The 144,179-nt window shown below is 42.0% G+C and overlaps 1 protein-coding gene across 1 annotated transcript; it reads left to right on the top strand.

Moving 5' to 3' along the window:
* Nucleotides 1–542: 542 nt before the first annotated feature.
* On the top strand, nucleotides 543–97,355 carry KCNF1 (potassium voltage-gated channel modifier subfamily F member 1). Its single transcript, XM_080390648.1, has 2 exons — nucleotides 543–68,241; nucleotides 79,240–97,355. The coding sequence occupies exon 1, from the start codon at nucleotides 65,248–65,250 to the stop codon at nucleotides 66,709–66,711; it is 1,464 nt and encodes a 487-aa protein (XP_080246774.1). The 5' UTR covers nucleotides 543–65,247; the 3' UTR covers nucleotides 66,712–68,241; nucleotides 79,240–97,355.
* The last annotated feature ends 46,824 nt before the right edge of the window (nucleotides 97,356–144,179 follow it).

A 144,179-nucleotide genomic window follows, 5' to 3' on the forward strand; every position in this document is an offset into this window, starting at 1 on the left:
TATTTGCCAGTGTGGTCACCCTAGAACCAAATAGGTTGTTATTCCAAAGTTACTGGAGCTGAAAACATGTGGTAGCCTTTTCAGGCTAAGTGGAAAATACAATCAATTATCCCATTATGTATTGAAATTTGGAGACAAAAAGCTACTTGCCAGTGCTGTGGGCAGCATGGTAAAGTCAATCACAAGCTAACATGATCAGAGTGTGATGAGATTAGCAGCAATGATTCTGGTTGTGGCTTAAACTGTGCCAGATGAAGAAGCAGACAGCAAGGGGAGCAAATCTGAGTGCTTGGCTGAGGGACATAGTGGCCAAAAGCTACAGGAATGGTTCTGGTAGACACTGGGTCATGTTGTTTGCAATGTGTTCCAGGAAAACATTAAAAAATTATTAAAACAGACTGGGGAAACTCGGAAAAACTTTTGTACTGCTAACTCATGAGAGGAAAGGAGTAGGAATATCTTAATTTGGGAATGCAGCATCCACAGCTAATCTTTCTGTAATAGGCAATTGAAGACTGCTTTATTTATAAAACTGAAGATTGTTTTATTTTCAGTCCTTTAACTGTCCTGGCAAGATGAATGTTACCTTTTGGATAACACCTTTGTACTAAATTGCTAATGCTAATTAGACAGTCAAAAATCTAATACAAATTAAGATGTTGCACTAATAAAAAACCCTTGGAAGTTCACTAATAATAAAGGAGAGCGACAGTAACCAGGCAAAATGCTGACAGTTCACAAAAGCTTTCAAAACCTTCCTTGTAGCCAAGTCTGGGAGTGGGATATAAAGGACTAAAGGACCATCCCATTGGCCCACCTGCAAGCCAAAGAAGGATGAAAGTTTGGATATGAAGGCCAAGGGCACAGACTTAAGTGACAGGTTAAGAGATGGCAGATTAACAAAAAGGCCAATGCAGGTTTTAGCAAGCACAGAAAAAGAGAAGGTTAATTAACAATCTGTTTCAGAAAAGACGGTTTTCAAGTGCACTTTTAGCCATTTTTTGGGTCTGTCTTAAAATGAATCTCTGGAGGAAAGAGAAATGATAACCCTTAATTAACTCCAGCAAGTGTTGAATTATGGTGTGCTCAGAACTGCAAAACAAAGCGGTGCAGGATAGGTTTTTTTTAAAGCTGCCTGTTAAAACCCCCAAATATTATGAAACGCAGATTCAAATATTGGTGTATTTCAGTGATGCTGAAAAGTAAAGGAGAATCGAGTGAATTTTTTTCCTGTCAAGTGCTGAGGTCCTGAACGAAGAAGGAGTCTAGAAAAGAATTGTGCAGACTTGAAACCCAAACCTGTGATTTCTTATGTACTGCAAATGACATCAATACATAATATTATCATAGAATAGTATGGGTTGGAAGGGACCTTTGAAGGTATCTATATGTCATGAATGATAGATGTAAGGTGGCATTCATATCTGTCTAAAAGGTGGCTAAGTCAAAGCTAATTAACTGAGACACTTTGTAGTCAGTGAACACAACCAGGCTTTTCCAGGAGGCAGTCTCTCTCAGGCTAAGGTAGCTGCATACATGGGTCAAATGAATTGTGCTCTGTAATTGCACAATTGTAATTCTTAACTGTGAAGTGACTATGGCTGAGCGTTTGACACAAAGACTACTGACTTTATAACGTCTACAATTACATCAGTTAAATCCCACCATTTTCACTCCTGCATGGTTTGTCACACAGGGATCCTCTGTAATTGAGTTCCTTAATGGCAGGAGACAATGCAATGGATTTGAGAGGAAGCCAGTGGTCATTAGTGTATTTTTTGATGTAAGCTGAATATTCTTTTCTAGGTTACCCTTTGACTTAAGCCGAGGCAATGCCAGGATATCACAGAGATCACAAATACTCCATTCCCCATACTCACTGCGGATTCGCAAAGCTAGGTAGAAAAACTGAAAAAGCCACAGAAAAAACCTGATCCGTTGGATTCAGCTTGATTCAAGTCTTACAGAAAAAACCCTGCCATTATAATCTACATTTTCTTGGGAAGGGTGACAACTGCAAACATTGCCTTCAGCTATTATCCCAAGGTTCGGAAAGGCACCGTTTACCTTAACAATTTCATCATCCACAGGGAGAAACCACTGGCCTCAACACAGCCATGATGGGTGATTTTAAAACCACTAGCTCACTACCTAAACAGAGCAATTGGATATTGATCTGCCTTTTGTATTTGATGAGTACAGAAGAGAAGAGTTGCTCAGATTTGCTCTTGAACCCAGCACGCAGAGTGGTACATCATGTAACATCTACACAGAGCAACTCCTTTGGCTGTGAAAGGAGTCAAACCTGAGTCACATTGGGAGATTTTGTCCTGTGAAGATAATTGTCCTTCATCATGTTAGGAAGTACAAAGGTAGCAGTTACATCCTGCGGCAGTGCTTCTTGTTCAAGTGCTGAGTACTCTTCCATCTTTTTTTGTGACAGTATGGAATGTGACATGGAAATAATCCATGTTATTTTCAAGCAGTGAAGCCCTAGTTAATTACCAATAGCAAGATAAAGCTGCCAGTTGATCTTTTGAGAAAATGACCACATACTTGTTTGATTGGATATCATTAGATCGCAATTTGATGAGTAGATTGTATTTTTTCCTCTTTTGTTCATCCTGTTCATTAGAATGACAGGCAGCTGCTTAATGAGAGACTGTGGTTAATAATTAGCAGTAGCATCTCGGCTACATTTAAAGCTTCATTTCTGCTTCCTACTGTTTAATGAATTAGGCAATGAGCAATTCTTTAATTGGTGCAAGCTTGACACATATATATATATAAGAGCGTTTTTTCAGCAGGTCCTTTGACGTTGCTTGCTTTGATTAGCAAAATAATGACAGGCCCTGCTGTGTTGAGGGGGTTGTAGTTTGTTGAGTTTCTTTTTCCAGAGGCCAAGCAACAGGGTGCCAGCACCTTGAGTCTGAATTTCTGCAGAAATTCATGAACATCCAGGAAGGTATAGCTATTGCTAACACCAGAGACAGTTCCCAAACCAAGAGGAAAATGGGTTTTGGAGCTGCAATATTCCTGTGAACCAGTGCCTGTTGAGGAATATCAGTATAGGATTGCGTGCAGGCCATGTTCCTACTAGTAAATAAAAAAATGCTATGGCACAGACCCAGGCACTGCAACCCATGCATCTATGCAATTAAATTGTTAGCATGTCTCCTGGTCCAGTTGAACAGTGGCAACATTGCAACGCAATTGCAGTTGGTTTTGGTGCCAGACATTGGTGTCTGGCGTCATTTAATTTATTAATGCAGCCACAGCCACGAAGTTCTTCATACTCCATTCAGTGCTGCAGATGGCAGCTATTTCTCACCAGCTTGTCATCACAGCGGGCAGTAGCAGAGGGAACTGGTCCATGCCACTTACAAGACTCATTGCCATTCTGGACTTTTTGCTTGTTCTGATGAATTCTGCTTTTAAAAACTTTCTCATAGTTGTATCTCTGAAGTCTGGTAGCCATTGCATCCCTGCATGCCTGTGCTCCAGCTGCATTTACTGCCCATGTTAACAGGCAGAGCTATGGGGGTAAATGCAGCAGTTCCTGCTGTTTCACCACTCCTCTTGCAGTGATTGGTATCCCCAGAGAAGGAAAAGCTGAACAGGATGCTTGTTCATCGCCAAAGGCCACAATTCACATGATGTACTAGGCAAACTGCCTCCACTATCGTGTCGATACACAGGGTGACGCTCTGTGGTGTGCTGCATGAGAGGGGACACACATGCCATGGTGCTGCTCTGGTGCTGTGGGTAGCAGCCCCTTGGGAGCAGCGGGGCAATGACTCTTTCAACCATCCTGGCTAAATCCACCTGCAAATATAAGTCAGAGCCTCATGCTTTGCTCATGCCTCACTGCTGAGAGAGCTGTCAGTGCTCTCACTGGGGCAAAACTCCTACGCAGTGAAAAAAACCCCAAAACATCCTTGGTAAATAATATCTCCCAGTACACTTTAGGGGGGAAGAGTCTATTTTAGCAGTAGTTAAAAATTTCAGGGTTAGCCCAACACCAGAGGGTTTGGGCTATTTCTGGCTAGCATTTGAAGTTATATTACTGCTACATCATCACTTCCAGTGTTTGGGCTGGCAGCTCATCACAAGAATGGATTCTCACCTCTAGCAGTACTTTGGAAGGTAGATCAGCTATTTTTTTCAATACTGGGAAAATGATCTTGTTAGATTGAATGGCTGAGAAGCAAGTTCTGGGCCAAAGTTGCCCTTACTAAAGTTGTGGGGCCAGTTTTAAGTGCCTGATGAGGCAAATGGTCATGAAGGTTGGCTTGGAGCTGTTGGGTACCAGGAACAAATTCTTCACAATTTCAAGCACTTAGATGCTTTTGGAAGTTCCAATGAACACCAAAATACCTTTGCATATACACAACCCACACTCTTAAAATAGGAAAACTGACTGACATACCAGAGGATATTAAGCCACATCCTGGGTGTAATACCTGTAGTCTTAGGTTATGGCTGAAACCCATTTGTTCAGAGACTGCAGTGATCCTCTTCTTATAGTAGCGTGGAGGGGATATAGGTAATTACCAAGGGCTTATTGCTGTTAAGCTGATGCAACAGGGTATAAATGAAAAGAAATATCGGTAAATATTATTTTTCTGTTTTTTAAAATGCATTTCTCTACAAGCATCTGGAATAACTACTGCCCAATAACTTTCCAGTCATTAAAACTGGGACTCTATTATTATGTACTTTGAGTGACCTGTATAATCTAGTCATTGAAATTGCACCTAAAACATAGAAGTTGAGTGAAGTCACTCCAAAAAGTACATAGTGGAGAGGAGGATGTCTCTGAAGATTTCCAGAGGAAGCCTGTCTGTCTAATTAAATTGAGTGAAACAATTTCCTTAGACCTCTGGTCTTTTAGTTAGTTCAGCAGGTTATTCAGATCTAGTCAAATGAGATGTACATTAAAAGATGTATTAAAAATAGCCAGAATGTGCTGAAACTAGAGGTTTTTGATTAAAAATTCTGAAATGACTAATACCTAAACAAAAAGGAAAAGTTAAGGAAAAGTGAAAAATTTTGTTTTATTTTGCTGGAAAGAAACTGAATTAAATTCTGAACAACAGCAGTCTTTTTACATATTCTCATTTTGAACTTTTCCATGTAAGTATTTGTATAATGTTATTTAGCATTACAGTTTAGTCATAATGAGATTAAACATTTTAGAATGCTTAAGTTCAGAGGAATAGTGCTGTGGAAAAGCAGAAAGAAGTGGTTACAGCACTCCGCCTCTGACCAAAATGAAACTTATTCCTTCATTGTCAACCTCAAAAAATTAAACACAAACTCATACAGTACAGGTAAACGCTTCTGCAAATGTAATCCTATATATTAAGTAAATTATAGTTTTAGTCTTTTTATGTTTAACTATGTGCACAAAATTGCCTTCTAAAGCTGTAACATAGATCAATTACCAAACATTATTCTGAGATATGTTTAATATCTCTAATACTTTTCTATACTATATAGAAGAAAAACATTTACCAGTGGTCATCGAGATACAAATGTAGTTAAATTTAAATTTCTGTGGCTCACACTAAGTACATTTTTCTGTAACAAATGTTTCCTTATGTGTGGAAAGTATAAAGCTTATTTACGTGCCTGGGTATGGGCTATGATCCGTTCACTATTAATTTCCTTGGCCAGAAGTGCCTGAGAGCTGAACAGTAATGATAGGAAAGTACATTGCCAGCACAAGCTATAAAGTTAAATGCTTTGTTTATAGATTGTGAACATACACTGTTTATGGGCTTGCTAATGCATGTGAGCATACATATAAGTATGCACATGCACGGGAAGGGTTAGATTTATTTTATTGAGTATGTTTTATGTCCCAGTGCCTATGCACTGTTAAATATCTGGTTGATCTCTCCATTTTCTTATTACTCCACAGAGACCTTAATAATTAAATAGAACCTTACTTCCACATGTAGAGCCTCTACCTTCTACAGCCGTCTTAAAAATTACATTACAGCTGCCAGAGTCTGTAGTTCCTGGGATTTATACTTGCTAACAGAAACATTTTCTTTCTTTCTTTTGGTCCTGCTATGTATAGTGTTACATCTTTCGGTGTCAATTTTTTAAGCAATTTAACTAACATGCAAAACAAAATTCATCTGGCTATTATTTTTTTCTGGGGTGGCTCAAAAATACGACTGCTTTTGTATTTATTTCACTTCTTTGAAAGCACAGGGTTATGCTCAGCTCCTAGGGCTCCTGCGTGATCCCCTTGGCAGGACATCACGAGCCATTTGCCAGGTCGCAGGTACGGACATCGCTTAGAGCAACTGGGCACCGTATGCGGTGTCAGCCAGAGCCTCCATGGGGCTGGTGTCCTCCATCCTGGGTACAAGAAGCGTTTCTTCCAGAAGTCTCTAGCTTCTTGAGCAAATATTGACTTACTGAATGCTCCCGCTCTTGAGCTCAGTATAAAATTTAAGCACTACTTAAGCCTTATTCACTCCTTAGAAGTATATGAACATAGATCCTTTGCAGGGTGGAAAATTTCACCTCTGGTAAGAAAAAGGAGTTTGAAAATTGTGCTATCAAGCAGGCAGCTGAACAGCAGCTTCTTCAGAGATGAGGTACTGTAAAGCAATGTGCAATCACCCTATCATTTCTTTCATTTTCACCACTTCAGCCGACAAATTCAGTTTGTTTTCAACTATAATTTTTCATTTGATGTCTAGTGCTCTTCTTGCAATGAGGACTTCCTGATGCTGGCTGACCTGGTAAGAAAATGGCAGGTGAAATTACGTGTCAGTGACTGCAAATAATGCCCAGGGGAGGAAACAGCCCCAGCTAAAGCATGCACAGCCATGGACCCTGATTTAGCTACTAGCACTCAGGAAAGAGCTAATATTCAATTTCAAAGGCGAAAGGAACATTAGGAATTACTAAGAAAAAACTTAAGAACAAACCAGAGATGATAATTTAGGTGCTGTAGGAGCCAGTGGTGTCCCCGCATCTCAAACACTGGCTGCACTCAGTGTCACTCAATGGAATCAGATGTTCCCTTAATATCACAAGATACAGCAGAAGTAGAGAATAGAAAGATGTAAGTGAAGGGGGGTGAGAGGTATGCTACAAAAGGTAGCGGTCATTCCAGTGACTTTGTCAGGTGGCTTGCACAGAGGTGTCCTCCTGCAGCAGTCAGAGTTGTGGAACTCATTGCTGCAGGACATCATGGGCACAGCAAGTAGAAATGGGTTTAGAAAGGGATTATGCATATTTGTGGAGGACAGCTCCATCTGGAACTATTAAACATAGTTGTCTGAATGTAGCCTCTGGCTCAGGAAGTCCATAAACATCTGCCTGACAGCTTCTGCAAGAATATCAAATGCATACATACACACCTCGGTCCTGTCCACTCATAGTCTGCCTGGAGGCAAGTTGCTGGGTGACGGGGGCATCACAGCCAGGCAGTCCTCATTTTTAACGATATAAATATGCTTTCTAAATAGGCTCTAGGTTGGGAAAACCTGCTTAATTCCCTGGCTTTTGGTAGGCGCAGAGCAATGCTTTGCAAGCTTTGCACAAGCTTTCTGTCTTTGGAGGCAAATGTCTGCTTAAGTGGTTTTAGCTGTCACTGAGGCATCTCTTTTTCCAGACATGCAACACCAATGTATATTTGAAAATCTGTGGGGCAGAAAAGCGTTTTCAGAAATGGAACATTAAAAATCAGGTGGTGACTGGATGCACTTTATATGCTGAGTTTGTTTGGTGTTTTATTTAGAGATAGAACGTATTAGAAATACACAACCTCAAGGGAGTGCACAGACTAGGTTATTAGATAACTCAAGCTGTCCCACTTCCCAATTGAGTGCCAAGGGGGAGAGAGTTGTCTGTAAAAGGTTTACAGGAAAATAAATATATTTTTTCTTTCTGCAGAATTTTTTTCCTGGTGATTAACATTGCTGCCATAGAAAGAAAGCTATGTATAATGGGGATAAGATATAAAAAAGGCAATTGAAGAGATAGAAGTGTTCTCTCTGGAGTTTCAGGTTTCTAATACAAGCAAAATCGCACAAAGCCTCATAATTATGTCTTGCCTGCAAGGTCCAAGTGTTGAATTTTCCCAGTGACGAGGTGCCCACAGGCAGACCCAATGGAGGGCTCAGGGTACCTAAGGTAAGGAGAATACAAGAAGTCCTCCTTTCCCGCTGTGACATACACAGATCGTTGGAAGCATTGACTGCTGTCATCGCTTTTGACAACCTTAGTTGCCATTGCTATCTGAGCTGTAGTAGCTATAAGACGCTAGGGACTGGATGGGACGTGGCAGGAGTTAGTGGGGAAAAGGATAATAAGCGAAACAGAGGGACTGACTAGATTATGAGTAAAGGGTAAAGGTTTATTTGGAGTTTGGAAGGCAGCATATTTTTTAGGGTATGTTGTTTTCTTCCTTGGAAAAACAAGGGAGTTCTTGAAAATAATTAGGGGAGACCTATTTGCCCTTACTGGAACTGCAGTATGCTGTCTGCTCCTAAGAAAAAACTAGATTTTTTAGTAATTCCAAACAGAAATGTCCCAGTTTCATTTAGTTATGTTCTCCATACCTTGTGCAAACCTAGTCTCTAGGTACGTAAGCCTCTCCTCTCTGACTCATACCAATTAGAGCCTACACAACAATTCCAAAACATGATTCTACTCTTCCCTCAGCCCTCCATGCCATGCATAAGGGCTTTGAGCAGTGTTTGGAGATGATCTCAGCAGCACCCCTTGGCTGGAGCAACACCGAGTTGCATTTCAGCATACCGCTTTCACAGAAATGCTGCCTTTCTTGCGGGGCACGCGAGGAAGCATAACAGTGGCATTTCGCAAATGTCAAATAAGGTAACTTGTTATCTGGCACGTAATTATATACTTTAAACATTACTGGAAAAGAGAGACTTGCTGGGGCATAAGAGAGCCCATCTTTTTGAGCTCACTGTGGAGCTCTGCTCAAGGCAGCAGTACTATGCTGCATGGCATGGCTTTGTTTAGTTCACTGACTATTAGACAAATGCTTTAGAGAATAGTGCAATTAGAGATCTGAACAATCAAATCAGAGTAAATAATGAAGGGTAGGAGTGGGGAGAGAGAGAGAGAGAAAATACTATTACGGCAGCAGACACACATGATGCTGGATTTGTGCAGCGATGTTTATCTCTTTCCCTTCCTTTGCCCTCCCTGTTCACCTGCGGTATCCTGCCCAAGTGCAGCAGTGTGGGGTATGGCCCTGCTTTATGTTACAGCTTGTCCAAGGTTGTCCATGGGCGCCTGATTCTTGGGGAGGGGCAAGGAGATGGAGGTGGTGGGAGATGCTGCAGAGGAGAGAGAGCTGGTCCCAGCAGGACAGGCAATGTGGAGAGGCCCTTCCCATGGATGGACCTCCATTTGTGCTCCTCCCTGACTGCAATTATGTCTCTCTTTCCTCCCAGACCCTCTGGCCACCTTGGGGTCCTGCCCCTCACCTATGTTTCTGGTGAGCTCCTCACCGCTGGGAAAATGCCCTTGGGAGAGAGTGACAGATGGCACACCAGGGTAACTCAGAGCATCTCCACTCAAATAACTATGCTGCTTATTTGTCCAAAGATACATAGCAAGAAGAGAAAAGAGGTTACAAGTCTAAAAAGCTGCCCATTTCAGTTTTCGTTAAAGCATATAGCTTTTTCATGACATGCAGGAGTACCTAACTGCCTCAGACTGACCCCACAAGCTCACTATCTCACAGGCTTGGGCTGTGAGAGCAGCTCCTTGGCAACTTAATTAAAAACAAAACCCTTTTTCTGTAGAGGAAGCTTGTGATCTTCTGCCTTAGAAAAACATGTTGTTTAATTATAGCTGGCAGCTGAAAATAGTATCTTTCTAACCAATGGTCGGGTTGCTGTTCCCTGCCTCAGAGTGACTTATTTAGAGATGTCTTATACCTGTCTGGTTTTTTTTTTCCACTTCTATTTCTGACCAGGTCTTTGAGTCAGCCATGTGGTAGGATGACATATGAAGCAGGCAAACCATACTGTGTATAGATCTCCTCTGTTATTCACAGATACATGGAAACAGAAGGCCAATTTTTTCCCTTTGGATTTGTGTAAATAGTTTCTGTTCAAGGCATATGTAAGAGCAAGAAGTTTGCTCCAAGATGTGAGGCCAGGTATACCAATCCCTGCACAGCTGTGCAAGTGGAGAAATGGTGGAAATGCTTGTCCTCCATCCTTGCATGAAAACAGCAGTATTCATAGGCTGCCAGGCCTTCTCCTGGCCACCCTTTCGGTTATGCTAAGATCCTTGCAGGAGCTGTGGGGGCCGAGGTGCGACTGATAGCAAACACTCCTTTGACAGCTGGTAGTGGTGGTTTCTGTGAAGGGTTTTACAGCATATTAAAGAGTTCTGTCAGATTGTCCCATAAATGGGATGTCTCCAAAATGCATGTAAGAACATTATTTGTGTCCCGAGTGATCTGGGAATGCACGTACCTCTAGTCACTTGAATCAAACGTCTCTTTCCCAAGGAACATAGAAAAGTGACTTTCCCATCTTGGGACACAATGTGATATTCTAGCTGTGGTGGCCCTCAGGGACAGCTCCTGCAGTTCAAAGAACTTGGGAGAAGGCACAAACCAGGCCAACCTCGTTCTCCCTGCTTAATTCCCACTGTGCAGTGCTTTACACAACTGCCAGCACTTGGTGTGCCATTTTTAACAGCAATCTGCTGTAGGGATCATGCACTTTGTGCAATCTGCCTGTTTATCAGCTGTTTATAGACAGTGCAATTTACTCTGAGCCTGGAAGTGTTTTGTTTTACATCATAGCAGGTTTTAGCACCCTTAGTTAAGCTCATGTGCAATAGGCTCTTGTAGTTCCTCAGGAGCAAATTCCTTTAGTCACAACTTCTTGCTGGGCAGCCAAGGCGCCTGTAGCAGCTTGCAGATGTTGTTTAAAGCTGCTGTGATTGAGCTGCTGATATACCTGGCGTTTCAGGCCAGCAGAAAGACATCACAAGGCACAGACAAGAAAACAGTTCTAATGATTCAGTCCAGACATTGCTTTTTTCCAGCTCTCCTAGGGATTTGTGCAATATAGTTACTTAACTGCATTAAAAAACCCAAAAGACCTGTTGTGGGAAGTGCTAAAAACTTTCAGATAAAATTGATGTCAAGAAGCTGTTTTAAGATCTGCTCCAGTGTAAGTAAAGAGCAACACCAAACGTATATGTGGTATTTTGTTTTGTAGCATGTTTTACTGTCTCCTGCCCTGCTTCACTATTCCTTCCAGACTATCTGCCAGAGCATTCGCTGCGCGCTTAACACTGTATGCTTTTCCATTCCTATGAGTTGTAGAAGATGAATGTCTATAAGTTACTTGTTTTAACCACTCCCATCAGTCTGCTTTTCATTGATTCAACTGAAGTGTTTGATTTTGATTTGGCATAGAAATGTAAAAGAATTATTTTATTTAATAGACCGAGATCTTTGTCCTCAGTTTCCAGAGCAAAGCAAAATTATTAAGACACTGAATTAAATACAGACTTTGAAGTCTCACTTCATGTAATGCTTATTACATTGCTCTCTGTAATGGCTCCGTTGAAGTTAATGGAAACATTCCTATTAAATCAGAGGAGCTTGGGTCAGGATGTAAGTTGTGGAGATCATCATGGAAGTCAAGAAGAGCATCACAGATGTCATATCATTTCATGGTGCTAAGTAAGAATAAGAGCAGAATCCAGTCCTTGCAGGGTAACACTTCTACTTAATAAAAGTAGCGTGAACACTGTGGTAGGATTTTTTTTCACTATCCCTGTACTCCTTTGCAAAATGTTTTCCATTTGTGGCTGTGTGAAAGCACTCCTGGAAATCAGAGGGTTGAGACAACATTTAGATTCAAAACTTTTACAGACTTTGGCTCCCAAGCTGCCACTTTCATACCTGCCAAATAGCCCCTCACTTGCACCCCGGTGAAATGTTTTTTGAATATTCAGGCCTCTTGCTCAGCACAATAAGTGTAACTTTCCTAAGGACAAGCAGAATCTCTAAACTGAGCCTGGCTGAATCTGAAGCAACGATCATGTGGCAAATCCAAATGCTCCCAAGAAAACCGTATCCATCATTAGCTGGTACTAATGTAGCAGTCAGCTGGCTGTAATATCACCTGCATGGGCAAAACCTGGAACCTCATTTGGTGTCCAATCAAATTAAGCATACATCTTTTGGAGGGGTCCAATTTAGCATAAAGTGAAGAAGTGAGTTGCTCAAAATATTTCCACTGGTCTGCCTGGTAATACTTAGGCAAAGCTGACTCATGAAGTTAGAGACAAGAAACTCAAATCACAAATGTGATTGCCTTTTATTGCATAGTCTGAGTAAGAGCCTTTTCCTGCTGTTTAGTCCCGATGTCTTCACTCACTTTTTAAATACGGATGATTGCATGAGGCAGATTCTCCCCCACCCCCTGACTGGTAGTCTAGACTTAATTCATCAGAAATGCAGAGATGAATGAGATGATGCATTCACGTTGCTGCAGTTTAGAGAAGTGTCTCCTATAGTTGTAAACGAGGACGTCCACTTTCAGGGAGATTGTTCTGAGATAATACAAATGCAGTTGTGACACTGATTAGGTATTTTGTTGAGAGTTCACCTGTAACTGTTCAGTTATTATGCACAAATATTCTAAAAGCTGGAGCTGGACAAGGAAGTATGTCTGCCTGAAGGTTTTTAGGTACTCTACAGGTTCATGGAAGGATGGATCATGTTATCCCTGTAGCAAGGATGTCATGGTTATATTTTAGCAAGGATATAATTTTCCTACAGATTAACAGACCTTTCAGTCTGCTACATTCTCAAATTAATTTTCCTTATCTCGGCCTCTATGTCACAGCCATCACCATGATGCTTTGGTACCTCTGCAGAGAATACTATGCATTAATCAATAACTACAGTAAAACCAGTGAAAGACTAAACAAAGAAAAACTAACAATATGCCTCCCTTAAATTTTCCATATTTTAAAATTTCCTTGACAATGCACAATAGTATGTAAACTTTACTCTTCCTTTTTTGTTTTCCTCACCTTTGGGGAATGCTGCCATATGAGACTATTGTCCCTAGACTGTATAGGGACAACTCATTAGCTAGTTTTGACTGTTTGTGAAAAGTCATGTGTTCCTGTGTTCAGTGGCTTCTCACAACACAGAAAGATGACTTCAAGACCATTATTTCATAGTAATTCACGATTCAGAGTAAAGGATAGGGTAACTGCTACAGGTTTGATGAGGCTTACAATGGAAACTTGAAGTGTAGAGGAGGGTTTTACATTCTATATTTTGGATTTTTTGCAACTTTCTAAACCACTAAATGATCCCTTACCAGAGTAGTTCTTGGTACTTTTGTAGCAAAACTCCCACTGAGCACGAAGATTTCACAGGTGCACACAAGGTATTTGACTATCTGAATTACAGAAGGCTACCTTTAAGCTGTTAAATTAAGTAGGCATAGGCCCTTAAACTTGATCATTTATGGGTTTATACTGAAAAACATGGCGTGATTCAATCCCAGACCAACCAGAACTCTTCCAAAGGATTCCTGGGCATGGTCTGAAAAATAGCATGAGCCAGGGACTTCTCCCAGTAAGCTACTGGCATGTGGTCACAGCACATTTTTTTAATAATAAGGATGCCAACCAACTGTGTCTGTTGACCTTAGGGGTAGAAAAGGGGCTCTGACGTTGTTTAGTTCATCAATATACATGAAGTCAAAGAAAACGGGCCACATTTTGCAGAGGACTTCACAGTGTCTGTTGGGAAAGCAGGTTAAGAGAAGACAACTATGAAACAGTACTAAGTGGTATATCACAGCTGGCAGACTGTCCTGGTTAAAAGTATCTTCATGGTTTCAGCCTGTCATCTTTCTTAGGTGGTCTGACTCTACAGTTTGGGCTCAAGGGTTGATGACATTTGTGACATGTTAGATACCAAGTGACTGTTCCTGCTAACAGAACTTAGTACCTCCACGTGCAGAAAGCCATGATGAGGGTGGTCCCTTATTTCAGGTGTCCCCTTGGAATGAAGGGGAACTGGGAAATGTGGTCTCTGTGACCCTGGAGACCAGGGATTCACAGTGATGGTGGCTGGACAATGCTGAACGGCACTGACTCAGCCCTCTGGGATGGACAAGAACAGCAGCAAACCTGCCTCCTTTCCCCAGCTTCTTCCAAAAGTCACAACAAAGACAGTTCCCTTGGTCCCTCTGAAGTCAATCTCTTCTCATCTTAACAGCTGCCCTTTTTTGCAGGCTTTCAACCTCCACTTCATCTGAGCATCTCTGAAGTATATTAAGAAAGCGTTAAATGCTTCTCCACTTGCCTCTGACTTGCCTCAGACACTTTTAGCTGGATCTTTGCAAACTCCATGGGGACACCGGCTGGCAATATTCATGCTTGTCTCCACGCTGATGAGATGGCAGGAGGCAATCCTGGAGCTGGTGCTGCGGGCAGGATCATGTTTTTATCCTGTCAGTATAACAGCCAGTGCTGGCTGTAGTTGATTGATTGTAAGAGCAGCAAATTACTGTGCATATTTAACTATGCTGCTTCTCTTTCTGAGACAGTAGTAAATGAGCTTTTGAAACTCGTAGAATACTTAGCTTTCTGATACTGCTGAGATTCAGAAACTTGCGGTACTGCAGATGTATAGGGGGTAATTGCTTCTTATCCATCTGCGCTGCTTGTGTCCTTAAACTGCATGGCTAGTTAGGAGCAGCTGAAGTTTTGTAATAAGTATGGGTGCACTGTATATTTTAAGACACAATAATGAGAAAGAAAAATAATACAGATTAGAGTTCCTGGTCTCATTAATTAAATGTCTCTGGTATTTAATTCTGTGGAATTAAAGAGAAAGAACCCAGAATTCTAGGAGCATTTATTTTTTTTTCTTTTTTTTCTTTTTTTCTACAATACCAGATTCCCTCCTGAAAACAAAATTGTAATTAAAAAATAAGAAATAAGTAACATGGCTAGAAATGAGAGCTTGAGTTTGGAAGCACAGTGCCCAAAACATCTGGATATCTGGGAGTTTAGAGAAAAAAAGAAACTTCATCCTCATACAGTTTCTTTACTGTTAGCTGCCTTTCCTTGGTTTTTCTGCACCCTGGCAGTGCAGCCACCCTGGATAGCTGCTGCCCTTGGTTTCTCTCCCTGCTTATTGCTCATTTCCTTCCCCATGCCAGACCAGGGCCTAGGAGGAGAGCCAGGGGTGCTTGGAGCTGTTTGCTCATTCCCTGCTCTTCCTACCTGGCTCAGAGGAGAACTTGGTCTATTGAGGACCACTGCCTTGGACTTGCCCCAAGAGCAGAAGGTGGTTTCCACCAGTAGGCCTGTGGGACTTGTGCTGGGATGAGTGATGACTCATGAGGGCTGAGGAAGGTGACAGGGTAATAAGGCAAAGTAATTCTTCGCTGCTTTGTTGTGAGAAGTTCTGTTCTTCTGTGTTCTCCTTCCCAAGTGAGGTAAGCAAAGGTTCTTGTCTCCAAGAACCCTGTGCTAAACAACATTATAGCTTATCTTAACCATGTCTCCATAGTCAATGTTTTTGCAGACATCAGATTTTGGCAGCTGCCTGTTTTGGTTACTTACCACTCCTTGCTCCATGACTTCTCTCTTCCACTACCTCTCCACACACAGGGCCTTTCTGAAGGCCATGTCTCTTGAGACGCTCATTGGAAGTTTGCCTGCAGATCGTTTCATGGCCAGGAGGACCAGTGCACCCATGCTGTGCGATGACAGCACTGAGGCTCCCCTTTCTCCATGCACTCTCTGTGCAGACAGCAGCTTTCACAGTGGGGGTCCTCCTGAGCGCAGGGGTCCTGCAGCTTTCACCTGTGCTTGAAGAGCCTCCAGCTCAGCAGCCCAGGGTGTGAAATGGGGTGGTGGGCACCTGCCTGCATGCAGCCACTTTCCGAGGAGGAAGTAATTCTGCAGGAGCTTGGGAGGAGCCCCTGCCTTGTGCATCTGTGGATTGCCTGCATCTTTTACATCTGGGAGGCAGCAGCTCACTTTTTTTTTTTTTTTATACTTATGCTGGGATAATTGTCATCATGTGGTCATTTACTAGCCCATCCTGCAGGTGATGCATTTAGTTTTCAGCTTAAAGGTTTTCATGTCTAGAGTGCCTGCATCCCAGAGGAGCAGCTTAGAAGGTGCCTCCTGATGCACTGGACACTGGTGATCAATGACAAAAGCTGCCAGGAGGTCTCTGCAGCAGAAACTGATGAAGCTCAGAAGAAAGGAGGGACAAAGGAGACTTGGTTCTCTGAGGAGGCTTAAAATGACATGCCTCATCTGTATTCATTAAGAGAGAATGAATTCTAGCAATGGAAGGACGGCTTGCCTTAGAGATGATGACCTTCTCTCTTAGTCCAAAACAACTGAATTGTTAGGAATTGTCAGCAGCTGTTTAACTTGAGTATCTGTTGCTTTGAAGAAGCACTGTAGAAGCAATTCCTAAGACCTAAGAAAGTTGTAAGCTTTGGGGAAACCCTAAAATTTAAAACTTAAAACTTTAGGTGTCTGAAGTTGTGTGAGGTCAACTTCATCCCACCAGCTGCCTCAGCACAATGGAGAGTCACCGGTCTCACCTGCGCAGTGTGGATAGCAAGCTCCAAACAGCACAAACCATGAGCAGTGAGCAACGTGCAACCAGTCAGTGTGCTGCTGCAAGGGCCCAGTTCTGCTGCTGCCTACACCAGAACGCCCTTGGGATAACCACACTAAAAGTCATCTGCCCGTGTGGCCAAGAGCAGGCCTTGACCCTGAAACACCCTGTGTCGGAAGGAAATGGGGCAAAAAGACCTCCAGCCTCATCATCAGGAGTCCTGAGGGTCTCTGACACCTGCTCACCGTTTAGCAATCCTTCAGATTTTGCCTCTTAATGAATAATCTCAATATTTCATCAACAGTTTACCAAACCACGTCCCAAGAATAACAATGCCAGCAGTTCAAAGTGAATTACTGACGCATTTTACCATTTCTTTAACAATTACAGCTCTATTTAGAATGGAGAGAATTATATTGCTATTCAGTTTTAGGATGATAAATTGCAGGATATTAAAAGATTCTTCACTGAATGCAAACAATAGAGAATGTAATTATTGCTCAGAGTGTCACTGTAGCATTATGGAACAATCTGAAATTCAACTTGCCTGGCTAGATTTATTTTAAGTCTGACATTTTCAGCCCTAGCTTTCACTCTCTGGGTCTCTTTTTCACTCTGACAACACATCAATCTATTTTCTAACAGTTCTAACATTAAAATCATCTCCCTTAATTTGAATTTTTTTCTCCCTTATTTTATATTGGGAAAAAAGATTTATCTGCAAATGCAGCATGGTACAGGAAATATATTTATATAGGAGAAAAAATTCAGACCAGCAGCAGCATCTGTAATCCATACGACCTTCTTGTCATAGCTAGAGCTGCCTGAAAATTCTTGAAGAACCAGCTTGCAATGAAAAAATCTGTTTAATTGAAGCAATGTTTTATGGGTACAAATAAATTTCTATAGTATTTTCAATTAGGGAGAAGCCAAAGCACTTAATTGTGACTTTATTAATACACTAGGATACTAGACTGCCATTTAGACTACTAGATTGAAATGTTCATTTTAATAGCATACACATATTCCCTATTAAGTATGTAGCACTTTTCCTGCAATATAAAAATTTGCAGGGGTATATTTAAAATATAGTTTTTCGCTGATCCCAAATATATTTTTCACTTCTTATTTTCTTGGGAAATTTCAAAATATTGTCTCTTGTTCTGAAGTGGAACAATTTGTGAGTATTGGGGCATCCTCTGCTGAAAAGACACTCCTATTTTTGGGTACCTTCACCTGAAGGAGTGGGACCCAGAGGCAGCACCATCAGTGGAGTGCAGTGAGGCACCCAGCTTCTGCGTGCCACCACAGCTGATCATCACTATCCCCATGATATCTCCTGAAGGAGGAGGTACACCAACACCAGGCCAGTGGCTCACAGCTTGTTACTGAGTGCAGCTCCACCCCCTGTTCCCTCTCCAGAAACGTCTGTGTGGATGTTGCCTCACCCAGCCTTGGTCTGATGTCAGTGTGCACCAGTCATGCTGGGAATGTTGGTGAGAGGAGCAGGCGCCTCCAGAGGTTGACTCGTCCAAGGGCACAGGGCTGGATCTCTCTCCAGAAGCGCTGCTCCTTGCCATTGATGGGAAAGCAGGAGCTGCGGTGTCAGCATCTGCAAAACCCCTGGGTTTTGGGTGGCTGTGTTAAGGGATGCCCATAATTTGGACAGCCCACATCTGTGAGGTGATGGCTAAAAGCATCTTGTGAAGAACTGGATGGTTTCAGAGATCTGACTTACAGCGTGGTCACACAAATGCTGGGTTGGTGAAACCCAGGGGGGCAACCTCTGACAGAGGGGGCGGAGAGGATGAGAGGATGCCACAGGTGGGGTTTGGGCAGGGCTTCCCTGAAATGGCTCTTTCACTGAAGGACTCATCACATGGCACCGTACCCTCGAGGGAGAGGTCTCGACAGAGTAATTCCATAAGCACCTGTGTGACTTTAAGCACACAGTTCAGGTATATAGCACTTGTCTTCTGCCTAGACTGCAGCTGGTGCACATCAGAAGCGCTGGCGGTGGCCAGACCCAGAAATGACATTGGGAATGTTGTGCCCTATGGGAAGCCATCATGGATTGAGGCGCAGTGGGAGTGCTTGAGCCGCCTCTGCCTGCTCTGCTGACAAAATGCTTTGCCTCTCCCACTGCCTGCAATCTTTCCGGGACTTCTGCAACATCCCATTAGGCTTCAGGAAAAAATAGACAAAAAGTTGCAGTTGTGACTTATCAAACATCCTGTTCTGAGGAGATGACACAGGAACACCATGTTCGCAGTCCCTAAGATCTGTAACCAGAAACTTTGCAAAGTGGCTTGAGAAGATTTCGATTAATAAAGGGAAATTTGCTAAGATTTAAATCAGCTCTGAGAGAGGAATGAATAGTACAAAGAACACACATTAAAAATAAAATAATAAATGATCTCAAGGCCCCATAATAAAGGGACAAAATATCATTGTCAGGTTTCCCAAGTTGTTAGCTGGCTGTATCCTAAATTTTGTATTTTGGTTCATTAGATCTCATTCTTCTGCCTTTGTAACAAGTGCCCAAGGCAGTTCCCCAATGCCCGGTGACTGCAGCAAACAGAGCTCTGGAGAGACCATGGCCTGTGGAATTGGTGGTCCATGTACTGGTAGTCAGCATCGCAGGTGGAGCAGGTCACATCCGCAAGGCTGCTTTGGGGCAAGACCATGCCCCATGTCCCCATGATGGAGAAGGACAGGATGCCCTACACAAGTGCTGTTGCCAGCCCCACGCTGCGACTTGTGCCACCCAGCCCTCCTTGGGCCCTGGGTGTTGTCATCTTCTGCCTTTTATTCCTGGTGAGTTTCCAGAGGTACCTGCGTTTTCTCCTGTTGCTACCGAACTATTTCTGGAATAACCTGTTTTCCAGTGAGGAAGCTACAGCAGGAAGTTTTGGGGAGTGTGACTCCCTACCAGAAGTCAGCGTTTATTAATCACTTGTCTCTTACCACTGTTGTCATGCTTTTGTGTGACAATGGCAAGAAAATTTATGGCTGCTTTGCTGTAACAATGAACACAGTATCTTCATATAAAAGCAAACAGGGATTGTCACTCCTAGCCATCCACTCTGCTTCACCAGACCCAGCTTCTCCCTTTGATTTTTGCAGCCCTGTAGCTCTGTTTTCCTCACATGGATGTAGGGAGACAGGATTTCCCTTAACCTCCTGCCCGCTTGCTCCTGGTTACAGAAATGGCTCATTTGTTTCGCATGCACCCTCTGAGTCACCAGCGATTGTGTGCCCTTCCAGGGGGAAGCAATTGGAGTTAGCTGACTTGAGGGTCTTGCAGCCTTTCCACTTCTAACACCGGCGAATTATGCTATGTGTTAAAGCAACATCGTTTTTTCCCTAGGCCCCAGGCTGGGCTTGAGGAGAATGTGGTTCAGTTCCCAATTTTATTCTGCTGTTCAAGAAACTCTTTTCTTTAAAATGTGTAAAATAGGATGTTTTTCCCAAGGTCTCATGAAATATTTATTTACTGTTTAGATCTCTTCAGTAAAGTAGCAAAGGTCTCAATCTGGGAAAACACAAGATTCTGTAAAACCAATCTGAGCTTGCTAGCTGAATATTAAAATTCAGGATGGGTGAATTAGTAACTAATTCATGCATAATAAAAGCCATATGCTCCTAGAAGTAATTAGCCTATTGTTTTGATTCAGGGAATGTTTGCTTAATAGCCTCAATAACTGCTCACTTTCCCAGCCAGGTCAAAATTAACATGCAGGGAAATGACATTCAGATGAAATCAATCATTTCAATAACAAGAAATTCAGATTTTGTTGATGTTTCTATAGATGGCCTGAAATCACTGGATTTTAGCTTTTCTGTGTATGGGAAATGTGCAGTTGTTTGATTAGGGCTAAATAAGCTCCTTAACTCACTTAAAGCGGAAAGATGGTATTAAAGACTTTTGGCAGTGGCATGAGGTAAACACTGAAGACATCTGCTTATTACAGTAAGGCAGAACTTTGCTGAAATGTTTAAGTGGATGAAGTTTCTGAGGGTGAGATGAGGGATGAAGTATCAGCCCACTGAGCACATCTCCTCTGCCCTTTGGTGCCGGCTCTGGCCCATGCTGAGCTCCAGCGTGGCCTTTGCACCCACATGTCCATTGGGCTTGAGAAGAGGGGTGGTCCAGGTACGAGCAAGGGTCTGCTTGTAGTATGAGTACAGGGGACATGCTGGACCTTGTATAACACTGTTTGTGTGACAATGTCAGGTGTCAGATGGACAAGCTGCCTGCTGGCCCCTGGCCCAGCATCATCTGCTGAGCAGCAGCAGAAATTTCTAGGGAATCATAGCTTGTGTTACCCCAAACCACCTATCAAATGTTATTTCCAGGCTCCCCTTCTTAGCTCTTCGGTAATGAAAGCTGCTCTTCTGTAATGAAAGGAGCTCCATACCTCCATTTCTCCAAAAACCCATGCAAGTAGTACCTCCATTTCTGCTCAGTAACTGCCACCATTCCAATAGCTGCAAAGTTCCTCATGTAAATCCCTCACAACCTGCAGGGCAGGTCATGAACACCATGGTTTGGTTCTTCACTAAGCTGTGTCATGCTATGTCTCAGCAAACAGTAGGGTCAATGTCATGAAATGTATCATTACAAGGTATATTACAGTGGTCCACAGTGGCTTTACCAAAGTAGTCCCTGCTTTGGGAGGAGTAACTCTAGATCCAGTAGCAAACGATGCAGGAGCATTTAACGTTGAATTGCCTGTCCCAGGGGATCCTCTACAGAACTCAGAATGGGATTCATAGGAGGTCTTTGTAGCATATGGGGACTTCAGCCAACTCCACCTTCAGTAATTAGTAACATGTGTCAAGGGATCACCTAAGCTAATAACTACCTAAGCTGCAGCCCTGTCCACTCTGAACTTTTATGTAGAAAACACACCAATGCCATTCAGTTTCCTGAAGTTCCTCATTTGATCATAAGCAGAGGTAAGAGCTGAAAGTAAGATAAATGTGTTTCCTTTAAAAACTCTCAACAGTAGCTTTTTATTTTCATGTCAGTGCTAGAAATATGTCACCCAGGTGCAGAGTAATCAGTAGTAATCAATTACTTAGGAGGGAACAGAGATGGGATGGGATTCAGATCATGGGTGAGAAACTGTTTATGTGTCTGCACATTAGTAGTTACAGGAGTCTGAAGTGCCTTTGCAGCCTTTGTAGCTGAAGTAGCTAGAGTGGAGTGGGGCCAGCTGTCTAAGGCTGTGGGGATTTGAAACTCCCTAGGACAGCTAGGAGTCTTTGTGGACATAGAAAACAGGGTAAAAGCTTCATTTGTTTCCCTGCTTAGGTGTCTGCTGACCAATTTGACCCCTGTAGATCCATAAGTTCCCAGTGGACATTAGAAATAAGTCCCACTCATCATAAAAAACTCCATCGCAGCTGTCATCGTGGTTCCAGCAGGTCTGAATAGCCTTTTGGAAGCAGAATTGGTCCTTTGACCACCGGACCAATATGTGTTTCTCCAGAAAGAGCTATCTCCGTATTACTGTGAGGGTGACCCAGCATTGGCACAGGTTGTCCAGGGAACTTGTGGAGTCTCCATTCTTGAACTGGTCATATGGCTAAGGAGAGAACTTCTTTTTCTAATATCGCTGTGCTCTGGAATTAAATCTACTCAATATTTTGTATAATTATATAGAAGTACATCTATTAATTCAATTTCTCTAGGCCTGGATATAAAAGCCTTTTTGTCATGTTGTTTATTTACAGAGCTACAGCATGGGTGCTGGGAAAGTGGCAGGGTGTAAAGAAAAAAGAACAAAAAGAACGAATCAGAGTTAACTGGCAAGACAGTGAATCTCTTGCATCTCTTTTAGGGCTGCGAACAGTTGCTGCAGGCTGGAGAAGATAGGGCAAGAACTGCACAAATACGAACTTGCCACAAAATCCCCACTTCACCCCTACCCTGCAGGACAAGTTTATGTTCTGAGGTATCTGCTTGGTCAGTCCTGAACCTATAAAAATTGCATAGCTGGATATTCTGCTTGAATGCTTGAAAGTGGTTGGTCTTATAGCTATTCTTATGGAAAACTGAGATGTTCTTTGACATCAAGATAGCTATGTCAACGCACAGCCTTTGCAGAAACAAGGTACTGTGGTTTTTATCTCACTGTAACATGTGAGATAAAGATATGAAGCTTGCCTTAGCTAGCTATACCAGAGACTTGTGCCTTGTTTCTACCAGGGTTTTGTGCTGTGACACATCCTTTGAAATGCCTCTCAGTAACAAACCCTTTTTTTCTCCTGCAGTGAAGACACAGAAAGTTTACTTGTCATTCAAACAAAATATCGCAGTTCCCTTCTTTTCACTTTTCCCTTGTTCTGAGTTATATTACTCTCTTTTCATTCCCCAGCATCTTTCCCTTTTTTTTTTAAACTTCTGAAACAGGCTATTTATCAGTGACAAATGTATTTGGACACTATGCCAACTTGTGCTAAAAACTTATGAAGTGGCAATGTCCTGTTAGAATATGACATTTGCTGTATCCTTTGCTCCTGGTGAGGAGGCTCTTTCTCCCATGAGGTCCGAGTATAAATGCATGCTTCCCATATGTAAATTTCCTTTAAGCCCCCTTATCAATGTTGTCAGGGGCTTCTGTGGAAGAAGGAGGGGGCTTTGGGAGTGCAGGCTCAAAAGTGCCCCCCAAACCATAAAAATCATCCAAGCCATGTATGGAGCCTAAGTCTGGGTTCAGTCACACAGAGCAGTTCCTTTGGCTTCAGTGGAATTAGTCCGTCATTAGGCAAAGGAGAAAGGATCAGAGTTAAGCTCACAAATATTAATTTAATCGTTGCAGATTTACATGTGAAAGCCCACTGGTACAATACAGCAGGATGATGATCCTACACTGAAGTGGTCCTGACACTAAATACTTTTTTATCTCCTAGGGGCTCTCCTCACTGCAATGAGATTTCATGCTTTGCATAATACCAAGGTGATAGCTTGCCTTTGGTTTGCCTTTGATTTGGGGGATAGACTTTTTTCCCAAAATCAGAGGTAAGTTAGATTAAAAATACACTTTGTCTCAAAGTCAGAGTGAGTTTTTCTTCTGTCAAGTTGACATAACCTGCTAGATTTAAAAATTGGTAGACTTGAAAAATGCTGAACACTCTCATTACAGCTGCAGATCAAAATTAAAAACAAGGGGTTATTTTTAGCAGCAAGGCGCCCTTGTCTTTATTCATATGTCGCTTCACTGGAATATTAAATGGTAATTCACAATTCATGCATTTTGATGTCTTGCTACTTTTATCTTCATTTTCTTGTCAAAGAAAATGTCTTAAAATCTCAACATTAATACTGTGCTGGATGGCCTTGAAAGTCACCCCTGTTCTTAAATTGTTCGGTCAGTCTGAATAAATGGTAGCTGGCAGTACGTTATTTGCTCATTTTCCATTCCTCAAGTGCCCCGAATGCATGTTGACTGGAGTGAGGCTTTTGAATATGAGAAGTTCAGATTTCTGCCTGTAAAGCAGATCATTTGAGAAGGAATCCAAAGTGTGCTGAACATCTCAAAATGCAGGAGAGGTGGAAAGTAACAAAAAGCTTTAGAAGTCACATATGTGGCTATCACTTGTGCTCCTGCCTTAAAGCAATATGCAAACTCATCTCGTGCTATTTCCACGTCAGAAGAAGAGCTGTTAGTTAACAAAACATGACTATTATGTCAAATTCTGACCTTGGAGAGAGACAGGTGAAGTACTGCCAAGCTGCAGTTTTCACACAGTTCTGAAAGGTTGTCTCTTAGCTGAATGCACCGCTGCACTCTTTACCGAATTGCTGCTCTGTGAAATTTTTCAGAAAAGGAGGAATACAACATGGGATCGGTTTTCTGTATTTTCACAAATTAGACCTTGGCTTCATGTAAGCTTTATGCTGTACTGTAAAAACTCAGTTTCTCAGAAATGCTTCACACTGGTGTAAACCCGACCCTGTGTCAGACAACGCTGCTGAGCAATTAAACATGATTTTTGTGGTTTTTTCTGAATTCCAGGTGTATGAAACAGAAGCTGAAAGCTGTTATTAAACCTCTTCATAATTTACAAATAAGTATTTTTGAAGGAAGTTTAAATGAGATAATTAGATGTTTGAAAGCCTTCTCCAGGGCGAGACCTTACCAGTAGGTTTCAAGTAGTTCTTTGCACAGTCGTGGCATAAACCAGCCTGCATACAGGAGTGAGGTGCTGGCTGCAGGTTCTGACTACCTAACCTTAGTCTGCAGATTAGTCTGGAGCCCAACCAACACCCTGGGTGAGGGAAGAGAGGGAGATCTGTTGTCCCTGGGCATAGATTTGCACCACGGCTCTGCGGAGGAGTACCCCAGTAACATGGTGTGTGCTGGACAGGAGTCTGACTGCTCCCTCCCTCATCTGGTCCAAGAGCTACAGCCATCAAAAAGCTTCGCAGGAAGGAGATGAAAATAGCTGTGCTAAGGTGTCAGCTTCAAAAGGAGCAGGCTTTGTTGTCCGGGAATTTCTGTGCGGTCAGCTGTCCTGCCACAGCTAAATGCAGCATGTAACACCAACCTTTGGATTGCTATTTTTAGCACGTTACACTGTCTGCATATTTACCAGGGGGGAAACACATGAATATATGAGTGTTTAACAAAGAGCCAGTGCTGTTGACAAGCAGATGCCATTAATATTACATTTGCATAACACCTGTGGCTCCAAAATCAATTTTAAAAAGCATGAGGTAATTTTTAGATAGTCTATTGCTATTTGTTTTATTTAGCTTTTCGGTTTCTACCTTTAAGCTTAAACTTTATTTGTAATTTTAAAGTTTTTTTTCCCAAAAAAAATTCTTTTAAAATGCAAGCTGACATTCCAAGGTAGTCTCTGTGTTTCATCATCTGGGTCCTTCTGAGAGACACTTAATTACAAGGTACATGACAGACTTGTAAGAGTCATTACAGAGTGATGACTTTTTTTTTTTTTTCCCAAACTGATCAAGCCGTCCAACTGGAAAGAAAATGACATGTTTCTTTCTTCAAGATTTAGCTGGGTGGGTGAAACTGATGACATAAGAAAAATAACGTGAAATAATCATAAAATACCCTGTAAATCTTCCTGTCTTGCAATTTGAAAGATGGATCTTCCATGTCCTAGGAGCGCTGATAAGAGCAGTCCTTGATATATTTTCTCCCTGCACACCCAGACTCTGAGCTGACCTTGAGCACACCTCCTTCCCCACGTAACCCCAACTGCCTGTGGCTTGAATGTGCCACTGTCAGCTTATTGGCATTTCTGTGGTGGTAGCCAAGCATCCAAGTCACAGGAGGGTTTGGAGGGAAGGCACAGACCTACGCAGATGGCATCTGCAGAGATCATCATTATTTTTCACAAATGACAGCAAAGAAAGAAACTCAGCTCTGCAACAGGATGAGCATTTTATTTTAAATGCAATGGTTCTGTCACTCGTGGAGCTACTTTTAGCTTTAGGGCTTAGTGCAATGCCAATGAAACTAATGGGAATTTCATCATTGCCAGAAAAGAGAGCAGGATTTGGCCTTTGAGAGCAACGCACTTAATTCTAGTGTGCAGCTTGCTTCAATTTTTAATGAGAAAATGGGAATAAACAGAACAAAAAGTTTTCCACAAGTCCTAGATCCTCAATAAATGCAGCATAATGGTAGAGCTAAAATTGATACTATTTTTTACAATCTGGATAGGTGAGCAAGACAGTCTGAGGAGCATTTGCTACATCATGCACTACAGCCAAACTCATTTCTTCATCTGGCTGGTTTGGACTTACTCGATGTCTGAGTTTTCACCTGGTGAAGCACTGTTACTCCAAGACAAAGAGGAGCAGATGCTGGATAATCATGCTGGGATGATGCTGGTCTGCTGGAAATGCCGTGACCTGCACGTCTGGTTCAATGCATCTTCGCAGATGCTATCTTTGCCCTGAGACCTCATCCACTTGTTGTGCCTGGCAGAGCAGATACACCAGGCTCTGTGGAAAATGGGCCTGCTAATCTGCCAAAGTTCCGCTGGGTAGCACCTAAGCAGGGGGATGCACTGTGACCCCAGCTGCACCTAGAATCACATCTTAGTACTGTAGTTCAAGGTCCAGCTTCAGCTATAACATGAACTCCAGATCTAACAAACACTGGAGAAAGAGAAGCACGTTCAACTTAGCCTGTAGGAAGGACCTTTGGCTGCTTAAACACCTGCAAATTAACAAAGAACCTCCAAGTTAATCTTGTTTTTCCAAGATGGAACAGATTATGTTATCCTACCTCAGGGAAAAGCACTAGATCACACTATACCTGACGTTCAGCCACCACTGCACATGGAAACCAAAACATCCCACTACTCTTTTTAGAAGTGCTTTATATCTAGTACCCTTAAGGTATCCTAATACTTCGAGAAAATACTCAGCATGTGATTGATGCAAGTGAGGAATACTGGGCTAGGCTGCCTGCAGAGAGGTGCCGGGCCCTGTGATGTGCCTCCTAAATGTAGTGGCTGAGGCTTGTTCCTGCTCAGCAGCAGTCTTAGTCCTTGGCCTAATTATGAAAAGGATTTATAGAGGGTTTAACCTATACCACAAAAAGTGATGATGATAACTTATTATGGTTACAGTCTTGGCCACTGCTTTTGCTGGTGACCAGAGGTGGTGCCTGTGTCCTGTAGGATTGCCCAGAAAAGAGGAGCAAGGGCTGCCAACGGCTGGGGCTTTGCTTTAGTTTTTGTATGCAGAAGTGAAACAGGCACTTCAGGTGTAATTCACTGTCCTGGTTTCAGCTGGGATAGTTAATTTTCTTCTTAGTGCTGTGTTTTGGCTCTGATGTGAGAACAATGCCGATAGCACACTGATGGTTTTAGTTGTTGCTGGGTGATGTTTATACTAAACCAAGGACTTTTCAGTTCCCTGGGCCCTGCCAGCCAGAGGGCTGGGGAGAGGGGGCACAAGAAATCGGGAGGGGACACAGCCAGGACAGGTGACCCAAGCTAGCCAAAGGGATATTCCATACCATAGAACATCATGCTGAGTGTACATAAGCTGGGGGAAGAATAAGGAAAGTGGGGACATCTGGCATGATGACATTTTTCTTCCTGAGTAACCATTACGTGTGATGGAGCCCGGCTTTCCTGGGGATGGCCGAACACCTGCCTGCCTGTGGGGAGTGGTGAATGAATTCCTTGCTTTGCTTTGCTTGTGTGCACGGTGTTTGCTTTACCTATTAAATTGTTCTTATCTCAACCCTTGAGTTTTACATTCCTTTCTGATTCTCCTCCCATCCCTCTGGGCGGGGGGAGTCACTAAGTGGCTGCGTGGTGCTGGGTTGCCAGCCGGGGTTAAACCACAACATTCAGAGCAGCAGCAAAACTTCCAGCAGAGTATTGCCTATTTTTTTCCCTTTTGTGCTCCCTGTCCCATCACCTCTGAAAGTGTCATTCTCTCAGTCCTGCAGAGATCTGCAGTCTAACACCTCCTGGAGGCAATTGGAGAAAAACAGGGACTTTCAGGGTAAGATTCAGCAGAACTTATTAATTACCCATGTGAGTGTGCTGCCTGCGGGGGTGTTACACCGAGGCAGCCAGTGGTGCCATGGCTGAGTGCCTCCACACCACGGGCACTGGGAGACACCAAGCATGGGCTCTGAATCAGTAGGACCAGGCAAGAATTCATGGGTCTTTGGCCTGATTCACATGTTCCCCTGTGTCAGTCCTTCACTGTCAGCTTTGCACCAGCTTATCTGACTCTCCTTCAGAGCTCCTTCATCAGGCACCAGCCCTGTGTCCTGTTTCGTCCACCACCCTGGAGCCAGGTGTCTGTGCTAAGACACCAAAATTAGTCATTCCAAAGCAGTCAGCCTGATTCATGGTTTTAGTCACAAGAAAGAATTTGTTTCTGATTTTCGCCTGGTGGTTTGCTTTTAATCAGATTCAGGACCTGCTGGGTTCCTCACTGTGGGAACTGTAGTAGTGAAACCCACAGCTTGATCCCACTGGAAGACATCAGAGGTGACAGCGTGTGGTGATGGGCTTGGAGCAAGAAGGGGTATTCCCTGCATTCAAGCACAGCAGCCATGGTAAGATGTCTCTTGAGGAGATCAGCAGCAATGCTCCTGCTAAGGGCTTCTGCGGCACCTCCAGCTTCTCCTGTGCTGCTGAGGGAGAGATGGTGGCCAGACAAAAGACTGAAAAGGGCAGTGTCAGAGAAGGGAAGCAAAATCTGAGTGTGGCATGATAGAAGGGCTACAGACAGCTTGTGTCATGAGGATGGATGGTGTGAGCTGGTCCCTGAGCTGTGGCACAGCGTCATGGCACAGAGAAGCCACAGGGAGAGCATATGCAGCTGTGAGTCCCACTCTGACCTTTTTTTCTTCTTCTTTTTGTAAATTACCTCAGTGTATGCTGGGCACAGTGGCCTTAGATACCTCCCCAGCTCAGCCCAGGGGCCCTGCTTGCCCCCACTGAGCTCCAATGGGCTCCTATAAATTCTTAGAGCTGCCTCAGGAGTTCAGCAAGCAGCAGTGTTACAGCATTTCCAGAGCCAGGAGGACTGGCTATGGGAAACTGGAGTGGTTCTTGAGCATCAAGCTGAGGCTGGGATCATGTATGTGTAATAGAGAAGCCCTAAAGGTGCTTCCAATAATTTATTGCTATCTCCTCTAGAGGATAAAATATGAGATGCTTTCCACTTGCTTATAAATTCTTCGTAAAGGGCTTAAACTGCAGCAAGGGACATACAGTCTAAACACTAGAAAAAACTTTCCAGTGGTGAGAGGAGCTAAGTGAGGTAGCAGTTTGGCTAGGGACACTGTGGTGTCCCCTCACTGGAGGTTAAGAAATGTGTTGGACTAGTGTCTGTCAGAAGGGAATTGGGGATAGCTGCTTCTCCTGTGGGCAGGAACTTGGTTTTAATGCTCTCCAGAGCTATTCCAACTCTGTTTTGTAGCAAGATACTAAGATGGTGCAGTCGGTGCAGTCACCAGCTACCTGAGATGCTCCAAGATTTTGTGCCCTCAGCATATGGCCTCCATGAGAGAGAAGCTTGCGGATGACTGCAAGATCCTAATGACAGGAGCAAGGATGCCAGGAAGGGGGACAGAACCTATACAAAGGTTAAAACAAGTGAAATTGGCTTTATCTGAAAGTCCTCAAACAGTGCTAACACACTTTCCAAACCACTGCTCCTTTTTTGATCCAGTAAATTTGCATTAAATGTTTCCAAGCTTTTATAACATCCCCACCAAATAGTGGAAAGTGAATAGACTCTAAAGCAGTATCCCCCAGGTTTATACTGTCAACAGGCATCCTGATGGATAAAATCAGGCAAATGTTTATATGACTTATAATCTAGCTTTCAGATCAATACAATGCCTGTCTGATAGAAGCTATAAAAAGTGACAGTTATTAATCAATAAACATGGAAAAGCTGTTTCTGGAAACCAGCATGTATGCTGGAATTTAGATGAAACCCAGGCAAACAGTGATGCTTTTGAAGTATTTCTTCCCAAGGTTTTAATTCACCTTCTAAAAGGTGCACTTTCATGTTTTCTCTTTTTATCATTACCTGGATGGGTAATGACACCTATGTCTATGTAATGTGCAAAGAAGAGACACAAAAACCTTGTGGGAAAAGGCACTCTCTGGCTTTGGGCACCCCCCTTCCAGGGCTGCTTCTCAGCAGCAGCTGTAGCACCCTGATGCTGTGGGTGGGGTGTTTATGGTGCTCAAATACGATGGAATTTCCAGACCCTCCACCCTGTCATGCAGAAATGTCAGGCTGACAAAAGTGAATGAACCTCACTCTGGCTGGAAATATTTTTCCAAGTTATTTGCTAAAATATCCAGTTATAATTGCGGCAACCTTGTCTAATCTCTGAGAAAAAAAACCCCTTCTTATCTGTAGATTCAATGTTTTTCAAGGAACACCGAAATTTTCTGAGATCACTGGCTTAAGATATCTGAAAAGACAGCTGTGTAAGAAGTGGGAAGCATAAGATATTGTGGTTTGTATGCTTGTCAATACCTATTCCACAGGAATAAGTGAAAAATTTAGGATGAGACAAGTTGGTAGAAACACAGGATTTATTGCCAGAGCAAATCAAGGTTTATCTAATCCCTTTCCTGTTTTGTAATGGACTCACGTGGTGGGTCTGAACCCATTATTTTAATTGCAAAGGGCATTGCTGCTAGCACACGCCTGAGTCTGAAACATAAGGTTTGTCAGTGGTGGCAACTCTACGTGTACCACACAGTCTGGAGAGAGAGGATAAATGAAGTCTCTAAGGGATCTTTTTCTTCCACGTACTGAAGCTTTGCCCTCTATTTTATATGTACAGCATCCTCCTGGTCCTCTCCTGATGTGGTGTATGCTGTTTATAAATTACTGTAAATTTCATGCCCATGCTTTTCTATTTTACTAGTAGATGTCATCACTTTTTACATTTACATCACATTTACACTAGGTATCATCAGCCGTTTCTCTTCCTTATGGCCACAGTTTTTTGACTGAATGCTTACCTTAAAAAGGAGGACTTGTTGGTAGAAAACAGTTCTGCTGGTGGGTGTCAGCCCCTCTTTTCCTGAAGAACTGCTCCCCATGCTTATTCTTTGGAGATACTTCCCTTCTGCAGCAAGTAACTGGTACTCAGAACTTAATGCATTCACAAAAGTCAAGATCTTCTTTCCAGATGGAAAATGTCCTGATTTTTACCATGATGCTGTTGTAAAAAGAGTGGTTTATGTCAGGTCCCTTAAAGAATCATCACCAAAGGGTTTGAGTGAAATAGGTTTAATATGAATTTGTGGAAATGCAACTGCACAAGATTAGATGGCAAAGTTCACTCTATTACTTATAGCATAGAGGAAATGCACAGAGGTTAATCAAACTGGAATTGAATCAAAATAGAGCTGGAAATAGTTTATAAAGATCAAAGGTGTAAGAAGGTAAAGCAGACCCTTTCATTGAGTATGAGGTTTAGAGTGGACCTCCTTGCTTTCTAAACTCTCACAGAGTTCATGTGTGGCTAGGTCCAATCTTAGTCTCAGACTTAGACAACTGCTTGTTGGGGGATGGAAAGAAAGAGAATTTGTGCACAATTCAAGGTTATCCATAGGATTTTAATAGCAAAGCAAATCAATAAACTTTGTTCAGATCACCAAAATAACCTTACTGCTTCAAGCCTGCAATGCTTATTTGAACAGTTTCCCTTGAGTTCAGTGAAATACTCACGTCTAATGCCCTCTGTATGCCTCGGCAGGCAAAGTGCTGAGCCTCGAGGGGCGGGATATCAGCCCTGGCCCCACTGTCGGCTTTTGGCGACAGTCCCCACTAGTATCGCAAACTGGGGGGGTTGCAAGCTCTGGCCAGCGTCCCACTCAGAGGGAGATGCTGGTCACAGCCCGCTGTGGACCTGGAGAACTCAAAAGGGTCTCGCTTTAGGACTGCTCTTTATAAGGCTGTGAGATGACTGGCTTTGGTCATCTGTAAATTTCCATCCTGGCTGCAACCCGACTTGTTTAATTTTTCAAAAATTCCAAGAGCAATGCTATTGTTCCTCTCGGTTACCGCTCGGGCTGTGATTGGGGCAGGAGCATTGCCAGGGAATAACTGATTGCCTCCATTCTTGTTCCCTGCTTTGACCAGTCAGCAGGAGCTCTAGCATGGACAGTGCTGTTTGCCGCTGCAGCCGAGTAAGAGTTACTGCTATGGTCGGATGGTGCTTAACCATCCAACTTACCACTCAAGGTGCTGAGAACTAGCTGGCAGCTCCCAGGGCCACAGAACAGCTCAGAGAAGATGTGGGACCGCACCACCACAGATGCTTTTGGGTCATCATGGCAACAGCCAGCCTGGTTTGTGGCTTTTAACGCTTTCCATGTTTTCCGTTTGTAACTCTTGGATGGGATGTGGCAGCTGTGCTGCTCCCCAGCCCCAAGCTCCAGCAGTGGTCACACTCACATGGGGACATTGTGCTGGCACTGGGCCAGGCAATGGGAGCTTAAAATGTTTGTCTTCTGGCACCTGCCCATTTTCTTTCCTTCCCGAGGGCCTTTGCTCTGGCTTGGATGGCCTCCAGGAGCGTCTCCGCAACAGTGAATTGACAGCACAGCATGAGTTCAGCCCCCTTTTTTGTGGTCCATAAAACAAACCTGACTCACCTTGTCTCTGTCAACTGTTCCACACATATCCCTGTCACATGTGCACCGAGTGTCTGCTGCACTACATGCGTCGGAAATATCTTTGGTCAAAGATAGGAAATATTAATAGCAGTAGAATGCCCTGAAGCCTACAGGCTTTAAAAGAAGCATATACCTTTCCAAGCATTATAATAGATGTTTTCTGTGCCATTATAAAACTAACTTATTGGAAGAAATGGGAAGGAAACAAGTGCTGAGAAAACTGACTTTGGACAGGTGGGTGGGGGCCAGGTGGTCCCAGCCGCTCTCGCTTTGTATGTTAATGGGGGTGCTAATGCCATGTCCCAGCGGCTCGGAGCCAGGGAGTGCCAGGGTGGCTGGCACAGCCCATATGAGGACAAATTAGGATTTGTATTAATAACCCCTTGCCATAAGCACAAGTGTCACTCTGGACTTGAATTGCGTAGTTCCTGAGGAGTGTAAAAACCAGACATTGGGCTCATAGAAGAACACTTCTGTAATGCTCCTTATCATAACACCCTTATCCATGATGAACTCAGATTTATTTCAGAAGCCATTTCAGTATGGTGTTGAGATGACCTCTGGTGTGAATAGAGAAGCAGGATTATCAGCACCGAGTGCTCCTCGTCCCGCATTCATCTCACCTTGCCAAGCTATCTGTCCCTGGAGGGGCTTCCTCACAATGGGCAGAGGGGAACCAGCAGCACCAGAAGGTGGCTCAAGTCACCAAGATCTGTGCTGTCCCCAGGGGACCCACCTCCTTCCACTGACCACAGAAGCATCAGAGGTGACTGCTTCTCATTGAGGTACCAGGGCTTAGCACCTGTGGCCAGGGAGGATGAATGTGAGCCTGAACACCTGAGAAGCACTCCCTGAGACTGAGTGAAGCATGTGGGACAGCCCCACAGCAAATCCTGAGTCTCGCAGGTGGCTCTTTTCCGCAGAGTGGAGTTTGATGCCCACTGGCTGAGACAGGTTTGCAGGGCTTCCCAGCAAAGACCTTCCTACAGCTGCTGAATTTGTTCAAGATGGCAAAGCTCCACCAGTGTGACCTTGCTATAAAAACAGAAGGCTTATTTATGATCCTGTTTGGATGACCGTCGTTCCAGGCAGGACTAAATATACTGCGCTGGTAAATAACCTCTTGCACATGAGATATTTCATCAGGCACAAGGACAGCGCTAGAATAACTGGGTCCTCTTCGCTCGTCTTGTACTGTCTATGCTGTCCAAAAAACCCGATGCATTGCTCAGAAATGGTGTTGGAGGTGATGGATGTAACCGCTGTGAAGATGCCCCTAAGCCAGCTAGGTTTCTGATGCCCAGCCTTTCACATGGTGGTCCTGACCAGGAAGTCTGCATGAAAGGACTTCCTAAACCAGACAATGCTTACGGATTAGCCAGTTTCCATATTAACGTGGGAATACACAAGTGGAGGTATTTCCTCAATCACCAAATCACATCACCAACAGACACTGCATCATGTCAATCTATCTCCGATTAACGTTAGCACACTCCACCTTGGCATGAGACAGTCACTCCAGATATGTGTGTCACTGCTAGGTTCCACCTCCAGGATGAGCAACACTGCACCACCTGAGGACCTGGGTGCCCATGGGGAATGGATGCTTAGGAACAGGTAAGAAAAAACTTCCCAGCAGCAGGAGTGCAAGTACCCTGCCATACAGTCATGTGCCTTCATCAAGAAGCACAGCTGTGGGGCAGAAGATCTGCAGGGGAGAAGTGCCTGTGAAGAGATTCTCAGGAGTATCTCAAGGCTTGGTATCCACAAATGTACATGTGCATGCACACACATGAATGTATTTCCAAATTGTCAAGAAATGCAATTGATTACAAGGAAGCATATGGAATAATATAAAATAAAACCTCTAAAAATGCAAAGGACTGCAGAGCAGTACTTTGTATGATGCCTGTGATCAGGTAGAGAGTGCACAGTGGACTGTGGCTGTACCATGTCAGCCAGTGTGTCACCTGAACAGGGATGGGCCACCTCTACCAAGCAGACAGCTGCTTTTCAGCCTGTGAGATGATGGCAGGGGCAGCCACCAGGCTGAGAAACCAAGCAAGGCACAGAGGGTATCTCTACAGTGAGAAGCTTGAAGCCCACAAATGATCTGTGCAGGCGACTAAAGGCAAGTGGTTGTGTATGAACATGAGCAATACATACTGCAGTGCAGCAGAAACAAAGCCTCTGCTAGACCACACATCTGTAACGTTGTAGGCTGCCAGCAGCAACCTGCTGCATAGTCTACTCTTTTTTTTTTTTTTTCCCCATGAACTTGTCAACCCACCTCTGGAGACCTCAAGAACACAGTGGTGGTGGTGATGGGGATGGACTCCTGCACTAGCCCCAAACAGCAATCAGCCCCTGAGCTGAGTACATCCGAGGCTTCACACATGCAGATGCGTACATAGATGCATGTGTGTGCATCTGAAGGCCAGAGCTTCCCAAATGACAACACGGATAACACCTGAAAACAGGGTGCTGCAAGGTTGGGAGGAAGGCTCTGCTCTTCCCGCTTATCCCTATTCTCCCAGATGGCACAAATTCAACGTATTGGTTGCTCTTCTTTCCTTCCCTCCCAGTGCTGCAGCAGGGAACATGGGCCATCAGCATGGCTGAGAGGACGCGCAAGAGCTGTTGTTGGCTCAAGGATGTACAAGAAAAACGTTGTGCATTGCTCACTAGCTGGCTTCATCTTGCCCTGGTCCTGATGGGACAGCCTATATTCCTCCATTCCTCCCCTGTGGATGTTTCCTATGGTACATTCTTGGCTGGTTCAAAGCATCTGAAGGTACCTTTCATCTGCTACCTAACCACAGAAGGGTGAATATTTCAGCCTCCACAGCAAAAAGCAGACAACCATCAGATTTCCTGAAGGGTGTCAAAATATCTCTGTGACCACACATATTAACAAAGTAACGGTTATTTAAGCATGAAATGCAGCATCCAGTTGTAAGGGCTTACCGGTTCAGTGCAGAACTACACAGATCTATTTAACCAGAGATGTGGAGGCTGTGCATGAGGGAAGGCATGTTTTCAGAAAGGGTAGGAAGCTCCAGTTTTATGATGAAGTACTGCCTGCCATGGCACAATGTCACTGCTTAGAAAATCCTGTTTATTTGTATAGAAATATGTCAAAATCTGACACCTTAAATTGAAGACACAGCTGCAATTGAGGAATAGATGGATGCATAACCATTGAAAATAGAAAGGAGCCTGCACAGTACATAGAGTCTGGAAAAGCATGTTTGGTCACTTAATCTTTATAGGGAAAGAAGACAAGCAGCAAAAGAATAGAATAAGTCATTATCCAGCTAAGGGAAATAGGAAAAATTGTACTTACCAATACACTGAAAAAAAACGCTACACATGGACAGTCCTTTCCAACTGTGAAGCAGATGATAAAGTTTGGGTCCTTAGAATTATTAATGCTGCTGTTAGTTTAAAAATAAAAGAGAATCCCTGGGAAGCTACAAAGGTAAAACTAGCAGTTCCATACGTTGCTATTCGTAAGGTTGCTGGTCACTGATAAACAGTTTTGAAAGTCAGAAGAGAAAAAGAGAAATCCAGAAGATCAGAAATCAAATTCACCTGGAATTTTCAAAGACAGAGGAGAGAGATGCAGATCTGTAGTTTAGTGCCCTAAACTGCATAACAAACCCCAAAGTATTTTGATCAAACTGATTACTATGCTATAAGTACAAAAAAGCACGGACATTAGCAGTTCATGAGAGCTCCAATAATAAGCATTCAGAAATGTTACTGGAAAATACAACCCATATTGGCACATACTGCTCCTGGGCAAAGCTATGAATGCTTTAACCACCGAATGCAGTAGGGGCAGCTTTGCTCTGAATATACTTGCTGAATATGCTCTGCTCCACATCTCCTTTTCACTGTGCCTTTCTATGCTTTTAAAAGACCGTATAATGATTCTTCAAACTGTTTTTGTACACTTTTACAGAGACATTAACTTTGCCATGATTTTTTGTAATCCTGGAGACTTTCTTTTTTCCCAGCTAGGTCTTGGTGGTTTTTTTTGTTTTTGTTTTTGTTTTTTTTTTAATGTCTCCAGCTTTGAGGAAATGTTTACAAGGCAGACCTGCCACTTTGCTGCCCAGGCAGCCCAGGCAGCAAACTACCTGCCACGTGCAAAGTGATGGCAAACTCTTTCTCCAAACTTTGTCTCTAGCTTCTGAACTTTTCAGGCAGTTCAAAAATGCCTTTCCTTTTATTAGGAAGGCTGTAATTACTATGCGAGGGCAACCTTTGTTATGACATGAAAAGAAGCACTCCAACTACTGTGCTAAACATTAGATGTTCAGCTGAGTGATAAAACACTATAATCAAGCCCCACATGTGACTATCTCCTTCAACCAACCTTTGCATGCATAAGTGCTAAAATTTCAAATAGCATAGTATTTATTAGGGCACAGCATAGGCTTCTGAAAAGAATGCCTTATTTTGCACATGTTTGGAAAAAGAGAAAGCTGAATAACCACTGTTGTGTGCTGTGTTCCTCCCGACCTACCACGCGCTCCCATTAAAGACAACGGTGGTGGTAATGGCACACTAGGGACTGAGTGCTTCTCTGCATGGGGTGGGCAGGGGCAAAGGCTCAAGCAATATTCTTGTTTTTAAGCAAAAGTCAAAAAATCACGTTAATATTGTACAAAGGGGTGACATTTACCTGGTCTCATTATTTGTGTATACTTGCGAGTTGTACAAAAAATTTTTCATATTTTCTAGTGAAATTGATAGGTGGGATTGCTCCTACCCAGCTTTGTCCCTCTAAAACTTAGGGGTCTCTGCCAAGTATCTACTGAGTTCTCTGTAGAGCTGGTGGAGGTTCCGTTTGGAGAAAATCTCATCAATCTAGCTGGGACCTTTATTTTAGGGTGAATCAATTTCTCCAGAGCTGCTTCGACACTGCTACTAGCTTTTTTTTTTAGCTACTGCTTTTCCATGTGACTGTCAGAAGTAGCATTTTTCAATCCTGGTTTCAGGAGCTAGGGGAGTGTGAGAGATGTTTGCTTTTGTATGGCATGGGGGGTGGGGAGAAGAAATTTCTAGGCTGATTGATTTCAGAGAAGAATTCAAAATATGAGGCCTAATGGCCAAAATACTGGAAAAAACATTAATAAATCTCTAATCCTTAAAGTGTTCTCGGTAGTTTCTGATACATTCCACTATATTCCTTGGCTACAGTTCACAATGCCAACAGTAAATGTTTGCTTCATGCCTTTGGAGAGATCATTCCATCAGGATTGCTTTGGACAAAACTGTGTTGTGGGAAATTCTCCTTCCCCAGGATGCATGGATGAGCCAGGAGTGCCCCGGAGGAGCGGAGGGCAGGACAGTGCAGTGCTGCTGGGTGGGGGTCCCCAGCAGGTCACAGCTGCTCAGCTTTACCACTGTCGGAGAGCAGTGAGTGGTGGCAGCTCAGAAATGTCAAAAAGAAACAGGGACATGAGAGCTTCCCTCTGGGCTGGGAAGGATGGTCACTAATTTTAGCCCTATCTCTGTAAAGTTCTTGCATTGAAGCTCCCACACCAGCTCCCTCCTTTTTCCAACAGACTGATACTGGCATGACAGTAGAGAAGACTACCATGGAGCCCCACGCTCTGGTAGTCCCACAGGCTGAGATCAGGAGGGGTTTGATCAATGAATTATTGTTTCACCCCAATAAGTTATTTAGTAAAAGCCAAGCTGCTTTTCTTATTTGATGATTCCAGGAAATCATGTCTTCCCCATGTCTTTGTGCCTTTGTGTTAGACGTGGCAAGCTTTCTGGAGCAAAACTATGTCTTTGCTGTAGCTTGTGCAGCTGAAAGGCATCTTCAGCGACAGCAAAACAATCATCATCATCATCATGTAACTATGGGAAGCTGCAGTGTTGCTGTTTGACTCATTTAAGAAGGGAAGAGTTCAGGCTCATAAAACTATCGGAGTTATGGAAGTAGTTCCATATATTTCATTTAGATTTTCTTGTGAAAGGAGATATTTTTGTACCCTAAAGTTTAGGCTACTGTCTCTAGTGGTGAACTTTTTGTTATGATTCAAAACATATCATTCTCTCCATTGATTTGCTAAACAAATGCACAAATTAGATTGATTCAGAGATCTAAATATAGAAATATCGATTGTGATGAGGTAGATCATTTTGATAGTCTTAGTTTGCTTGCAGAAGCCTTTCCTAGCATCACCACCTAAAGACAGTTTTTTTCTCTAGGTTGTGTAACACTGTGCATTCGGCTGGCACAGTCCACGTAACGTATATGTATGATGCACCAAATACATGGCAGTCATTGGCTCTGATCTGTGTTAGCAGTGAGTTAATGCTTGTTTGTGACTAGTTAATAATACAGAATAAGAAAATGAAAACAAGTCAAGGCAATTTTTTTCATTTCTTTCTTTAATTTCTTAGGACATAATGTTCATGTCTTTTAGTAATCCTGTGGTTGGGATTTTTTTGCTATCCATCAGCATTGTTTTCCTCCAGAATGTGGTATAAAATATGACTCTGTATTTTAGTATTGTATATTAAGTACAAGAATAACATATTTACTGCATGTGCTCAGTTTCATCACCCTTTTTTGCCTTCCCACCTCATGGATATAAATCTATCTTTATCTGTCCCATCATCATATTGGAGATAGGAAAATATTTTATACTCACAGGTAATTTGCTCTACATCTGTATCTATATGTGAATGTAAATATATGTCCAAAATTTAGGTATCTTGGGTCAACTCATAAGCTTGTTCCTCTCTCAAAAATTTTGTAAATTCCTTTAGTTTCATTTATTCCCGTTTAAAAAGTTTCACCATTAAAATTTCCGGAATATATCTATTTTTTTCTTGGCGATATTAATGCAATTCTATAACTGGGTTGTTGCAACCAATCATTTTCCGGTTGAGGTAAAAAGTTACGGACCGAATGTGACACCCAGCATCACTGATTCATATGTACATATATTTAGCCCTTAATTTGTTTGGATAAATTGTTTCATCTTCATATTCTTATTGCTTAAACATGGCTCCTAAAAGTGGGCAGAAGATAGAGACACTGCATGTTCAGTATATCTAGCAATGGCAAACTCATCATGATGAGCTAGATTCAGAATTTGGGTGTAGCATGGAGCAGGGGCAAAACGTCAGATCTATGGCCCCAGAGCTATTGTCATTCCCTTTGATGCATTAAATCATAATTCCTCCTGTTACAGGAGGCAGAGGGAATAAATATAGTGCACGGCAAACAAATCTGGCTTTTGCTGGTGCATGTGTTAGGGTGAGGAGTCAAAGCACGGATCCAGTGCTTGGCTCGTTCTGTATTGCACCCTCTTTCCCATTCTAAGAATGCATAAGCCATCAGAAACCTTGCAAATTTTTGTGTTTCACTGCCCAGCAGCTTGATTGCTAGTACAGAAAATACAGAGGAGAAGCACTTTGTTTTTAACTTACATCCCTATAGAAGTGAGCACAAAATCTAGCCTTCTGTTACATTTTCAGCAAGCAGTAAAAAAAGAAAATGTTTTCCTTTTTTTTAAAACACATTTTCACTGCCCAGAAAAATCGACAGTCCTGTACTGGAAAATGGATAGGTAGCAAAGACTTATAACTCCATTAGTATCTGCAGCAATGCCTCAAGGAGAAGGAATCTTTTATACTCTCAGACGAGTTATTCCTTAGTGAAGTGGATGGCTGCAGACTCCAGAGAATCATTTCTAAGTGGATTTTTCTTTCCTTTTCTTTGGCATGCCACTGGCTGTTCTGCCAGTGAACAGGAGTAAGAAGCAAAAACATAGGTATTATTTATGCAGTCGTATAAATCATGTCTCACATCAGTTAGCACCAGACACTTGTAAAGATGTCCCTACTGCTTTTTCTCCTGTTTGCTGATGAAATAACTTCTTTATTATTATTATTGCTGATTCTTTTTCTGAACCACATGTAATATTTTACTAAACATATGGCTGTCTAAACCAAACTAACCCATTTTTTTTCATTATCTTTTGCAATGGGTGCCTGCAGGATGCAACCAGCTTCCCAAAAGGATAGGAAACTAGCTCTTCATTGAGGACCAAACAGATAACACAGAAAACGGTGTAAAGAGCATCTTTTGGCAATTACACACTGCAGGAAAAAACAGCTCTAGTTTTAAATTTTCTCCCTCTCATCACTTTTCTCCTGACATAATTTTTTTTTCTAAGAAAGGGTAAAGAGATCTCCATTGCTGTCTTTATATGATTTACTTTCCTCCAGTCTTTCATGTTCCTTCTTTATGTTTCATATACAAGGTTGTTATTGATGGAATATTTGCTATTAAAATGGAAAACAGCCACCAGGTAGTGCAGCATATTTGTTCAAATGGGAATCTGGATAAAATTGAGACCTGTTTTGGCCTTGACAGCTATATAACGAGGAAAACTATGTTGCCCATTTCAGGACTTTTCATTCTTGGGAGAGGTCTAAGCCCAGTCTTCATCTCTACCTCATATTCCTGTGAAAGCAATACTCCTTAAACTTTTTATGGGCTAGAACAAAAATGCATTTAAGCAGAAATGGCTCTCTAGCAGGCCCTTGGTTTGATGGAAACTTCACAAAATGAGACAATTGGCATAGTAAAATACATCTGAGTTTGGATTAAAACTTTCATATTCATATCTTCATAGTTTTATTGGTGCTGTGGCTGTAAGCCTAATGGGGAAATCCAACTGAGTGGCTATAACATAGCAAATCTTATCTTTCTTTTTGTTTTCTTTATTTTTTTCATATGAAAACAACATAAAAGGTAAGTGTGAAGTAATATAATATTTTCCAAGAAAGTATATAAGTTCTCTGAAGTTCTGCAGCTGAGTGGCAACACGTATAGGCCCTTTTCTGGGATAGCTAGGAGTCTCTGACCCTGGTATCTGATGCCCACTGTACGAGACAAGCATATGCAGGTTTCCAGATGCTGTGCTTTAATATGTCCATATTTTTAATAGACTGCCGTTTCCAAGTTCAGGCTGTGTTAATTGCAAGCTGCTCTGAACATACGGAGACTGTTCAGTTTTACAGCGTTTCAAAGAATAACAGGAACTTATAATTGGGGGTCGCAAAATAGATCATTCAGAGGATAAGATGGAAGGAAGATAGATGGAATGGCATTTATCACCGATGGCTGTACTGTTTCAGAAGAACTAATTTTTACATATTTTGGCTGAAGCAGAATGAAAAGCACAAGGACAGGGTTTTCTTTGTTGAGATGGGCAAATGTTCCAAATGCTTGTTCCTCGAGCTGGGCTTACTGCTCCAAGACACTCAGTTCCCCTGACTTTGGTGGGGTTGCAGTATCCTTTTTTCACACCAGGCCATGCTTTCAACAGCTACAGGCAGAAAAGCTAGAACTGCAGTGCTGACAGCCGATGCAAATACACACCTTGGTTCATAAAACTCAATCATATTTGCCCATTTGTCATAAAAAGGACATAGCCTGGCAAAGACAGGAGTGGGGCTGCCGCTTAGAAACAAATCACTCAGCAACAGGACACTACTGCTCCTTACTGAGAGCGTAAGGATACTTTTAATATAATGGCAGTTTCTGGGTTTTCAGTTTTTTCTCATGGACAGTCATCTTTTATTTAGCCTCATTCCTGTCTAGAAAAGGGTTTGATTAGGACTTCCATTTCAGCAGGTTTTGGCCACAGGAGACCCTATGCTCAGTACTTCTGCTGTGCTTAATCCTCCCTCAGTCCCAGCTATGGAGCATCATCTGTCATCCCCACCTTCTATGCACAGAGGTGGGTACAGTGTGCAGCACCACAGGAGCATGGTCAGCCCTTTACTTCTGCTGAGAACTTTCCTCTGTAATGTGTACCTGAAGAAGGGGAAAAGGTAGGTTTTTTTAACATATACAATGCAAAACTCATCCATGAAAAATCTTAAGCAGAACAGGACCAGTTCTCCTCTTATTTATATGTGTTTAAGGAAGGAACAACTCGGGGGCAAAAACTGGGCTGATGCAATTCAGTTAGGCTGAAGAATTTAAAAAATATTTATGGGAAACTTGTAATGCAAGCTCCTGAAGGGCTTTGATTGTTTACGCCCTTTGTTCTCCTGTTCAGCTGATGCCTCGCCTGAAACACGCCTGTCGCTAACGCTGATGTGGAAAGAAGCCAGAACTGCTGTCGGCAGCCCTGGTGGCTCAGCAAGCAGTGGTGTGGCAGTGGGGGTAGCCTCCCTGATGGCTGAGAAGCCTCTGCATAAACTAATCCCCTTCAAGGGCTCTTCAGGTGGAAATCCCTTTTCTGTCAGTGTGCTGCTGAACGCCAGCTTACCTTTTGATCCAGATTCAAAGTTGCCTTCAGACTTCTGAAGTTGCTCCAGCCTCCTCAGGATTTATTTCTTTTTTATTTTTACTTTATTTTTCTTCCTTTTTACACAGCATAAAATCAAGTCTGTGGGCATTAAGATTCAGAGTTTCTAAAGCGGTGTTCACTGAGAAAAAATAAGATGCAGAAATTTCACATCTGAGCTCCCTTTCTAGTTGATGGAGAGATGTAGACACTTCTGGAATGTGATTCATCTTAACCTAAATTAGGCCTCCTAAATAGGACAGCTGAATTGCACCCTAGATTACCTATTGCTCTCCTTTGAGTACGAAGTGAGCCAAAGGCGATGGGCTCAGATGGAGCTGTTGAGATTGTAAATGTCTAAAGCTAGGTTAGATGAATCCCAGTTGCAAATTCTGAGGAGTAGTGCATTTGCATAGACTGAGCAACCACTTTTAGTATGAGAATGGAGAATAAAATGTCCAAATCTTTCATCTGTACTTACTGCAGTGTTTGGAGAACTTTTTGGTGAGGTGACATTGCTTAGAATTTATTCTTTTTTGAACTTTCAGGTACAGCTAGGACACCTGTTTGCACTGGGAAATTCATTTGTTGAATCCCATTTTGTTTCTGTATGTTCCAGGAAGAAGATCTTGGTTCTCTGAGATGTATTTGTTATTTGGTCTAATTCACTGAATCCTTTCTGCTGCACTTCCTTAGTCTGCTGTTTTTCTGAATTAGGATTGTAGAAGAAAAAAAATCAGTTTGATGAACACAGGTGCTGCTTTTAAATTACAGTAATAGTTTGCAGATAATAGCTCACTTTCCATCTTAAAATCTGTTTATTTCCTAAATGTTGGTTTATTTTGCAATTAGATCATGTGAATATTATCATATCAGTTAAACAGATTGCGTAACTTAATGCCAACAGCTTCAACGGTCTGCCATGAATTCCACACACAGTCCTTTTTCCTGTTATCTGGGTACCTGCACTGCCAAAAGGCTGCATTGGCTCAAACAGACATTTGGACATACAGCTTCCTATACAGCCTGCTCAGAAATGTATGTACAAGTTAACCACAAAGTATGTGCATCTTGGTTTTTTTAAAGTTAAATTATACAGTTCACATCCACATACTTAAACTATGAAATCCAGTCTATCTAACTGCAGACATCTAATGTGCTACATTTTAAATACCAAAGCAAACCAGTTATCCTAAAAAAAGATCTGATATTTCCTATACAGTCAGTGGTGAGATGCCTTCAAAAGAAGATTCTGTCTGCCTGGATTTCTGGAGGGCTTATTCAGTAGTCATCTAAAATGCAGGCACAGATAAGGTATCTAAATTGGGCTGGATGGATCCCATCATAGGCACCTCTTCTTTGACAATCAGCATTCCCACAGAAGTTAATTGAAATTGGGTGTCTTTATAGGAATTAACTTAAGAGTTTAACCCAAATCTCAGAGGAAATTTTTAGCAGAGCTTAAAGAAGGATCTGCCTGGTCCATTCTCAGGGCTACACTCGGCTGCCAGACATTGGTATCTAGTGCCCTTTGAGGTGCCTGGGGCTGTCTGAGACCTGTGCATGGGCTGTAGGTGAGACAGAGACCCAAGACCTACATCCTTCTGGACTGAACCAATAACTCTTGGTCATCCCAAAGAACACTAGATGCCTTTATACAAGAAACCGCACTAAGCTTCTAGTTTTAACTGCAGAATGTCAGAAGCTACGTACAAGCTATTTCTAGGCTGAAGTGTATAGTGGCTCTATCAGCTGAAAAATACAGCAGGGCTTTTTCCTTTCCCCCTTGATCGAGTTCTATTCACTGTCAATATTTTCAGCCCATGTCCCACTTCCTCAGACCTGTGCTGTTCTTATTTTAATAATCAAATGCAGGAAACTGTTTTTACCTGTTAGATAATTCCTTTATGATAAACCACCAACAATGTCAGTTTCTTTCATACCAGCCTTACTGGCAAATTTGTAATTCCTTCACTCTTCATTAATACATCTGATAGCTAGGGATCTTCTATATCTATATTAATGAATAGTAGTAACAAGAACATGTCAGAAATAGGGCCATCTCTTGGTTAAGCCAGAGGTCTGGGGGATCAGGATCTAGTTCTCCTTACTTTCTTGTATGATCATGAGTACTTTCCCTTGAGATCATGGGTGAATAATTTTTATCTATATTTCAATTACTGCCAGTAGATCAGTGTGAGAGGAGAATGTCACAGAGAACCACAACCTGAACATCCATGCTGTGCTGTGCAGATGTACCAGCTCATGCAAAAGCTGCTCAGTGTTCAGGTTAACACAGCGTGGTTTCAGGCCGTGCAGCCAGCTGAATCACTCTGTGCCCGTCCTCGCAGGGATATGGATCTGTGGGGACAGCCATCTCCAACCTGTCTGCACCCAACAGGTCTTCCTTACTTTCCTTGTATAGATAATGCCTGGATTTCTGAGACCATTAACCCAGGGCCATTCCCTAGACCATGTCTTAGTGATCAGGTATCAGTAACTGAAATTTACGCTCATTTTCAGCAGCCAGTCTGGGCTGCAAGGTGCTGAGTTCTTTCCACTACCGAAATAAGATCTGCAGTAGCTCAGTGTGTTACAGGATTAGGCTCAGCTGCCTAAACCAGAAGTTTTTCTCCCACCTTCCCAGCTCTCTCTAGCTCTGTAGGTATCAGCCGTTATCTTTTAATAGCTTTAATATCACTACTGTTGTTCTTCTTTAGCTAGGTAAGAAAATCCATAATCCAAGCTGGCTGAAAATTGCTTGATAAAATGTTTGGAGAAAATTGCCACCCACATACTGTATTCCTCTGCAATGTATGGGAGCATTTCCAGCACTGTACAAGATGAGAGAACATGTGTATTTACAGATGAAGATACTTACATTTAAACACAAATATACTAATGCAGATAGGAAAACTGGATGAGGAAGTGTTTATATGTGATTTTAAAAAGCTATCAGGATAGACATGCTACTCATCTAGTTCTTTAAACAAGATCTTTGCACCTTTATTTTCCTTGTACCTCTTAATACTTACATGAAGTTACTAAAAGAGGTAATGCTATTTACTTGCATAGAAAGAAATAAGACTTGCTGACACCAAAGTCTTGATACCCAAGTATGCAAAACTGAACACTTAACCTTGTATTTTGGCAGTCTAGATAACTTTTTTAGATATCTACCTTTAAATACATCTATTTGGAAACACTGAATGCTGTGTTTGGGTTCAACACGATGGTGCGACACTGTATGGTTAAGGGTCACTACTATGCAGATGGATATGAGTTCACATGCCTATTCTAGTACTGGTATGGGTGATAATAGCTAGAATTTCAATGCTAGTAATATGTACATAGCTCTGGCCAATTGGACTGGCTTGTAGCATTAATTCAGATAAAAATAGTTATTATTGCAGAATTACAGACTTTCAAATGTAAACATTAACTCCCAAAAAATCACACTTCACAAAGTATGGCATTTTTAACTCTTAACTAACTAGAAACCACTAAAACCAGTCTCTAATAAATTACTCCAACAATTTTAGCCTTTGTCCCAAGGACCCTGTCTCTGACACATTCTAAGGCAACAGCTGAGATGAAGAAAATGCCGTTCACTTCATTCCTCAGGTGAGGAGAAAGAAGCCTGAGAAAAATGTATTTTGTATTGTCAAATATTGCTCCAAAATGGTGGGTACATTTCCCCTGTATGGAGAGGGAGTCTTGAGTTCCAGCCCTGCCCTTCATCCCTGCCTGTCCAATTACTTAAATTATAACTAAATTGTCAATGGGCAGCAAAAATCCATTCTGCATTCATTTCGGTTTTCACTGTATTCCAAATCTTGCTTACATCCATTATCACTCTAGCTGCCGCAAACACACATCCAGAATTTCAGTGCGTGGGGAATTCTCTCCTGCATTACAAGTTTGTAGCTTTTAGCAATAATCTTCCCTAGCAAGCCATATGAAAACTTGCACCTTGTAGGGCAATAGCATCCTTAAAAGAAGGAAATACACCACCCGATTTTTTTTTCTCCCCACAAACGACTGAGATGTGACTGGTGTTTCTGTTCCTCTTCTACATTCCTTTTCCTGAGTACTCTTCTTTCCAAGGCATCAGGAGATGAATGCCTCACTCTGCTCGTAAACTCCTCATAAACAGATTACAGATGGTTTATGAATTTGAGATAATCTAATAAATATTTTGGGCAAATCCATTTTAGCTCCCGAGCTTTCAACAGCGGGTTAGCCTGAAAGTTTAATGCTTCTAGTATCAAGAATTTGGAATTGCAGCTTTATAAAAGATCACTTAAGCGACACGGTAGTGTTTCTGTCCTCTTATGGGACTACCTAACCTTTCTAAACTGAGGGCCACTTCTGCTGCCAGCACAGAGGAGCCCAAGGACATTTGAGATATTGGCATGAAGTCGGCTAAGATGACACGGCCTACTGGGAGATCAGTGCCTTTTTGCCACCTGGAAGTCAAGCAGGATACAGCAAAGCATCTAAAATGACTCCGGGAGCCTACATGCGGGCAAGCGAACCAAGTCCTTCTGCCTGAAACTCAGTACAGTGAGAGATGGTCAGTCAAGTTGGCAGAGCTTCACCCAACTTCCCTTCAGAGTGTGACATCTGGTTTAGAAACGAAGACCACTGTGCTTTGCTGTGGACAGAAAACAACAGCGAATCCATCCCCTCATCCCATCAGCAGCGAAACAGGGTATGAATATTGGTTTCCCAGTTTACTTTGGGATCATGAGGCCCCTATGCCATCTTCTCAAGACAGAGTGAGAAGGCACTGCCTAGTCCCAAATTAATTTCATTTTATTGAGGTAGCCTGGTTCTACCCACGGCTGAGTGCTTTGTCAGTTCTCCATCCTATTGACACCTGCACAAATGACACTAGAAGAAGGCAACCCTTTCTGTTGGTCTAGGTCAGGTCAGCACAGGAGCTGAATTGATAAGCCATCTCTTATGCCAACATGCCAGGAAATAGGATCAGAAGTGACATTATCAAAGGTAAAAGGGGAGGGTTTCTGAGTAACTGCTCTCAGTGGTTACCCAGCTCTATCTTATGGTGGACTTAGCCAAAGAGTGCTCATGAAAAGATATTTTCCATTTCAGTCAGGAACCTGTAGGTAACATTTGCTTTACATTTTCCAAGAGATCCTGCTTCTAACATCTGTCCATGGCAGTTCTTAGAAGTTTCGTTTGTCCAGTTGAGCTTTCTGATGATAACACTTGTAGCTGTTTTCCATGGCCAGCTGTGCCTCATGCGTTTCTCTGGCTTCTGTGCTTTGGGACATAAAATATTCCCCCCAGTGCCTGGCCAATCACACACAAATGTTCCTCTTGACACTGGCAAAGGTGGTGGGATTCAGTCTGACACAAAACATCCCGAATTCAGATGTCTACATGTTGTGGATCTGGCAGGGTCATTGCTATAATCCTGAGGCAGGTTCCTCTTCCCCAGTTGCAACACAGCCAACTTGAGAATACTTCCCAAGGCAGGTACTTCCAGTTTTTTTATGCCACAGGGAGATCAGGCACCAGATAAACAGTAACTTGCTGAATTTCTCACTCTGACAAGCTAGCTGTGAATTAACCATCTACTCCTGCTGTATCATCATAAAGATTGGTCCTGCATGACATGACATAGGCTGCTCTAAGTGAACAGCCAGAATTTAGGTAACTCAGCAGTGAATGCTTTGATAAAAATGTAGGGGAACAGTTACCTACAGAAAGTTGTTTTTTCTAATTTATCTTCTATTTACAGGTTGTTTAACTTCCTGTTTACTCTCTCATTATAGTTACAATGTCTGCTGGGATTTACCTTTAATTAAACTAGACAGACCCTAGAGAATTTATACCAGTTACATATAGTTCTGCATAATTCAACAGCTTTTGTGAAGTACTTTTACTGAAATTAGAAATTTGGAATTAAAGTTCTCATGCAGCCTGAAGGAGCGTTAAGATTGAGAATAAGGTTTTTATAGAGGCATTTGTGTGTAAGTAACAGAAAATGGCAATATGCCTGGGAACCTGAAAAGTCTAGCAAAAAAAAACAAAAAAAAAAAAACAAACCTATAATGTAACTGAAGCCCAGGAGGTAAAGCACAGGTATTACAGCTGAGGCAGCCTCAAAGACAGCTGGGAGGACAAATAAAACAACTTTTCATTTTAATGGAAATACTAGTTCAAACACTTTTCATCTTTTTTTTTCAGCTAGCCCACAATATCACAGTGACTGATGCCCTATAAACACACAGGCACAAAATACAGCTGTAAGAGATGGCTGAGTGAAACAGGTCCAGCAGTTTGGGTGAGCGTCTCAAAAGGTTTCAGCAAACATTGCTGTCTGTAGCTTGACTGCGAATCTGAGTTTCTGAGTTGACTATGACATTTCTGAGTCATGACATATGACTATGACTTTGCTTGCCATTTTGGCAAGATTCAAAGTATTTAATGTAGAAAAGAGATGAGATACATTCATTAAGGGACTGGTTTAAAGACTTGAGATAGTTTTGGGTTTTTTTCTCTGCTCATGAGATGGAACCTCATCTCTTTATCATGAACATAGTCAGATTATTTGGACACATATAGCCAACAAGTCTCTCAAGTTAAGGTTTTCTTTTAGTTATTAGCAGTTTCCTCCTGATGTAGGATCAATGGAAATTTGCTGTGAGCCTGTCCTTAAAGAGAACCAAATGAACACAGCATAGAGATGAACTCATGTGAATTCATTGCCTTTGGGATACTGCTTAACCATAAACTTATTAAAACTAGATGGTATTTCTATACAGCAACTTCAACATCCAGGCTGCAAATGGTATTTACAAACACACAATTCATCATGCACTGGTGACTAGGTTGAGAAGGCATTTTATGTCCTTGAAAGCATATTTGTTTTCTTCAGGCGTGTAATTGGTGGTAATAAATGACATTACCTGTGTTTACAAGACTACCTGCAGAATAAATTTATTTTAACCTGAACATGACAGTTGTGTCTAGGTCACCAGGGTGGACTTCGCCAGCGGAATCTGGAAGCCTCCTATGCAGCAAGCAGAATTTCTGCTGTTTAAATCACAAGTCCTGTAAAGGGCTAGCTGGCCTTCTCTTACTTTATGATTTCAGAGCAATATAAAAACCTCTGCTGCCAAAACATAGACATTTGTTGGTGGATTAAAACCGAATCTCAGTTGTCAGCAAATGTCTATTGATCCCTTCCGCTGGCTTCTGGAAACTGTCAAGCTGGGGCTGGCAGATAAGACAAAATGAATGGGCGCTTTTGTGTATGCTAGCGGCATGCTGAGGTTGCAGACAGCTGTCAGCTCCTCACGCTTCTTGTTCCTTCCATCCTCTTCCCTCAACTATTGGACTTTGCTATCACTTGCAAGGCTTGGTCTGCAAGCCAGTGCATGCAAATTTGGCACCTTCATGCAATATAGAGTAGGATGCTGAAGCCAGAGGTGAAGGTCTGCCAAGGTAACTCACGTCCTTGGCATGCAGGAAGGCAATGAGAACAAGGCTGAGTGCAGATTAGTACATCCACCTCCATTTGGGTCCACCTGGAATGAGAGCTAGGAAAGTACCAAAAGGAGATTCTCCCATGAGTGAGCCAGAAAAAGTCAACGTATTTAACTCATCTGCTCCTGTAAGTAGCTGTTACTGTGCTTGACTCCGACCAAGCGCTGTGGTGGTGCCGAGGGTGAATGGGGAGATGCTCTGCCCAAGTGCCAAGACTTAGGAGAAAATGCCAATTCATGTCAAAAACTAAGGTGCTATTGCATTGTTTTTTCTTTATTACAGACAGATTTAGTAACTGGTCATCAAGCAGCATTTTCCAAGATTAAAACTTGGCATTACCAATTACACTGTTGCTCCCCTTCTGCAACTGTGTTAATATAAAAGAACATTTGCTGTATGAGAAGAGGAAGTCATCCTGGTAATAAGCAGCTTTATATTGGAGGATCTCTGCTCAAACTTGGAGTGTTGGTAGGTAGGATATCAATGCTGCTAAAAAATTCCTAACTGAAAAGGAAAGTGGTAAAAATACATAGTGTGGTCCAGCTGATTAACTGGACTCTTCTTTAGTGCATCCTCTTAGCTTTAAATCAGTATAAGTTTATTTGACAGGGGGAAGCAGATTGAGGAGGGCAAAACAAGAGACCATGAAAGAGGAGAAGGGACATATTTTCACAACTCCATTCCTGCTTTGGCAGGTGTCCCTGGAGAAGAATAGATAGACATGTTGACAGTGGCAGGACAGTTAAAGCTGCTGCTCCATTAACAGTTGCAAAGGACAGTCAATGTTTTCCCACTTACAGCATGTGCCACGGTCCAAGGCAAGATACAATAAATATAATCAACTTTTATGATCTGATAAAGAAATTAAGTGAATGAGAGAGGCTCTGGCCACAACAGCAAGTTTTATTTAGCAAAGACTAATGATAAGGGGTTTTTTTCCAAAAGAGCTTTAGCAAGCAGTGTCTCACCTCACAGCACCTTTCTGACGGCCCTCAGCACTTGACACTCAATGTCCTTTTTCTAGCAAGGAGTTGATACATGAAACCCGGTGGCGTGCTTGGAGAATTTGTAATGCTGTGGAAATGCTGAGTCTGTAACACCTGACTTTTCAGAGAGGATTTAGGAAACAAAGCTACATGATTACGCTAATTTTGGTGCACCACCAGATTTCCCTCCAAAATACTGCTCAGATTAGCACACATAGGCTGAGAAAAATAAATAAAGCAATTACCAAATAAGTAGATTTATATTCTTAGGGGAAAAAAACTTTTCAAATTTAATCTGGAAAAATAAATCTCTTCTCTTCCAGCTAACTTTTGTTTTCTCTTTTTCTACACAAGAGATCACACACCCAATAGGAAATGCACTGCTATGTCCAGATAGAGTAGAATTTTCACCTAATGGTAGGAAATGTGCATATTTTGAAGGAAAAAAATGTGTACTTCACGTTTTTCACTTAATCAATAAGGTTATCTATAGACCCCCAATGAAGAAACTATTTTGTTCAACTGAAACATCCCACTGCTGACAGTAAATAGCAAGCCTTACACTTTTATAAAGAAAAAAAGCTTTCCAAATGTAACAAAAGAAAAATCCTTTCTCTAATGCCCACTGCTTGTGGGAAGACAGATGAGAGATGTATGGAAGCAGTGTGCATTTTGGTGATTTTTCCTTCCTCAGGCAGCTGTGCCAACTTTTGCTGAGAGCCTTTGGGGAAGGTTGGGAAGAAAGGTGATGCTCACCTGAGTGATGGATGGGGAGGGTGGTGGTGAGTTCAGCAGCAGAGCTGGTTTGGACTCTAGGTGGGGTCAAAGGACCTGCACAATACTGGGCTGAGCCTCCTGTCTGCCTCCATCCTTCCTACCCGCAAGAGGAGAACAGTGATTTCTGTTCCCTTCTAGGGCAGAGGCTGAGTTGTTCCATGAGGGCGCAGAGCAGATGTGGCACCTGAGACACAGCATTGTTGTGCTGCAGAATATACATCCTGATGCCAGTTTTTCCCCGTCACAGTGAAACGAGACATCCCTTTTAAGTGGGGAACAGTGGTAAAACATGAGTTGTGTAGCTGGACCCTGCAGAACTGGATCATGAGCCCAGCGAGGAGTGTGGGGCAGGCTGCATCCTCAGGGGTACGGTGCTGGCCCAGGGGCAACTTCAGACAGGTATTTTCACACCCATCCTCATGACCTGGAGTTTCGAATGACTCAATGACTTTGGGATGTGTAGTGTCAGTGCTGGGCTTAGGAACTTTTATTCATCCACCACGTGGATAAAAGGTATTAGTGTATGAATGACTGGTCCCTGCTCTTGGTTGCTATTCATCCTTGGCTGTTTCTTGCTCGTTGATGGAACAATTTCCCAACTACATAAAAAAAGGATTCAATGGTACCTGTGTTGGTAATTGCAATACCAGTAGATAATAAGTAGAGACTGAACACATTTGAAGAAGGCCAGGATCAGGTTGCAAGCAATTTGTGATCAGGAAAAAGAGCAAAATGACTGCAATAATTTTCTGTATTTAAGTTGAGAGAAGTCTTTGTAATGAGTTTATGGTAAACAAACAAGGAAATATAATTTTCTTAGTTATCTGAAATATGCAGCAAGTTGAGGTGAATTGCTATCTGGACCCATTTCTGGTTATATTCCTCACAGTCTACAGAATGTTTACCTGCATTTTGAAATGCCAATTTGGAAGCTTTGGCATCCTTTGAAAACCAACTTACTATCATCAGCAAGCAACCCAATACAGAATTATTGTGGAATACAGCAGGAACGTCATTAACTTAAATAATGACTAAGTTAAAGAATAAAATTTTCCACTGTGTGTGTGCAACAATTACATATTTTACAAGTTTGTAAAAAATCACCCATTTTGATGGAATGTTAGATTTTAGTCCAAAAAACCAGAAGTGCCAACTTCTTCCCATCTGGATTTGGAAAAGAAAAAACCTGAGGAATTAACAGCAGTTTTCAAATTACTAAGAGTCAAAGTGTACCTTGAGGAATGGATGCCGAGGGAGTTTTAAATATATTCCAAGCCTGATACACATTATTAAAGTATACGCAGGGGCGGTGGACCATTCTGTTATGGTGCGGCAGAAGAAGTCAGTTTCTAGATGATGAAATTCAGATGTTCTCATAAAAAATAAATTAATGTATAAGGTGTTTTAACATATGGAGATGTGCCATGTGCGAGGCATCTCAGTTTCTGTTCTGGACTTACAACTGTATATTTACATACTGTAAATATTAGGTATTTATATTGCAGTGCTGCATTTAGAAACTAGTTGTGGTTGAACCAGAGAAAGATTTTTTCATAAGATTCTAATTCTACTTTTCATTGCACTCATATACTGACACAAAATAAATTATTTTCATTAGTGGTTTCCAGACTTTCAACTGCTTTTGAGATCTGAGTCTGTGCATGGTGGAGGGATCGGCTTTGTTACTGTTTGATTAATGTAAAGAGCACTTCCATTACACCCCTGGGCTTCCCAGAGGTTTTATTAAGGACATCCTTTCCTTTTGAAAAATGCACGCATGGAGAGCAATTGAGGAGAACTCAGGCTTAATAAGACAAGAGGGGCTACGGAGAAAACAAAGGCAATACCTAGTAAAAATCTGTGCAGAGGATGTTGTCTTTGTCTCTTGCCCTTGGGCTGCGTGTACAGAAAGTATCCTTTTCTCTCACAAATCCTATCTGTCATTTCTAATTTCCAAGAAAGCGTCTGGCAAAGAAATGTGTAGTATCTTGTGAGTGTTAGAATTACTGGTGTTGTACACTAGAAATACAACTGATAATTTTTTTGACAGGAGGGACTGATGTCAGATAAATGCAGTTCAGTTCAATTGAAAGTTGCCAAAATTTACAATAAAAACATTTAATTGAGATATATCCTCATGTTGAAAGAAACTGTTCTCATAGTGTCAAAATATATTTATCTCTGTAGCTAGACTGTTTTATTGTGGTTTCTAATTTAAATTCTTTTTATTTTGGCCCTGTATTGCAGTAATAGCACTGTATTTATACCACAGTATTAGAATGCAATATTTAGTAAACAGTGTATCAATATTTTCACACTGTAAAGTGTCAGTGTTGCTAGAGTAAAGATTTGGATGTCCTAGTTCAGATTTGTTTGACATGTTGTTGCAGTGAAAATTTAAAAATACAGATTATTGTTTTCTTCCTCCTGCATCTCAACAAAATGTCAGGATATAAGAAATTCCTAGAAAAAATTCTGTATTCTGTACAGGTCTAGTTAAAATTAATTAATATTAATCAATCCTATAATGGAAAATCTAGACTTCAAGAAATAAGTGAAGAACAAGCAGAAAATGGTTGATTAGTTAATGATTTTCACAAGCTCTGAAACAGAAATCTCAGGCAGACCATGAAGCTGGGGAGCAGGGTTATAGATCCCCAGCTATGTGGTGTGATCGTTTATTTCTTCATGCATATACATTAGGAATTTATTGCAAAATATATAAAACATGCAGTAATTGATTTTGCCTTCCATACACTACCAGTTTAAGACCAATATGAGGGAAGAATCTTGCCAGGTATTGATTATCGATAGATTATTTAAGCTGTTCATGGTGCTAATGTTACTGTATCCAGCTCTGTTCTCAAATAAGCCAAAGGTAAGCTTCCTATGATGAGACATCACCAACTGCTTTTAAAACGTCATCCATAGGCCGCAAAGTCCATTTCCAAATACAGGTAATTAATTCCCTTACCATTTGGATGCATAAGAACTAATAACTATGCATTCTGGTCACATTTATGGGGTTGTTTGCAAATGGTACCTGACCTCAAATGCATGTTGGCATCTATGCTTACTGCAAACTAAAAATCTGGAGAAATTGCTTAGACATTATTTAGTATTTAGCATGATTGGGATAAAATTTTAGATCCCAAGAGCAGGAGGCACCACGGTTTCTACCCTGATCCTTAGTGTAATCACAAGCTTTCTGTTGGGTTAGGAGTTTTTGTGCTGATTTGTGGCGTGTGTCCCATTGATTCATGGCAAAACATGAGTGCAGATATCCTGACCAGGGGAAAGTTTCCTCTTTCTAGTGGTTCTGTCACTGCGTAGTCTCACTAACTGTGCACAGAAACCTAAAGAAAAGATTAGAGAGGACTGAGCAGTTAAAACTGGTTCTAGAGCACGAGGGAGATGTTTTCCATTAAGGGAAGTTTTAACATCGTTGCTGGCATAAGCAGGGGCTCCTTTCTCAAGGTCACTCAAGAGAAGTCCCTGTAGCTGCAGAGGGTGGTTGAAGTCCTCCCATTGCCAGAGCCGGGAGCCCCTGCCTGCCCTGAGATCAACCTGTTATAACCGCAGCAGCGATTTGCAATGAAGCTTAGCAAAAGCAATGAAGCCCTCATTACTCACTGGGACAGAACAATTGAAAATGCCACAGAATGGTAATAAAGAAAGGTCTTGGCAGCGGCATTTCCCATTCATCACTGAATTTCCTTTCATATTCTTAGCCTTTTTTTCTTTCTTTTTTTTTTTTTTTTTTTCCCTGAATGGGATATCTTGGATTTTGTAATCTCATCTTCGAGGACACTGTTAGCACCTACAATGAATCGGTGTTGTACATATTGCATTGTTCGAACGGGCTTATGACTCTACCCTGAGCAAAGTGAATTAGTATGCAAAATGTCAATACAGTGTTAAATTAAACAGCACATAGTAATGAAAGGCATTCAATTTAGTAAAATAAAATGAAATCTTAACTGAGCAGAACTGATTATTATATAAAACAGAATGGATAAAAGGCTTGACTCACCCATTGTCTAGACAAATCACTTAGAAACCTGTAGGTTGGCTTTAGAGCCATTCAGATAATGTAAAAGCTTATTTGTAATCTGTTTGCTAAGTTAAAGATGTTTTTTTGATTTGACTCGTTTGTAAGCTATTAAGAAATACCATGTGTTGACAGACAGCTTAAGAAAAGTAGCAAGAAGGTAAACAACTTGCCTAATGGCAGACAACAGAGCCAGAGTAGGGCCAGGAAATTATTTCTGACACATCAATTATCCTCCAGAAAATGTAGTTTAGATTGACTTAAATCTCCTTGTAACTTCCACTTGAGTTCAGCAAACATTTTTTGCTAAGCAAAGCTGAAGAACACAGAAAAAAATGAAGCTGCAGAAACCAGTTTTTCAAGGTAGGGTCACACAGAGTTTGGGCTTCTTTTTCGAAGGCAGCAAGAGGAAGAACACGATCCCCATCACTTCTCAAAGCAGTGATTAAGGCACCACGGGAAAGCAAAACCAAGTTTGATTTTCTTCTTTGCATGATCTATAGTGCAAAGGCTCACGGATTAAAAATAACACCAATGGATGCTTTAATGCATCCACACAATGCCAGCTGCGAAGCAGGATACTGGCCATGGAACACCAGCTCCTCCAGTCCCTAACTGGCCACAGGCAGGACTGCAGCCACCACCTGTCCCTCTGCGGGAGATGGAGGGAGTAAGTGCAGAGCCCGAAGGCTGTGGGAGGAGGGCATCAGTGAGGCGCTCCAGGGCATCATGCCACAACCCTCAGTCCTGCAGGTTTTAATGAATCAGATGTCCACAGGACTCCTCCGTAGGTACAGCATGGGTAATTTCATATTTGTGAAGATATGAACTCTGCCTCTGCTACTGCCTACACACCTTCCTCTCCTTTGTTCTGTACCACTCATTGAAAGAAGGAAAATTGTAACTATACTTGCAAGAGCCTGTGGGAATTGCAGGATCCACTGAAACCTGTATTTTCCTCAGTGTTGCAATGTTTTCTAGGAGCAGTGAAAGTATTTTATTTTTTATTACTGTTTCAGCACACTGATGCAATGTTTTCTGTGTTTTTTTCCAGCTGGTTTTCTTGACAGCTATTTCACACTAGAAAATATTTCATATTTTTTCCTCTTCTTTGAGCACATACAGGAGTGCTTTTGACCATGTTTACTGTGAATTATTTGATTATATTCATTAGTTTGATAGCCCACAATAAAAATATTCATTCATATAAAAATCTCTGCTATTGTGAAATGGTACATGCTAAATTGCTACACATGCTCTCCTTTCACAGAATTAGGAACAATAGCTTGTATGGAGTATTATTAATCACTCTTCTAACTCCAAGCACAGCAGAGGTCTGCAGCGTTAGATTTTTTTTAAAAGAAAACTCATTAAAACACATTAAAAAGCTCTCCCCAAGCGTGCTTAGAAACTGGCTTCATGTCTTGCCTGCCGAAACTTAGCAAACAGTCTGCCTGTCGCCACCTCCCTCTCTCCTGGCACGGTCTCGGTCTTTCATTCGAGTCAAGTAGTGGAGATGATACCATGTGATAGAGATGGGAATGTTCATCTTTGGGAAGGCCAGCCCGGTTACTTCACCAGTGCCACCACTACAAGCCCTTTTACACTCACCCTAGTACCATTGGCACCTCTTTTCCAGGACTCTCTCACTGGAGCTGGTAAGGCTGCTCCAGGGATACTGCTGGGCAGCAGCACCAATGCGACAGGGCTCCTGCGAGTAATTATATACCCCAAGTCATATGAAAGTCACCAGCGGGATTGCAGAGTCAGACAATCAGAAGCTGGGAAATGCCAGAGCTGAGGTCACCCATGCAAACTGCAATCGACCACCTTGTGTGCATTCATTGTGATACATCCCCAAATATAAGCGCACACACAATATTTTGGACCGTTGCTGTACTCAATGTCAGCAAAATCTTAGCAGTGCAATTCCTAATTTTTAAGTCATTGTCTCTGTGACTGTAAGACGTTTTGTCACCTAGTTTTTCTCTTTTCTTTGTACATGCAACAACATTCAAAGGGAGAAATATTGACTGAAATCTTTTGATGACAGTACTTAAGAGCAGGAAGAAGACTTCTAGTCCTTGCTCAAAACATGGTGACTGGATACAAGACAAGGTCCTTAAAACTTTTACAGAACCTTCAACTCATCCTATTCATGACTCACTGATATGCTTAATTTGAACCCAGCTGTTAGCTGCTCACAGTGGAGGCTGCATCTTATTATTTGAAGCCATTTACATTAAATCAGCGATTTGGCTGGTCCCCTGAGTGGTCACTTAAGGCACGTTTAATTGTATGGGAAAATAGACTCATTAATGTCAAGTGGAAAGCAAGACCAATTAAAATTTACAGCAAGCTATTACTAGTCTCTTAATAAGGAATTAATTAAAAGATCTGTTAAAATAAATTGACTGGGTATGTGTAAATTTTGAACTTGAAAAAAGAACCAACATAACTAAGAGGGGAGAAAATAAACTGGGAAAGATTTTTCACTTGATCTGAAGTAATAGTCATGGAGAAGCACATAAATAGAAGTGGCACTTTGAGGGACATGGTTTAGAGGTGTGATTCGCAGTGTTAGTTTAATGGTTGGACTCGATGAACTTAAAGGTCTTTTTCAACCTAAATGGTTCTATGATTCTATGAAATATGCTGGAGACAGAGACACATAAAACCAGATTAGCAAAATGAAGTTGATCTGGTACAGTACAGATACCCATCTCAGTTCAGACTTTTTATAACCTCTTGCTTTTCACATGTCAGTCTGCAGGAAGTCTAATGTATTGAGAAAATGTCATACAGGACGTGGAGGTATATTTAAAAATGTGGAGATTTTGTTTCACTCACTTTGTGTTTGATGAACCCTTCTTTTCCCAAATCAAAGGCTTTGAAAGACTCACACATTGTCTGAAATAACAGCTATGGGTGATGAAAACGTTTCATGCTGAGGCTCAGACTCCTTCCATTAGCTCATGGCTACATATGTAAGACATAATCGATGCCGAAACCATGAGCTGTTACCAAGTGCATCAGGAAGGCTTCCCGTTGATAGTGAGTGCCCACAACACACACCTCTCCCCCACCCGCCCTGTGCTACAGTCCATGTGAGCAAGCCATGCACTGTTGCCCCTCAGATGCAGTGGGGAAGCGCACAGGGTTGGTGCTGGTGCTACAGCAGTGGCCCCACAGCCAGGCAGGGAACCACAGCACCCAGAGGAACACAATCTCATGCTTTCTTCCAAAGTGTGAAAATAGCTGGCTTAATTGCAGAGCAAGTTATAATGATAAAAGAAATTATGATTTTAAAATGGATTTGCAATACTGGGCTATGAGGGGTAAACCAGCACATTGCAGTAGCTGGATTAATTTGTCAAAGAGAGCATGTTGGATGTACTGGTGGGGATGTGAGGTTGTCTCACTAAATCACTAGAAGCTACCTTAGATTTGGAAACCCTGAAAGATTCTTACAGCAAAGTCTCTCCTGCTCCTTTTACTAAAGCTGGCTGTGGTAAAGTAATCAGGGTAGCTGCTCTGGATGATCTGCTCTTTCTGAAGCTCACGAGGACATCATTCATTGCTTCTCTTTTGTTCAGATTATTTGCCTCCCATTTCTTGTGATTGGCACCAAGTAATTATATGGTGTTTCCTCCACACAGAACCTTGTGCCACCAGCTGCTGAAGCAGTCCCCATGCAGCTGGCTGCAAGCTTTATCCCCACAATACCCCAAGGAAAGGAGGAGGAAAAAGATATTTCCATTCCCAATCCTCCTTTAGGTCTCTGATTGACTTTTCTATAGTACATTTTCATCACATGCTCTTGCTTGCCTTGAGTGGCTCTCCATAATTTGCATGGAGCTGAAAATAGGTATGTTACATGCTGCATTATCTTGCTGGATCCATCACAGTTTCGGTCTTGCAAGTGTCATTTCAATACCAGACATGACGTAGCAGAAGGAGAGATGTGTGAGGGGGTTATACTGAGTAGGAACCACCATCCCTCCACACCTGCTGTTAGTTCTGTGGCCTCTGAGAGCCACAGAGCAGTTTCCAACACAGAAATCATAGTACCTAAAAAGCAGGTGCCCAGTGGAAGTAGGTGGCTCAGCACAACTTGGTATGGTCTACACCAGTTTTACGTGTGTCCAAGGGTGTTTCTGGGCACTGAGGCCAACTGGCAGCTGGTCTCCATCTGGTCTAAGAAGTTAGACTTTGGTCCTTTTAGTCTCCCATACAGGTGGCTGCCTGCAAACTGCCTGTTGGCAATGGTTTCTGATGGCCACATGATGGCTGGGAGATGTCCATGTTAGCTGGTTAATGTGAATCGGATCCATGCCAGACATACTCTGTTTCTTGCTTGGACTGTCAGTGTCAGGTCCCTAAACTTTCTTGAGCTTGCATGTGTAGACACAGCAGCAAACACTGTAGCGTCCAGGAGGTGAGAGGTCAAAAGTGCCACCATGGTCCCAGGCACTGAAAGCAGGGAGGGCTGTGCTCAATGCAGGGGGCTGACAATACTGCAGCCTGCTTGTGGCGAGGCTGCCTGACCCCTGCCTCTGCATTAAACACCCCTCTCCACATGGAGTCCGATCTTACCTCACCAGGGCTGCTGCCCATAGCTCCCTGGGGAGCTGCTGGATGCACCAGCCAGAAGGGCAGAGGTAGGGGCTGGGCTTCAGCAGTGTGGTGTGAGCCAGCCTACAACTCAAGAGAAGCAATGTCTCTTCCCAAACTGGCACAAAGCTGTCCAGTGGTGAAATTACTGTCCCAAGAAGGGACCAACGAAGGGACCAAACCTGCAACTTCAGCATCCTCTGAGCACTGCTGTCACTGCACGTCCCCAGGTGCTGGGCTGTGGGGCCCAGTGCCACTGGGGAGCTGTATTCCAGCCCCACCTGCACCTTGTGGACCAAGCCCCGTGGGGATCCCAGCCCCCTTGGGAGATCTTGGGCTTCCCCGCTGGGACTGGGGCCAGGCAGGTGCCCAGCAGCCCAAGAGTCCTTCCCTGGGGCTGCAGGGCTGGAGGTCCAGCTGAGCCTCCTCTTCCTCCCTGGTGGAGCTGGTCTGAACCACAGCCAAAACTTAACACATCTGTCAGTTCAAATCCACGTGTTGTTCTCTTGAGCCAAAGCACCAACACACACACAAAAAAATCTTCTCTCTGTTTCTTATTCATTTTGTTGGAATTAAATTGCCATCATGCATCGCTTCCAGCAGACACAGAACATGGCTTGACCTGTTTGCCCAGCCCAGATAAATCAACAGAAGTTGAATTTAGGAGCCCTTATAATTGCAGCAAACTACTCATAAATAAGTTACAGACCAACAATTAACTGTTGAAATTTTTAGATTAGAGAAGCTCTCTTTTCATGGATGAAAAATGAATGAAATTAGAGAAATAAATTATTTGCCGCCAATTATTCATTCTACTACTGTTGTTTGCTGCTCTGCAATATGTCTGATAAAAAACATTCATCAAGTAAGCCTGCCTCACTCTTTTCAGCTGCAAGACCAAGGTTTTAATTCATTACAATTTTCCCTGACCCTTCTTTGGATCGTTTGCATTTGTCAAAGTGGATTTAAAATGCTACCAGATCTCTAACATTTGACAGGCACACTGAAAGGTGTAAAGAAGTCTGCAAAGGTGCAAGACGAAGGAGAATAAAGCACAAGGATTTTAGCAGCCGCGTTAAGTAAAGTCTTTATAGGGACTGATCTGGCATTTCAAAAATAGTTTCTTCCCAACCTTTTGAAAATGTGCTGAGATTTATCATTTGAGAGGAGCTGATTTCACCTTTCAAACTGAACAATGTACGTACTAATCCTGTGTGCCTATTTTGTAGGTGTTCTGTAAAATTACAGGGGGAGAGAAAAGCCTTTTAGGAAGCAAAGTTGGTGCTTTCTGTGTCAATCATGCTGGACCGTACATTGATTTCTTATAATTACCTGGAGAAAAGCCAAAAGGTCACTGGAATGAATCATTGAACAAAGAGAGGTGTCTGAGATGGTTACATCTGAGCATTTAAACCTAAAGAACCTGTTCCCCTGTGCTGATGGAGTCTGACAAGGTTGTAAACCCAACTTTCCTGGATCTCAGTTTTGTTTAGCAAGAACTGGTAGTCAGTAAACCCATTCACATTTTCCCCTGCGTAAGCATGTCACTGATATTACTGTCTTAAAATTTATTGTGCTAAAATCAAACCAAACCATTTCAGGTAGTGGGCAAGGAATTCCCAGGTGGGTAAATATCTATTGCTGAACCAACAAAACCTAGGGTTTTTCCACATCTACAAGGTATTTCTTTTGTCCCAAGAAGTCTGCAAGTCTCAGCAAACTTGTAAGTGCCTGGAAAAAAATTCAAGGGATATCTTGTATTGCACCCACACTATTCGGTACCCTCAGGAGCACAGGAAGGTGACACTGGCCATCCAGAGATTAACAACGTGACTCAGGTTTATACTAATAGATATTACCCTTTCCCGGGGCTGTCACTTGAATAAGGTGACCCACCCCTGCAGTTTTTGTTCCTTGCCTTCCATACTGTTCTGCAGCAAGGACATGAGTGACACAACCCAGGCATTTGAAGAAGATTGTGGAGCTGTGGTTCATGCACAGCTTATTCCTCCCTGTGAGACTGTGTGACTGGCTGTTACCTTTACTGGCTGACTATAACCAAAGCAGCAAGAACCCACTTCCCTTGGTTTCATTTTTTGCATTATAAGTGTGTGCGTGGATGTGTTAGAAAGAGAAAGAATTGTGTTCCTCTGTTTTGTAGGTTTCCTGCAAGTCTTCCTCTGTTGTGAATTCACCTCTTTGATATTGTCGCTCTCCTCCATCATGCAAGAGGGACAAGGAAGGTCATTGGAAGGTCTGGGAAGGGGCTGCATCTGTGATTTTAACTCATGGCTTGTGCACCCCCAAAGATCATGATCTACCTCCAAGGGGTATTTATGAAGTATGTGAGGTTTTGTGCGTACTCCGTGTCAACATGAGGTCTGGTGCACAACCTCTTACTTACTACTCCCCCACAAGTTTCAGGCAAGGGAGTGGAAATGGAGGGCAGTGTACTACTCACCAGGGTCCCCTTGGTGGATGACACAAGCATGAGGACACTGGGCACATCACAGCTGTCATCTTTTTCCCAGGATGGACACAAGCCTAGAGAAGCAAACTGTCAGTTGGATTTGCCCCTCTCTACTCCCCTCCACTCAGAAGCTTTTCAGAAGCCAGTAAATTGGAAAAGATCAAAATCTGCTGGTGCAGGTCCTTCTGCTGTGGCCAGAAACTGTTAACTTAATGACTGTGGGTTTTGCTGATCAGAGCCCTCAGGACCCACTAAAATGAACCGTATAGTCAGAATTAAGAATTGAAGAGCATGATGATAGACCTTCCTGCGTGTAAGGGTCTGGGGAAAAAATGTCCATCAAATCCTGGAATTCGGAGAAAACAAAGTTAAAAGGAGATGCTTGTTTTGCTACTTGTTAAGTGCTGGATGTAATACAAAGCACTACTGCTGGTAAGTAGCATTCACTGAGAAATCATCATAGATGTAAATCACTCAAACCCTCATCAGGGTCGGTTGCCTGCAGAGCGAGAAAACAGAGCTAACACTGAGGATGCAGAGCTTTGGGAAACACATGCAGAGTCCAGGGAAAGTTTTGCTCCACAGCTGCAGCAAAAACTTTATGCTGTCTGCTTGGTTCTCAGTGACACCAGTGCAAACCTACAGTAACTCAATGTCCTGACAAAGAATTACTCTAGACTTGCTCCAGCCCCTCTGAGAGCAAGATTTGTTGTGCACTTATCCCAAAACACAGGATTTTTCCCGCTAGTTTCTGACATCAGAAGAAAAGGTTTGGGTGTCCTTCTGCACCTCTGAATGACTTTGTACACGATTATTTATTTCATTAAAAAAAAAAAAAAAGTTTAAAAAAATCTTTAGACGTGCACGGCGTATTGAAACACATTATTTTACAGCTAGGCAGGAGTATAAATAGCTGAGCTGTGTTTTCTGTGTAGCTGGTGCTTTGCTGGCTTTCACCAGAAGAGGGTAGAGTCTGGAAAGGGCTCCTGGCAGCCTGGGCTCCCTATTGTGTTTGGAAACAGCAAAGGGAAAACAAGCGCAAGTTTCTCCTCTGCGTGCTTGCACCGGCTGCGTGCGAGAGTCCGCAGATAAACTCCGGAAGACCTGAAAGTAAAAAGAAAACGGCACGGGAAACAAAATTCCAAAGCAGCTCTCTAGGGAGGTCTGTGGAATCGAAGAGAGGAACGGCAACAGTTTTCTGTGGGCTCACCCTGCTGATGGTCTGTCTGAGAACTGTCACTCACTGCACGATGCACTAATCAGAGCTCAGGATCTATTTCTCTGCCGTGACTTCCAACCTCTGAATAAATATCACTTTTAGAGAGAGGATGGGACCTGGAAAGACTCTCGAGCACTGAACAGAGGGGTGAGTTTTATTAAATGGTTTCTTCCCTTTGAAATCTGCTGGAGCTTTCCAACGCCCTGCTTGCAGGCACAGCAGCCCGGTGACTTGTCGTTTGCCCGCAGCTTGTTGCATCCCTCACGAGGCTTTCCTGGCCTCAGGGTTATTTCTGTAACCTTTCCCACAGCTACTCCAGGTCAGTAACATTTGTAATAGAGCTGACTCGGTGGTGATTTGCTTTCATGAGAAATTAAACCCACAAAGCTTTGAAACCAAACAGCAGGCTAAAAATCAAATAAACCCGAATACGATTAAAATGGCAGGTGACTCTAGGTTTCCAGATGTGGACACTGCCGGATCAGAAAAGAATGAAGAAACGGAGATTGTAGTCAATGTCGGTGGGGTGAGGCAGGTGTTCTATGGAGATAACCTGAATCAATACCCAGAAACACGGCTGGCAGAGCTAATCAACTGTTTAGCGGGGGGATATGATAGCATATTCTCCCTCTGTGATGACTACGATCCTGGAAAGAGAGAGTTTTACTTTGACAGAGATCCGGATGCTTTCAAATGCATTATTGACGTGTACTACTTTGGGGAAATTCACATGAAGAAAGGAATATGCCCCATATGTTTCAAGAATGAAATGGAATTTTGGAAAGTGGATCTGAAATTTTTGGATGACTGCTGCAAAACTCATCTAAGTGAAAAAAAGGAGGAACTGGAAGAAATAGCTAGAAGGGTGCAACTGATTCTGGATGACTTGGGAGTAGATGCCTCGGAAAGTCGCTGGAAAAGGTGCCAAAAATACATCTGGAAATTTCTGGAGAAGCCAGAATCGTCCTACCCAGCTCGAGTGATTGCTGTTCTGTCCTTTCTGTTTATTTTGATCTCCTCTGTCGTGATGTGTGTGGGGACCATCCCAGACCTGCAGGTCGTAGATGCAGAGGGGAACCGTGTGGAGCACCCGACCCTGGACAGCATAGAGACAGCCTGTATAGGCTGGTTTACCATCGAGTACGTGCTGAGGCTGATCTCCTCTCCCAACAAACTCCACTTTGTCCTGTCTTTCATGAACATTGTTGATGTGCTAGCGATACTGCCTTTCTATGTCAGCCTGACCTTGACCCACCTGGGAGCCAGGCTGATGGAGCTGAGCAATGTCCAGCAGGCTGTCCAGGCACTGCGCATCATGAGGATCGCGAGGATTTTCAAGCTCGCACGGCATTCCTCTGGGCTCCAGACTCTAACATACGCCCTTAAGCGCAGCTTTAAGGAGCTCGGACTGCTCCTCATGTACTTAGCTGTTGGAATCTTTGTCTTTTCTGCCCTGGGTTATACCATGGAGCAAAGTCACCCTGAAACTTTATTTAAGAGCATACCTCAGTCATTTTGGTGGGCAATCATTACCATGACCACAGTCGGATATGGAGACATATACCCTAAAACAACACTTGGAAAACTGAATGCTGCCATCAGTTTTCTTTGCGGGGTGATAGCGATCGCCCTTCCCATCCATCCCATCATTAACAACTTTGTCAGGTATTATAACAAACAGAGAGTTTTAGAAACAGCTGCCAAGCACGAATTGGAGCTGATGGAGCTAAACTCAGCTGAGGGGAAAGCTGCAAGCTCCAAAAGTGAACTAGAGGATCTTGCGAGGGAAGGCAAGGAGGGTCCTTTTTATAGCAGCCGGCTAAAAGTCTCCCACAGTGACACCTTTATTCATCTCCTGTCAGAAGAGAAACACTATAGGACCAGGCTTCAAAGCTGCAAATAAACTGTGAGCTGTTGTCAGCGCTAAGCTATAGATCAGGACAACCTGACAATCAACTATTGAAAAGACTGGTGGGATCTGTCAGAGTTGGGAGGGAGCACTCTGCTTTGCTTTTCCGACATGAATATAAATTAACCCCATGGTATCTCCATCAACAGTTGGTAAGACTTTGCCGTTATTACCCGAAATAAAGTAGTAGGACTCCATTGAGATCAGACTGCTTATAGTGAGTGCGTTCTGACAAAAATAATTTGTAACTATTTTAGAGATTGAAAAATCCTTCCTGATCGGTAAATGTTCGATGACCTGAATGTGCAGCATTACCACATCAGAACTCTGTATCTGTGACAATAAAGAGCAGCATCGCACAGATTGTGTCTTCCAGGCTGTGTTCCATGCCTCTGCAGCTAGAATTGCTCCTTCAAAAATTAAAGCAGCCTCTCACTCATACTAGATTCAGGTTTACAACAAAATGTTTTACGAGCAGTTTCAGCCTAGAGGTACTGAAAGTATGAGCATATACTGTGTGCAGAATATTGGAGTCAATGAATAATTTTGGTTTTGTAAAATGTAATTTGAGGTTAACTTTTTGCATAGGTATCTGTTCCTTTTTCGGGAAAAAATGTAATTTTCAATGGGACATGAAGCTTTTTTGGGGGCAAGGATGTATGACAGAATCAATGCATTTTAAGGAGCAAATGAAAAAATATTTGTTTTAGCTTTTGGTTGCAACATAATAATCTTGCAGGAAGGATTTATAATGAAGTAGTTTTTAAAACTGTAAGTTAACTCATAGTATTTTTATTTCACTATTAAAGCAAGAGAAGTTTACAGGGGAGTTAAACTGAGTACTACTAAACAAGAAACTTTAACTTTTTGAAAGTAAGTGTAGAGAAAGTTTCAATAAAAAGAGTATAATCTCCAACTGATTTATGGTAAAAATATATATCTGAATGAACATATTAGTAGGTTATTTTTTAAAAAAGCACATCCCACCCCTACAACAACTGCATGTTTTTTTTAAATGTTAGTTTACACAGGTAGTAAGCACTAATTGGAATCTTATTCATTAATCAGCATATTCATCGACACCAGTGTGTAGCTACTGTCCTTTCTAAAAACAAGTGCCTTCTATGATGGCATATGATGGCATCTATGGGAGCATCAATTTGGCTCACGTAACAACTGCAGTATACGGATCCCTTCTCTTCCAGAGAAATCCATTGAAACTAGGAGTTAAACCAGCTCAAAGGGGAGGGGAGAACTGGCACACAGATGTATTTGCATACATTAAAAGTAGGATCCCAAATGATTAAAGGGCTAGAATAGCTGTCCTTATTTGTTCCCTTTTGTGCTGAGCAGCCCCTCACCCAGATGAAATGCAGTAGCACGAGCCATGACCTGTCCCTGGGCACCTCATGCCTGAGACCCCCACACAGGTCCTTGGTACTCTTTTCCCAGGATGTGGGCAAGCGATGGGGCTGCAGCATCCACCCCACAGCAGCAGTGACCGGAGGAGCACAGAGCTGCAAGGTAGGCGCTGTGATCTCTCCTGGCACTTTGTTCGCCCCTGGCCCCTGACAAAAGAGTACGTCCAGTGGTGGGAAGAGCCCTGTCCTGCTGGGAGCAGGGAGCACTGGGGGTGGGTAGGGGCTGGGTAGGCTGTGTGGAGATGGGCAGCTGCTCCCCAGGAACACTGCCCACTCTACAGGTGTCCTGACATGGAAATCAACCCCAGGCTGAAGCCCTTTCACAGCACTACCCTTCATATCCCGAGTTGTTCGCCTCCAGGAACACCTACCCTATATCCCCGTGCCCCAGCCCTGTGCCAGACCTACCATCCTCTTCCCCAACCCTGTTATCACGTCCTGCCTTACATAGCCCATCAAATAAGATAATTCAAATCAACCTCTAAACCTTTCTGTACCAGAATCTTTGCACAAGCCTTAGTCTCAAATTCTATCCTGCCTAAGGCCAACAGCCCATACAAGTGGCCTCCTCAGCTCAAGCATCCTTTCACCCTCATCCTCCCCCTTGCAACCCAGCTCTCAGCCTCTAGAACTGCTCTCTCAATCCTTCTCATCTGCTGAGACTTGTTCCCTGCTTGCCACCAGTCTCAGCCTTGCTCCTGCTGGCTGCCTGGCCAGACCATAGCTGGCTATCACCAAAGGGACAGGATCCTGCCCCTTGCAGTGCTGAGGGCTTCCAGGACACAAGTGTAGGCTGCAGCCATCAAAAATCAACTTGGGTGGGATATACTAAGGGTGGGAGAAAAGGGAAAGTAACAAAACTGTGCCAGTCCCAGCCATACACCTTATCTATCAGCAGGGAGATTAAATGTTCCTGACTCCCCTCATGACATGTAGAGGGTGGCTGGGGATGAATTAAGTTACCGAAAGCACTTTCCTGAATGAGGGAAGCACTGTATAAATGCTAAGTAATACGGTTAGCACTGCAAGTACTAAATCCTCACTGCTGCGCTTCGCGATTTATTTAACGTGACATTAAATAAGAAATAAGCCTCTTTTATCAGAAATAACTTTATGGGCTAATTTCTCCAATGAGTTATGCCTTTCAGCACGAGGGTCTGCCTATGCTGTATCAGTATGGAAAGAGCTTGGACACAGCCTCGGTGCCTCCAGCCCACGCTGGTCTCAAGCCAGGCTCTATCTGGCTTACTGCAGCGGGGACCCTATTTGTTGAATTCGCTGCTGTAAGTTATATGTTCTTAAAAGGCTGTGGGTGGGCAGGACAGATTCCTGCCTGTTTGCCTTGCCTGTGGGGTGGGAACCCTGCCGGAGCAAGGGGAGGTGTGGGCAGTGATGGAGGGACAAGGCAGGCTGGCTGCCTGCAGCTTATGGCAGGACTGGGTTGGAGAAGGGTGGTCCTAGACAGCTGCAACCCTAATGGTAGAAAGCAGGAGGCTTTTGGGGGCCCCAGGGGAGACACTTTTCACAGACCAAGAATCTAGCACAAACCACTGGCTTTGAAATCAGGGCTGGAGGGAAGGCTTTGCCTCTTAAAAGATGGAGTGAACTAGGGGATATTTGTTTTCAGTGTTTTCAGAGCTGATTTTCCTTTATTACAGGTTAATCTAAAAAAAAGAAAAGGACTTATAAGACTAGAAGGCTTGGAGGTGGGAGGGGAGTGTTGGTGTAGTCGCTTTGCAGAGAGGAAGCGACACCTCTAAAGGCTCTGGCTGAGTTGGGGTCCCCCACTCCTAGACACAGGACTTTCTCATGTCCAAAGTTAGGACAAGCCCTGGAGTCTTGTCAAGGGGGAACTGCGCTGTGCTTGGTGCAGGTCTCGTTCCTGCACGCTAGGTGAGATGGGCACAGGCTGCACCCACCCAACCCACCAGCAGCTTCCCCACGTCCAGCACTTCCCGAGCACTTTGTGAACACTTTGACTGAGTCTGTACAATTAAATTAATGAATGCAAGGCATTTCCAGTGAACCCATCTCTAGACCCACAGAAACAGTGTCAGCCACTGCACTGAACTTCCCTGATGTCTGCAGCACGTAGGGAGCTCTGTAACACAACTGGTGTTTAATACCCTTCACCTTGGAACCAGGACTGGAACGGTCTGAAAATGTCCAAGTGCAGAAAAATCTGCATAACTGCCTGAATTTCTCCTGATTCCCCTGCTACCCAAATACTCCTCTTCGGACTCTGGTGGTTTGACCCTGGCTGAATGCCAGGTGCCCACCAAAGCCACCTCAACCAGGCAGAGGATGACGAAAATATAACAAAAGGCTCATGGGTTAAGATAAGGGCAGGGAGAGATCACTTTTACCATTACTGGCAAAACAGACTCAGCTTGGGGAAATTAGTTTAATTTATTACCATTTGAATCAGAAAAACACATTTCCCCCACCCCTCCCTTCTTCACAAGCTTAATTTAATTCCCGATTTCTCTTCCTCCTCCCCCTGAGCAGTGCAGGGGAACAGGGAGTGGGGGTTACGATTAGTTCGTCACAAGTTTCTGCTGCTCCTTCCTCCTCGGGTCCCTCCCATGGGAGACAGTTTTCCATGAACTTCTCCAGTGTGGGTCCTTCCCATGAGGTCGCAGCCCCCTTTGGGCATCCACCTGCTCTGGCGTGGGGTCTTCCATGGGCTGCATGGATATCTGCTCCACTGTGGACCTCCATGGGTTGAGGGGAACAGCCTGCATCACCATGGGCTTCACCATGGGCTGCAGGGGAATCTCTTCCCGGAGCACCTCCTGCCCTCCTTCCCTGACCCAGGCGTCTGCAGAGCTCTTACTCTCACATAGTCTCCCTCCTCTCTTCCATTGCAATTGTGTTGCATAGATATTTCTTTTTCCCTCCTTAACTGTGCTGTCCCAGGGGCGCTGCCACCGTCACTGACGGGCTGGGCCTTGGCCAGCGGCGGGTCCCTCTCGGAGCCGGCTGGCGCTGGCTCTGTCGGACATGGGGGAAGCTTCTGACAGTTTCTTACAGAAACCACCCCTGTGACCCCCCTGCTGCCAAAAGCCTTGCCATGCAAACCCACTACAGACTCCTGGGTGTATGAAGGAAACAGGTTCCACTTCCCATAAGAAGCTGGGAGCTCTGGGACAAAAATGCAGTACTCCTCTATAGGAAACTCATTGAGAAGAATTATGGAGAAACAAACAAGAGCTGCTATAATTTTAGTTGACCCCTTCTCACACAGAAGCTCCTCAGTTCACTGTGCAGAAAATTTCAGAGCACAGTGAGCAGGTCCAACTATCCTCTTGAGAAGTTACCCCGTAGGGCATCTGCCCTATGCAGCCAGCCCAGGCTGCTTCTAGAAAACTTTGAATCTTTAATACAGCCTGCAATGTACAGAGTTAAAATTCGAAGGGACCAACTTCTAGTTCCTTACTAACAGCAACTTCAGCTGTAAATCTGGGATTAGTCCAGGTTTAACACCGAATAGCTGCCTGCAGAATCTGATTCAATAGCCTTAATTTAATAACCCACTCAAGGGTAGATTGGTGACAACTGCTAAGACTGTAGGTGAAATGGAGCCTGTTTCTAGCTTCCTGGATACCATGAAGGGTAGAACTTAATAAAGTGGAAATTGCTTTTAGAAGTGTGGGAGACGGCTGCAGTAGTTAGTGACACACAGCATTAGTTTCAGGGAAGTGATAGGCACGTAACACATCAGCTCACACCACACTCTGGATGGCGTGTTACAGCCACCTTGGCTTTGGAGACAGCATCACACTCAGGGAGAAACAGCCATCTACAGCTAGGTTTTTATTGGTGGACTGCCATATATGTATGTGATTTGAAGACACATTAAAAAAAAATCAAAATTCTGGGAAATGCTAAAATACCGTTACTGTCTGCTGTCGTGCATGCAGGAGAGCTGCCCCTTGCTGCAGGTATGGCACCAGACACACAGGGTTAATTGGTTAATTGAAATGTCCTGTCTGGTCTGTGCATGGGTTGGGGGGAATGTGAACATGTGGAGGTAGAGCCAGCTCCTCTCAAACAAAAGCAGGGGTGAGAGCCATGCAGCACAGCCCCTCTGTCCCTGGCTCTGCTAAGGGCACTCATTGCTAAGGTCCTTTTTGCAGCTGAAGCTGACAGCGATGCTGTTTCAGTAACCCTTTAGGCATCTATCTTTTTGCCTAATGGGCTGCTTGAATCTACCTGATAAAAAGGCTTAAGAGGAGAAACTAAGACCATGTCGTTCTCAGTCCCAGATATTCTCTCAATCTATACTGATTTTTCAAATAACTACCCCAAAGCTCACCTGAGACTGAATGAAAGAGTGACAAACAGGTGTTTGTTAAAACAGAGCATTCAATTGTCCATAAAAGTAAGGCTTAAGAGAGATTAATCAACTACTAACCATACTGAAAGACTCAACAATCTCCACAACCCTCTTCCAGCCACATCTGCATTGCCAGATGTGCTAAAACAAATAGGATGGTATGTCCTGTGAGTTATGCTAGGCAGAAGTGTGTCCTCCTTCCTCCAAGTCAACACAGCCATCAGTCCTACATCCGCTGATGAACCTCACAACTTCTTAGTCACACAGGTAGGACAGTTACTGGTCACACACACAGGAGGATGCATTTGCTACCCATCCATGTTTCTGAGGATTTGGCTCACTGTCCATTCAAATATCACTGCATTTTGACTGTCCATTTATGACAGGCTGTCCATTTATGAATATCAACATTTCCTTCCACACCAGCTTTCATGAGACACTTTCCCTTTGAGACAGAAGATCCTTAGTGATGTGAGGAATAAGTTCTGCGCTGCCTGGTGTAAATCAAACTTCACCAAGAGTTGCAGTAACATAGCACTAATGTGAAAGATAGCTCAGGGCAATGAATATTAAATATACTTGCTTCAGCCATAGGTATCCCAGTAAAACCAAAATTGGTTTCTCTTCCAGCAATGAACCATATTAGGCTTAAATGTAGTGGGAGCTTTGCTTGCCTTAGGAACATCACAGGGAATGATGCAGCCAAGTGAGCCAGGGTAATGCACGAGGCAGGTTCACATATATCACTAAGAGCAAAATCATAGAGAGGTCTGAGAGCTCCAGGGAAAGCTGTGCCATTTAATTGTTTCTTTTCTTGTTGCTTTCATATGTAGATGAGAAACCTGCCAGTGTCTGAAAGCTGCTTTTTGTCTTCCCATGTAAGGGGAGACTTGAATATTTTTTTTTTTTTTTTTTTTTTTTTTTTGTGCTGAGAGTCAAGTACTGCTAAATCATCCTGGTCAGTTAAAGATATACAATAGAAGCAGAAAGGAAATGAAATCTTAAAAGGAATCTAAGTAGAGGAATTCCTTTAAAAATAAAATCTCAAGACAGAAAGGAAGAGTGAGTGCTATGTTGCATATGCCTACAAGAATACTGAAGCACTCAGAGGCTGACCCTAATGCTTTGCTTTTTGGTTTAAGCATGAAATGTTGTGGTTCCCTGTGCTATAACGGAATAACCTGTATGCTATGCAGTGGTTAAACATCTTAAAAAATGAAAATTATCTGTATTCATTAGAGCCTGTGCTAGAGCTCACAAATTCTGTGTTAGAGCTCACAAAATGGTGGAAACTCAGGCAAGCAATCACTGGACAAAGGCAACAAATGGCTCAATGCTGCAAAGGAAGTTTTAGAAAACCTTCTGGCAGCCTCAGCTTCCTTTGCTGTGCATGAGACAAACTGCAGCTTCAATTGCTGTAACAGCGTTACAGGGAAATTCTTTATCACTACCATGCACTCCGCTGATCCCAAACAATGTTTCCACTGCATTACCATTATCAGCTTTACAAAGTCAGTGTTTTCCAGGCTTACAAGCATAGTAAACCATGGCAATTTTATGCAATACCCACAATATGAAGTAGCTGTAGCTAGCTGTTGGTCAATGTTGATTTTTTTTTTAATTAGTTTTACAGTGCAAATGATACACCACAAATATTCTTTGCCATATTCACATAAATGAGGTATCCATTGCCATACATTGATTTTAACTTCTCATATCCCTGAAGTCTCAGCTTGTCCATTATCAGCCAGTGAAGAATTAACCCTTGTATCCTAGCCTAGAGCAGATTAACCACCATGAAATACTACATGCTATTTTTGTTTTTCCCTTTTTGTTCCGTCAGGGTTACTCCATAATCGGACAGCTGTTGTCACTAACATATTTTTCATTCAGCCTTGTTTTTCATACCTTAATTTCAGTCTATTACACTTCATTATTTTGTTTCAGTAAACGGAAATGATTCATCTCTCCTGTTGCTCACACCCTGGTACGCTTGCAGATGACTAGTGCACTCCCACTAGCTGCAGCTCTCTGCACTGTGTCAGTTCACTGGGGCAGGCTGAGAACATGCCTAGGAGAGAAAACACTTCAAGACTTCATTGTTGGCCAGTCATGCCCCCAAACCCCCACTTATGCATCAAAATAAAACTCTGTCTTATATGTGGAATGCTGAAAAGTTGCAAGGTCTGTGTGCAGCAGCCATGTCTGATTTAGCCGAACATTTTCACACGTGTTTAAATTCCCCTCCCCTTGAGAGGACTGGAACCCTCTGAAACAATCTTGCTGGGGAGAGATTGCTTGAAATGCGTGCTTATGTGCTTTGCTGATCAGATGTGCTCATGTTAAACCTTACATGGCAAAAAATGGATGTTTCTGAACTGCATCCAAGCGGGCACCAGTAATTTTCTTCTCACGGCCACCAGTTGGGCATCAGCACAATGGGACCGTGATTGGTCCCTGCAGGGGCTGCTGCAATATAAATGAGAATGATTTTCTGTTCATGAATAGCAGATAAAGTGTCATCCTACTGCTTGAGAAGTGAAATATCTAGAAGACATCCTGACCTTTGCATCCCCTTGACTTTGTAGAAACATTACTAAATGCAAATGTGTTTTGGTACAATACAAAAACCCCTAATTCCTTCACTATTTAGCAGGCAAAATTCAAGCAGAGAGGAGATAAAACATGCATCCTCCCCTGGGTTTTTGCTTGGGAATGGCCACTGGCCAGCTGGACACCTCTCGCTTGTTTGCAGAGGAAACAAATCACACCCTCGCTTGCCAGCAGGTCCCTCTATTTCTACTGGTTGTCACAGTAATAAATCAATTGCTGCTGCAAAACACAGCTCCTATCCAACTCATGGGGAATCTGTAAACTCTCTGCAACACAAATGTCAACCAGTTGTTGGCCATGCTTTCAGGCTGGAGTAGTTATTGTTTGCCAGTTAGTTATTTGTATTGGAACAGTAAATTTCATTTGCAAAAGCCATTACCATTTGGACCCATTTACCTTAGAAGCAAATTAATTGCTGCTGTACGACATCATCGCTGTTGTGACTCACCTAGGGCATATTCGTACTGCCTTGGCTGGAGGAGTGAACATCAGCTGCCAGCTGGACTTTGTCCTTGCACTCTGCAGTTGTTATTGTCTGCCTCACGTTGGGGCTTTTACCATCAAGACTGTTCACATGAGACTTCAGCAACTCAAAGATGCATTAAAATGAGCTGCTCCCATATATGATGTGACTTGTCCACGCAAAGTGGCTGCAAAATGCTTCTGAGTTGGGGAGAAAAATGTAAAGGCAGTATAAAGGTCCACAGTGAGCAGATCGGAGCTGGCTGGGGGGAGTGTATGTGTGCTGCTGGAACAGTTCTTGGCTCAGCCACCCAAGGGTGGCCAGGTGAGGCACCCAAGTCTCTCTTCTTCCCTCCACTCATCTGGCTGCCCTCTAAGCATCAGCTCGTGGTGAGCAAGCAGGTGGGTGGCAAAGGGTTGTTGTGTCTGACATTCCCCTAAGAGGTCTGTCCCTTCCTACTCACTGTACAGAAAAATACCATTGCCCAAATACCATGAGGCTCCAAGTACAAGAGACATTGTAGGAGGTGAATAAACCAGCCTAGAAGACAAGAACATCCTTCTCTTAGCTAAACCCAAGGGTTGCCAAAGGGTTTTATGAAAAAGAATACTTTTTCAATTGTAGTGTTGTAGATAGCTCCAGTGTGACAATGTTTGGGTCTGTGATTGGGACCTGGAAGTGTCAGTGCACGTAACATTAACACTTGGCTATGCTAAGCCAGTCATTTAATAACATCTGCCATCCTGAAAAGCTCATGGCTCTCAATGTTCAGGATTTTTAGAAGGAACATAGTAAAGTCTTTTTCAACATGAACTAAAGAAGTTGCAACTATTTGTAAGCAAACTGGCTGCTGAAATCTGTATGTAAATTAGAGCACCTCAATAGGTCACAAACAGCTCTGTCACATCCACCAAGGGACATAATGCAAGCTAACTGGATTCCTCTACATTTCTTACTGTTCCATTTCATGGTATGCTCCCTTCTGATGTTTCTGGGGTTAGCTTGCTCATGCAGACTGGTGCATTTTGTAGACCAAAAATCTGGATTTTGAGCAGCAAGGCAAAGAGATTATGGAGCAGTCCAACACTGCTGATTCTTGGGCAGTCCGCAATTAGAAGTGGAGTGCAACAAACTGACCTAAAATCCCGAATTTCAACCTAATTCAGTGTTATACCAATCCAAGACACATCATATTCTGCAATAACGGCAGCTGCAACAAAATGTGATGGATCTGTCTGTACATCAGTCCTGTGATAGGAAGAAGCCATTTCCAGCTGCGGTGGGAAGGAAAGGACCTTGGCAGTAGGCTGGAAACATGCCTTACGTGAGGTTTTACACAAGGACCCCCACTTGCAGCCCAGTGCTGCAGCTTCTTCTGCTCAGGGAATGTATGAGGGGCTTCCCCGTGCTGCGCTATGGGTATGTGAGAAAATGTTTTGTGAAAATGTGATTGATTCCCACTGAATAGCCAAATAGGGAGGGTGTTGGATATTTGGGATGAGTGTCTCTGGGTACAGGTTCATTTTTAAACAGAGACTAAAATCACACAGCTCTTTTCATCCTTCATTTGATTCTATTGCTTCCTCTTCTGTTTGGACAATAGCACTGCTATGATTTAACGGTAAAGAATAGTTACTTCAGTGAAAGATCGCCAGCATTCAGTTGTCGACTCATCTGCCTCATTCTGATCTAGGTAACAAAAGGCACACACCATCCCAGTGGGCCACATCCTCTGTCATGAGAGGGATCTTCCATATCTTCAGTGATGCATGTTTAATGAAGCATCCCTTAATGTAACTAAAAAAAAAAAATGAAAAGCAACTCAAATCTGTTTGGGTTTTGAGGGTTTTTTTGGTCACAAAATGCTACTAAAACACTTCAAGGCTTTTCACTGTCATGTTTTGCTAATCAGTGTATACCATTTTGCTGGGGGAAAAAAATCACTGCTGCTGGCAGAGACTACAAAACAAATGCAAACATAATTCAAAGTAAATTATTTTCTGGTGAAAACTGATAAAGGCAGAGCAAGAAACAAATGTGTGGCAAATTGGTCTCATTTAACCATCATCCATTTGAGCACATTTGAATGCAAGTTTTGCACGCAGGCTGTTTATGCTTATAGGATGAAAGCGTGGATATGTGACAGTGAAAGACACATAGAGCTGAGACAAGTTACAGGGCAGGACAATTGAAGCAGGACAATTCCCATACAATGAGGTACGTGATGGCTGCTGCAATGCTACAGTCACTAAGCAGCAGGGTGAAGAAAAGGCGGATCACCATGTGTGGTTTTAGAGACTCAACAACTGTCATAGAGCAGGAATTATTTAATGTCTGAAAAATCTGCGTTAAATTAAAAAAAAATAATAAAATTACCGGTCTTTTTTTAGTTTGACCAAGATATAGTTTAGAGATGGCTTGATCAGATACTAGCATGGCAAGGAAGCTCCAGGTAGCTGAGGGGTTGTTAATGTAAAAGAAAAAAAGGACAAAATGTGGAAGTGTAGCACACTCAAAGGAGATGTGTAAGATAAAAGCAAGTCATTTTACCATGGAAGCAACTCATTTTGGATGGGAAGATTTTGCCATCTGGACTCTTGGCTACATAATATTCCAAAAGACACAACCATGGAGGAGTAAGTCACTCAAACGTTAGTATGCAGTGTACCTGAGATGATGAGGGTGTCCCGCCTGGCCTGGCACGGAAAGGGTGTGTATTTTCCATAAGTGCTGCTCTGTGTCTGCCAGTCCCAGGCAGATGTAGGGCATCACATGGGGTAACAGACTCCCAAGAATCTTCAAGTGAATGGAGCTACAGTCAGCACTGTCACTGGAGCCTACCGCCATTCTGGCGGGGTAGCAACTTTCAGGTGTCCAGCGCACTGGCATCTATTGCCAGCTGAGACAACAGTGTCATTTAGGTTGGAAGAGACCTGAAATCACCTAGTCAGTCTCTCTGCTCAAGAAGGGTCAGTCAGAGCAGGTTGTCCAGGACCATATCCAGACAGGATAAGGGGTCTTAGACATCTGCAAGGAATGGCATATATACTCTAGGGAACACATGAATCTTTCTGAAGTGCCTCCAAGAGGCCAAGAAAGGTGCTTCACAGCACCTGAAACGATACCAGCTGTCTGTTTGGGCAACTGAGTCCCACCTCTTCTGTCTGCTTAAGGGTGGTCTATGCAACTGAAGTTGCATGCTAGGCTCCACTGTTGGCATCGACCAGATCTCCACTGACTGGAGGGAAATGAGGCGGTTGCACGCTTATAGACATCAGTACTGGGGTGTCTTAACCCTGACTTGAACCCTTACCTCTGCTGTCTGCCTGCCTGTCTTGCTTCCCGAGTTTGTAAGTTGTGTGGAGAGGTACAGAGGACTTTGCTGAGGGCACAGCTGGTGAATCGTCTTTTATCAAAAAAATGCACAGGTGAATAGTCTTCTTTAACAAAAGAGCCATAGAATGAGTTTCTCCCTTGCTGCTTGGTTAAAAAAAAATAAATTACATGCAAGTAAAGGTGATTTAAACAGATGGTCCCGTGTTCTGTGACACAGACATGGTGTCATGCCCTTTCAGGCTTCCCCATTAGATCAGGGGCTGCCTGGGTCTGGCTGCTGGAGCCAAGCCTGTAAATCCTGTCCCCAGATCATCAAGCTAATATACCAACATCTGTTTCTGAACTCACAGATCGAAAAAGGACTTGTGCCAGTTGTGTCAGTTGGAAATGTGATAAAAATCAGAAATGGGCCATGCGTTCTGGCACTGAAACAGAAACAACCATGGCAGCAGAATGGTGGCCGTTCTCCAAAATGGAAGCGACACTCAGGCAGCTCCTCCAGCCTCGAATGCAGCCTGTAATCCTGGCAAAGTGATCATTGCTCAGCACAGCTCCCCTTTTTGTTCTGCCACCCTGAAGAGCCTGCAGCTTCAGATCCTCGGTCCCTCATGTGAACGAAACGGCATTATAAACTGTGCTGTCACCTCTTATTTTGGAAATGTAAATTCAAGGCTTTTTCCACGATGACTGACAACAGTGTGGTTAATGCTTTCCAGCTGATGAGACTAGACCAAGCTTTTCAGAAATTGTTAACATTTTTTGCAGTCTGAAAGGAGATCTAGCTTCCAGGTTTTCATATTGACTCCTGAATGATAAAGCATGAATGGTATTTTCATAAACTAACTCAGCACCAAATTTTACTCTGTTACAATACTTAAAGATTGCTTCTAACAGTACAAAGTCCTCTTCCTTAACATTTTAACAAAAGTGCTGTCTTGTCTAGCATTCTCTGGAAAGCTTCTCATGCATATTCAAATTGAACAAACAAAACTGCGCATTAATTCCAATGTTACTATGCTATGTTTTCAATAGGAGTGAAGATCAGTTGGTATAGCTGACAACTGAATTCAGTATTCTTACTACAGGCAAAATAACTAAATCATGTGGTTTCACTGAATCATCTGAATAAAAATAAAAGACTAACTACCCACACAGCTCAGCTAACAACCTATCAAGATGCACTCCCATGTTTATTATTGAAATAAATCTGTTATTTAAATTCAGTGGCAAAATATTTGCAAACACTTATTCCATTATTGCATGCTCATTTTTTTATCATAAGATGCATCAGATGAAGCTCGTGTAATGGTGTAGTTCCATGACGTTCAGTGCCACACATAAGTTTAGCATCATATTCTCTAGTCCTCGCTGTGCCCCTGCATAGAAATGGTGTGACTTCATCTCCCGTTTATTACAGATGGAGTGACAGACACAGATTTTACTACTGTCAAAATAGCATTAACACTTGTTAGTAGTTGGGTACTAAAATGCCATGAACTTATCCCTCCATCAGACTGCCTGGTATGGTGTTATGTTGCAGAAAAGATACTGTCATTGGCATGTTACTGGGAAGAGCAGAAACATCAAAGCTGCAGCACAGTGGCTGAAGAAAAAAATGAATCCTATTCATCAACCTGAAAAATCCCTTCTAAAACAAAACATCTTCAAGAGCCAGCGCAGTTGCACCTTTACAGCTAAGGACAATAAGACAAGTTAATGTGCATGAGAGAGAGAGCAATTGCTACCCAGCCAGGCTCGACAGGAACATGAAAGGACATATTGCTAGTTAGTATGAAAGCAAAGGAACAGAGCAGGTAGGAGTAGCACAGGGTTTAGAAGTGTAATAGGGAGCAGAAGAGTGAAAAGCAGTACAGAGAGAAGCGCTGCAGAATAGAGGCGAAAGGGGAGGGGATGAGAGACCATTTCCATTTTTATACTGTTCTGTCTTCACACAAAGCTCCATTTTTCACTTTCCTTTGAGTAACTTTAATTCAATATGATGAAAGTCCCTTCAGTACTTTTAGCACGGCCAGTCATTTGCTAAAGACAAATCCAGTTGGAACAGCGATGATGCATACAGCCTATGTATGTCCATATATACACATACGTATGTATGAATACAGCCTTGCATAATTAATAAAAAATACTTGTAAGTACTTTCAGAAAAGTTTGTTACAGCTATATACAGAATAATCTTGTAATAAATAGATTCACTATTGGCACACCTGTAAGTTAACGTATATTTACATATTTCACCTTTGTGTTTATGTACAAAATATTTTTTCTATTGATGGTTACTTTCTGTGTGTTGCTGAAAAGGTCCATCTGCAAAGTGCCACCCGTTTACAGTCGAGTCTGACAACAAGAAAGCTATGAAGTCAACTCAGTAACAAGCTTCAATCTATTCACATTTCTCTCAGAATTAACCTGTCAGGACTTTACTTTTTCCACAACCAGCACAGAACTGACTCACTTAATTGGAAAAATTTCAGCACAAAAAGATATTGAATGATTCTGAAAATTAATGGCTATATGTCTTATCCCTTTAATTTCCAGTTGGTAATTCTTTCTAGTGAGTCCTACAGGAACAGTCTCAGTGAAACTGGATACATGAATAATTTTTAATGATACAAAATCATTGTTATTCTCATTGATATAGTGCTCTTCCTCTGATGGCTTCTGATGGGTATGTGTAGGAAAACCAAGGAAACTGCAGCAAAGGTGTGGGTTATGAGTCAAAATAATATTTTTGTACAAGATATTCTATCTAGTTTATTTCCTAATTCTTCAGAAACTTAAACACTTGGTTTAATTCCTACCAAGTAATCCAAGGTCAGAGGTGGCATTATAAATCACTACAGTAAACATTTTCACTTCAAAACCTCTGTGAGATAAGAACTGACCTCTGGCTTCCAATCTTACAGTTAAGCAGCTGGAAAAAGAGTTAATAATTTGTTTTGAAGATCTGTGAAATGTAAAGGAACCTCCGTTCACTTATTTTATCAGTTATATAAAAGCTATTGATGCCAAGTGTTCTGAAACGCACGGATGAAATGCTAAGTAAAAGTTAGATATAAACATTATTGCTTTCCCTGGAAGGAAAGTGCAACCTTTCTGTCTTTAATATAAGGGGACAACATGCCTGGATTTTCACAAAGGAACATCGGAAGTGCTTTGGTGTCCGACTGTCCTGGTGGTGGAAGGGGAATCCAAGCTCTCCCCTCCCTGTGCTGGCATGGGCATGCATGTGCTGATGCCTGGTGCTGGTGCCCAGCACTGGTGCCCAGCCTTGCACAAGCCAAGGAGATGGCAGGTGGCTGTTTGGCTACATAAGCCACCATAAAAGTCTTTCATCTCCTCTCCCTAAGCAAAGGCATGTGCCCAGGAGAGTTGTTCCAGCCATATCCAGCCTGCTGACTGGCACCAGGAGAGCTCTGCTCTGCTAAGGGTTTAGCCCCCCATTCCGCTCTTGTTCCAGCTGCACTGACACAAATTGCCTTTCAATCTGGACTTCAGGGATGTCCCAGCTTTTCTGATCCATAGTTACTTCCGGGCAATTCCAGCAAAGCTAAACACTGAGTCAAAACAAAAAGTCTAAGGGAGAAGATGAGGGGAAAAAATGTCCTGAGAAGCTGCACTGGTAATTCAGCTCTTGCAGTCATCTGTGAAAAAGAGACTGTCATGAATGAACTTTTCTCACTTTAGACACAGACAGAAATCAAAAGGCAGCTTTTCCTGCAAGGAGACAGCCCTGGCTGTGATTTGGGGCCACCCTCAGCCCATGGGATAATGGAACTCCTCTTCTCCAAACTGTCAGGGGAAGGCCCCAGAGAAACGGGCACATGTGAGAAACCTTCCTTGACTCTAAACAAGCAGAAATATTTCTTTGTGACTTCAAGGTAGTCTATGTTTTCCCGAGGTTTTTGCCCTACTTGACGTAGCATTTGTAACACCACAACGAAAGGTGGTGATGCGTACTGCTGGAACGAGAGGGGAACATTTTGCCTATTACCAGCTCAACTCTTCAACTCATACATCCATCGCCTACTTCTTCCCACAGTGATGAATATCATTCACCCCATTTTTGAAAGGGACAAACAGGGATAGTGAATCACCAAAAGGCCTTGCCTAGACTCCATGAAGCTCCTGACAGCCCACTTCTCCAGCTGGCTGAGGTCTCTACGAACTGCAGCCCTATCCTCCAGTGCAGAGACTTCTCCTCCCAGTTTGGTATCATCTGCAATTCCTCCCTCCTTCAGTGGTGAGGCTAAGGTAGACCTCTGAGATAACTTTCCAGATGCCATTTAAAAATAAAAGACAGAGAAGGCATTATCCTTTTCATGCATCTTGCCACCCTGAGGGCCTTAGGAAGAGACTTCTTTTGCAGATGAGCCTGGAAGTAGCTTTAAGCATTCCTGCCTTGCATGCATGCTTGTGCCCTGTCCTGAGAAGCCTTTACCTGCACTGGGGTACTGAGATGTTCAGCCTCCCACTGAGGGCCTTTATTGACTTGCTAGAAAGAAGAAGCAATTTCAAAAGCCTTTTTTCATGCACCTATTGACTTTCACATCACTCTTTTAAAGGATTATTGGATCTTCAGATAGTGACTAATGATGTTATTACTAAAGAATTCATTAATCCTGAAAAATGTCTGCCATCCATGGAGTTCAGAAAAGAAACTGAAAAGAACACATTGCAGGAAAAACAAGTGTAATGTTCTTAATGAAATCCAGGAAGATAGTTATTACAAGCAATGCATCTTAGGGAGTGATAATAGATTTTGCTTTCTTAACAGTGCTGAGAGGTTAGCTCTATGAATAGCAAGAGAAAGGAATAGTATAAGAATGTACAAGAGAGAAACACAAGTTTAAGACCTTGTTTCTGCAATTATTTCTGCAGACCTCTAGGCCTGATATATTAAGACATTGACAAATTTGGGGAAGTCCAGTGGAGGCCACCAGGATTGTCAGGGCTGGAGCACTTGCCCTGCAAGCAGAGGTGGAGGGAGCTGGGCTTGTTCAGCCTGGATGAAGGAAAACTTCAGGAGAGTCTCACAGCAGCCTGGCCCTGTCTGAATGCAGGGTTATTGAGGGGGTGAGCTGGATTCCTCACAACAATGTACAGCAGGAGAATGAGAGGCAGGGTCATAAATTGAAAGAATAGATTCCAGCTGGACATAAGGAAGGAAGATCACTGAGGACAGTCAGGCACTGGATCAGGCTGCCTGGAGAGCTTGTGCAGTCTCCATCCTTGGAGAGTTCAAGACACAAGTGGACAAAGCCCTGAGCAGCCTGGTAAGGTCTCAGCTTGGATTAGCTTGGATCAGGGGTACCTGAGGTCCACCCCAAAGTGTCTGATTCTGTGATTCTACTTCCCTTTGCGTAGCAGTTTGCTAGGACTTCTAAAGGAAATCATTACTCTAAACATCAATATGTTTTATCTTTACTGCTTTAACTATGTCTTTCTTTACAATGAAATAAGCCAACTTGCCAGTCCATATTCATCTATCCAGATGATAAGAACCTAGAGACAACCATAAAACCACCAGGGAAAAAAAGAAGGTGTGCTACTTACTAAGTACAAGACTAAATCCTCTCACAGCCTGTCCCCTAGCACAAGGATAGGTTTTTACATTATGAGGTACAACATCCTGGGAAAGGAGTAATGACTACAAGCAACAATTCCTAACAATTCCTGCAAGTGGAATGAAAATCCCACACAAGCCTGTCTGATCTCTTCTGCCTAGGCACTCCCATTCATACTAATCTATTCCAAAGATCACATTACTCCTTCACTGCAAGCACCTCCATTCACACAGGCACTCGTCCAGAATTATGTTGAGAACATATTGCAGAAGTGCTGCATTTCAGAGCTAAAAAACATGTGCTAAACCAGACAGACATTTCCAAGAAGAGAACACATGCATGAAGTTTAAACTACTCTGTACATGACAGAAAAATCAATGTTCTCTTCAGGACTACATCCCTAACCTTTTTGCAACCATATCTACAGGGTGAAAGGCTTCTAGGCCATCAGAAAAGATTGTGCTTCCTGTGCTTACAGCAAGAGCATATTGTTGTCTGTAAGCAATGCATGTTGTTTTGTTTTTTTTTTAAATTATTTATTTTAGCACAAATATGGTTATGAAATTTATTAACATAGCACATTAATGAGCTTGAGCTGGCTACGTACATTACATTTTCATGTTCATTATGAAAACTCATGTCAACTGAAATATATGCATACACTTAAAATGTAGAGAACTATTTGCAAATGAAATACTGAAAACAGGTTTAAAGATAAAATATTGTTATAAATCCACAGAAGAAAGTTTTACCTGAATTACTGACTCGGGTTCCTGAGACAAAGAACCAGAGAAGCCCGTAGAATCTTGTCAGTGAGAAGTCTGACCTGGTTTTGCCTCAGAATTGGAAGGCCACCTACTCAAATTTTATACTGGTATGGAGATGCAATGCATTTCCAAAGGCAAAGCGTCTTCAGCTTGTACAAATGAACAAGTATGAAGATACAGTGTAATTCTAAAGGCAGAGTTGTTTGTACAAATAAAGGAATAGCTGTCCATAGAGTAATGTAAGACTAGGTGCATTTATTCTGGAGGACTTTGTTTTATTAATTTTATTTATACTGATTTTGGAAGTGCTCAAGAAATGTGAGTGTGCTTGGGATCCTTTAGTTTCTGTCTCTTTTATTCTTCTAGTATTGTGGACAAGCAGGGGAAAAGAAAAGTATTTCCTGAAAGCAAAAGCAAAAGTGAAAAAAAAATCTTTCCTGAAAAGAAAAGCAAAACTGACTAATTCATACAGAGTATTATGATCTAGCTACCAGAGCAAAACCTAAAACCTAAATGAAAAAATAACACCAGAGATTCCATTTCTGGGATGGAACGATCTCATGACTGAACAATTCAATACATATGACTTGTAACTTCTGTACATGGGTCTGTCATCTTTTAAAACGCCATTAAGCCTCAGTGTCAAAATACCTATTAAGAAAGTGGCTGTTGTTGAGAAAGAGATAATAAAAATCAGGTAGATTAATGAACTATATGGGAAGCCTCACTCCAGAAATAATGAAGCTCATAAACTGAGCTTTGCCATTTACATCCACATCCTAAATCAACTAAGCACTTTAATACACTCAACTCTGACCAAAAGCCATTTAACAGCCATGGAAAGCATCATTCAGAACTTAATAAAATTTTGTATACACTCAATCTGTTATAATAGGTCATATATAAACAGAAAGCAAAGTTTCAAACAATGTTACTTTCCTTCTTCCTTCAGAAACATTGAATATCTAGGAAACAGGACAGTGGACTTTTGGCTTCCTATACTTCCATGGAGATCCCTAATCAGGCCCACATGGTCCATTTGTACAAAGGATCATGTTCAGATAACAAGTGGGGATAGGATTTTGTGCATGGTAGGAATATACACTAGACAGTAAGCCTGCAGTTATAGGTCATAAATAATCTCATGGATCTGTAGTCACTCCAGAGCCTGCCAAAAGCAATTGCTTCTGGACTGCTAAGGCTTCCAAACCCACCTACTCAATGCCTAAAACTGACACTTGCGCATCTGGACCAACATTATGGCAATATGAAAATAGTATCGTCTGTGTTAATAAGCATCCACTAATATCCCTGGCCATTGATTTCTGCTATCACTTTAGATTATAATTTTATTTTGGTTATTGGATTTTGGAAAAGGATTAAGTAGGTAAGAAGCTGGTGTTTGAAATAATCATTTGAGATGAAAACCAGAAACAACGAAAAATTCTGTAGCTACTCACAATATTCACAATGATTTTCAAACAATTGACAGTTACAAACACAATAAATAACGCTCTTATCTCTTTAATATGGATGTGAAAATACATACATTCAATAACTGATTTTTATTTGCTGTATAATCACTATTTCTTGTTCAAATGAGAGACCATTTTGAATGTAATGGAAGCTAAAAATTATCAGATTTGGGCAAAACAGAAACATTCTTGGAATGTAATTCACAGCAAAATCAAAACATTAAGGTAGCTGAAGTGATGCACTGTAACAACCTGTTCAAACAACAAACTCTCAAATAACCAATGGAATGTTAAAATGGAAAACAACAAAACAGGGTTTTTTTTTTGCCGCTGTTTGAATTCCATGAGAAAAATCAGCACCACATTTTAAACTTACATCTAATGAGAATTAATAAAATAACAGAAGAAATACTTTCACAATCTCAAGATAGAATTACATCTTTGCATCAGTTAACACAATTTTCTTTTACTCATATTGTCCTAAATAGTCTAGGTTTTTTCCATACAAATAAACTTTCAGAAATATAATCTCATTTGCTTCCAAGTGAAATGTTATTCAAGACTGGATGCTGAACTAGCTGGAGCATTAATTTGTAAAAGTTATAATTTTAGGGGTTTGTGCTGTAAGACATGCCTTTTATTTCCATTCAGATAACTACTAGAAACTATTAAATTATGAACTGCTGAAATGGCTGAAATTGTGAGGACCTCAAGACACTCACTCAGGCCAGTGGAATATTTGGGTTCTCTTCAGTTGCCTTCAGATCAAGCCCTTAACCCAGCACCTAAGCTCCTGAGATCATTCCAACCTCCTCCTGTGGCCCATCCTTAATGTGATTCTCATCCCTTGAAGACATCAGCCATAAGTCAAGTCCTTTCTCACTTGAGAACTAATATCCCAGGTTACTGTGTACTTACTAGATGTATCACCTGTCTCAGCTGCACACTATTGCATGGGTTAAACTCAGTCCTAGGTGACACAAGGGAAAATTCATGCTAGTGGAGATTTGACCCTGTTTCTCTATGCCTCAGTTCACTAATTTGCTAAATGAGAAATCATGGTATCTATCCCTAAGTAAACTGAAATGTTTAATGATGCATTTAAACAGGTTTTAAATTCCAAGTTGTATGAATAGGCAAAATTACCAAAGAGACCATGAAATAAAATCCTGCCAAAATTCTGTTTGCATCATTTAAAATGATTTAATTCTATAATGCTAAAATAGGTATACCCAAGCTCCAAGAAAATAGGCAGCTCAGTAAAGGAGAGAGTAGGAGCAAGCCTTTTATGAGAAAGGCTCACTCATTTCTAATGCGAGGAATAAACCAAAATTGAGAGGCATTAGGAATGCTCACCTGGGCTTTGCTCCTTTACAACGCTGGTGGACCTACCTGTCTTTTAATTGAATTCATCAGTACAAAGGGATAACATTACTTCATTACTTTTTAAACATTCACTTGTAAGTTTACCTTTGACATTTATTTCCAACTTACATCATTATATTTAAAAATCAATCCTGATTTCCCCAGTGCCATACAAAAGAAGAGAGCTGGAACATTTTTAAACGGAGTAAATTGATTCTTTACTGGAGAGCTAATAACATGTTTTCCACCTTATCCCTCTGTGCTTTTTTTATTCCTGGACTGTCTCAAGAACCCCACCATTTCTCAACAAGATTGTATTTCTAACCTCTTTCTACAAAATGAGCCAAACATTTTTCCACAGAACAGGAGCAAAATGTTTGCATTAAGATAAGAACAGCTTTCCACAAAAAGCTTCTACTCAGACACGAACTAGCTGGGGATAATTTATAAACCACTGCAAAAGCTATAAAAATTTTATTCTGTTTAGACAACTAGTTTCATTTTTTTCTGTGTTCAGGTTTAATTCTGCCCTCATTAAAATGGCCATTTTTGCTATTCTCTTACTTGATGAACAGAGATAATCTGGCACAATCTTTGCATCAGATGGCAGCAATATCTGTCTTGAAGGCCATGCCCAGCCTGCAGCTGCTCTGTTGGGTGCTGACAGATGAGTCCTCAGTCCCCAGCCTGTGATGTTCTCCAAGCAGTCACTGATTTAGGTGGCTGATGGGCAATGGAGGTGGTCACCAAGCTACTGCACCTCCACACTGCAGTGTGGCCACTGCTGTTGGCATAAGTAAACTCCCTGCCAGCCCCTCTGCAACCTATATGTAAATATGTAAAGAAGAAATACTTAGCAGCCAGCCCAGGGTAGATCCCAAGAGTCCAACTATGAAACCACCAGGAAGCCCACAGTGGTCTGATATTTTTCCAGAGACCAGAGCTATTTAAATATGAAGAAGTGATCACTTTGCTCCTGTCTAACACTGTGACTCAGCAGTGGGACAGCTGTGCCTGGTGATAGTCTGGCAGACGCAGCCGATCTGCTTCCCTGGTGTGGGATGACTGACCATGTGCGAACTGCTGGCAGGAGGCAGCTTGGCTGCACATCAAGCAGGTGCCAGACATGAAGGGGATGGAAAAAACAAGGGATGCTGCCTAGAAAAATAATGGGGGCTTTAGTTCACCTCGTGCAGGCTCAGGGGTCACCTCCACATGGCACAGCAATAATTTAAGGCAGTTGTAGCTGGTTTATGAGCATGTGCTTCAGAGATGCACACTGGGCAACAAGTCACGGTAGCTCTGGGAACAAAGGAACCAGAAAAAAAGCAGAGAAATGGTCTATTCTACAACCTCAGTTTGCAAGGACAGATGCAGTAAAACAGACATAACATTAGGGCTCTGTGTTTATTTCCTTCAGATTACAGTGAAACGTAAAGATAAGGCTTAGGTTCATGGGAACTGTGTCTGGCTGGACCTGTACCAGCTGCCTGATGTGCTTACTTAAGAGTAATGTGGTCTAGATTAATTTCTCAGAGACTGTTTTATGTGAATACCAGAGGAGTGCTATGCAGAATCACCAAGCAAGGATACTGACACTGCCAAAACAAATGTGCAAGAGACCTAACAAAAGCGGTTCTTTGCCAGTATTTTCCCCAAATGCAAAACCAACGCTGGTTAAATGACATGTGACAAGTGTGCAAAATGTGCAGGGTCACTTGTAAGACAGTTAATTCTGAGCCCTCTTCCTGGAGGAGGTACAAATTTCTCATTGCCTATATAGAGCAAGAATTACTTTTGCTACTTCATGCTAGTTTCACGCATCAAACAAATTTGGGTTAGGTAGGTGATGGCAGCGGGAAGAAGGCAAGGTGAAATGACCACCCGGTTCCTTGCTCTGGAAATTAGGGCTGGGTGTCCTTACTGAGGTGCACAGATAAGTCTTCTTCTATCACAGGATCAGACTGGCAGAGTAAGTTGTCCAGGCTAGTGTTTAGCCCACACATCCTCAGAATGCATATTTATACATGGAGTACCTGACTTTGAGAGCCAGAGGTGGTTTGGCTACAGATATATACCTGGTTTGGGGAGTTGGGGAAGGCAGGGGACACAGGTCAAGTCATAATATCAAGAGAAATTCTTTCTTGGTTCATCTCCTATTCTTCTCTGCTCAGAATCATAGCATGTTTAACTGGATCCTTCCAGCCTATAGCAACAAACCTAAGTTATAATATTCTTAATTGCTTTTTTTTTCTTCTCCCCCAGCTGGCAGATGGACCTGTACCATATCAGCAATGCTTTGTGTTGTGCTTGCAAGAATGATAATAGAAACAACAAAATTATTTTATTTCCTGCTCTGTGCACCCTGCAAAGAAAGCTCAGTAAGCAGCATTTGGTCTTTATTTATTTTCATTTTCGGCTCCTGGCTGAGATAAGACATTATTTCTGCTGTATTTTGTTTGCTTTTATTATATGGTGTTCTGAATTCTCTCTTTTAACTGTCACAAAGAATGCTTTTTTGGAAACAAGCCGAGCCTGCTGAAGCTTTGCTATGGATGTGGAAAGGCAAAGGATGCTGTGGGACAGCACACAACAAAGCATGCTTGTAGGGTTTACTGTCAGGGATAAAAGACAACTTCTATCATATGTATCAGCCAAGAAATGCGTCCATCTGGGCATGGATATAATGAAGATATTAGTTAGAATTGCCTACCTTTAGAGGTAAGCTAAATATTCAACTCAAATCAGAGCACCCTCAAGTGTAGCCTCACATTCAGTAATGAATTTCACCATTCTAACAACTGCAGAATCAGCATAAGTCTTTTTTTCCTTCTTGCTACTTTATTGGGTTGTGGAGAAGCATTTCAGAGTTGTATTTTTGCCCAACTTATGGAATGAACCTGCCATCATATTTTTGGATATATGTATCATTGTCATGTCCCTCTGAAAAGAGTATCAGACCAGGAAATACGAGGTATGTCCAAATTCAAGTTTTAAAAACTTCAAAGACTGAAAAATGTTAAGAGATGGTCCAGGTAACTTGCTAAGTGTTGGTGTGTTACACTTGGTTAAGGAAAAAAAAAGGGGCAGAATTGACTTCAAGAGGTTTTGGTATGAAATATTTTGATCTGACCCTACCAGTCCTCCTACAGAGAAGTCAGGCTAAATAGTCCCTTCTGATAGGAGAGAACATTAGCTTCTAATTATTATGTAATGTTTTATATAAAAAATGCAGGTTTTTTCCTGAGGTACTTTCAGTATCGCATAATTGTATCCTTCTCAAACATTATGTTGCAGAAGGAAAAATTGTTTTCTCCTTTATAACCCTTACAGTCTGAGGCTGCATGTGAAAATACAATGTGCAAATGCATGAGAAGTTTGCAGAAGGGGACTAAAAAAAATTGCTAGTTCCATTAGGGTGACTTTGATTTTAGCATTATTTTCTTTTTCAGTGAGCAGCCTGATGAAGAGAGAGTCACAGCAGACAGCATGGAGTGCTATGCTGTGGCCTGAAGAAGGCTGTGAGGGAGCATGAAATTAGTTCAGCTTGTGTTTGTGCTAAATAACATTAATCTAAATACATTTTTAGTGGGGGAAAAAAACCCAGGGTGGGGCCTTTTCAGCCTTTGAGCAATACAACTGATTATGGCTCTGCTTCTGGAGCTGTGGTTGAGTCACCTGGGAGAACCCAGGGCTGCGGTTTTCAGTGCTCTCCCGAGGAAATGCAGGGTGCTGCCTCCTCCTGGGGAGTGAAACGGTGGTGAACCATCATCCATGGAGGCTTCAGTGGAATGGGAAATCAACCCGAAGGGACCTTCTGCCTCTCAAAGACAGCTTGAAACTACTGGCCTGCCTTTAGGGCTGTTAGCATTTTACAGGCTATGCGTTAGTGAATTTGAATCCAGACCTTTCCTTAATATGTCCAGTTAGTTACGCAAATCCCGAGGCTTCTATATGGTTCCTTTCTCAATTAGGCAAACTGCAAGTGCCTGTATGGGTCAGAAGAGGCAGAGTTCAATTCACACCACTGGAGATGGAAGCACCAGATTCAAAGTTCACACCCAGATCCGCTATTAAGGGATTTCACGGCATTTCATACGGGAATGGATTTTGTTTTTAACCATCCATCGCCTCCTGGCTGAAAATGTACATTTTCTTTATCTGCCTTGCTCTTACATTATTTGCAGGTACCATTTAATCTCTTGGTGAGTGATTTCTCCCAACTTAGGTAAACATAAACAGAAATTTTCCCCTGGAGTCATAGAGGTCTGCTCTTGTTTCTGTCTTCTTCAGTGGTTGAACTCTTTCCATTCAAGTTAGTGTTCGCTGAATTTCCATGCAAAGCAGAAAGGATATAGACAAAAAAAAAACAAAATAAAATTATCCATGCTTCTATTTTTTCTGGTGGTGTTCTCCCGCTCACCTTAGCTGAGAAGGAGGGTGGTGCCCACAAGAGGATTAAAGAGCAGCTGTAGGTAGCGCACAATTGCTCAGAGACTCTGCCTCCCTGCAGGTGGGACTAGAAAAGCATCACAGATCTGTCTTCACTGCCACTTTGTACAAACTGGCAGGGGCTGCACCCTGTAACAACCCCCTTAGTCCCCCTGGTAAATCTGGAGCTGGCAAGCTCTCCCTCCTCAGACACTGGTGAGGAGAAACTCTGGTTCCTTTGAGCTCACGTGCTTTCGTGCATCCTTTATAATTCACAAGCCAGGTCCTACACAAGCCAAACAGCAAGGAAGGTCTTTGTCACACCAACTTCTTTGGCAGTAGGAGGATCTGGGGATGGCTCCGTTCACTGCCAAGTTTGGAGGTGTTGCAGGGGAAGAGTACGTGAGGGCATAGTTAGCAATGGACATGTAGACCTAAAATTCTGCAGGAATGGGATCAGAGTGCAGGGATTTTTATAAAAAGAGGAAAATAAAGCAATCCAGCGCGTCTCACAAAATTAGTTAAAGTCCTAAAAAACTTGTACTAAAAGTGAGGTGAGGTCCATTCAGTAGGAAACATAAGCAGTATTGTCCTAGGCTAAACCTAAGAGCATCCAAATCTTCCCATTCTAGTACCTAGGAACCCACTATTATTATTATTGCTGTTGTTGTTGTTGTTATTGTTATTATTATTATTAATCATCATCATTGTCGTCATTGTCATCATTATTAATTACTGCTAATTCCTACCATGTTTATCTAAGCAAATCATCCCAGTTATTTCTTTTCCAAACTTCTTAAGTGCTCCATCTCCTCTGCAGTGCACAGCATTTCCATCTCCCACGAGGACTGACATGCACAAAGGTACTTACTGCTGTTCAAAGCATTTGTCTCACAAAGCCTTTCACAGGAAGAGAAATCTCAGTTCTTCTGATATTTGTCTACTCCACTGTGGAAGCTCCTCTGCAGCAGGGAGGGTCATATCAAGGGCAAATTTTCTGCTCCTTGTTACCTAAAATTTTGTAGTGATATTGAATATTCATATTTGCATGTATGCTGGTATGATGTGCAGAACATATTGGCTAGTATCTGTCCCTTATCAATTCACTCTCAGCTACCCCAAAAATTAGGAACTTGAAGCCATTTCCTAACTAAGGCTCTTACTTTAAACATAGTTTCAAAAAAAACAGTTAACAACTCACTTCCGGTGTAATGAGCACCGGATTCATTAAATAAACACTAGGTTACACAAATCCATATTTATGACTCTGCAGCAAACAGAAATCTAAAGTAATGTTTTGAAATGAATCACAAGAAGCTAGACAAATATTGCATGGGTAGAAGGTAAATATATACCACAGAAAGAATGGTGACTCCACTCTGTCCTCATGGTAAAAACATGAGGAAAAATAACACTGAACTATTAACAAACTGTCATATTGATGTGGACACAGCAAGGCAAATGTCATAACATCTTTTGTAAAGCACTCTACATTAATTGACAAACAAGATGTTCTGTTTCTCCACTATATTCGGAAGGTTATTATTAAAAACGTTAATTGAAAATGACAAAACCTATTACCAAAAATTACTTGAAGATTTTTTTATTTTTTTTTTTAATCCCTGGCTCCATATTCTATCTCCCTCCCAGGAGGATTCAAGGTCCACAAAATCCTTGGTAGCATAGCAATTTTCTTGTCATCCTCTCCATTTGGAGGTGATTATTTGGGGCAATATAATTAGAGGTTTTGCGTACAAACAACAGTAATATGCGATTGAAAATTTAAACTGGGAGATTTCAGGGGAAGGAGTGTTTAATGAAAATGTGCTGTGCTCAATTCAGCCATCAAAAAGATTTCAAAATGGACTTTTTCTTTCTTTCATCTGAACAGGACTAAAAGACATGCCACAATTCAAAAGGTCCAAAGGCAGAAATGAAGAAAGGAAAACAAAAGAAAACCCAACTAAATAAATGGCCCATCATCAAGCCTTAAAAATTAGTTTTGCCTCACAGAAGCATAGGCTATAGCAAAAATTAATGAGTAGGTTCAACACAAATGCAGTTGCCACTCCTAATCTGCTCATTAAATTTATATACTACATGCTATGCAAAACATGCCTGTAGAAGTTGCCTCTCTCATCTCCCGCTTTGCTTGTTTTCTTCCACTGGTGCTGTTGAACGTGAAATGGAATTCTCTGGAGGAAAGGTCTAAAGGCTTCTTGTTTTTACCATGCATCTTGTGTCCTGGTAAATGTAATGCCTTGTGTCATGGACAGCCAGTCACAGCTCCTGGGCTGTCCTGCATTGCCAATGGTAAATAACCACAAAGGAATATGCAGAAATGTTCTCTTGTACCCCAAAATGTGTGTTGGGTTTTTGATTTCCTAGAGATCCATAACCAACATCCAGTGGGCTCTGCAAGTGGAGGGCATCTGGGAAACATGAATTTACTCTCCCTCGTAAATCAGAAGAATCCAGTTAGATTGAGCAGCACTATTCCATGTGTGCTGCAAACAGTATGGAAAGAGAATTGTTTCATTAGTGTGGAAGCTCACTTATGTTCTGTTGATAATGTTCTTGGGTATTTCCCTAGTACATGGTTCATTAATACTGAATTTAACTGAAATTTTAGTTAAACTTTATTTTCCAGCTTACACCTTGTAACTTAATCAATATGCACATTGATATGTGCTTACAACGCTACCCTAGTATGATGTACATGCAAAACCTCTGAACTTGCTTTCCATATAGCTGAATCTTAGCTGAAGCTAAAAATGCCTAGTACTTTCAAAAGCAGCAACTGCTCTGTCAATTCAGCATTGTGTTTCAAAACAGATCGCTCTGACTGTGTAATCCATCATATGTATTGAAGTAGGTCAATATAAATTGTAAGAAGTAGCTAGAAATTTAGATATGACTTGTTTACCCTGATTTGTACAGAGAATTAGGAAAAGGAATTTGTCAATTTAAAACATTTTTTTCTGTCATTAATAGAAATCATCAAGGTTATTTTCCTGTGGAGTTGTATAGAAAAGAAACCTAATGGAGTCCTTGCCTCTTGCGGTCATTAAATCTGTGTGTTTGGTGAGCTGCATTATTAAATAACTGATGAACCATTGAAATGTCTGGGTACAAACTGAGTTGTACATCTATTGCATTAACTACTGTACATGTAAACAAACAATATTGCCCATGCCAGAAAGCTTACAATCCAAAAAAAAAACACTTAAGAAGGGTACAGAGACAACTTGTCAACCTGGAGGAGGCTGTCAGTTTAAAAACAGGTCCTTCAGTGGTTTTGATTTCTTTGCAGATGATCTAGGGTACAGTCTTAAACCCAGAAAAGTCAGTAAAGTATTCCCATTGACTACAGCAGGCTATGAACCTCAAAAGAAAGAAGAAAGAAAGGCAGGAAGGAAGGGAGGGAGGGAGGGAGGGAGGGAAGAAAGACAGAAAGACAAGAAAGGAAGAAAGAAAGGAAGAGAGAAATAAAGAAATGGAGGAAGAAAGGGAGGGAGGGAGGGAGGGAGGGAGGAAGGAAGGAAAAAGAAGAGAGAAATAAAGAAATAGAGGAAGAAAGGGAGGGAGGGAGGGAGGGAGGAAGGAAGGAAGGAAGGAAGGAAGGAAGGAAGGAAGGAAGGAAGGAAGGAAGGAAGGAAGGAAGGAAGGAAGGAAGGAACTTAGGATTTCCCTTCTACCTATTCTGTAAAGCCTACTTTAATGTCATCCTAAAGAGAACAAGTCATTTTCATTTTATTAAGAATTATATCAAAGCAATAATGAGTAGTTTGATCCCAGTGCGAGAGAAGATTTTACCTCTTACTTAATCTCTTTCAGTTAATAACAGTCGTATTTTCAAAGTAAGAAACTAGAAATTCTCTGTGACCATTCTGTATAACAGCCATAAGTTTGTTTTTATTTCTGCAGGGACAATAAATTGGAACCTTTTATCAACCACTATTTATCTCCTCTTTTTATGAGGATGCAAGTAAGTAATTATCAGTGAAGTTCAATGATCAAGGCACTGCATAAATTTGCAGTAGAAACTAATCCTGACTAATTAATTTGACTAAATGTATGGTTTAAAATAATCCTCAATGCCAGTAGTTCTTTCTCAATCATTTGCTTTTATCTTAGAATTTAATATTTCTTTCATGTTTGTTGTCTGCAGTTACACCCAAAGGAGTCACTTTTACCTGGAAATTTCATGATGTTTTGTAAATACAGGTGCAGACACAAATAGACAAAAGCAAATACTCTATTGCTATAGAAGAGCAGTTTCATGAGAGTAGTGAGCTAATGCCAACAATCTTTAGGAAATTTGGTGAAGGCAATTAAGGAATGAGTTTAGGAGACATAACGGATGGAACTGAATCAATATAGGTCTCTGCCACAGCTGTGAGGAAGTTGTCCCCTGCGTATTCTTGGGGGGGAGGAAAAGGGAAAGATGGGTTCTGTACAGCGGTGTTACACTGGGTGTTCATTAACTTGTTTATATAATTTTTGGCTCTTTTATTTTGAACAGTTTTTTGGCCGTTTTAAACCTTCATTCTGTATATTAATTTTGTTGTCATAATTTTTCAAACTCCTCCAAGACATACGCATAAGCCTGAAAAAACCTCAAATGTACATGCAGAATGAGTGATTTTAATATTAATGTTAATTGCCATAGTGAGTTGAACGCTCTGCTGTGTTGCATTTGACCCCTGGAGCCCAGACTGAGCCTCAGGACCCACACCCTGTGGTCTGGGCAAGGACCCATCACTCTATTTGACAAACTCTCAATTGAGGGACCAATAAAAACAAAACAAAACAAAACAAAACAAAACAAAACAAAACAAAAACAACAACCATCACAAACTAAAGGTGTTTTAAATGTTGAGGGCATAAGTAGCTGTGTCAAAGTCTAGAGGTTTCAAAAGCATTCTCCCACTGAGAGCTGAGTGCGTGAGTGCTGGCAGGGGCACTAAATTGCTTCTCATATTTACCCTTCAACAAGTGTATGAGTTGTCTGGCACATTGAAAAATCCGCAAGATTCATACAGAAAACTGGCAAAACACTACCCCAAGTTGTATTCCAGTGGATAGAAAGAAGTACAATCCTTTCAACTGATGTTTCCGATGCAAAAGCAGGTAAGTACCCAAGTACTGTACTCCATATTCAAACAAGTAGTGGGGCTTTTTCATCTTCCTCTTTTTTTTCCAGAATATAAGCAAACTTACGTTGTCATTGTTATGAATTTGTAACAAATACATATTTGGTTTTGAAAAAAAAAAGTTTAATTATAAAATAAACATACAACCAGTTACTTATTTTAATATCTTTCTCTTCCCTGGATTTGATCTAAAATATTCAGGAAAATCTCAGGTTGTTTGCTGTAGTGTTTTTCTCCAGATGACAAATATGAGGAAGATCTCAGTTTAAGGATCCAATCCTACAAATTGTGGGATGTGCAGAACTTTGGCTTACATGGGCAACATAAATTCCAGTACCTGCTTGTACAAAACTGACAAGCTAACAAAACACAGCTGAGTTCCCACATGAACACATTTCAGCATTTCCTCAGGGAAAATGAGGGACACACTGGTTGCAAATAATAATTTCTGAAGTCCAAACCATTTCTGAAAAACTAATAGAGGCTTAAAGAAATTGGAGCTATCATAGGTGATATTCTGATCATAACTAACCCAGAGCAAGTCTGGGATATTTCCACTGGATATAGTGGCAATATTCGAGATTGATGCAGGATAACAGCCTTGAACTTGTGTTCAAGAAATGTTTAGATTTTAGAAATGAGAAATCACACTCTGTTATTGGTTTTCTTTTAAGGCAGCAGTGAAGGTTTTTTCATGTAGGAATTTATACACTATTTTGGTCTTTAGATCTCTTTCTGCAGAGGAAGTTACAGCAAAGCAAGTCTGAAAAATATGTACTATTAGAAATGAGCTTCCTGAAGGGGAGAAAACTTTTTTACTTTTAATCATTTTAGTGCTTATTACACCAGAAATGTAAGATGTCATTCCTAGGCTTAACAAATTCACCTGTCACATGCAAACATCGGTGACTGGCAGGACTTGGAGGAGGATGGGGCACTGGCTCTGCAGCACCCTTTAGGGGGTTTCTGTACGGTAAATGTATGGAGCGTTGCCCAATGAAACTGAAAAAACCAGCACGTCATCTGTGCTGCGAGCTTTCCAGTTTAGCTCAGCTGGAACAGCAAATAGTCTACCTGGTTCAGGGAAGGTTTAGTCTTCTGAAAAATCTCTCACTTGCTCAAAACCCCAATGTTTCTATTCTTGAAAAGTCCTTGCCATTCCTGCAGAACATTTACTTTAGGCCAAGCGATTGTATCATCCAGATCAAAACACTGATAACACATACAATTAATTTGTTCTAATGTATTTCAAATACCTGAAGTCACAATGCTATTGGCTTTTTTCTTATCCTCTGAGATTTGTACCATTTCCTTGTTACAAAGAGGCTGCTCATAGAAGGGGAAGCTGTGAGGATGGCTATAAATGGCAGAGTCATGGAGTGATAATTCAAAGAAGCTGGGAATCCACAACAGGGTTTACACTATCTATAGTTACTTTTCATCTTGTTTGTACCTTGCATGTAATGTATGTGCATTTACATTTCCAAATTTTGTATGTACAGTTATCAATGTAAACAAGAATACACATTCCATTTCTTCACTTTAGAGACTGTTACAAGAGATGTAACCCTACAGTAGCTGTGAAGCAGACTATGCTTTACATGCTATGACTCAGATATTTCTGGCCCAGTATTGCAAATGCAAATCACAGCACAGAACCTAGTCAACAGGATAAAGTACTCAGACCTGAATGGTGCAGGCCCTAAAGCAATATACTGTTTTACCACATCCTATTTATATATCCATTGTGCTGTTTGTGATAAAACAGTAGTCAAAAACAAGAGCTCAGCTGAAGACACATAATCAAATTTGGATAAATATTCCCAATTGTTGGTTATGCAGAAACATATTTCCTGTGGTGCCTGGGTTACAAAGACATTACTGCCACTTAAGAGATTAGCAGAAAAGGTCGAACCAATTGACAGTCAGTGAATCACCACATCTACTTGCCATTTGCAGTCCCCAAGGCATCAGCTCTTCCTCCTGACAGCTGTCTTCTGTTTCAAGAATAAAAGATGGTTAAAGCTGTTATTTGTCTATCACCTTTCAAGATTTTGGGGGGTTGCCTTCATGCAAGCTTCCATGCATGGACACCTCAAACTTTCTTCCCTGAGTTATAAATACGTCAACACAGCCCATTCATGCCAGCAAAACGCAGGGTCCTGGTTCACAAACGGGATCTAAGCAAACAGAAAAAAGAATTTGGGAGGCCTTCTTGGAGACTTTGGCCCGAGTGCAGACACCTTTTCGCCTGCAGGAAGCTCTCTGAGGCACTGTGACTGCTGCAGTGTCTGAGCTCAAGAAAGCACAAACAGCTCAGTCTGTCACAGGGCCCACAACAGCTTGATTTAGGGATGGCAAGCCTTTCTTCCTATTGCATCTGCAGGGAGCCAGGAGCCGGGAGCTGGAGCCTCGGAGCATATCCTCTCAATTGCTTAATGGCTGCTTGAACTTAGATGCCATGGTAGTCATACTGCTTGACTTAGGTGCTTATAAGGTGCTATGAATATGCCTCCTTACACTCCTCCACCAGCTCTGACTTCACCTCTCAAGTGGTTACACATCCCAGGCCCCCGCAAAGCCCAGCGGAGGTCCCTGTGGCTGGAGCTCCCTTGCCAGGAAGAGCAATGAGTGTCATAAACTGTAGGTTTTTTTCTTTGAGCAGAGCTTGGGGAAAAGAGCTGGCCCTCATTTGTATTGATGTGAACTGATAGTAAATTAATTACAAAATGCAAAGCTGATAATGAAGACGATTTATGTTAGAGCAATTATTGTTATAAATTGTTTTGGACGATTTGGGAAAAGTGTGTGAAAAGTGGTAACATCAGAAAGCAAGCATGCTTTGGCTATCAAGGTAGCTCATATGTGACTGTGCATATATCTATGCATAGCAGACATTATAAAGTAATGCAGGGAGCCTTGATGGATCAGCCAGCCTTTACAGAACAAGACTTCTGTGGATAATTTATCAAAACAAAGCCATCTTCCTGGCACAAGTTTGCTTTATCAATTTTGTTTGCACTAGCTAAATAAACACATTACAAATATTCCATTATCTTTTGCTGTCTGTACTAGCATCACAGCATTTTCAGTACCAAGATAAACATTTATGAAAGTGAATCTTTGCATTAGCCTATTCCCATCAGCTTTTAATAAAACAGATTACTGTTGACCAGTGGGAATACGATGAACCTACACAATCAGGCAGACAAGTCAATTCCTTTCAGTAGCTGTCTTTGTTGTGTTTTTTTCTCACAATAAATGTGAGATAATTTATTCTTCAATAAAAAAAAATTAACCTAGTTTACATTACCATGGGGAAGAGCCCATACTGATACGTGTTGCTGAACAGATAACTTGGGGTACATTTATAACAGGTTAAGCTTCTGGTAATTTTCTGCTGGGCCCATCCCTGCATCTCACCTTATAATCATCTGTGGAGGGTTGCCCTAAATCCAGAGGCCTGTGATGAGAGTATGATTTTATCAGACATACCACTGTCTTACAGTCTGTCTCGTTACCCATTATGCCCAGGTATCTAGCAAGAGCTAGCAAAAGCCTGCCTTTCCCTTGTTATAACACAGACAGTTGTATAATAAATGATTTCCAAACTGCATACTTCAAAATTTGTCTAAGGAAGTTATAGCCCATGTGAACCTGTAGTGCCAAAACCTTCCCAGCAAAAGGGGCCAAATTCATGTTAAAACTATTATTAGCAAGACTTAAGCCTTTCTAAGGCTACCCAGAAATGAGTTTGCATGACAACAGCACCTCTGTATGTCAAAGACTAATACCTTAATACATGGCATGGGAAATCATAGACTGATACTTTGATATCATGGTTTAACCCCAGCCACTGACTAAGCCCCACACAGCCGTTCACTCACTCCCCCCACAGTGGGATGAGGGAGAGGATCCAAAGAGTAAAAGTGAGAAAACTTTTGGGTTGAGATCAAGACAGGTTAATAGGTAAAGCAAAAGCTGGGCACACATGCAAAGCAAAACAAGGAATTCATTCACCACTTCCCATGGGCAGGCAGCTGTTCAGACATCCCCAGGAAAGCCAGGCTCCATCATGCATAATGGTTACTTGGGAAAACAATTGCCATAACATCGAATGTCCCCCAGCTTATACACCTAGCATGACCTCATATGGTATGGAATATCCCTTTGGCTAGTTCGATTCAGCTGTCCTGGCTGTGTCCCCTCCCAGTTTCCCGTGTCCCTCCAGCCCTCTCGCTGGCAGGGCCCAAGAAACTGAAAAGTCCTTGACTTGGCATAAATACTATTTAGCAACAACTAAAACCATCAACTATTTGATAGTACGTCAGCGCTATCAACATTGTTCTTACACCAAATCCAAAACACAGCACTGCATCAGCTACTAAGAAGAAAAGTATCTCTATCCCAGCTAAAACTAGGATATTTGATTAATTAGCAAATTAAAAATTACATTTTACATTCACTGGTTCACCTACTCCCAGCAGCTTTTCAATAAGATTGAGTGACATATAAGAGAAAACTTCATCCTGACTACATTTTCTATGTCCAGTAAGACGCTGAGAGGACATGGTCTGTCCTGGCACTACTTTACTCCTCACCCCTGGCTGAATGTAACACAGAAAAGATACCTATGCTAAAATAAACAACAAGCAGATATGAGGGTGTGTTATCACCTTACACATCCACAGACCTTTCTCCATGTTCGGTAACTGCAATTTTAAATGTGGTCCTCCCACAAAGCTTATCAAAGGTAAAAAGAAATTTCTGGTATACCTGTGTGTTCCACTCCATGGAGCTGCATTCAGTATTTGTGTGTATGAGATTGCTTCTGCGATGCCATACTCTTCCCCCTTTGTGAATGTCTCTGTAGCATGCAATAGTAGTAGTACAAGAAAACAAGGCAGGTCTTACAGCAGTGCTCTGCTCAAACCTGTGAAGTTGTTGGGGAGTTATTGGTAGGAAGGTAAGGTAGCACCAGGAATGGGATTTAGGCTGGGCTTGGAGGATGCTATGGAAAATTACACCTAAAAGTATAAACAAAGACATGAAGAAATTCTATTACCTGAAGGGTTTAAAACCACATGACGTAAAGGAGTAGAGAAAAATAACACAGCATTTGATTCTGTTCTGGGAGTGGGATAGTCTAGATTAGTTTTTCCTAATCTCTTTCAAAGATGACCTTGTGTTACAATGGAGCCTAACACTGGGAAACTCTCCCCATTCATCTCCTCTCAACAAAGAACAGATAATCATGGAAGTGGTGCAAGCTCCTACCACCAGACTGAAACCCACAGTGAGATGTTCTGACAGATCATTTCAATCTTCATAAATTCATGCCTCCAACAGAAAGAGTTGGTGTTCCTCAGCAATTCACCTTAATTAACCTTGGTTTTATTACCGACACGATAAGCATATAGCTTACTGCAGAATCAAAGCTCTTTGACAATTCTCTGACTGCACTGCAGAAAACTTTAGAACAGTGATACTCAGTAATCCAAGAAAACCAGTGGTGCATGTACAATTTACTATCAGCTTTTGGTTCTGCTGTGCTACTAGCAAAAGGCTAAAAGACAAATAGAAAAATACATTTAGCACTCCTTTCCCTGCTATCCCTTGCAGCCCATGAAGATGCTAAAAACTGCCTTTGTTTCTCCAGGGAGAAGATGACAGTTGCCGATGCTGTGATTGCTTCATCTATTTTTGCTGATGTACTATTCAGTGCTAAAATTTGGTTCTACTAATTGATTCCTCCTACAAAAAAACAGCTGATGAGCACCCATTTTAAAAAATATGCCTAAATAGGGTTGATCTGCCACTCTTTTAAGACTGCAGCTACTTTTGATTACTTAAAATAACAATAAGCATCTTAGTCACTCAGTTGCCTTAGGTAACGCTGTATAACACTTGCATATTCTTTCACTGTTCCTTACTGACACCATAAGTATCTGAGGAAAAATTAATTTGTTATTCAAATTGTGGGCTCTTTCTGTATCTCTCGGTACTTCTGCTTTTCCATGCAACCAAAGGCAGCTGGTATTAGCTGTGGCTGGAAATGGTTTTGCATGATATCTAGTCCTTTTCTTTAGCCTAATTCTGGCTGTTGTGAAGTGATGAAATAAAAAAAGTTGCTCATATATGAGAGTTTTCCCATGCAAATTTATTTGATATTTACAAAAGGAACTTCTTTTCTGAAAACTCAGTTGTACTGTAGCAGAACTTTAAAAATTAAATAATGTGATAGCTAGAACTGCATTGTAACAACAAGGTACATACTATTGTACCATCCTGTAAGGAAACTGAGGGACTCAATGCTGTAGAGGGGAGCAAAATTTCAAAGAAGTCCTAAATAATTTGAGAAAGTGCTGTGGAAAGCAATGTTTTAATTGCAAAGGCAATACAGGAAGGTTTTATGTGAGCAAAGCTGGACTAGTGCCTTAGCAGAAGGATGCCCATGCCCGTGGTGAAAGGAGGAGTCCTGGTTTCCCACCAAGCGGTAACTTGTACATGGGTGAGTAGTTGTAAGCTGGTAAACTCAGTTGCCTTGGGAAAGTGTCAGTGAAAATTCAAGGGGTCGGGAGTTGCAGAGAGATGCTTATGGAAATGGGGAAAATATGAAGAGCTGTAACCTTTTTTCTAGCCGAGGATTCAATGATTGATAGCTCCACCAGACTGCAGCACAGTTCTGCACCGTCTCCTGCATTTTGCTCTTTTTTCAGCCTTCGCAGCCTTTGATGGTGTATCCACTATGTATTATGTATTTGCAAATTTCTTGCTCTTACAAAGCAACTTTGCAAAGTAAAAAAAAGCAAATCCTTATACCAAAAAGTAAATTTTGTGTGTATGTGGGGAGGGGTGGGAATAATACACTAGTTTTCATAAATGTTTCATATCTCTTTATATATCTCTCTATATATAAAGATATGAGGTTAGTAGCCACTGGGTAGAATAAGATTAGCTTTCACCTCCTGGCCAGGTAATTACATTCTTCCTGACTAAATATCTTTGTAATTTCAATTGAGTACAGCCTATTTCCTATCTCAAATTGCTTTGTTGTACATAATGTGAACTCATGCATTCTCTCCCAGAACTGGGTGCACTCTGATAACAGGTAAAATGATCACTTTATGATCACTGGTGAGTAGTTGCACAGTAAAGTCAACAAATATATTCTTAAATTCCTTTTGGAAACAGTACTATACAGCTATAAATCTATAGGGTTTATCATTACTATTGAGCAAAGGAAATACATTGTGGGCAATTCTCTTCTTTGAGAAGGCATATTAGGAAGAAGATAATTTGCTACTGAGCTAGTGATCTTTCCCCTTTGGATTGGGGAGTGACAGGACATCAGTAGGGATTTGACACTGTGAATCACATGGATGATAGGTGGATGTGGAGAAAAAACTTGCTGTGGAATTGCTATACTTTCATCAGTAGGTGTATATAACAGTTAAATCTTGGAGGAAGAGATCTGTGCAGGTGTCTTGACAGCTTTTTTTGTGCAAATCTAAATACTGAGACAGTTGCCAGTTGGTAAGGACAAGTTTGGGCAGTTAGAGGCAGGTATAGGCCAAAGAAACAGGATATGTGTAATGTAACTGATCTAACTTGACTTAGTGTTTTACAAATGACGATGAGAATGGCTGTGGGAACAGGTATTTGCATCAGCATCATGACTTGTGCCCATTAAGTTTCTCATCAGACTAGGCAACCACTCTACAACACAATCTGGCTTGTATGGAGTAGAACAGCCAAGTCTTCAAAGATACATCTTGTAATGAATTTTGTAAATACAATGGGTCAGAGACAATCATCTGGCCCTGAGGCTGTCTGGCAGAGCCTGGGTTTCAATGCCCTTCAGCAATGCTCTCTGGCATAGGACATGCCCACAGCTGATCCAAGATAAGGACCAAAGGTCCAAGCCATGCCGAGGATGTGCTAATTGCTCACTGGCACAGTCACATGCTGGTGTCCCAACCCAAGCTATGGTCCTGTCTGGTTCCCTGGCAGAGCTGCAACCATAGCTTCTGGAGAGCTGTCAGACTCCTGATTCCCTCTGCCTGGACAAGGGCAAGCCTTGGCAAAACTTCCAGACATCAGTTAAGGACCTCCCTGAAAGAGGCGCAGAATGGAGGAGGATGTAATGGTGATGAATTACAGCCAACACCGAAAGGCTGCATAAGGACATGTAAGTCTTCATGGGCGTTGGTCTCTTTTCCCAAATAACAAGCTATAAGATGAGAGGAAATGGCCTCAAGTTGCACCAGGGCACGTTTAGATTGGAGAATAGGAAAAATTTCTTAACTGAAAGGGTCATCAAGTATTAGAACAGGCTGCCCAGGGAAGTGGTTGAGTTGCTATCCCTTGAGGTATTTGAAAGACATGTAGATGTGACACTTAGGGACATGGTTTAGTGGTGGTTGTATTGACAGTGTTAGGTTTAGGCTGGAATTGATGATCTTAAAGATTTTTTCCAACCTAAACAATTCTATGCAAATGAGCCCAAGGAGTGACATAAACCCCCATGGGTTACTCCTGCTGCCGTGGAATTACCCACTCCCTGGCCTGATCCTGATCTATGCAAGCTCCCTCACTTAGAGTCTTCACCTGGGGAAGGCCAGTCCCTCCTGCATGGTACAGACCAGAGCTCCTTCCTCTAAAAGTGCTCCAGCACCATCTTTATGCACTTTGTAGACTACATGCCATCATACCGCATTATAGGGTGTGCAACTCTGCACCTGAGTTTCCTACTATGCAAATACCACTGGGGTGAGCCACAGTTTAGGCATTACATGATTTATGACATTTTTGAGCACAAAAATCTACAGGATAGTGATGATTATTTCCAGTAATTAGTACCACTGAGAAGACCCAGGGCCATAACAGTGTGGATACACCAGTGTGAGCTGCTTGGAGTCATCATCCTGCTTGTTAATTACAGTCCTAACCAGACTCCCAAATGTCTGAGAGAGCAGAATACAAGAAGTCACTGTTGAAGGGTCGCTAACTTCTTGATAACATCTCCAGTGTTAGGAGCTATTAATCTGCTATACTTTTCTGAATAGTTGGCCAACTGTGTGCAATGCGTCCAAGAGCACAAGCATTTCACGTGCAGATAGAAAATGTACCTGATTCCTGTACCAAAGCAAAACTGAGAGCACCACTACCCCACGGGGTGTGACCCTTCCTTTGTGTAGAGTAGGTCTTGACATCTGCCAAGACTCACTTCATAAATGGGAATGGGAGCAACATAGACCCCACACGCTCCATGAAATTTCCAGAGAAAACGTATCTTAAAAAGTAAGTTTAAAATATGAATTGACTGGAACTGGCCACAGAGATCAAGAACACTACCTCAAGCACTAAACATATGCATCTGGCTTTGAAACGTCATGAGACTGCCTTATTTGTAAGATGTAAAAGGTCAGGAAATTCTACTTGTGTTCACCTGGAGTTTAGAACTGTAGGAGCCACCGTTTCATGCTTTGCTCTGTGCAACAGTAGAGATTAGAAGTCCATTTTCTATATAAAGTGTAATCTGACATAATAAAACCCATATACCAATGCTAGAGCAAAATGCTGTACAGAGAACTATACGTAAGAAAATAAAGAGGGAAGAATAAGAACTGGGCAAGCGCATGTGATACAACCCAGTTATTTCCAGGATTAATCACCTCATACAGTCTCTGACTCCATGTTCTGCAATTGCACATGATGATGATGTTGATGATGGTGATGATGGTAATGATGATGATGATGATAACGTCTCAAAAGACCTGAGGTCTCTTAGGTGCTGTGTTTTCCTTGTGCTGTGCAATAGAATCAACAATCCCTCTTCACATGTCTGAGGTGCCTGGAAAGCTCCTGGTTGCATTCAGCAACCAACTGGATTTATAAGCAGCCAACAAAGCCAGCGTGATTCAGCAACTGCTTCTTTCCAGTTTCTGTTTTTTATAAAACACAATGGTGTGTACAGTATAATTTTAAACTACATCTCTTAATTATAAGTTAAAATTAAGTATTTTGCATTTGCACTATACTGTACATTTGATCCGAGCTCCTGCAGTTCTCTTTCCTTGGGTTTCTTTTCCTCGTTATGCTTATGAATAAAATAAACTGAGGATAAAGCTCTCAAGCTGTATTTTACACAATTGTCCATTGAGTGTGACAGTTCTTGCAGGTCATTTGAAATTACTTGGCACTGAGCCTCTCTCTTCTTGTTGTCACCAAGCCACGCAATATACTTGTTTTTTTAAAATCATCCTATTTAAATTGGTTGCACAGTAAACTGGGTCTCTTGCCCATCTGTATATTCTGGATAACAATACAATGCTTTAAATAGCCAGGGAAGAAGTATTATCATTAAACAACTATTTGCATTGCACATCACAGTTCTTTATTTGCTTGGTAAGAAATACGGGACTTTCTGTATATCTTTTTTTTTCAGTTGTAGCATGAAGTCAAACATAATTTATTAATATTAAAAGTATTAAAAGGATGTCACAGAGGTCCTGACACATCAATTGTCTTAAAGTAGAAACAAGCAATATTTAATTCCTTGTGCTCTGTCTAGGTCATCCTTTCAGCATTTATGATTTCTCATTTTAATGATAAATGCAGCTGGTTCAATAGCCATGAAACATCTACATTATCTACAACAGCTCAAGAAGCAATCTTTGGCCTTCAGGGCTAGCCCCTTATACAGCAGATGGCCCTATCCACACAGCAGAGCATCCACCCTGGGTCTCCCCTGGGCAGAGGGCCTTAAAATATTACTGTGATTTTCTGTAATTTTTTAATTCTGAGAACTTGAAAAAAACATGAAGTTGATGTTATAGCCTGGGGAAGTAGAGTGCTTCATGCGGTGATGCTGAGAGTATGTGGTACATGGAGTAAGACACAGCCTGATAGAGATTTGAGGTGCATGAAACTACAAGGCCTGCCAGGACAGTATGGGAAGATCATGTGTGGGCTCAATTATTGTGCACTGGTCCCAAACCATCCCTGACTTTGTCTCATGTGGTATTAGGGAATGCAGAAACTCACTCAAAAGGAGAGCCCTGGACTGAAATGCAAGTCACAGGGTGTAGAGAACCAGGGAACAGGATCTGGCAGTGAGCTGGGGAGTTATTTGGCAGGGACTATGCACCCAATATTTCTCTTTGCTTAGCTGGCAGATCACAAGGCAGCAAAAAATACCTTGATGACAAGATGAAGCCCCAGTGACAAAAACGAGTTTCTTTCCTGAGACCTCAGTTGGGTTGGACCAGTCTCAGTGCAGTACATCAGCACCTTCAAGGTACACACAAATATTTAATGATTCAGCCTTCTAGGTTATTCAGAACAGATTATGAACTAATTTTTTTCTGAATGCAGAAAGCATCGTGTAAATGTGGAAAAAGGGAAGAACTTTGTCTGGCAATGGCCACATTGCTGCCCATGTTCTTCATAAATGGGATAAAGCAGCAGCTTGTGAGCATCTTCTCACATAGGTGTGCTCCAAGTGACCAGCTCAGCTGTCAAGTGAGAACATCTCTGTAAAGAAAAAAATTCTTCTGTACCAATTATTTTAAATCTCATTCCTTTTTAAGTGTGTCTGAAGTTGTAAATCACGTGCAGACAGCAAGTGCCAAATAAGCTGTGAGGCCAAGTTCTGAAGCGTCTTTTGTAAAAATGTTCTCATCTGCAGCTCCTACTATGTTGTTATTACTTTGCTGTAATCTTAAAAGAAAAAGAGATTTTTTTCTCTGCCTGTTCCTGGCTGAGGACTGATATCATTTGCAGTTGTAGTCTCAAGTGAAGGGCTGTTTGAAGAGCCTGGAAGTTTGAAGGAGACAGCCTCCTCGTGTGATGCAAATTCAGGTCCCAAGTGTCTGCCTTTGCCAGGGTGCCGAAGCCTTCCTGGTCCAACCACCAAGCATCGCTGGTTCTCAGCCCTCTTGCCCGCAGCCTATGCACAGAGCAAGGAGGTAGCAGACATCTTAGAGGGAGGCACAGAGGCCAGAGCAGAGCTGAGCGTCGCCCTGTGGCTCTGCCAGGCCTGGGCTGGCAGTGTAGAATTTGCAAGCTGGTGTTTCTCAAACGAGTCTGATTTTGAACAATCTTTTCAATAGTCCAGGCGTGAATAAAAAGCATTTTCCCCTCCATTCACTGAAGTAGTCTCTCACAGAACTCTGTTCCTACAACTGAGTTAAGATTTCCATTCCTGCTACTTGCCTTTAATCACGGCAATAAATTACTTAATAATATTGCAGGAAGTAGGCTGGCTGTATGACTTGGCAGGAAACAGAGCACAACTGGATGATTCCCATCCTTTTTCTCCAGAGAAAAATTCTACTTTTTATAAAACCGTCAAGTTATATCCCAGAGCCATCTGGTGATATCCAGGTGAGGCCTGGAGGCAGGATCCTCTCTTTTAGCTTGGAAGTCTGAAGACCTATGGAGAGCCACACAAATTCATAGCACAGTGGGTTTTAAGGATTAGTGAAAAACTATTTGGTCACTAAAATAAACCCAGCTGATGTTTGGCAAATGGTTGACAACCAATCAATCCTGGGGAAAAAAAAAAAAAAAAAACCAAACCAAAACAATTCAAGGAGAAAGAATAGTATAAATGAAGTGAATTGTTGCCAGTTTCCTCCAATATTTGCAGAAGGCTCTGCAGCTGTTACGTCTCTGACATTGTTAATAGAACTGCATTTCTAATAAAGTGCTCTCAAGAGAGTTATTAGCACAGTGTTTGCATGCCTGTGTACTGGTACCTGGTAGAGTAAGTCGTGAGCAGACTGGCGAAGTGATCCTTCCAACAGCTGAGAGCACGTGTTGAACCTCCAGCACCAGAATATGGAGGACTTGGAACCATCAGGGGGGACACAGAATTACTGTGTACATGGATGAGAGTTTATGAAGTCTGTGGTGGTGTTGCTTCCCTCCAGGATGGCAGGAGGTGTGAAGAGGGAGGGTCCCTCTGGCAGCCTCCATGCCAAATCCATCTTTGCTGTGTACCTGTGACTTACCTGGGCCTAGGTATGGGTAAGTACACTCAGTCCTTTTGGCACACGAGTCCTGCACTTATCACCCACCTGTTCTCAGTTGCACTGCAACATTTACCAGTCATTTTAATTGTGTTATGATTTCAAATCAGGAGAACAACTCGGTTTTGTTTTGTTTCACCTTTTCAATGGGTGGGGTGAGTAGGTATTCCTGATGCAATTGCTGCTTCATGCAAATGTCACTGCTCTGTAATTATGATAATTAAAATGCAGAAGGAAGTACTGGGAGCTTCCCCGAGACAAAAATAATTTTTATAGTAGCATGTACAGGAGGAGAACTTCTTCTTGTTTGTTTTATAGAGCAGTAACTAGGAAAATCAGTTAGTTTTGGAAATAAGAAATTTAACAGCACAACAAGTCAAAAGGCATATAAAAATCTATCAACAGATTTATTTTAAAAAAGGAGAAACAAATCATGATATAATACTGCTTCAAGCTGTGTCTTCTATCAGGCATCTTTTGTTGGCTTTTAAAAGTATTATCTGCCATATCAATGTTAATTGGTATAGCTCCATTAAATTCATGTATGGCAACCTGCAGGAGGATAGTAGTCAAGAAGATCCTGTGGCTTTGATCATTTAACCTTGGTCTTGCTGCAGTGAATTAGTTTTACCACTGCTAGCAAAAGGGATCAGCATTTTGCCAAGCCAGGTACTTCATCAGTATTAGTCAGTGCCTGCCCTGCTGAGCCCGTCTCTCTCAAACACAGATCTCATCACACTGTTCTCATTTCCACCTTCTCTAAGCATCCTTTCTACAAATGCAATGAATAGTTTGTGGTTTACAAGCTCAAGAAGTCGTTCCGTGTGAACCTTGAAATTCAACAAGTGCAAGGTGCTGCACTGGGGTCGGGACAATCCCAGTATCAATACAGGCTGGGGGATGAAGGGGTTGAGAGCAGCCCTGCAGAGAAGGACTTGGGGGTACTGGTGGATGAGAAGCTGGCCGTGACCTGGCGATGTGCGCTCACAGCCCAGGAAGCCAGTTGTGCCCTGGGCTGCACAAGAAGCAGCGTGGGCAGCAGGGCGAGGGAGGGCATTCCGCCCCTCCACTCCGCTCCGGTGAGACCCCCCCTGCAGCGCCGGGTCCAGCTCTGGGGCCCTCGGCACAGGGGAGACATGGACCTGTCGGAGCGGGTCCGGAGGAGGCCACAGACATGGTCAGGGGGCTGGAGCAGCTCTCCTGTGAGCACAGGCTGAGGGAGTTGGGGCTGCTCGGCCTGGAGAAGAGAAGGCTGCGGGGAGACCTTGCAGCGGCCTTTCGGCACTTAAAGGGGGCCTATGAGATGGATGTAGAGAGGCGCTTTATCAGGACCTGTAGCAACCGGACAAGGGGCAACTGTTTTAAACTGAAAGAGGGCAGATTTAGATTAGATACTAGGGAGAAATTCTTCACTGTGAGGGTGGTGAGGCACCGGCACAGGTTGCCCGGAGAAGCTGTGGATGCCCCATCCCTGGAAGTGTCCAAGGCCAGGCTGGATGGGGCTCTGAGCAGCCTGGTCTGGTGGAAGGTGTCCCTGTCCATGGCGGAGGGGTTGGAGCTAGATGACTTTTAAAGGTCCCTTACAATCCAAACTTTTCTATGATACTACTCCTCAGGATATCTTAGGTGCAAGGCTTGTTCTGTGTCTTCAGATAACCCCAGTTGTAGCTAATTATACATGAAATAGTGTCCATTACTAAAATGTCACGTTAACATTAAGGAGCCAGAAACATAAAACTTCTCAAAAAAAAAAAAAAAAACTTCTCAAAAAAAAAAAAAAAAAAGTTAGAGACTGGTGCTGGAAAATGTCGACTCCAGATTTGTCAGAGGATTGCAGATCCTTTGTGAGCCTGCAGTTCACTCCTGCAAACATGCTGCTTCTATGTCACAGTGTAGACATAGTGTGTGTTTACTGTGTAAGAGGATTTATTGGTATAAAAACAACACTGTAAAGGTAGTAACAGCCGTAAGAGTTTTTAATCATATTTGAGCGCAGGCACCACTTTACATCACCTGAATAGGGCAAAAATCATCTTGCTGTTAAACAGGAATTGGTAACAAAAGTTTTAAAATTAGGACATCCAGTTGGTATTTATCAATTTGGTCTTTTTGCTATTTCGTTTTTGTATTTTAGTGCAATATGCTCAGTAAAAAAATAAAATTAAATGACTGTTTTAAATATAAGTTGATGAATCAAAAAAGCTAACCCTATGAAAAGTTACCAGAAAACAGTGAAGCTAAAGAAGCCTGTCAGGCTTGAATTTAGGATGTGAACTAAAACGGTTGCAGCTTGACTATTCCACAGTGATATATGAAAGACAATGGCCTTATTCTGATTTCTGCTCCCATTTTCTGCATTTACTTGGCTGGCTTTAAGTTATTTATAACTGTTATAAAGCTGTTTAAAATGTGCTTAATAGCTGGACTAAAGTAGTTTGATCATTGTTAAACTGTTTTTAAGAAGTGATATGCGATTATTTTTGACAAGTGCTTGGAACTTAACCAACCTCAGAAGCTAATTATTGCTTCATATGCTCTTCCACGGGTAGTCTTTCCTTAATAAAAGCAAAGGCATAGAATTGGGGAGTTTAGGTACACATAAGTACATTGTAACTGATTTCAACAAAAGTGGAAGACTTCCTTTAACTTCCTGACTCTCTTCAAAAAGCAAAATTAGGAACACTGTACTTCCTTCACCTGCCTTACTTATGGGGACCACAAGCTCTTTGCGGGGCAGGGAGGCAGAGTATCCCTTTCTATATGCAGTGTCAGGACCCAGCAAAGGAACGCTTCTGGAGTAAGTATTATATAACCAGCTCAAAGTCCAAGCTCAAAGGGACACAGCGATGGGACCTGGACCTTTACAGTTCTCAAAACTAGCCTGAAAAGAAAAAACTCCATATATACATGGGACTCATTCATTCAGACTCTGTGCAAGCACTTGAGGTGGTGGTTATTTTCCCCTTCCCATTTCCCTTCCTATTCCCCTTCCGTTCCCTTTTCCTAATTAATCCTCTAAATATTTTCACCTCAAGCCTAGCTCATGTTTTGAAATCCATGATACAACTTGCCTAGTTATCTAAGAGCTGGAGCACAGGAGGGGAAATAGCTAGGCTTCACTTTAAAGAATTGCAAAAGGAGAAATTCTTATGCATTTCAGGGCAGAACAAGGACAAAACAAATGCCTGAGCTGGTGCTATGCACCACTGGGTACACACTGGCAGTCTGGATGACAAATTATATGTTCTGTGGAGAAAATACACACTCCCTACATGCATTTCCCATGCAGTATCAAAGGAGGAGCATAAAAAATGTCCATTCCAAGTGATATGAACAGAAATAAATTTCAGAAGAAATAAAGATCCTGATATAAGGTAATAATGCTAGAGATAGAAGATCAGTTAGGAGCATTCAAAATGAAACCCCTGGCCAGGAACAGCAAAGCTAATTAGCCACTAGGGCCCTCAAATTGAGAGGCAAAAGACATCAGACCTGGCCTTGAAGAGCTGTGGAAGATCCCAAGAAGCTCTTGATACACGTGAGTAATCAGACCACATCTAGCAGCAAGGTTTCATATCCAAATACAAATTAGCACTTTTAAAATATATAATTAACTAGTGTTTTTAAACACAGTTAATGCCCTTGTTGGTACAGCAGAAAAAGAAGTTTTAATTAATTATGTAAAGAAACTCACTTTGTCAGGAAAAAAATATACTGTGAAGTTGACACATGGAGATGTCCACTTTTGTTAATTAGAGTGTTTATGTACAAAGCAAGCAAGGAGGGAAAATAGTTTGCTGCGATGTAGCTTTTCCCGTATTATCATGTGCAAAGAAAATCCAGACTGAATTTATATTTTCTTGTCCTCAGCTTGCAATTATTAATGATGCGGATGACAAAATGAATGGCTTTCTCTATGTTTCCCCCAACATGAACATGGTCCACAACTTGTCATCTTCTATTTGCACAAACTTCCAGCCCAGCACCCCCAGGTTGCCAATACACCTCTTTAGTTCTTTCCACAAATTATTTTATTTGGTTTTCAAAAAAATTTCATTCATAATCTAAATCTTAATATTCAGTTAATGCTAACACAAAGACAGCATTCCTACTGGAAAATTAAAAAAAAAACAGAGAGAGTTCAGACACACGAGGTACATTGCAGGATTTCCATATGTTTATCAGAAATGGTTTTTGCTGTATTACAAGGATATGGAATTATTTTAGCTAATTTCCAGACATCAGGACCTCTCTACATGTAAGAAAACCAACAGCTATTTCAGTGTTTCACACAGTTCAGCAGCTGCTTCTGGAAATCCAACATACTTCTGAAAAGAGAGCTATTTGCAGGGACTGCCCTCCTGCTAATGGCTGGGGGAGGTAAATGGGGCCGGTGATAATCGGTCTGCTCTAATCCTCCTCAGAGCATCATTATAGATTACAGTTTGGCTTTCAGTGAGAAAATGGTGAAGCATGAGCATCAAAGGATGCTCGGAGAAAGAGCTGGAGCTCTAATATCACTAATTTCACAATTGTTTTCCTCACCAGTAGTAGTTTATTCTGCTGCTGGTCTTTTTTAATGTGGCTTTCTGAAGCAGCAACAGGCTGCTACTTAGTGCTACCAGGCTGCACCATGGCTTCACCATATTGTGTACTTTCTTGAACACACCACCCCCAACCCCCATCAGGGACTCATCTGCAGGGTTTACCTTGTGTGCCAGGGCAGGACACCTACTGTTTATACCTGTTCAGCCTTATTTTAATCCTTACAGGCTTATTGGTTTACAGATATTTTTTGGTAAAAATGTCAGTGAAGCTGGCAGAGACCGTACTGGTCTTGGAGATTACGTCAGGCTATTTTATGTCTCCTTCTCTTTTCAGCCACTGTTCACCTCTTTCGCTGTGACCTTGCTTGTCCTTGGAGGATGCTCCCTGCTCTGCCAAGCATGGTGACCAATGACCTAAATGGGGACCTCTAAAGACACTTCCATTTGAAAGCAGGTAGTTTCTGGACCCTGCAATGAAGCACACAGAACATATCTGTGCTGTAATATTTTAAAAGCATTGTGCAATTAACTCTAAGTACAGAAGCAAAATGACCTACTGCAGGGCATCCTAACCCAAATGCTATAAAACTCAGTGCAGGGGTTTAAAGCTAAGCTGACCTGAGGCTTTTTGATGAAAAATTTTTTGTTGTGAATTGCCACTTCACCAAAATTGTTGGTAGAAATAAGCCAATAAAAAGACAAAACTTTCATCAGGACCATTTATTCAATTCAGTGTAGATCTTCTCATTAGATTAGAAAACCCACAAAAACAAACCCCAAAGAGCTGTCAGAAGTCCTGTGGGTGAAGACAGTCATCAGGATTATAGAAGGTCCAGGTTCAAACCCGTGCTCCTGCTTCAACCACCTTGCTATGGGCTACTTCAAAGCAGGTTTCTCTGCTTTCAACCTGTCTTTGTTCTGAGGTACTTCCCTAGCACAAAACACAGCAGTTCTGAGAGTGGCACTTTGCTTGGTTGGGGATCCAAGAGCTGATCTTGTGCTTTGTATAAGCCCAGCACACCAGCTAGGTATCGAGTCAGGAAGAAGCCTCAGAGCACAGGTCCTAAGACTTGTGCCACATCCCTTTCACAAGCACCTATGAGTTTGTTCGTACAAGGAAGAAACCCAGACAGAGCAAAATTACATAGGTTCAACAGACTCCCTCGCCTTAGAAAGTTTTATTGTTATTATTTAGAACATGGTACTCTGCTTACGAGATAAATCCAAGATAACATTGTATATAGAGAAGATCTAGATAAGGGTCTAGGTAAGAGAGAGGAAAAAGAATTGATAGAGATGTCCATTAAGATTTGTCTCTGCCTGGCTGATATCAGCTGCCAAACCTGGCTGAGTACTAAGTGCTCGCACCCTGATCAAGGCAGCCTCATGCTGGGTGCTGAGACTGCCCAGAGAGGTAACATATCTGTCTCACCAGGATGGCATCTCCTCTCTCCCCTGGGCTTGTCTGCACTTACATGTCAATAACCCACTTCCTCATTTTCTTGGCTGAAAAATATAGATAGCAACATTTTCCTGACTTCTGCAAGGGTTGTTGCAAAGGATGAATAAAGGGACGGAAAAGGCTCTGAATGCTTCATCATCTTACATGAGCTCTAAGTACTACTAATGTGGTTATTAACTGTTTAACATGCACCTTAGAAACCTGCAATGAGCAAAGAACTTTCTGCCTCCTGTAGATTAACAGTCCTGGATGGAGAAGTACAGTGCAGGAAGAGCTGCCTCCGGCAGTTCAGATTACAGGCTAATACACCAGTTTTATTTATCTTCACCATTTTATAAAGCTATCATCTGTTGGTTATTTATTTACAGAGAAGAGAGTTGTACTTTTCATGTTTGTTTCATCTGAAGAATTTTCACATATTTTTCTTAGAGCTGGGTATTCTACTAATTTTTTTGGTTTTCACAAAAGGTGTTATAGTTGTGATTGTTCACCAGAGTGGAAAAAAAGGGTATGCTGCGCAGCCTACGCCAAACATTTGTGAACTACTAAAGAAAACATCTAATAAAGCATGGTATTTTTATTGTGACTTCTACCTTTCATTTTTTATGTGATTTCATTACATTTATATACATTCTTTTTTGATAAATAGAAAACAATTTTAGAAAATAATATGCTTTTTAAATGAGAATAATAAATTGATTTCCATGTCCGTGAGGATTTCAAACAACAAAACAGTATTCTCATCTAGGACTCAATAGAATATTTAAAGTATATATGAATTTCAATTTTGTCTTGAAATACATTTACAGAATATAATTGCTCTTAATAAATCATGAAGAGGAGCTGTACTTTGTAATATATAATCTCTAAGAAGAGGGCATTTAAGGACAGCTATTCTTCTACTTCTGACTTTAAAGAACTTATCTGGTTGTCATCAAGATAATTGATACCATGTTTATTCAATGTCCTTTGCTCTTTTACAAATAGGCTATTAAGAAACAGTTGAGAATTACCAAAAGAAACAAGAAGGAAGCATATGATTTGGGGTACTTAATGGGAAAATTAACAACGAATCATCTAAAGATTTATTAGTATACTTTTACTTTCCATGTATATACATCAATGTTTTATTTTTAACCTGCATTATATTTGGTCAATCCCTTATATTCCTCTAGCCCAATTCCAGAGTCAGTGTATCACATGAAAAATAGCCATTAAATGCTGACAGATGCTTTTCATTTTTCTCACTGAAATAATTTCCCAGGTGCTAGTTCTCCTTCCCATTGTCACTGAAGAATGTAGCCTTTTATAAAACATGCCATGAACTTCAAGTGTGAGTTACACAAAGCACCTCATTTAAAACTGCTGCCCTCTTTAAAACAAATAGACACTTACTGGCTTTCAAAGGCCATGAGCCTGAAAGTCTTGATTTCCATAGGCAATAAACAGGATCTAATCCTTGTACTTGGTACAGAAAGGGGATCAGGGCTGCGCAGCAGAACCACCAGGTCACAAACTTAGCTGTGAAGTTTGGATGCCAGCATGGTACTCAAAAGCGTAGGGCTACAGTTTGATTTGGCCCATTAAATGGACAGGAGTCACTCAGGAACTGAAAATCCAGACCCAAAAATATACCCACATTAAGCACTTACCTAAAAGCACTTGGCCTGACAAGTAGAACAGGTTACACATTTCAACATGGGGTTTGGAAATGGATGGGAAAGAGTGATTTTACCATAGGACACATATGCCAAGTCCAAAGATGACAGAGGACCCGCATTTCTAATGTCACTTGCTCACTTCCACAAAACTTAATAATAATAACAACTCTGCTTTCTTTACTGACATGACATAAAATGACAATTTTAATCTAAACTGAAGTGTCTGTGGGTCCTGGACAGCAAGATATATAAATAGCCATGGGTTATTCCTCATATAGACTTCAAATCACCTCTGACAAAGGCTGCATGCCAAACTGGCATTTGAAGTCTGAAGTTTTAATTTTATTCATGGACTGTGGTCCCCATCCTCCTCCATGGCAAAGTAATTTAGGCAATTTGTAAATACAAGTAATTAAGCAGGTGTAAATAGCACCACAGAGAATTTAAGTGTGCTCTTTTCCACTGAGAACAACATAGTTAAATTAAGTTGTTAATTTTGTCATTTGTAGGAATCAAGCGTTACAGAGACGCGCTAGCACATTAATTAAATAGTCAAGATTTTGTCATCATTATTTGATTCACAATATTTCACTTGAGAACAATCAAGATTCAGCCATAGATACATGGGCTTATGAAAACAGAATATTGAAACAATTACATAAAACCCAGTCTAGAAGAAAGATACTTACCAGCTCTGCATTATCTAGGTATGCAAAAGGAGGCATTTTTCTAACGTATTTATTTAGCCGAGCCACTAGCCACAGCAAAAACGGTCTATCAATATATGGTGTAGGAATTTTAAAGCAGCATTTACAGGTGTTATCTTCACATATTCCATCATTATGTTAGCTTCAATAAGGAAACTTAAATTAGACACACACGATTACCTTGGTTAGGAGACAGCTGTAGGATTCAGGAAGGCCATGGGCACCCCTGGTGTGTCCACAGGTCAGCCTGCGTGTTCACACATCCACATGCATCATACACAGTCCCAGCTTCACAGGAATGGGATGTGCTTTTTATTCCAATGAGAAGCATTACTCCAGCTGGAAACCTAATGGCCAGGCACTGGCACCCCAAAGCAGTAGGATTTACCCTGCTTCTCAGCCACCCAGTGAGATGGTAGGACCAAAATCAGGTGGTTGATACAACCTGCCAACTTCAGAGCAGATCACAGTCCTGTGATTACGGACAGAAACACCATGCACAGCCCAGTGTACTGGGTCCTTTGGTAATGTAGCCACGGAAGAACTCCAGGTGGGGACCATACACTGCTTTAGGCAGGTGATATGTGTCTATACAATCAGGCCAGCCAAGACAGAAGCACATGTGGACAAACTCAGCTGAAGAACTTTATATGCTTAAAGGAGATTTTAAAAAACTCAGCTTCTTGTGATCTCATTAGGCTTAAGGACTTGGAGCTGGACTGCTCTCCTGAATGCTGGTACCTAAATTGTGTCTATGATGCACTGAGGACCCATGTATGAAATCCTGTATCTTAACCTGAGTGTTAGCTTTTGCTCTTCAGTACTTTCTATTGGTTCAATAATTTGACTCTCTGATCTCTGTGGCTATTGGGCTTCTGAGGTTAATTCCTTTCTTGAGGGGTAGAGGAATTGTTTATAAGCAATAAGCCTTTTACAGGAGCTCTCAGACAACTTTATCCCATCTGTGATGGGAAGCAGACAATATTTTTCCTACATCTGCAAGTATAACTGGATCAAAAACCTGTTTTAAAGAATAAGTTTTTTTGTCAGACAGAGTCATAGCTTATAAAAATGAAAAGGGGGGAAAAAAGAGGTGTCAGGAATATTTTTGCCAAAGTTTTCTGTTGCAAATTGAGAAATGTGTGCACTTTCCACGTGGGTTTCACCTGTAGCTTTACCATCTGTGAGATGCTAAGAAAGGATTAGAAGTGCTACTTTTCAAGAGAAAGAGTTGTGTTTAGAAATCATTGTCAAGCATGCAAAAGGAAAGATGTTGCTTTTAAAATTTAAATATATTATTCTCCTCTTTTTCACTCTTACTCTTTCTCAGCTCTACAAAAGCTGGAAGAGAGTGAAAGTTTGTAAGTGTGAGAAAAGAAAAAGCCCCTTTTCATACTTTGCTCATGGGAAAAAAATAGAATTTCATACGGAAAGTATTCCTGAAAATAGCTCTACTTTTCCAGTTCTACCTATGCACGACACAGAAAAGACAGATTAAAGGAACTATTGTAAGTTTCAGTGTCAACAGCAGAGTAAAAGATAGGAACTAATTTTATTTGACTTTGCTTCTCCTTAGTATTCTTATTGCTGTCTCTTCTACAAATCGAACACCCATTTCCAAAACGTTCCCTGATGTTGAGTAAGAGCAGAACCTGGCAGAGGTGGAAAAAGGTTCTGCAAAGTTCAAAAGATGGTTTGTGCTTCCTCTTTTTGAATCATCCTGAAACTGTAATTGAAGATTTCATCAAAATAATTTTCTAAACAGTCACACTTAGCAGCTGTTAAATTACCTCAGCAAATCCAGGTTAACTTTTGCCTGTGACAAATCGAACTTTTTTGGTCTCTTCCTTCAGCTAAATTCTTCAGTCATATTTCCATAACTTATTACAGACCATACAATTTCTTGCCATGTTTACTTTGACTCAGGAACCAAGTTCTCTTGTATGTGCACATCATCCACATTGCTAATCCTCTAGCAGACTTCATCAGATTAGGAAACCATACAGCTGCTTTCTTTTCCATGTCCAGCCCTTTCCACTTGCCTTGCAATAATTTTCATGTCCTCTGAGTGTAAATCAGCTTCTGTAATCCCCAATTCCTGCTTTTGTAACAAGGGTTCATGCTGAAAAAAATAACTTTGAGCTGAAATCTCATATGTGAAAGTCTCAGTGGAGAATCTCAGGAAAGAAAGAAGAAATCCCACAGACAAAATTACACCAACCTTTCAAATGGATTTGTCTACCAATATTAAAATGGAACACAAAATGCTGTGATTTGTCCCTCCATAGGAGAATTTCCTCATTGCTCCTTTGCTTTCCCAATGTCTCAGCCCAGCCTTTATGGGAGAGGCATCATAATCAGAGAGATAGCATGGTCAGAGGGGCAGATGATACAGAAGGTGACAGTGTGAGTTGACATGAGAAAATGTTACCAACAAGACCAGGTTAATGACCTGTCCCACGAGCTGCTCAGATGAGGGTCTTTCATTGCACTACCTCATTAAAATGAGATGGGTCACCAAACAGGTGACAAATACACTAAAATTTACAGTAAGAAATGAGAATGGGGAAATGGGGGAAAAAAATCTATTCACTGTCATTATGATGTTCAGTATATCAATATGAGTACAGGATATCTTCTGCATATGTAGGTTGAATGTGGGACCTTGCTTTACATAGTAGAGGCTAAACCAGGTTTTCTCTGATAGCAGATTAAATAATGAAAAAGATACACTTTTCCCAAACATTAGGCTATGGCTCTACACACAGTTTCCTGATGGATTATGCATTTTAATTGCACTGCACAAGGAGTTTTATTGCTGACCCACAATCTTCAGAGCATCTTCCTTGCTCCCAGGTAGAACAAACTGGATCCACTACCGCCAATTTCTCCTAAGTTTAATAAAATGAATGGGGTTTCCACAGCCTTGACACTCCCGTTATCTTACATTTTTAATATGTTATGTGCAATATTTTTCAATCGCCATGTCAAATAAAGTATTGTATCACCATTTATAATTATTTTTCTCAATACACTGTGTCTAAAAGTTACACCACTGTGCTTTCAGGTGGCTGAAAAAAAGAATAACCTGCCTGAAGCCAGATATGTTAATTATGGTGTGGGACAGATATATTAACCAAGAGACCTACAGAAAGGATGGGAGGAGTTGAACTATGCACGAACACAAGAATGAAATCTATCCTAAAAAGGAATGGTGCGAAGCTGTGTTATCCCATTATGGGCTGGAAATGGAACAGGTTGCTGCAGGAGTCTTCACCAATAAACCAGACAATACACAACTCAGAAAGCTCTCCAGTGAAAAGTTATCTTAGATGGAAAAGTCAGTTATTGTTTCATGTGAGCTGGCTCTGATGCTGGAGGAAAATTGTAATGGTTTCTTGTGGGCTTCTCTTTTTGTAACTGAGAAGAAAGTCAGAAAACAAAATCACTGCTGTCTTGTAAGTCTTTTTGTGAACTTTCTCTTTTATTCTTAAATACTCTATGGCAATCCCTCAAGATTTGTGGAAGTTAATGAGGTTTGACTAGGCAGGCCTCTCTGTTGGGCCTGGCTATTTCTTTAAAGAAAGGTGAATAGGAGAATCCTAAATTGCCCATCACCCTCTGGAAAATGGTGTTCTCAAAATCTGCAGGGAAATTCTCCACTGAAACTGCTTATTGGCAAGTGATACAAATTTATTAAGGTGAAAAAAGTTGGTTTTCTCAACATGTGCGCTACTCTTGCAGCTTCAGTGAGCAACCTGGGGTGGTGGCATCATCGTGAACAAATGATTTCTCTTGTTCTCTGTCTTCCTTTTCCTGCCTGACAGGGTACAAAGGCAGACACATCATCCCATTTATCCCTAAACAGCAACAGTCCTGGGCAGCTCACATGAGGACACTGGAAGGATCACTTACTCATTAACAAGACAATTCCATCCCTAGCATGAAAGTTTCTGCTACTATACAACTGGAGTCCTGTGTTCAGTCCTGGACCCCACACCAGATGCACTGTTAACAGGTTCTCTGATAAAGTGGATGGTTTGGATGCAGCCAAGTGAGGTTTTGGGGTTTTGGAATGTGGGGAGGAAAACACTTGCCTGAGCAAGTCTCTCCACTGGAATAAGCAATGCTGTCCAATCAGCGAGATCCTGAACTGTAATTTAACACAGCTGCCAGATGTTCAGTGCCATAGATTTTACAAAACACCTGTTTTTCTTCATGTAAGGCAACACAGCAGCAGCAAGCAAGAAGTCTTTTTTCTACCTAGCAAATTTTAAGGTAAAGTTACATTACTATGAGCTGTAACAATTCAATGACTGATCATCCTCCAGGGCTGTGTGACCATCTTGAAGCTGCATGACCTGATTCCCTGAGTACTCACTCCTTAATCCACACCAGCATGAAGTCAGCAGGGCTTGAGCTCCAGCAGGGTTAGTATTAGCTTTGCACTAGACCAAATGGGTGATTGATCAGCCATCAGTGAAAAGGGGGTCTTTTAAGTTTTGGTTGCTTCCCCTGGATTCCTGAAAGATCCAACATTTATCTGAGGTAGCCTTCAGAAGACTTTAATGCTGCACAAGGAAAGAAAACCAAAGCACTAGTTCTGCACTTGGAGCACACTGACACGCACAGACACTTGACTGCGCACTGAAATTCAGTGAGGAGACTTACTCTCCTAGGGTCCTTAGAAAGAACACAGTCTGTAAAGTCAGGTTTAGGTAATAAAAGTGTGGTTTTGGGAAAGTTCAGCCAGAGCATGATAATGAATGTGAGACAGGGCCCTGACTACTCTGCGCCACCTCCATATCAAAAGGCTTTGAGCAGTTTTTCTACTTTCACCAAAGGGAGCCACTGTTTCTGCAGCTCAAGCTATTTTAGAAAGTTTTGCATTCACAATAGATAAGCCAAAATCAGTTACAAAGCAGTGAGTACAACTGTTGGAAAGTATCTCTATAACCATGACTCAAAATTCTGTCTTCAGTCAGTTTTCACTTTTACCTGATATGATTTTGACAATTTGTCTTCATTTCTCCAGGGTATTTGGCCTCTGTAAATGCAAAAAAGCAGAAAGATGGTCAGTTCTTTTAAACATTTTTGCTGAACGAAACATAAAAAAGCTAAGTGGGTGAGAAAACAAATTATTTAAATCACTTGTGGAAGGAGCAGCCCCTTTTTACTATCACTCAAATGTTTCTATAGAACAATGATGGATTTTTTTTTCCACATTGCATATTCCATTCTTTTCCAGGTTCCTTGCAAATTGAAGAACATAGGAAATCAGGGAAACAAAGTATGTACCTCAGTTAATTTTATCTTGTGCTTCATCCCACACAAATTATTTCCTTTGCCCAGTGCTTCCGTAACCCTATTTAAAGTTAATGAGGAATGATTACAGTAAACACTAAAAAGCCTGACTTTTCAAAGCTTTTGAATGTAATGTTTGGCTCTGTACTCTTTCCAGAGTGCCATGTAAATGGAACAGAGTACCAGAGACTTCCCTCATCCCTTGAAAAGGAGCAGGGCTGGATTTTGGATATGAGTCTTTAGGAATAACAGATTAACTGGCTACATGTGTTCATCATGTCAAGTAAGTGTTCCCAATATCCACTAGTCACGTTAATAGGCTGATCATTTCAACACATTTTTCCAGCATAATTAAGAAAGTACTTTTTGGGAGAACTTGTCACACTGTAGCTGTCTCAGTAATTTGCTATGCAGCCTGCAATATTCATCTTTAATTGCAGGAGTAATTAGATATCTCCTGGGACTTGCCCTGAATATATTTTCTTGTTTGTCCTGTATGCTTCTTCAGATAAACTGATTTTGCATCTCTCTTGTCACGGAAAGAGCTTTAGAATCACCATTAATTTTTGCCATTCAGAATTCTACAGTGATATGATGGCTAAGACATAAATTGGCCTCTGTACTTATCTCTTCCCACTTCTCTTTTATCAGCTTCCCTGACACAAGTAACAAGCACTGTGTAAACCAAGATGGCCACACTAGGAAATGGTCCAAACTTTCATCCAGGCCTGGAAGCAGCCCAAACATCAACATTTCAAATATTTGCTTTCTCTCTGTGCAACTATTTCTCTCCCTCTGAAGAAGGGGATTTTCTCTATCAGATTATGCTGTGTGGACTTACCCGTCCAGGGTTACTTAATATTTCTGAGACAAGTGGCTGTGTGCTCCAGGCTGTCCCAGTGCTTTGGGGGATCACTCAAAGGAGAGTGTCCAAGCAAGGACAATACCACAGTGACAGGCACAGGAGAAGCAGCATGGTGGGTGGTTCACATAAATGTGTAAGACTGTATGCTTTCAGCTTTTGCAGAGGGGTAGAGAAGTGTGGAAAAACTAGGCAGGTTATGGTTCAAGACACCTAAATTGAGGAGTCAGTGTGCAGGTGTCTGTTGTGCTTCCAAGTTTCCGTTACAGTCAACACAGACGCAGGCTGTCATTCAAGTCATTAAATGTAATTATCTAGAGCCATTTGAAATGCCCTAAGACACCCCACAGGCTCCCTATATTTTCTGTGTCATACCTACGAAGCTCATGTAGATGTTTCAGGTACCCAAGAGTATCTGAAAGAGTATTAGGTACTCAAACCATCCACTTTATCCAGGCACCTTCCTTGGTCACCTGAACTGAGGGGCATGTGCCTGCAAGCATTCACACATGTACACTGAAGTGGATGGCTCAGTCTTAAACTAAGCCAGCCTGGGATCCGTTGTACTTCCTAGGGTACAGATGGAAACTACACTACTGAGTTGTTAATGAACTGTCTTAATTCGTAGAAATATTAATGATTCTATGATTCTGTAAATGATTAACACAAAATCTCAAGCAGAACCTGGAACTTGTGCAGAGCTTTCCAAATCCCCACCACGGTCCTATCCAGTAAGTGGACAAGCACAGCTACAAGGTGGGTAGACATTCACAGGTGTTCCTCATCAGATGCCGGTATGGTGTGCAAAAAGTGAAAGATTAGAAAGGCATGACTTGTTGGTCCTGTTCCTGCAGAAACAACCTTTTATGGGCATCTCATTTTCTTTCATGGATCTTACAATTTCTTAACAAGTAGCATATCATGCTGCAAACCCTAATTCTATTATTTATATTTTAAATTAATTCAGACCAGAAGAGATGACTGTGCAATTGGAGTGGCATACTTCTGCTTCTGTACAGCCTAACAAATTCCTTGATGCGCACTACCCAGGCAATGTCTTTCACAGTTTCATTTGAAGTTTTCTTTCTATTTTGGTTGTAAACAGTTGCTTTAGCAGTCTGAAAAAATACCTTATAGGCCACCACTCCTAATCACACTTATGGTCAGGTTTGCAGTAAATCATCATATGTGGATTGAAAAACATGTGACTAAACCTTTTTTTACCTATTGAATGATTACAGTTTCCTTTCTAATCGGTCTTCATTGGGTTTTGTACATCAGTTATTTAATCAAGCTCTAAACATACCATTGTCAAAAGTATCCTTGACATCCTTTCATTATAGCTTATATCACTTCATTTCCAAAAGACAAGAATCTGATGTGCCATGTATTTCTCTACAGCTGTGAAGGTTATAGTTGCTATACTTAGAAATGGAAGAAAAATGTCATGTGTCCAGGTACATCTTTCCATCTGGACAGCATTTTTCCCTCAGAAATATTTTTAAGCCATTTGTTCTCTCTAGTTTTTCTGATGCAGTGAGATTCTCACCAACTCTTCTGGAGAATATTCCTTAAGACTTTCCCTATCCTAATGTCCTACACAAACCATGACTTTCCATTGCTGCAGTTCTCAAATGTTTGCCATCATGTGGTGATTGCCATTGTCCTTTAACCCCAGTTCATCTGTTCCACACCGCATAACCACAGCTCAGTTTTCAGTTAATAATAATTTTGTTTCATTTTTTTTACTCCCCTATCTTTCGAACTCATTTCAATTACCACCCACATCCTACCACCACATCATTAATAGCCACATCCTAGCACCGCACAGACAAAACCAAGCACTCTTGGCTTGAGTTTCTGTGGACTGTGACTGTAACACATCACCACACCAGAATCGAAGACAATGCAGATTTCACAAGGCTTGCTCTGGGTGCAGTTCTTGCAGCAACAATATCAGCTAAGCATCTGAAACAGTACAGCCCCATGGATTATATCTGTACCAACATAGGGACATCTCAGCCTCATCAGTGCTCCTCTACTGGGTCTGGCTCCAGAAAAGATCGAGAAGTGGGTCACTCACGCCAGCACAGGGCGCAGCTCTGGTCTCTGGGAAGTGTTTGCTCCTGTCCTGCCAGAGCAAAGCAGCCCAAGATAGCTTTGCCTTTGCAGCACTACCACATTGCCAATTCAAGATTAATTTTGTCATTACCATCATGTCCAATCTGACAGATATTAGTGCATTCTCAGCTTTTGCTTCAACACTTATATATAAATATTTATTGTTTCTAGGTTTTGCTATCCTATTTAATACAAACATTTCCCCTACCTATTTACTTACATTTCAAAGTGCAGCATTGCTAAGTAATTTTCTACCCATAGTACTGACCTCCATCTGCTTGCCTTATTGCTATTTTCTCAAGAGGATTGCAGTGTTTCCTTATTTGGTATGAATTGCAAACTGTCCCCTTTTTTCCAGGACACCAAGATGTTAGATGAAACCAATACAAGGCCCAATACTTGCACAGGGGCAAGTCCTAATCCACAATGTATGCACATAGCACAGAGAGGTGCTAAGGTGGTCACAGTATGGTGCATCATCAACAAGGGACTGATGCTGAGCTTCCTACAAAGGCCACAGTGGCACAGGTCTTTTTTTCCAACCTGACCCTTTGTGGCAACTCATTCACTGGGAGTGGCACAAAGCCATTACCTTCTTGTTCTTTCAGCCCACAGAAAGACCTCAGAGAACATCTTAAGGCCCATCCTAGCTGGATGTAAATGAGCAACCCACTGCAACAACCTCAACATTTGCTGCTAATCCTACTAGCCTGCAAAATGACCTTTTCTCTATTTTATTGCTTCCTGTACTTGGTGCATGGTAGAGTTCCTTCCTTTCCCATGAGACCATGATTTATTTCTCATTTTTTCCCAGTTGTCCCATTAGCCATTTAAGAATTCAATTAGTTGAAATTATTTTTATCTTTATACTGTAATTTTATAATTAGCATTTCAAGTGACATGATGTAAACAATGTGTTCACAGAACTAATGAGAATGTCATTGCTGATAGCCAGTAAACTTTGCTGATAGTTATGACTACAGTAGGTTTTCTATTGTACCATCATGTCAGTCCAAACTGGCTGAAACAAATTTTTCTTTTCTTTGCTATGATCTGTAAGGAGACCAATCTAACACTTAACGGGAGTCAGTGGGAGTGTCTCTTTTACCTTAGATGAGCAATGGTTCCATCCAAATAAAATATGTAATTATAACTAAAGTTAACACTACAGAGTGATAGCAGTGAATAGCCTTGCAAACGGAGGAGCAGTCTCATTTACTACAGAAGAGATAAAAGATGTCCGGGCTTCCTCAAATGCAAACCAGTTAGGGAACCACCTTCAAAGTGACAAAGCTGTTAAGAAGACAGGCACTTAACATTTCAGTTGTTTACTTTCTCAGTCTCCAAACTGAAAATATGAAGCTATTTTTCTTAATTATCAGCCCTCTAAAAAGCCATCCAAGTGCCCCTTATGAAGAGAAACCAAAACAAGTCACAAGTGTTTAACGCAGCTTCGTGGTAGACAGCTGGCACATAGGTAGATGATACCCATAAAGGTTTATATCTTTCCAAAGTCAATGCAGATGTTCAAAAATTAAAATAAGAAAGCACAAGATTCCTTAAATATTTCTTACAATAGGCACATTTTTGTAGGACAATGGGGTCTTTTTTTCAAAAAGTTTTCGAAAAAGATCTTTTTAATTCCCCACCCCACCCCCCAAGAGATCTGTCAAACTGCAAGACTGACAGACTGGACTTGCTGCATTTTCCTACAACCCCTAGTGTAACTCTTCACAATGAAAGGAAATAGCTTTTCATTGCTCTGAAACGGTAAGGAATGATAACATAGGGAAAAGTATTCTATATACCCTGTGAAATTTAGAAGTGTGCTTTGGTATCTACAATTTCTCTAGCTATATTCCTGCATTTTCTAAGTGTTGTTGAAAATTTCTCCTAGAACAAAAGCTGTGCTGCATATATGCAGGTCTCCCTTTTCCCTCTACCATTCATCAGAAATATTAGTCTTATGCTAGATTCTTAAATCAGAATTCAGTTTCCCAGGGACTATAGGAATCCCTGTTCATTTTGGACTTCATTCCTAGTGACAGACTGCCTTCTTTTTCCCCCTGTGTTCTTTTCATTTGTGTTTTGAAAACATTCTTCCTTAGTGGAAAATATGTAACATCTTTCACAAGTTTTTTTCTTTCAATCTTCATCAGAAAGAGGTAAGTTGACAGTATCAGAGCTTAAATTTCTGCAAAAACGAAACCCAACCTTGACAGAACTCAGAACTGGCCAGAACTTTTGTTTGCATTGTTTCCCATGATTTAAGTTCCCAGGGCTGGAGGAGGAAGGAAGGGGATAGTGAGGAAAGCACAGTGTGTTGCCCTCTGCTCACTGGATTCTTGCTAACTGATGCTACTGGGGCTGATTGCAGGGAGACAGGCTGATTCCTTTTAAACCAAATATGAGAAATTATATCAAAAGGAACCTGGTACATTATTTAATTTCTACTGCCTGGTGTGCTCCTGCTTCCAGGACTGCACATTGTCTTGGGCAAGCATGGCTCACCAGGCCTGGCTTTTCCCTAATCAAAATTATCTGGAAGCTGGTTATATCATCCTGAAAAGGTTCACATATTAGAGAAGCTCTTCACATGCTGTGTAGCCACCAGGACAGCTGTCATATCACATTTCTTCTGGGACCTGCTTTAAGGAAAGTGTTCTGGGAAGGAGGAGAACATGGGCAGGACTTCCCTGCAAACACAAATCCTGGCAGCCCTATTGCCCCTTGAAGTCACTTCTTGGCATAAGGAGCCTGAGGAGCTCTTAAGTGTCCCCTGAGCCCTTCTTGAGCACCCTAGGAGCAGGAGGTGCAAAGCTGACATACAGTGCCATCCTTGTCACCCTGCCAAATCTACCTCTCCAGCCCTCACTAGCTCTGCGACATTTCCTTTTGGAAACAAATGCATTGTTCACCTTGACTAGGAGGATACAAATACGAGGTCAGATATCCTCTGCTGTAAAAAAAAGTAATATTTTTTAAAGTTATGAAAAATGCTTATTTACTATGTGAAGTGTTTGAGATGTTCAGTGATTCGAGTGTAATGAGCAGCTTCAGTCCCGGAGCACATTTGTCATCATGGCCACTGCCTGCAGTGCTTTGATGCTATCATGCCACAGCCCTTGGGTATCCCTGTCCTGACACTGGAAATGTGATCAGGTACCCTAAAGCCTTTGACAAGGAGCTGTACCTTGTGCTGCTGCACTCCTATTAGGTCAGGAGGCATACAAGGCAAAAATAGCTGCTCTGTTTCACTGTTTCATCATCACGAAAAGATTTCCATCTGATAATCTAGTGTTTATTGTGACTCTGGCCCATATATTAATTGAAAATGACAATTAACCTCTGTTCCTGATGTCTGCCTTAAATCTTACATGGTTTGCCTCTTTGTATTTTGATATTTGAGGGGCAGACGCCCCCAGTGCTGGCACAGTGAGCAGTGGAGCCCAGCACAGTGTGGAGCGGGGTTCCTGAACTGGGGGAACCTCAGGGGGAGCTGAGGGAGCTGCCAGGAGCTGGCAGATCACATCACAGCAGCTGACAGGACCTGGGCCAGGCCAGCAGCAATGGCAGCCAGGCCCCCCACACCTATAAAAGAAACCCCTGCGGAGTGCTAATGACCATGGTGGGCAAACAGCATGCAGGGCAGCAGCTGGTGCAGCAGGGTGTGCAGGAAGGGCACTGAGGCCCAGCCAGCCCGACCAGGGAGCGGCAGTTGCCACCTGGCTGGAAGCCATGGCTTCTCTGAGCCCTGCACCCACCATGACTGACACGGCTGCCCGGGCAGAGCTCTGGTGGGACATGCAGCCACCCTGGTGCCGGGCTGCCAGCCGTGCCCTGCTCTTACACCAGTACGGGGCGGCACTAGCGGGCACACCTGTGGGAGTGCGCCCGGGGAGAGGGACTCCTCCACTTAGGGACAGGGCTCCTGGGGGGTGAGGAGGCTGAGGAATACCAGGGAGTGCAAGAGAGAGACAGACCACTGGAATGGCGCCCCACGTCCCCTGGGACAGGCCGGGCTGGCGGGCAGGACACACGACAGGGAGGGTTCCCGACCCTCTCTCCGCCCGGCTGAACACAGTGACTTCAGGAATGGGGGCAACGGCGACAAGTTGCCGCCCGGCGCAGCAGGCACATCTCCTCTGCGCCTGCCCCTCCGACCCACTGCCCGTGCATGGCAGGCACGAGGCTCTGCAAGGGGAGCCCAGCAGTGACAAGGACGATGGATCATAGCTTGGAAGTGCCGCCGAGGCTATGTCGGCCTATGCCCTGCGTCAGACCTGCTTCCACAAAGAGAACCAGGAACTGGGGGCCCAACGTGCCCACCGGAGCCACTCCTCAGGGCAGCCTGCTGCGGGCCTGGGGCCCAGGCTGAAGGTGTGAAGAGAACACTGCCCACCCTGTACGGCCCAAGGGCTATTATCCACTGATGATTTTTCAGGTAAGCAGCGATGAAGTTCAAACAAGAAGTCCGAGGGCAATGAAGAGACACTTCATGGCCTTGGGACAACTGGTTGAGGGGTCAGGAACACCAATAGTGTCCTCTGTCCTTCCACCTGCAGGGAATGATGAGCCAGCAGGTCAATACCTGGCTCTGAGCCTGGGGTCACTGGCAGAATTTGGGGGGGTTTGATCATGGGGAGGTTTATGCTACACCAGGCCTGGGGCTAGGGACAGGGTACACCTGTCTCAAAGAAGGAAAAGGATCTTCACACATGAGTTAGCAGGGCTCATGGAAAGAGCTTTAAACTAGATTTGAAGGGAAAGGGATAAATCGAGGCTTGCTAGAAGCCTAGGGGCAGCATGCCAGTGTTTGAAGGATGGTGTGCTGGTGAGGTCCTTTGGTCTGCTGTTTCAGTGGAGGCAGGGGATGCAAATCTATGTGGAAGCAAAGACACAAGCGTTTTTGATGTGTTAGAAACCATGGAAGCAACTGAGAATGGTCACATAGGAATTAGGACTTCTCCCCCTAAAAAGGTGGTAGGATCAATTAGCCAATTGTATGAGGTTCAACGAGTAGAAGCAACCCCACACAATGCTACAGGCTTGGGGAAGAGTGTCTGGAAAGCTGCCTGGTGGGAAAGAACCTGGGAGTGTTGGTCAACAGCCAGCTGAATCTGAGCCAGCAGGGTGCCCAGGTGGCCAAGACGGCCAACAGCATCCTGGCTTGTGTCAGACACAGTGTGGCCAGCAGGACAAGGGAAGTGATTGTCCCTCTGTACTTGGCACTGGTGAGGCTGCACATTGAATACTGTGTTCAGTTTCGAGCTTCTCTCTTCAAGAGGGACATAGAAGTGCTGGAGCATGTCCAGAGAAGAGCAACGAAGGGTCTGGAGCACAAGTCTTATGAGCAACATCTGAGGGAACTGGGGCTGTTTAGCCTGGAGAGGAGGAGGCTCAGGAGGGACCTTATCGCTCTCTACAATCACAAGAAAGGAGGCTGTGGGCAGGTGGAGGTCAGTCTCTTCTCCCATAAAACAAGTGACAGGACAAAAGGAAACGGCCTCAAGTTGTGCTAGGGGAGGTTTAGATTTGATATTAAGGAAGATTTCTTCACTGAAATGGTGGTTAAGCATTGGGCCAGGCTGCCCAGGGAGATGGTGGAGTCACCATCCCTGAAAGTGCTCAAAAAATGCCTGTTGTGGTGCTTAGGGACTTGATTTAGTGGTGGACTTGTGGCAGTGTTAGGTTAATGGACTTGATGATCTGAAAGGTCTTTTCCAACCTAAATGAGTCTATGAGTCTATGAAAAAAATATTCAAAATATGTTATTTGTGATTGTCTTTTCCACTCTTCCCTAGTATTTCTCAATGAAACAACTGTGTAAACATGTACAGTAATTTTGGCAGCATGTAATATTAATTAATCCTGACTTTTGGCTTTGACAAACATCTCTGTATTATTCAATTTGTTTTGGTAGGTTCTCTTCTAGTTTACTGGCTTAATTCCCAAATGGCTTTTGTGCAGCTCAGTTTTACAGTCTCAGTAGTGTCTTTCATAAATAAGCTGCTGAACTAATAAAAATTACCTAAATTAATAATAGATTTCTCTATTTCAAAATGTCAACTATATAGTGTAGAAGTAGCTACCAATAAACCTTTCCCAAGTCTAAGTTTTTTAAAAAAGCGTATAAAAGCAGCTTAACATTTTACTGCAAATATATTCATGTTAGAAGCAGTCAGAGACTTGCATGGCATAAGAATGAGGTTTGGTGGGTTCCAGGACTGTTTGTTTTGCTGACATTTAATGTCTTATTTGGGCTTCTCTGTGCCCAATGATTTCCACATTTGTTTTTTTGAGCAAGTCGCATAAAATTCCCATTTTCGTCCTAGTAACATTCAGAAAATTCCCTTTGATGCTTTGAACAGAATTGAGTGCAATTTTCAGCATAACCTGGAAAATGAAGTGGCCACCTAGCCTAGTGTTGATATATGAATCCCACCCAGAGTGTGCAAGTTAAGGAGCCAGAGAACAGCTCTTGCCAGAAATCTGTTGTGATCTGGGAATAATGCAACAAATTGCTTTAACTTTGCCTAACCCCCAGACACTGCATGCTGATGGCTTAAGCTCCAGCCCAAGGAGCATGCAGACTTTATAAGTGTTTTCTTCCCTGGAAGGTGAGTCTGGGAAGCAGTTTTCAGCTCTCTGTGCCCTCCACACCATCAATCAAGTGCTCTGAAGCACTACAATGTAGCGTCACCTCCATTTCAATAGATTCTCCTGCTGTGATCTGTGCATAGGCACCTTGCTTCAAAAGCAAGGAAGGTAGCTTCTGGCATACGTGCCTGGTGGACAGGGTGCTCAGCTGGAAGTGGGGAGGGAGATGCAGATCTCCTCCAGTTCAGAAAGAGGTAGAAACTGAACCCAGGTCTTCAACTTCCTGATGCCAGAATGGAAATGCAGACGTTATTGCTGAACAGGTTTTTAAAGGAATGAGTTCTGCTCAGCTGCAGTCCTCATCTCTGAGAGGCTCCCACATGCTGAACTAACTTTGTGCACAGTCCTAAGGAGTTCCACAGGCTGAGCAAGAGATCAGTCACCCCTGCCTGCTCAGAGGCTAATTCTGCACTCCTCTGTGGCTAGGTGCCGTGGTCTGGCCATCTCCAGGCAACTAAACATGGTTAGCCTTCGAAGTAGGGTGGCTGCATCCAGACCACATTTTAGGAATGGTACCAAATGCCAGGGATGGCTTCAGCAGTTTAACCACAAAGGCAGTTTTACCAGTGTGGCCACAGCCTGTGGGACTGCCTGGCTGCTACCCTGATACATAGTAACTGCACCCTGAAACTTCTGATATACAACTAAGCAGATGAAAAAAAAAGCCAACAAAAACCCCACCAACAACAACAAAAAAAGACTGACTAGCTGTCAGACAAGCCTGGTTTCACTAGCTCTGCAAATGCAGAAAGAAAAAGTGAGTGAGCGATGGGAACTGGCAAGATAATATCTTTAATAAGCAATATGTCACTTGTCATCACCAAGACCAAAGCTTCACTGTCTGAGGGTGCTTAAGAGGATATGGCTTTTCTGTGTTGTTTGGCAGCCTCTTGCTACTGGCACCAAGTCACCCATGAGTGTTGGCACAGAGAACTTGAGAAAGGGAAAACTTTCACATTTTACCCCCTGAAATTTCAATACTCAGAATGAAATGAGATTAAAGAAGATCAGTTCAACAGAATAGAGGCTCAAGATCAACTTCTAACAGTAACCAAAAAAAAAAAAAAAATAGTCAAGAAAACCTTTGTCTTTAATGCAGTCTGAGGAAAAATTTAAATTAATACCTAACATTAAAAAAATTATCGCTTTAGATGAGCTCCTGCAGTGCTGAAGAACTTCATCTTCCAGCCACCCAGTAAGATGCACAATACTTCAAAAGTGTGATTCCCTGGAGAAAGAGAACATTCAGACACATGTGACAGACACAAAGCGGGGCTCAGGGTCTCCACCTGAGAGTTCTTTCAGGAGTGGACTCACATATTAAGAAGTTGCACAATGAAACCTGAATGGATCATTAATTTGATAATGACAAAGTGTCGAGTCCATATGAAATGCCCCAACTCCCATCATTTAGCAGCAGAACAAAAAGAAACTATGAGGACAGGTGTAAAATTACTGATAATACAACTGACACAATAAAGAACATTTTACATTGTTGAAATAATACCTAATAATAATAATACATCAAACAGGATAGGCTGTACTATGCCAACCCATTGCATTTCTGGTCTTTAGGAACCATTGTGAACTGCTTGCCAACTACAGCCAAGAGCAGGCACTTCTAGTCTACAGCACACAAGCTCTTGAGGTTCCATAGACTGCTTTTAAGAGGTAGGGAAGTCAGAGAGGCTTCCTTAAGGTCACAACAGAGAGGTTGTCAGTGCCAGTGCCAAGCCCTGTCCTGCTTGTCCTGAAGTCACTGGGAGTTACTTCCAAAAAATACAATGACAACAGGATCGATTGCTGTGGGAACAACACTTAGACAGTGTTTCCAAAGTGCTGATGCTTTGAGGAGAGGGAAATTCACCCTTATTCCAGATTGTGGATGACAGTTTTGAGCCATCTGTTGTCCAAGTATCCAATAAAAGTCTGCTTACCAGTCAAGGGATATATCTGGAGGATTTTGACTAGCCTGTTCTACCCTGACACTTGCATGCATGCACTGCAGTAAAAGAAGTATGTAGAAACTTTTGGGTTTCTTGTCCCACCTACTTCTGCTCACAGTGAGAGCGGAACTAGATCTGGTAGTCAATTCTTCTTCTACTGTGCAGATCAATGCACTTTATCGTCATGTCATTTATAAAAAACATGAATCAAACTTGTCACTTAAACTAGCAAAACACTTGTGTTCCAGTGGCCTTTCAACTGAGAAATTTATCCTCTGTGTTTTGTAAATATAAAAATTAAGAAATGCAAAAATGGTCAAATATAAGTAATCATTTCTATATCTCAATATATTTTCTGTAACTGTAATGAAAATCAGCGTTATTGATATAATGGTTAATGAAGTGAATATTTCTCATGCTTCCTTTCTGTCATGAATATTTTTCAGTTGAAATCCCCAAATATAAAGAGTATATATTTAGATTGTTGAACAGCAGCAGCTTCTCTCTTCGCTACCACTCATTCCTTCACAAATGGCAGTTCTAGAGCAGTGCAGCAGCACCAGCAGCAGTGAGGACTACCTCCTGCCCAGGCTGGTGCAGAGGTAGGTTCTCCCTTCAGCCTTGCTAAGATCAGCAATAAAGCTAACAAAATTATTAATATTGCAGTGCAGTGAGAATCACTGCTGCTCACAGAAAGATTCTTCTGTAAGTAGTTTGCAGCTTGCCAGAATCCCACAGGCAAGATTTTTAACTTTCTATTGAAATACAGAAATCAAATTTTAGTTTTGGGAGATAATAGGAAATTTCAGACTTATCAGATAATTAATTTCACATAACTAGTCACATACTCAGAAAGGCGAAAGCAGATATTCTCATCTGGGGGGGAACAGAAGTGGACCTTCTCCCACTTCATGTTTGCAGTCTCCAGAGTGCACTATACCAGCAGCAGCAGAATAATACGGTAAGCAGGGGAGAGAAGATGAGAAAGCTGTCATGTTAAAGCAGAGGGGAGCAATCACTTCATTCACAGAGTTCTCTTCTGCTTTTAAACTCTTCAAAGAAAATGCTACAGATCAATGGGTTTCCTCATTAAGCAGCTTTAGAACCAGGTTGTGAATACCAAAAGCAGCTTTGACTTGCATGCAGAAGAGCTGTACCGATGACAACTAAGCGAACATCACTTGCAATGCTGGCTCTCTCTGGACTGAAGGTTTATATGTCAGGAAATGCTGCACATGTAACTGGTTCTTGCAAACCCACCTCTTCTGGGGACTGCCAATTTCCTTTCTCTCCTGTCCAGAGCTTTGCAAATTTACCCTGTTAGTCTTCACTGTTTGGCCTCGCATTTTGAAGATGTTTCCTATTCTGTTCAGGTTTTCTGCTTGGAGGAGGGCAAATGAGCAGATCTTTTTGAAGCAGAGTCACTTGTTCCAGTTACTCATTTTTAAGTTTGAGAAAGCTTTATACCATGCTTAAGAGTAAATATCTTGTAAATTATTTTATGAAACACAAATAAATTGTTTCAAGTAAGCATAATTTTTTCTGCATGTAATCTGTATTTCACAGCACAAAAGCAGTTTTATTTTGTGCCAGTATGATGATACAGTTCACAAAACCTCAAGTTTCCAGACAGTGAGACATTTCCAACCCTAAGGGTTTTAGCAGATGAGAAAATGCTGTAATTATATCGAAATCCAACAGCAGAAACATTTTACTTGCACCTGCGAAATGTCTGCACATAGAACACCTAGGCAAGCAAGTGAAGGTCAAGTTCTTTTTCCACTAGCCTTTTCAAAGCTCCCTTCTGCACACAGGAGCTGAGTTTAAGGCAGTGAATGGAGCTTCTTGATATCAGGTTTCAGCTAAGTGAAGTCCTGTAGGTCTTTACCAGTGAATTTCTCTGGGCCTTATTTTCTAATTATTTTTCTGTTCTGTCAATTTAAATTGTAAGCTTCTTGGTACAAGAAGTATCTCTGACTTATCAAATAATTAAAATTGTATAACCAGTCACACATCTGAGAAAAGTGAAACCAAACCTTTACCCAGGGTATGAAAGAAAATGAATTTTCTAATATTTTGCATTCTGTTTCCTGACAACCTTGCCTTGTCAATTTAAAACTGTGATTCTTTGAGTCAGGCTAGTTCTCCAGCAACAGTTTACAAAGAAAGGCAATAGCCAGGCTGGGTATATTCTGTGGCTCCTGCATCGGAATGGCTGGAGCTATCGCCTTTCCTCCCACTTCTCCATGGGAGGCAGCACAAAGCCCAGAAGTGATTGCTTACTTTTGTTTTGCATCCAGGAGTTGCAAAAAGCGTCAGCTATGTCTCTCAGAGGAATGGAGACATGTGGAAACAGCCTCTGGTTCAAACAGAGAGCTCTCTGCCAGCACACCACTCTTTCAGAAGGTATCACAAGTACCTGTGTCAGCTCTTCATTCCCTGGAGACCCGCCTGTTATCATTGCGAGTGTCTGCAGCCTCTAATCATCCTGGCAACCAATACAGTTAAGTAAAGACTCAAAGCCACATGTATTCTGCCCATACAAACACATTTAACAAAACAGCAGCAGAAACTTAGCCTGACTTCTAGATTATTTATTTTTTTTCTCAAGACTAACATTTTGAGTGTATTTGATTATAAAAATCAAATAATGAAGAGAAATGCTTTTCTTCTGTCACAAGCCTGCTTTGAAAAGTGATGATTCTTCATTTCCTAACTTGATTTATTCAGTTAATATACTTGACCTCATGCAGACCTTCTGGTTTCATGTTTGAATAATAAGGAGGAGGGGTTCCTAGTGCATGCAAGAAAGCCAGAGGGACACTGAAGAAAACTGAAGCCCAAAACAATGTTTCATGAGGAAAAAGTAAAACCTGCGTTTATTACAATGACTGTTACAAAGGTCTTCTCTCTTCTTTGCATTTTTATTGTAGGAACCCAAAAATGAGATTATTAGCCTAAAATACAAAATCAATTATTCAAAACTGTCTTTCTGGATTATATGAATTTGTTATATGAATAAGGCTTTGTGTCTCCCCTATGATCAACAGGCAGGAGCACATCACACATAGGTTACGGGTGTAGAGAAACATACACAGAAGACTTTAGTCACTTCATACAGCCTGAGTGGACCTCACTCCATGCCAGTCTCAGGTCTGATCCTGCAGTCTGACTTATTTTTACTTGATCAACAACACCTTCCCTCATACAGGGAACCCAGCATGGACCTAAGGAGCAAGTTGTGGTTTTAACCCTCTCTCATGCCCGCTGTCAAAAAGCAGCAGGAAGATCACCGGCCTTGCAAGACTTTGGTCAATCCCAAGGTGGTCCTTCCTTCCCTTGCAGCCTTTGTGTTTTATTATTCTCCCTTTCTCTGTCCAATTTTGTGGCAGTATTTTTTTCCCTTGTCAGAAGTGACAGAAAACTGCATCTCCAGAGGGGATGTGGGTACCCAGCAGTAGCTGCCAGCACCTGGAGCCCAAACACCAAGTTGATTTTGGGCTTGAAGTGATCCCAGTCTGGAGATTGGTCTCACTGGCTGAAACAACAGGTACCTTTTTTCCTCTGCTGTTGACAGAGCTTCCTCAGCTGTCCCTCTGGATTAATCTTCATCCTGACTGGGAGAAAAGTGACCGCCTGTGGGGTAGAGAAGAGCTGTCCTTCCTATTCTCCTAATAAAACCAGCATGTTTATCATTTGATCTGAGATATTTTTTCTGAGGCAAACTGCAACAGAATCTGAGAGAGGGATACAATCCTGAGTGAGCACCAGCAGCACTACTTGGTTGAAGAAGAAGGTCTGTCTTGTTGACTTTCAAGTGAGCAATTGGCAAGAAGGAATATTAATACTCAGATGGAGGACTGGGCAAATAGGCAATTTTGGGGATTTGCACCAAGATACAAGAACCTTGCGTCCATTCACATGGTGAATGGGGCCTCAGAGATCACATAGCTCAGTGCAGTGGGGACAGCTTAATCTCTTAATGCTCATGTTTTATATACTCTCTTCTAGCTAAAAGTATCATCTGTTGGATTGATCAATCTTAGCTTTCTGTTCTGAAAAAGTTGGTGTTTAAGGCAGCTGGAATTTTCTATTACATATACAATGTGGCCTGAAGAGACTCAAAAGAACAAGCACCTTTATGGGTTTTACTTGTACCTTTTATAGCACAGAACATTTTACTGGGCAGCTGGAAGGGAGATGGTTAGTATGCACAGGGTTGGTCTCATCCTTCTCTTTGGGGATCAGACGTGTAGCAACAGGCAGCTGTATTCAACTTAAAAACGCAGAGCTGTGTTCTTCATTAGCTGAGAGGTAACTAAAGCAGTAACTCACACAGATGACAGCCTTGTTTAACTTGTGACCTGCTTGAAATACCTTTAAATGAAAGTTAATTTCCAGCACACTGGTAATTTTCTTAGAAGATATATATAGCATAATGAATATTTTTCAGAGTGCCAGTAAGCCCTAAGTCTGAGATTCTGACTTCAGGAGGAAAGGCTGTAAACTGCTGAGAGAAACAGAGCAGTAGTCTGCAGAAAACTTTGTCCAGAAATAGCTTTATGTGCTTTGGCCAGATAAGACACATTTGAATATGTACTTTTAGGTACCTTGTATTAAGTAAAAGTGCTTGCTGCTTCTTCTGAGTGATTTGTGACAGTGTGTGCCATCTACTGTGAAACAAGGCTCCTGACAGAAATAAAGGATAATAGTTTCTAAAACACAGTGGAGTCTTTCCATTGCCTTTAATGGGCTTTGGATCCATCCCAAACAAGCTGCAGCAATGTGCTTCTCAGTATAGTTCACTGGCTCTTGCCCTGCTTTGTGGCAAGAGAACATGACCTAGCAAAGTGTGTATTGCCGGCAGCAGCTCCACACTGCTTCACCCTTTGGGCTGCAGGCAACACCAGCAGCAATGGCCAGGCACAGTGCCATGCTTGTGACTGAGGATGGTCTGAGAGGGAAAAAGAAAAACCCCATCACAGGCAGAGCCCACCTCCAGCAGTTGTCACAGATGCAGCCTTTCTTCACCATGCTTCTCTAGGGAGTCCCAAACTCACAGCCGAGAAGTTGCTCCAGCACTTTGGATGGGTAGCTTTCCTGCAAAGCAGGCAAGACTTTGCAGAAACCCAGAGGTCACAGGTGAGATGCTTCTCCTTAGGTGCTGCTCCTAGGGCTGGGGTCACCAAGGTGCTACTTCTCTGAAACTATCCTTTCTCCAGAGCCTGTGGAAGGGAGCAGTATTGCCAAATGTCTCCTCTTTATCCACAGGCAGTTCCTGCTCAGCCAGGGACACAACCCACGGGTATGCATTTCCAAAGCTTGAGGTTTATCTCTATGTTTCATTCTTTGCTGCAGCAGCAGCAGCACACCGGGGCTCTTGTCCCATCTGTTCCCAGCCCCAGGAGATGCACCAGTTGTGCTGCAGACCCCTGTAGACTTGCAAACACACCTCCTGCCCCCCTGCTCTTTGCCCATTTACATTGTGGCCTTCAGGAAGCCAGAGGGCAAAAAATACTGTTCTCAGAGCCATAGCCTCAGGCTGCTGCTCAAAAACTTGCTTTAAGACAGCATGAACTGCCCCCATTCCTAAAGCAGCTGGTGACCTCCCACCTCCCCAGGCCTTTTACGCCCAGCTCTGCTCAGTGCGCAGCGCTGGCAGAGGTTTGGCTGGCTGGGTACCAAACCAAAGCAAGATGTTGATGTATGATACAGTGCCAGGGGGACAGGGTCACCTCCCACCCCAGTTCACTGCAAGCCACATGGACCCTTGGAGATGGGACATGGGGAGTGCTGCCCCACTCCTTCCAGGGTGCCTGGGTGATAATCCTGCAAGAGCTGCAGCCAAGTGAAGTTACAGCTGGGTGGTATTTAGGTTCCTGTTCTCCCTAAGCTTAGCAAGCTGGTGTTTTTTTAATTCAATTCCATTATTGGTGCGAACAGGAATTGCAGGTTGTTTTCTCCACACTGGATCACTCCAAATTATACATATGCAAAACTGGCTTCAGCTTAGGCTTCAGTGCACAGAGACTTGCATGCACATAGTTTCACACCTCAGAAATGAAAAGACTGAATAATTACTAGATATAGAGCTCATTGCAGCAAGAAAAAGATCATTCTGCAAAAGAAATGTCCTTTTATTCCTGAAATGAAGCTGCTGAAATAATACTCAGGATGATGTTTAGCTGCAGAGCTCTCAGCAGTTTCATTAGTAAGAATTACTTCCAGCCACTATGTATCTGAAGCACTGTGACTCTAGGCAGACTCAAATCTCCCATCAGGTATAAAGAAACACAACCATCAGCTCTCCTGCTTCATGTGTGACTGTTAAGATGCTGTATGAAGGAGACCAGGCATCAGGTCCCATTCTGGGGCAGCTGGTCTTTTGTGAGAAGTTCATTTTATTCATGAGCAAAAGCTGATTTTCTAAATCCAGCCCATAAAACCATAAGTTAGGGTAGGTGTAAGATTATAATCAGAGAAATAAAATATTAGCCTTTCCACACCATAAAAACCCATGCATTCTTTTCAGTAAGCAGATAAAAGGATTTCTTTAATCAGTGCTTGTTCACTGACTGTAAACTAACATCTGAAATCTTGGCACTGATCTTCAGCACATTTGCTGAGACAGAATATCATTATTAACAATTAGAGCAGAGTTATTCTAAAATATTTTGCTGCACTTGAGCAATTATCTAAGTAATCACTGACAGAAGCATACAGGCAATGATGCCAAAGCACAGAGCTGAGTTCTTTCTTCCTGTTTTCCAGTCTTAGCTTCAAATTAAAAATCACTATGAGCCAGTGGAGTTAACCTATGTGTACAACAGCATCATACAGCGTTACAACATCCAAGCTTATGCAGAGACTTACTCTTTCCATATTCACCGACTCTGAATTTGTTCAATCAAATTTAAGCACACACAAACACATGCTCACAGAGCTCCCCATAATCGGCCAGCCCCACACTGTAGGAACCTTGTCTTGGTAGAATTCTCCACTTCTGAAAACAAGCTACTGTGCAGCTCAGTGCTGGTGACACTACCCACCTGAGAAGCACAAGCACTGAGAATGTCTCCATCTGATAACACAGATTGCTCACTGCAAACCCAGGTCTATAAAAAGATCCTGCAATCACATCCCTCCTAAAGCAGATTTTGGAATCCAAGAGGTCCTGCATAATTGAAGAGCTATGAAGTAATGGTAGAAAAATATATAGTGGTACTGCAAAGTCCCAATGAGTCATGCAAATTACAAGCGGAACCAGAGTACATTGCCTCACCAGTTTAGCCAGGAGGAAGGTATTTTATTTTATTTTATTTTGCAGGCCTGTGGTTTACAACCCTTTTACACTCTCTTGCCGAGTGGTTTGCCTACTGTTCCAAGGAAACTAATTATTCTGTTGGAAGTCTCATTTTATCTTCGAGGCTTATCTTCACATTGTCATTGCTATATAAATAGAATCTTATCTAAAAATAAGCGTTTAAAAATGCTTATCAGGGACTTGCTTTCATACCAAAATAGATTTGTGTGTGTGCTTGCATAGCATACAAATGTTCAAGTCTTGATAAATTGAATCAATACAGAAAAAAAGCACCAAGCACCAAAGTGCCAACACTTTCCTTTTATTAGGAAAAAAATGGATAGGTGAAATTGTTGAGGTATTTTTCTAAGAACAAAGTCTGCCATTCCTGACATGAAGCTAAAATAATTATTTTTAAGAAGGCCTAAAAGGTGGGAAAGTCAGATAGGGTGAGATAGGGTGTTATTTTAAAATGTCAGAATTTATATTCAGGAGGGTGTTATAGAAGATGAAGATTAAGGCACAACAAGTGGTGCCACTGCAGCTCTTGGTGAGTGCCTGATACCTTCAAGATTTAGGTGTCCACATCACGTCACTAGTCACAAGGTGACCAGAAGGATGACCTGCAGAAGAACATAATGTAAAACTCAATGTTTTTGGAAGGTAGCCAATACTTATTTTCCTTCTTGAATAGAGCTTGGTTGTTTCCTTATGCAGTCTTCTGTAGAGATTAGACAGCACCGTTTCTGCAGCTGATCAGTTTTGGGAGCTCTGCCAGACAAAGGAAATTTCTTGAAAGAAATAATTGTGTATCTCTACCTTTTAGTTTACTTTTACACTCACTTTACTCAGTTCAGGCAAACTTCTGCACTTTCAGTGGGAAACAGCTACCCAACTTCTG

This window comes from Falco punctatus, assembly GCF_963210335.1.
Source record: "Falco punctatus genome assembly, chromosome: 5".
Classification (NCBI taxonomy): Eukaryota; Metazoa; Chordata; class Aves; order Falconiformes; family Falconidae; genus Falco; species Falco punctatus.

Coding starts and splice junctions, on each gene's coding strand:
- KCNF1 (XM_080390648.1), top strand. CDS start 65,248: ATGGCAGGTGACTCTAGGTTTCCAGATGTGGACACTGCCGGATCAGAA.